Here is a 144,179-nt window from a genome sequence, read left to right on the forward strand (position 1 = left end):
TTGACACTTATTTGGACACCATTAGTTATATACAATTCAGTGGTGTTTAGTGACATTTTTTTCTGTATTTGTGATAACTAGTTATTTATGTTGTTTTGTGTCTGATATTGGAACACTGAGTACATTGATGTGTATCGTTATACAGTGTAGTCGTTTGTGAAGACAGGGAATGCTTTAGAAACCAAGATACAAGTAGGCAGCTATTGGTCTTCATAAAAGGGAAATATTAGACCAGTCTTGAATTTCGCACGGTTTGCCGGGACCCATGAACCCATTACTAGTATACCAATAAAGTGGTTAGAGATTTAAGCTCGAGATTCATTAATTAATAAAGTAAAAAGAAACAACTGAATTACTTATTATAAAAGATTTAAAGCATGTAAATAAAGACATGTGAGCATATTCCAGATTGTTTATTATGAGGATCATCATAACGTTTGGCACAAATAAAACTGTATAATTAGCACTATTACCAAAACTACAAGGATAATATGTTGTTATTGTCTTTATCATAAAATGATGCTAGTGGCCAATACAGCCCTTACTTTTTTCCTACTTTTTTTTAAGAACTACTGTCAGGGTTGTTCAGGACTGACTAGAATCGACTTTATTTGTAATAGTATGAACAGAAGAAAAAAACTGTGTTCAATTTCTCCAAGTTTTATATAAAATTCAATTATCCATGAAACTAAATGGATTATTATAAGTGTCAATGGCATTTCATGTTCACTCATACAGACTCCAGACCGCTCCGGTGGCCCAGCGGTTAGAGCATCCGCCTCAGATGTGGAAGGTTTCGGGTTCCAACCCCGGCCGAGTTATGTCAAAATACATATATATGTTATTAACAGCTGCCTCTAGGCGCTCAGCATTAAGAGAGTGTTAGGACTGGTCGGCCTGGTGTCCGGATAATGTGACTGGGTGGGACTTCGTGCTATATATGTTTACGGCATGATGCCCCAGTGCTAGATAACACAATAAACTGCCACACTGCAGACATAGATGTGATATGACTGAAAAATTGTTAAAGCTACGTTAAAAGGCCACAAAACACACATACAGACTCCATATTGTTGTACATGCATCAAAGTCTGTTGACAAAAGGTATGGAATTGGTTTGATTAAAGTTATTCTTTCACACACTCAATCCTAAATGATGTGGGATATTTAACTGAAAGAAATGGGATATGACTATAAAAGAAATGGGACATGACTATAAAAGAAATGGGACATGACTACTGCCATAATTTGTAGCCTTTCTTCACAATAGTCGTACCATCCCCCAACCACCTATATTACTAAACAGAGCATAACCAATAGCCCTTAATGGTTCTCTCGTGTGCAGATATAATTGGTTTAAGCGTTTCATTAACGGTCAAAAGAATTCTTTTAAGCTGAATGTACAATATGTACAATAATTAGGCATGATTTTATCAGTCGCCCGTCTTTTTCTGGACGATAATATACTTCTTGTCTTGTCATTTCCATTGAGTATTCACGAGTTATCGGACTTGTCATCCCTTTCACACGATATCAGGTTGAAATCGTGCCGTTTGTGGGCTGTGATGGAAAACTGTACTTTTAACTGCGGATAATTATCCAGTCTTGAAGCTGACAATTCGATACGAACATTTACTAAATACATTAAACAGTTGTGTAGAATTTGTGAAAATCTTAATTTATATTAGTCTTACCTTATTCTTTAATTCTATCTTTTGAATTGTTTTTATATAAAATAACAAAATAACATTCCTTCCTATCTTTCCTGCTTCCTATTGTTGTACACGGAGACGTCCAAATAACTTTGTGTTTACTTTGTTTTATCTTTACAAGGTGAAAATTAATGATGATTGTCTTTGCAGCAAATTATATTTACCCTTAGCAAAGGTAATGTGTCACACCGACGAGACAGGAAGATTTCAATTTTCTTATCATCCGTTCATATCAAATCGCTATGGTCTTGCCTGCGTTTGAACTGAAAACATTATTTGTTGATCGGCCTGTGTACAAAATTTCCGTCGTCAATTAACTGTATCACTTGAATTTTTATGGTTTAGCAAAATCTCTTTCTGATCACGTTTGACGCGTACAGTCTTCAGAACAATTTATGTATGCACTAAAAAAACTTTTTATATGAAATATATTTATTTTGTGTTTTTTATAATCAATAATCTGTATCTATATGGACAAAAAGACGTGATTTTTTTCTCTGACATGGTTGTTTTGATATACAATAACATCAGTAGTACCAAACTTAATCTAACTAGGATGAATATACCACAAGTATCTACTTTTCCACGTAAGCTCAACCATCACTCCACCCTCACCCCATCACTTCCCTGCACACAAGTTTTTTAAGTCTTGAAATTTAGACATACCCATCCGGTGGCCTAAGTGGTTCGAGCGTTCACCTCGGATGCGGGAGGCCGCTTGTTCGAACACCAGCCGCGTCATACCAAAGACATAAAAATGGTACTAGCAGCTACCAAACTTGTCGCTCAGCATTAAGAAGTTAGTGTTAGAACTGGTATGCCTGGTGTCAGGATAATGTGACTGGGTAGGACATGATACTGCATAGATGTGGCATAACGCCCCTGTGCTAGACATCACATAAACTGTCCCACTGCAGATACCGTAGTGATATGACTGAAAAATTGTTAAAGCTATGTTCGTTACAAAAACAAATCACACACACACACACACATAAACACACTATTTTTTGTATCACAATTTGTACGGGTGTCTGTGTACCATAATATTGTCAGTGCTTAGGGCCCTGGAAGTGTCAAATTAAAAAGTGGGGGTCTCTGAAGAAGAAAACGAGGCTAAAGGGAAACACTGGCGGTTAATCGCTATATTTTGTAAATCAGTGATCCGCATCCAAATATTGGTTATCTGCTATTTTGTAGGTTAACCGCGACATTTTAGCTGTGAACCGCCATGTAAACACAGTTAACCGGTGCCTGTAATTTTGACCCTTTCTGTATACTATATTGACCCCGAATAACATAATGATCCCCATATAATAGACACCGATCCCTTACAATAGACACCGACGCTTAGGTATGGTCCTTCTGATTCCTGTAATAGCAACTTTTTTTTTAACTTTTATCAAAACACTTTCTCAAGCAAACCATCAAAATCTTGTGGCGATTGCCATTGGCATACGTAACTGGCGTCGAAGTTTCATAGTCATTGCCATTAGCATACGTAACTGGCAGGCATGTTGGATCCTCTGCATTTAGTAAGAAGCGACTCATGGAGAGGATACAGTGGTTAGCGTACCAGACTTGTGTTTAGGAATATATCTCCAACTCCATTTCCCTAAGATTGAAAAAACATATCCTGGTTCGAATGAAAATACAAGTCCCTTAAAGTTTCCCCCGCTGCCAATAAAATAATCGGTCCATAATGCAGGCTAGTATCATACGCATAACAGTAATGAATTATACGTGTACACATCTGTACGAGGCTAAACTTGACTGAGTTAGGACGCGGACTCGTCTCACGTTTGCAGGGAGAACAAAGTACAATTTTTTGAGAGATCGAATGAAAACAGTTTCAAAAATGCTTGTGTAGCTACGTACACCTTAACGAAGTAGGCCTACAGTCGTCATTAACACATTAACCCCTGGAGGTTTTTGTCGTTTTCGTCTGAAATTCTAGTAGGAAACACATTTTGAAAGTTATTTCTGAATAAATCCTAAAACACCAACTTCCATGTGATCTTCCAATAACATACTGCCTAGATGTGTTAGAAACATCGTTTTTCGTTGGATATTTGGCTCGCGCATGAGCAGATGGGTAAAAGTTGGATTATTTTTTTTGTGCTTAACGTACCCATTATTTTCGTATCGAGACCACTCTTTATTCCAAATGTCCATCTTCTACTTTTTGCAAAGGTTCATCTGTCTGTTTGCAGTTCATACCGGTCTGCCTTAGATCTGAGACCAAAAAGTCTAAAATCCAGACACAAAATCGGATTCCGACCACGGGCGAGTTTTGGGTAGAAAAAAATCGGGTCCAAGAAATGAGGTTTGTTCCTCTGAATTTTGTAGTGCAACTAGAAATTCCAGATTTTTTTATATCATTGTAGAGCTACGTCTGTCTACCTTTATATAATACCACCCATTTGAGTATTATACATGACATTGACGCTACAGAGCTCGGCAGTAGGCTACTACCTCCTGCCACTTAAACTCGTCACCAGGGTTTAATGTGTTAATAGAATGGTTATTGCTGTCGTGGGTTTAATGCCACTTTGCAGCATGTTAGGCTACACATGGCGGCAGTAGTTTTGGTGGGTTGAAGAACCCTGGAAGAAACACCGACCCATGGGAAGCTACTGATAAGCTTACTCACATACCAACGCTGGCCGAGTCCGAGACTCGAACCCACGCAGAGAGTGATGAGATGCTCGTGATCTTTAAATGCGAGCGCCTTGGACCACTAAACCTCCTGGGGTCCCGATTATTAAGATGGTAATGCAAACCTTAGAGGCTACAACAAAATGGCTGAAAAATAAACGCCCAAAGCGTGAGGGGTCGATCATTTAATTTCGGATTAGGATCTATGATTTTCCTTCAAGTTGGGAAAATATTTTCTCTTTTACATCGATATCAACTTTATTGAATATAATGGATACAACGAGTTGTGTGTGTGTGTGTGTGTGTGTGTGTGTGTCGCTAGTGGTATAAATCAGAGCAAGAATAGTTTGTTCAAGCTACAACACACACACACACACACACACACATGAACATTAAATGGTCGGTTCCTAATGAAGGGAAAGGAAGTAACGATATATGCAGAAAGAGAAGAAAATATTGGTTCAAGAAATCGAAAGGAAACTGGCCAATCTGCCATTACAATGTAAATGCAAGAAAGAAAAACAAAGAAAAGTGCACATGTTCTCCTTAGTTCGTTTGAAGTCATGTGACCAAAATGCATGCTGTAACCACCAAAGTGTGTACATAAACCTTAGTCATCCCATCCCCTCTAATGATCAACCGTTCATACCAGGTGCGGATCAGGATATCGTTCATGTGGTGCGTAATCAAACAGACAAGTAGTTTGTGGGATGGAACTCCTGTTAGCATCTCTCACCCCCAGCGGCGGTTAGGGGTGGGGGCAAAGCCACAGGAAGCTCCTGGATTTTAAGTGCTTCGACGGCATAATTTTAACCCTTTAACTGAAAACAAAACTATTATAGGAAACGTTCTGGTTGGGGGACCCGAGTGGCCGAGTGGTCTAACGCGCTCTCCGTTACGGATCACTGCCATCTCACCTCTGTCTCCGTTGGTTCGAGTCTCATATTCGACCAATATGGGTATGTGAGAAAGCTTGCCAGTAGCTTCTCGAGGGACGGTGGTTCTTTCCGGGGTTTTTCCCAGGTTCTTCATCCACCATTAATACTGGCCACCATGTATAGCCTATCATGTGCTGAAAAATGGCGTTAAACCCTACAACAACAACGTTCTGGTTGTTAAGCGCTCATTTTTGATGGGTAGGAGCCCCTGAACATTAACTGTTACAAGATTGACACGTCCTGAAACCCTAAAGGACCGTCCATTTTATTTTTCGCTTTGGAGAGAGAGAGTTTTAAAAATCTTGCTTTGATTTGTCGAACAAACGAACTAAATATGTCAATCATATTACTTGAAAAGAAAAATATATCTTCAGGTAAAATAACAAATATATCAGGGTTGGAAAGAAAATCTCCATATATTTCAGTTTCACCTATTTGGCTTTATCACGAGCATCATCAACCTTTGCATCTTTTAGGTGGCAGGGGAAAGTTTTGTAAATGGGCCCCTGTCACATTTCCAAACTTAAGGCTATGGTGTGATATTTTTTAAATAGATATTATTGTAGTATTGTTTAATAATTAAAGATATGGTTATATTTGTGAATTAGGAGTTTCGGGCTTTTGTTGTTCTTAAAACTGAGGTAAGGCATGTACACCTCCCGTTATTACTTCGCACTATGTAGACAGTGAAATACCAATAGTCGGCTAGGAAGAAGAGCTAGCCATCCATAGCAGTAGATATTTAGGATCAAGAAAATATCTCAATAGCTGCAAGGATGGTAACTAATTTGAATTTCATCAAGTCTTTTAATACACACAGAAATATAACATAAGGACATATGCTTGCACTGTGAGCACCATATAATGTCAAAAAATGATTTTCGGGTTTGGAAAATGTAGGTATAAGGTTGTGGTTGGGGTGCACAAACTTCTTTTGCTATGAACTGCCATTGATGTGTCAAGTTTCCTATTCTTTGTTTTGATATAGCTATCCAAAAATATGGACCTTTTGACCTCACTTCTGTATGTTCTATTTTTAATTAATTTTTGTATTAGGCTGATGGATGCCGCAACAAATTTGTGCATAAAAGAGCTCCCTTGCGCTCTCGATGCGACATTGTTAGTATCACTCTGCAAAACGGATTGACCGTTTCATTTCTTAGTCTCCTTCCTCTCCCCCAAAAGTAAACGGTCGGTCCTAAGCGTTATTCTCTCATTAGAGATAACTAAACATTAACATGCATTTTTCACGAAGGGTATATGGCTTGTGATAATGCTATTTTAAAGAAACGTGGACCCCATTTTAAATTCTTACCGCTATAAGCATAATGCTACATTGTTTACTGTTGATCCGTCTCGTGTTTATCCAAGTCAAACAGGGCAAAGCTAAGCTAAATAAAACTCTAAGAAGTCATAATTCAGAAATTTAAATGCATTATTTTTACGCAGGCGTATTGTACATATGTAGTAACTTAACAAATGAAATAATGGATACAAGAAAAGCTAGAAACAGAGATGAAAACAACAGACACTTACCGGAGCTGCTTACCGTGCGTGTTTTGCTACAATGGAGGAATCGGGATGTGGGCGAGTAAGTATTGGTAACTTGATACCGTGCTGGCTGCACATGTAACTAGTCAGTGGGGAGTCTGGAAAATTTGGGGGAAGTTGGCGCTTGTACTTTTTACCTTTGTGAAACGTCACAAGCAGTAATCTCAGTTTTTAAAAATAGCCATTCGGACAAGGGGAACCGGCGCAATGGCATTCAGTCTTCTTTTTCGTGTTATATTATTCTTATTTTTGTTCTTACTGAAAACCATGTACCAGGCGTTAAATTTGTTCATGTAAATATAGATGTGCATTCCAATATTTAGTTACAGTGGTGCTTAAGCCTGCAGACTGTATAAATCATATAATCAAATTTGATGAATTTTCTAGAACAGTATAATACACAAATTCCTTGTATTTCATCACCGATAGATATACCCTGAATATTTTCAGATGAAAATTCCAATGGAACTGCCACCCCCACCCCTTAAATAATGTCGAATAAGTATTCTTGTATGTTATTCGTGTTTTAACATACAAATAGAGAGGGATGTATGTAGGAAAGTGACTGTTTCTTGCATTTTGTTTAGCGCATACAATTACGATTACGCTCTGCTTTGTTGATGTGACATTATGCACGTAGAATCTAGAAATGTTGCATATACATTCCATAAGTTTAAAATACAATGTATCAATGTTTGTTTGTTTTATTTATTTATTTATTTATTTATTTATTTATTTTGTATTATGTATTAGTGATTTTATTACCCTTTTCTGATTCTGACTTGTTAATCGGTAACAAAGTTAAGAAAAAAGGAGAGAAACTTTTATGTTTATTTCGACGTCGTTTTACAAACAAATCGTCATTTTGAATGACAGTTTAGAACATAAAAGAATGCATTATGTTCATCAGAGTTATGGTGTTGAAAAGAGGAGCACTGGTTGATTATATTTATACTACGTGGATTTTACATTTCCTTAATTAAGATATAAACGATTACATTTTGTCGGGGAGTATAATTGTATGCATGTATTGATGGAAACAGCAATATAAAAACTACTGTCCCTAATGATGACAGTCACCCTTAAAATGATACACATTTTACACACAAAAACTAACTGAAATGGAAATATAAATGAACATTACTTGTTTCAACACATTCATTTGGGACACACACACACACACACACACACACACACACACATATATATATATATATATATATATATATATATATATATATATATATATATATATATTCTTTTAATGTGTACATACAACAGCTTTGCTCAAGATAGATTGGGAAACAATACAAAAGGATGACAAAGAAAAAATATACAAAATTATTACTGTACACACTCATATATGATAGCAGAATATATCAAAACATTACAAAGTGACGGATGAGGAAATAAAACAACTTTATTTTTGCCTATATGTCGTGAATTACGACGTGTTTCTAAGCATCCCTCGGTGCTTTGTCCGAAAACGATATGGTGGCAGCTGGGCACAGTGATGTCATGGTCTATTTTTAGCAAAAAGTTTAATTCAGTACAAGCTCCTTTATGTGCTTCAATTTGTTTGCAAGCGTTTCTTGCTATATTCAGTAAAGAAAAGATCTAAAGAAAACATAAGACAAACGGGCAATACGCATTTATCCATAGGCTGCGCGTGAACAAGTTGGTTTACTTATATATATATATATATATATATATATATATATATATATATATATATATATATATATATATATATATATGTATATGTGTGTGTGGGTGTGGGTGTGGGTGTAAGTAGGTTCCCCATGCATGCGCGTGTGCGGTCATATTAATAAACTGAGATTACTTCAAAAGATTTCAAGTAAACCGTTTTTTTATTATTTTTATAACTCTAGTCGAAGCAACCGTATATCGTATAATAGAGATTATTTCAAATTTGTCTTGGGATCTGATGGACAGCAGTATCCGATCATTTGTGAATTTGTTATAACTTTGATATACAGCTTAGCCTTAGATACATCTGCGAGGTGCCACATAAGGGGGCGAGTATTATCGCTTTCCAAAAGATAGTATACCCTTACATGTGGAGTGATCGAAATTCTTTGATGCAGCGTTTTCCCCTTAAATATATAGATACAAGTTTCACTGTTTGTTCTAGTTATCAGCATGTTAATGGTAAATGGCGATGTCATTCGTACTAGTGTCACTTTGCCCTAGTTTACGTAATAATTACAAAAGGTACATGGTACATTTACCAATTAGATCACAAGCAACAACTGAAATAAATGAAGAAAATACTCGTCTACTGGGTCATACAATTAGACATATACTAATAAGAGAGATGTCAGAGAAAGGCAAGACAAATGCGAATGAAATTGTGTTCTTGTGTTTTCCATACAGATAAAATGATAAGTATACTGTACATTTTTGTGTTTTCCATACAGTTAAAATAACAAGTATACTGTAAATATTTATGTTGTCCATACAGTTAAAATGACAAGTATACTGTACATTTTTACGTTTTCCATACAGTTAAAATGACAAGTATACTGTACATTTTTATGTTTGATCATATTATTTCGAAAATGAAACGTCAGTATTTCGCCAAAGTTATAAATTGCATGGGCAGTCCTGGTTTTGAGATCTGTATAACCTGAGGCGTTTGAGTGAAATTTGGATTAGCTCTGTCTAGATATTAGATTATCTTCCTAATGGTAAAGTGACCAATTATAAGATTATCATTTCGACGCTATACCATCTGAGCTTTTGTGGCTATGCACGATGTGAGTGAGTCCTAGTGGAAATTCGGCGACAATGTTAATGCCTTAATACCTGATATAACTCCAAATTCCGCAAGGAGACAAAACCGTTCTGTTATGTAATATGTACGTTTCATGTGTTTTGTCAACGTATGGGGAGAGAAAAAAAGTTTCAATAACCAAGTTTTTTTTTGTAGCTCACCTGGTTGTAAGATATGACTCCAATTCAATCTTGTTTTCCATCTTGTGCTTTTGTTTTTCTTTCTCTCTTTCTTTTCGACCACCGCTGTCCTGATTTCAATCATAGTTTATAAGAATGTTTCTTGCAACATGACCAGTTGATTCTGGGACGGTCTTCTAGCGACATGACCAGTTGATTCTGGAACGGTCTTCTAGCGACATGACCAGTTGATTCTGGGACGGTCTTCTAGCGACATGACCAGTTGATTATGGGACGGTCTTCTAGCAACGATATAACCTACATACAAACCAGGTGTAACCCTGCATTATATTTCTTATTTAGAACTGCTGAATCAGTTATTTTTCAAGCGATGTTTGCTAGGACCTGATCTGGAAAAATTATATTCGGGTTAGCCTTCGTAGCAACGGCGTTATTACCATAGCAACCATACGTAAACTACTCGGAAGAATGTTATGCAGTCGTTTTCATCTTGGCTTTAGCGCCTTTCTCACTGGTGCAGTAATGGCAGCCCGTCATCCAATAAAACCACGATTACTCGAAAAATAGAACAAACATGAACGGCTTATTCGCTAAAACTGCTTGACAAAGTTGTCCAAACCTGGCCTGCTTGTGATTAGAATACACGAATCAATTTCCCCACCCCAAACGTCGCCTATATTAGTTTTTGACAGCTGGAATATCCGTAAGGAAAAAGTCTATATAAATGTTGAGAGAAGGAAAAACATTTCCACTCTGCATTATTGTCGTGCGACTTTATAGATAAGACAATACCTTGTATCGGGTTATAAAAGTACATTGTAACGTGACCTCGTGGTTTACTTCAGATACGCTGTGTGATTTATTTTATTTATTATTGCACTATAACATGTTTCCACATAGTAATTGGTTTCGTGTATTTTATGTACTTTGTCTCAACATTATATCGAGATATCGTATGTTCCAAATCAAGTTGAAATGTGTGAAAACGTAAACTTCAGGGTCCGTATTCTGGGAACAATTTAAGCAAGGAAATCAAGCTAAAGCTCAACTTTCTAAAAACTTTGTTTTCTGTAACTATTATTATATTGAAGGAAGAACCATATAACTATCGCCATTCTCTTAGATATTATTAAATTTATTTAGATGCTTGTTTTTTTTTTAAATGAAGATTTGCTAAACATTTCGGATATTAATTTGGGATTTTCATCTCGAGCTCGAGTTTCGTACTCAAAAGGTTTCAAGAAGTCGAGACCTGGTTTTTTTAAAATAAACTTTCTGCTAAAGAATGAAAGAAAACAATTCAGCTATCCTCCTTGCATTTCAAATACAACTGAGAAAACACAAGGTCACAAATAGAGAATGATGTTCATAGCGACGGCATTCCCCTAGGTAAGTAACTGTAATTGTTGAGTTGTCATTCCCCTAGGTACGTAACTGTAATTGTTGAGTTGCCATTCCCCTAGGTACTTAACTGTAATTGCTGAGTTGCCATTCCCCTAGGTACGTAACTGTAATTGTTGAGTTGCCATTCCCCTGGGTACGTAACTGTAATTGTTGAGTTGCCATTCCCCTGGGTACGTAACTGTAATTGTTGAGTTGTCATTCCCCTGGGTACGTAACTGTAATTGTTGAGTTGTCATTCCCCTAGGTACTTAACTGTAACTGTTGAGTTGTCATTCCCCTAGGTACGTAACTGTAATTGTTGAGTTGTCATTCCCCTAGGTACGTAACTGTAATTGTTGAGTTGTCATTCCCCTAGGTACTTAACTGTAATTGTTGAGTTGTCATTCCCCTAGGTACTTAACAGTAATTGTTGACTTGTCATTCCCCTAGGTACTTAACTATAATTGTTGACTTGTCATTCCCCTAGGTACTTAACAGTAATTGTTGAGTTGTCATTCCCCTAGGTACTTAACAGTAATTGTTGAGTTGTCATTCCCCTAGGTACGTAACAGTAATTGTTGAGTTGTCATTCGTCTAGGTACGTAACAGTAATTGTTGAGTTGTCATTCCCCTAGGTACGTAACAGCAATTGCTGAGTTGTCATTCCCCTAGGTACGTAACTGTAACTGTTGAGTTGTCATTCCCCTTGGTACGTAACTGCAATCGTTGAGTTGTCATTCCCCTAGGTACTTAACAGTAATTGTTGAGTTGTCATTCCCCTAGGTACGTAACTGTAATTGTTGACTTGTCCTTCCCCTAGGTACGTAACTGTAATTGTTGAGTTGCCATTCCCCTAGGTACTTAATTGTAATTGTTGAATTTTCTAGAACAGTATAATAGAAATGTTGCATATACATTCCATAAGTTTAAAAAACAATGTATCAATGTTTGTTTGTTTGTTTTATTTATTTATTTATTTATTTATTTATTTATTTATTTATTTATTTATTTTGTATTATGTATTAGTGATTTTATTACCCTTTTCTGATTCTGACTTGTTAATCGGTAACAAAGTTAAGAAAAAAGGAGAGAAACTTTTATGTTTATTTCGACGTCGTTTTACAAACAAATCGTCATTTTGAATGACAGTTTAGAACATAAAAGAATGCATTATGTTCATCAGAGTTATGGTGTTGAAAAGAGGAGCACTGGTTGATTATATTTATACTACGTGGATTTTACATTTCCTTAATTAAGATATATACGATTACATTTTGTCGGGAAGTATAAATGTATGCATGTATTGATGGAAACAGCAATATAAAAACTACTGTCCCTAATGATGACAGTCACCCTTAAAATGATACACATTTTACACACAAAACTAACTGAAATGGAAATATAAATGAACATTACTTGTTTCAACACATTCATTTGGGACACACACACACACACACACATATATATATATATATATATATATATATATATATATATATATATATATATATATATATATATTCTTTTAATGTGTACATAAAACAGCTTTGCTCAACATAGATTGGGAAACAATACAAAAGGATGACAAAGAAAAAAATATACAAAATTACTACTGTACACACTCATATATTATAGCAGAATATATCAAAACATTACAAAGTGACGGATGAGGAAATAAAACAACTTTATTTTTGCCTATATGTCGTGAATTACGACGTGTTTCTAAGCATCTCTCGGTGCTTTGTCCGAAAACGATATGGTGGCAGCTGGGCACAGTGATGTCATGGTCTATTTTTAGCAAAACGTTTAATTCAGTACAAGCTCCATTATGTGCTTCAATTTGTTTGCAAGCGTTTCTTGCTATATTCAGTCAAAGAAAAGATCTAAAGAAAACATAAGACAAACGGGCAATACGCATTTATCCATAGGCTGCGCGTGAACAAGTTCGTTTACTTATATATATATATATATATGTGGGGGGTGGGTGGGTGTGGGTGTGGGTGGGTGGGTGGGTGTGTGTGTGTGTGTGTGTAGGTTCCCCATGCATGCGAGTGTGCGGTCATATTAATAAAATGAGATTACTTCAAAAGATTTCAAGTAAACCGTTTTTTTTATAAATAACTATAGTCGAAGCAACAGTATATCGTATAATAGAGATTATTTCAAATTTGTCTTGGGATCTGATGGACAGCAGTATCCGATCATTTGTAAATTTATTATAACTTTGATATACAGCTTAGCCTTAAATACATCTGCGAGGTACCACATAAGGGGGCGAGTATTATCGCTTCCCAAAAGATAGTATACCCTTACATGTGGAGTGATCGAAATTCTTTGATGCAGCGTTTTCCCCTTAATTTTATAGATACAAGTTTCACTGTTTGTTTTAGTTATCAGCATGTTAATGGTAAATGGCGATGTCATTCGTACTAGTGTCACTTTGCCCTAGTTTACGTAATAATTACAAAAGGTACATGGTACATTTACCAATTAGATCACAAGCAACAACTGAAATAAATGAAGAAAATACTCGTCTACTGGGTCATACAATTAGACATATACTAATAAGAGAGGTGTCAGAGAAAGGCAAGACAAATGCGAATGAAATTGTGTTCTTGTGTTTTCCATACAGTTAAAATGATAAGTATACTGTACATTTTTATGTTTTCCATACAGTTAAAATAACAAGTATACTGTAAATTTTTGTTTTCCATACAGTTAAAATGACAAGTATACTGTACATTTTTATGTTTTCCATACAGTTAAAATAACAAGTATACTGTAAATTTTTGTTTTCCATACAGTTAAAATGACAAGTATACTGTACATTTTTATGTTTTCCATACAGTTAAAATGACAAGTATACTGTACATTTTTATGTTTGATCATATTATTTCGAAAATGAAACGTTAGTATTTCGCCAAAGTTATAAATTGCATGGGCAGTCCTGGTTTTGAGATCTGTATAACCTGAGGCGTTTGAGTGAAATTTGGATTAGCTCTGTCTAGATATTAGATTATCTTCCTAATGGTAAAGTGACTAATTATAAGATTATCATTTCGACGCTATACCATCTGAGCTTTTGTGGCTATGCACGATGTGAGTCCTAGTGGAAATTCGGCGATAATGTTAATGCCTTAATACCTGATATAACTCCAAATTCCGCAACGAGACAAAACCGTTCTGATATGTAATATGTGCGCTTCATGTGTTTTGTCAACGTATGGGGAGAGAAAAAAGTTTCAATAACCAAGTTTTTTTTTGGTAGCTCACCTGGTTGTAAAATATGACTCCAGGTCAATCTTGTTTTCCATCTTGTGCTTTTGTTTTTCTTTCTTTCTTTTCGACCACCGCTGTCCTGATTTCAATCATAGTTTGTAAGAATGTTTCTTGCAACATGACCAGTTGATTCTGGGACGGTCTTCTAGCGACATGACCAGTTGATTCTGGGACGGTCTTCTAGCGACATGACCAGTTGATTATGGGACGGTCTTCTAGCGACGATATAACCTACATACAAACCAGGTGTAACCCTGCATTATATTTCTTATTTCGAGCTGCTGAATCGAAAAAAAGTGATGTTTGCTAGGACCTGATCTGGAAAAATTATATTCGGGTTAGCCTTCGTAGCAACGGCGTTATTACCATAGCAACCATACGTAAACTACTACCCACTTATGATCGCTGATTCAGTTTTGATCAAACGTGGGAAGAATGTTATGCAGTCGTTTTCATCTTGGCTTCAGCGCCTTTCTCACTGGTACAATAATGGCAGCCCGTCATCCAATAAAACCACGATTACTCGAAAAATAGAACAAACATGAAGGGCTTATTCGCTAAAACTGCTTGACAAAGTTGTCCAAACCTGGCCTGCTTGTGATTAGAATACACGAATCAATTCCCCCACCCCAAACATCGCCTATTTTAGTTTTTGACAGCTGGAATATCCGTAAGGAAAAAGTCTATATAAATGTTGAGAGAAGGAAAAACATTTCCACTCTGCATTATTGTCGTGCGACTTTATAGATAAGACAATACCTTGTATCGGGTTATAAAAGTACATTGTAACGTGACCTCGTGGTTTACTTCAGATACGCTGTGTGATTTATTTTATTTATTATTTCACTATAACATGTTTCCACATAGTAATTGGTTTAATTCTCTCGTGTATTTTATGTACTTTGTCTCAACATTATATCGAGATATCGTACGTTCCAAATCAAGTTGAAATGTGTGAAAATGTAAACTTCAGGGTTCGTATTCTGGGAATACGTAAACTTCAGGGTCCGTATTCTGTGAACACGTAAACTTCAGGGTCCGTATTCTGGGAACAATTTAAGCAAGGAAATCAAGCTAAAGCTCAACTTTCTAAAAACTTTGTTTTCTGTAACTTTTATTATATTGAAGGAAGAACCATATAACTATCGCCATTCTCTTAGATATTATTAAATTTATTTAGATGCTTGTTTTTTTTTAATGAAGATTGCTAAACATTTCGGATATTAATTTGGGATTTTCATCTCAAGCTCGAGTTTCGTACTCACAAGGTTTCAAGAAGTCGAGACCTGTTTTTTTAAAATAAACTTTCTGCTAAAGAATGAAAGAAAACAATTCAGCTATCCTCCTTGCATTTCAAATACAACTGAGAAAACACAAGGTCACAAATAGAGAATGATGTTCATAGCGACGGCTTTGCCCTAGGTACGTAACTGTAATTGTTGAGTTGTCATTCCCCTAGGTACGTAACTGTAATTGTTGAGTTGTCATTCCCCTAGGTACGTAACTGTAATTGTTGAGTTGTCATTCCCCTAGGTACGTAACTGTAATTGTTGAGTTGTCATTCCCCTAGGTACGTAACAGTAATTGTTGAGTTGTCATTCCCCTGGGTACGTAACTGTAATTGTTGAGTTGTCATTCCCCTGGGTACGTAACTGTAATTGTTGAATTGTCATTGCCCTAGGTACGTAACTGTAATTGTTGAGTTGTCATTCCCCTAGGTACGTAACTGTAATTGTTGAGTTGTCATTCCCCTAGGTACGTAAAAGCAATTGTTGAGTTGTCATTCCCCTAGGTACGTAACTGCAATTGTTGAGTTGTCATTCCCCTAGGTACTTAATTGTAATTGTTGAGTTGTCATTCCCCTAGGTCCGTAACTGCAATTGTTGAGTTGTCATTCCCCTAGGTACGTAAAAGCAATTGTTGAGTTGCCATTCCCCTAGGTACGTAGCTGTAATTGTTGAGTTGTCATTCCCCTTGGTACTTAACAGTAATTGTTGAGTTGTCATTCCCCAAGGTACGTAACTGTAATTGTTGACTTGTCATTCCCCAAGGTACGTAACTGTAATTGTTGAGTTGTCATTCCCCTGGGTACTTAACTGTAATTGTTGAGTTGTCATTCCCCTAGGTACGTAACTGTAATTGTTGAGTTGTCATTCCCCTGGGTACTTAACTGTAATTACTGAGTTGTCATTCCCCTAGGTACTTAACTGTAATTGTTGAGTTGTCATTCCCCTAGGTACGTAACTGTAATTGTTGAGTTGTCATTCCCCTAGGTACTTAACTGTAATTGTTGAGTTGTAATTGGATGGGAAGTATTTTAAGTAGGCGAACCAACGTGTCTCTACTCAATACCCTGGCATTATTATACCATGATAAATTTAGAAGTACTGCAAATATCTCTTGGCTATCTATATTATGCAATACAGAGTGAACAATAATCAAATAAAGAATTTGATTCATGGCATTGAACTTCGTTTGGTTTAAAACTGGTATCAATACAATATGAAAACATCTAGTACTATATTATTTACAACAAAAAAGGAACAAATGTGAAAGTCAAAATGGAGACGAGACGACAGAATTGCAATATAGGTATGGATAATTTCAGAAATCTAAAGCTATTGTTGTGCTTTCCACACATGTCTGGAAGATTACGTACGTGTAAATTCTCGTGACCGTTGATTTCATCTTCTTGTCTGTAAAAGAAACACGAGTTACAAAAGAAAGATGTAAACTGTTTCCATACCAAGTTCCGATCGGAATAACCTGTACAGAAATCATCTGCTAAAACTTCACGTGGTTTACCATGCAGTGTGTGGAGCAAATCTAGCTGAAGTTCTTTTTAATAGATGTAGAACCTGTGCCAGTCTCCTACTAATAACCACGGGAAAGTGAGAGGAATGTACAACAGTATGTGGGATGGATACGAAAACGCTTATATGAAGGGACAGAGCGTATAACGCACTTGATTGTGAAAACATCCTGGATACGAGATGCTTACTTGACAGGATTACAATAATCCCTTGTGCACCAGAATCAATGGCTGTCAAAGAAAATTACTTTTCCGCAAGGCAAGACGCTCTTAAACTATTGAGCCACATGACGAGTCTTAAAAGAAAACTGTTTATACTAGTAGGAATAAAGTCTCGTTAAATTGCTCTTTTAGTCGATGACCCTTCTGAAGTCAGGAATGAAGGTTAAGAAGAAGAAAATAAGATGCATCATGTCACAAGTATTGAGTAATGAGATGAAAGACAATTGATGCATGACAGTAATGAGATGAAAGACGATTGATGCATGACAGTAATGAGATGAAAGACGATTGATGCATGACAGTAATGAGATGAAAGACGATTGATGCATGACAGTAAGCGAGTAATGGAATGCTGGACAAAAGTGCTAACGCCGCTGACGCGTTTCTGAAAAATTAAACACGCATGGAAAGCAGTTGGTAATACACACACACGGTTTCGTTTGAAAAGTACGGCTACTGAGTAGTGAAACCATTTCGGTTCTGTCTCGCGGTTTTGTATCTGTGCGTGGATTCGTCAGGAGGTTTATTTTTCCGCCAATATGGTCTCAAACTCCATCGTGGTAATCGTTTTATTTTTGACGGCCGATAAGTATAGCTTGGCAATAGTGATAAGACTGATTTGGGTAGCTGCGAGAATTTCCGAATAGGAGCGTATCTGTTTGCGCAGAGGTAACTAAAAAAAAATTATTTTACCGGCGTTGCTAGAAACACCTGTTTCTATCAATTTAGCTCTGACGGCATATACGATTGGCGTGCCAATGATAGTCTCCATGGTCACGATTCCCTCCATACCCAGACCAACATTTGTTGCCGCGGCAAGTAAAAAACCGCCTCTGCGATTATGAACACGAGTTTTTATTTTGCATTACAACGCTTTTCTTACTTCGTGATTTCATCTTGCAGTTGTAGTTTAGCTTCGATTACTTTTTTCACTTATGTAGATTTGAGGGTCCATGAAGCCGTTTGATCGCCTACCCCCATGATATTTAAATCAGAATACGAAGGCTTTTGGTTAGGTGGTGAAACCTGTAATATAATGTCAAACAACTTTCAACTTGAAAGAGGAATAATTGGTTGGACGTAGTAAAGGGAGTTCACCAAGGATTAGTTCTTAAGCCTTTGCTATTTAATGACAATAAATTACATATTTTTATCCGTCGAACGGGTGACACTGTACAACTCTGCAGATGATAATACTCTGTCGTGCATGTATGCAGAAATCCTGTACGTTAAGGATGTGCCGCTACCTGGTCGACTGGTTTACCCAGAATGGAATGATATTCAGTCTAGACAACTTCCAAGCCATTTGCATTTACCACAAAATGCATGAGGGTTTCACATCTTTCCTCCACGATGTACTATCGCCGATCAGTAAGTATCTCTGCTATCCGGCGATTTACTATCCATATTTTGATATTATCCCTAAGTTGACCAGATCGGAGATCACGCCTTTGGTCCCATTGCTTTGTACATTTTTTCATGGCATGATAAGGTCAATCTAGTATATGTAATGATTGTAACTTAAACCAAGTCTATGCGAAAATTATTTGAGTTTTTGCAAAACAAAATAGTCATTATTGTGCCGAGGTGCCGTTAAATGCTAATACATGCATGTATAATGTGTGCATCTAAAATGTCTAAAATACTCATGTTGCTATATCTGCAGTTGTTTCGATTTTGTCTATCGGAGCAATAGCTCTTCGTGGTTATGCTATTTGTTGTACTATCGGACATGAAAAATATTGTTGATGCATTTGATTTTAAAATATTTAAATAAAGATAATTATAGAAATAGAAACTAGATAACTGAAAAGGAGAGATTCAGCGTAGAATCAGTGACCTTCCAGCGAAGAGATATGAATACAAACAATTACGTTCTTTCGGCAAAATAGTTATGTGACATATGCACATGTATATGCAGTGCAATGTGTTTCATATTATTTTAGACAACTGATGAAACATCTCGATCTAAATCAAACAAGAGTACTGTGAACAGCAAGATATAAGCTCCCCCAGTGATTAACAGTCCTTTATGAAGCTGATTTTTTTGTGCGTATAAACAATTTTTCTTCTTTCAGTCCGTGACCCCCAAATCGATAGGTTTCTTTCGTACTCTACGTGCAAGTCCTCAAAATCAAAAAGCTTCTTCTTTACCCCAAACCATCCACAAAGTTTGCTCTATAAATCAATAAATAATGCGTGGAACCATTTATAATCTTTCTGCCGCAGTGAGCTTTATTTTTGGCCTCCAAACCGACGGTATTTTTCTTTTCTACACTTTTGTTCTTTCATTATGTGACCCTTACAGGGAAATCAAAAGGGTTCTTACTTCAAGTGCAAGTCATCTACTAAGTTTGGTTACTGTAAACGATGGACAACTTGACTTGCTGTGCAGAGAGCAGATTTGTAACATACGGACATCGTAACACAACGAGACATTACACACAGATGCGTAAAAAAAGCGTTTTTTTCACTGCTGTATCTCTTTTGTCTTAGGGGCCCCGAATAGCCAAGTAGTCTAAAGCGCTCACCGATACGGGTCACTGCCGTCTCACCTCTGTCTGAGTGGGTTCTAGTCTCGGGCTCGGCCAATGTGGGTACATGAAAAAGCTTACCAGTAGCTTCTCGTGGGTCGGTGGTTCTTTCTGGTGTTTTCCCGGGTTCTTCTTCCATCATTTATACTGGCCACCATGTATAGCCTATCTTGTGCTGAAAACATAACAACAACTATTCTGTCTTGTCATCCTCAATTTCGCTAAGTCATCTCTTGAAAAAATATTAACGGAAATTTTGAATAACAATGTTAAAATTCAAGTGAAAATGTAACTTTTGGGAACTTCTGAAATATAATTATCTATTATTTTCCTTTTAACTTGTTATGGTGGTATCGATTCATATTTAACTCCTCTTCAGTTGAAATGTAATAATGAAAACATGCAAAATGAAGGCATCTTTTAATTCCTACTCGCCTAACACGGAATCCCTGAATAGTTTGTACTCACATAAAATAATTCATTCCCAACGATTCGCTGCATAAAATAATTCAAATATGCGAAGCATACGGCAAAAGATTAATGTGGGGGTGTAGTGGTCTAGGGGTGGGGTTCTTCTTATAGACTTTAACGAATTATGAGAAGTTCCCCTGGTCCTTATTCAGAAGGTTAATTCTGGACACTATATTATTTATTGACTAAATATATTTATGGCTACGAGCCCCCAGTCAGCTATGCCGACAGTTAAATTAAAAGAAATACAAAGATGAAATTTAAACAATAACAATTTAATAAATGAAATTTAAAAGAATTTAAAGTAATCAATGTCTCTCTTTCACCCAATGATCCCTTTGATCATCATTTGAGTTCACAGTGTGAGGAGATTTTTCCCTTCTTGAGTGCTACTCATCTAAATCTCTTCGTTCCCTTGTCTTTCTCTCCTTTCGTGATCTCCACTTCCGCTTCCTCTTCTATAATCCTTGTTCCTTGCCGTTATCTTGACTTCCGGTTCCTCTTCTAGTATCCGGAACCCTTGACGGTATCCCTTGAGGTCACCCGAAATTCACTCGGTATCTCTCACCGTCACCCGAAATTCTCTGAACTTCTCTCGTCCCCCGAAATTCTCTGAAATTCTTTCGTCCCCCGAAAGCTTCCTGTTGAAAGGTATAATGCATTAGCATAGGGTTATAAAAATCTTCCCTCACACTACGTCACTGAACTGAACCATCAGTTTAAGGCGGGACATTTGGGTCGCGCATGCGCACACATCGAAATTCCCATACACTTCCGCCGCTTACAAAAATGGCGCCATAACACAATCACACAAAGGATTCAAATATCTACATACTGAGCCCTATCAGTATATACATACAAAATATTTTAAATACGATTGTACTAAAATATTACTACGATTAGTAATATGACTATCTATATTTATATATATTTATATATATTTCCTACACAAGCGTACCAAATCCACAATATTCACATTCAAATGGTGATAAACGGCAATCCGTTACTCAATGGCAAAATCTATCATTACGTAAACAAATTTCTTGTCTACCAAAATATAACTACGCAAAGAATTACAATATTAATTCTTATAGCGGCTAGCGAGCAATACAATTCTTCACAAATACAAATCGTCCTTTCAAAAGGGCGTAAACGTAATAATCCACGAAATAATATGCACACATATTACTAGCGAAAGAAGAGAACATTTTCGCCTCACAAATAAGGTGTACATGGTAACATTATGAATAATGATGCAACGAATCAACATCGTAATCAATCGTAAACAAAAGTACTAGCTAAAGTCATGAAAAAAATGCAAAATATTAAGGTCATAATTAACTATTCATACTTCAATACAAGTAAAATGTATACATACGACAAATTCTCTTCAATTAACAGCAGTCGTATCAAGCAGAATCAACGTAACATCAAACTTACCTGATCGAAGCTATTTCATGAATTTCCTAAATTCCGCCAATTTTTACGAATGGCTAACGGAGTGTGTGTCACTGCGACTCTTAAACACCAACTGACGAATTTCAGGCTTGTACAAGTCTTATGTCAATTTCTCGAATCAAGTCCCACCTACAACGCATCCCGATTGGATGGCGACGGACTCTGGTCATTTGATCGAACTGTCAATCATAAAAATGTCAGTCTGTGTGTCCCCATGTACGGTCCAGCCTACCATTGTCGGCTTCCGGCTCTTTGAAGTTGTCTACGTCACGTGTTCCCATGTACAAAGATTCCCGCCAGATTTCCACTCAAGAGCTCAAACAAAGACTGGGTTACGTAAGAGGATTAGCCAACTTAGGCACTTGGAAAAACAAAGCTTACCTGGCTCCACTTACAGACTTATAAATACATGTATAATACAAGGGGTTGGGGTAAAACATCACATCCCCCCACGCTTGAGAATAAAATCAGGACTTTATTCACTCAAACTAAAAAAGCAAAAGTGTTACACGATATAAGGAACAAAATCAGCAAAATGAACTAAATGCTAAACTGAGTATGAACACGAAAATATAACAAATGATCTATATCATTTCGGCGCTTCTACTCATGAAATCTGCGCCTACGTTTTCAGATCCTTTCACGTATCTGATCTGCATCTGGTACTGCTGTAAAAACAGCGACCATCGCATCAATCGACCATTGGACAACTTTGCCTGCGCCAGATAGGCGAGTGGTTGGTGGTCGGTCTCCAATATGAACTTACGTCCATATAGGTATCGCTCGAACCGTGATATGCCGAACACGATTCCAAGACATTCCCTCTCCGATACTGAGTAATTCTTCTCGGCAGCAGACAACTTCCGGCTGCCGTATGCGACAGGAAAAAGCGTCTTGTCATGCTCCTGGAGCAGTACTGCTCCCAGTCCCGTGTCGCATGCATCGGTGCGCAGAACGAATTCTTTATCCAAGTCCGGTAGACGAACAACTGCGTCGGATGTAAGTCTATCCTTTAGCGTTTGGAATGCGTGCTCACACGCATCTGTCCAAACGAACTTACTCGGGGTCCGTTTCTTGGTTAGGTCAGACAACGGGCCCGCAATCGCGCTGAAATTAGCGACATACCTCCGGTAATATCCGGCCAGTCCCAGGAATGACCTCACTTCCGTTTTCGTGGTGGGGCGTGCGGCGTTTCTCAACTGCTCCACCTTCGACTTCTCTGGAGACAGCGTGCCTTGGCTCAGGGTATGTCCTAAATAGTCTAATGTCCTGAAACCAAGGTGACATTTGGAAGGGCGGGCTGTCAAGCCCTCCTGACGTAGCCGCTCCAAAACGTCAGCTAACAGAGCGAGGTGTTCACCCCATGTCTCTGTAGCTAACAAGAGGTCATCCATGAAGTTGTGGACACCCCTATCGCGCAAGGGCTCCAACAACTTCCGCATCATTCTGGTAAAGACGCTGGGCGCGTTTTGTACCCCGAACGGCATCACCAACCATTGGTATGTCCCGTCGGGAGTAGCAAAAGCAAGCTTCGGTCGGTCTTCTTTCCTTACCGGAATTTGCCAATACCCCTTGGACAAATCCAGTTTGGAAAAATATTTCGCTTTCGAGACCGAAGCGAAGATATGTTCGGGGTCAGGTAGCATTTCAACTTGAAATTCTGTCACCTGATTCAGCTTCCGGTAGTCGACGCAGAACCGATGGGTGCCGTCCTTCTTCTGCACTAAGACTACTGGTGAGCTGTACGGAGAGTCGGCAGGTTCGATTACTCCCAGAGCAATCATCTGCTCGATTTCTTCCCTTACAACTTGTCGTTTCGCGTGGGGCAAGGGGTAGGGTTTACGCTGAACTGGTCGGTCGTCCACCATCTTTAACCCGAACTCGACAAGCGTCGTCCTCCCGGGTTTTTCTGTTAGCACGTCGGAATATCCGGCCAGCAAGGTCTCTATCTCGTTCCGCTGCCCTTCAGTTAACATGGGGTCACACTCCACGTCCGACGGAGTCTCGGCCCTCGTTAATGGACAGCTCGGGACAGTGTTAGCACCTTCCGTATCGCCTTCGATATCCTCGGTGACTATCGCTGCGACAACAAAATCGCTGGCGGTCTCCCTTTCCCGGTACCTCTTGAGCAAATTGGCATGGTACAATTTCTCTTTCGTCGGTAGCTGTATCCGGTAGGTTTGACCTCCGACCTTCTTGGTGACGACGTATGGACCCCTCCAGGAAACTTGCAACTTGTTGTGTTCCTGGGGCAACAACAACAACACTTTGTCCCCTACTTCAAACTGACGTGGTTTTGCGCGCTTATTGTAATTTTTCGCCTGTTGCGCCTTAGCTCGTTTGAGGTTTTCTTGCGCGAGAGAACAAACCTCTTCCAGTTTGTTGCGCAAGTCCGCGACGTATTGGTAGGTAGTGCGTACTTCCTCTACAGCGTGGTCGTCTGTCCACAGCTGTCTCAGTACGGCGATTGGGCCGCGTACGGTTCTCCCGTACAAGAGTTCAAAGGGAGAGAACCCCAAACTCGCTTGCGGTACTTCCCGGTATGCAAAAAGCATGGCCGGAATATACCGGTCCCAATCCTTGGGGCGGCCTTCGCACAATTTCTTGAGCGTGTTTTTCAAGGTCCCATTAAACCGTTCGACCAATCCGTTACATTGGGGGTGATACGGTGTAGTCGTGAGGTGTTTAATCGACATGAGACGATTCACCTCCGCCATCACACGACTCATAAATTGTGTTCCTTGATCGGTCAAGATCTCGTCGGGCACTCCGACTCTTGACCAGATCGCAAACAGAGCTTCCGCGACGGTTTCCGTGTCAATGTTACGCAACGCAACGGCCTCCGGATAGCGTGTAGCATAATCGACAACCGTTAAAATATATCGATTTCCGTGCGCAGACGCGGGTTTTATCGGTCCGATTAAATCCATGGCAACACGTCTAAATGGTTCATCGATAAGGGGCGTACTCCCCAAAGGGATGGGTCGCTGATCCGTTTTCGGTGCCATTCTCTGGCATTTGTCACAGGAGAGACAGAACCGTTTTACGTCTCCCTGGACCCCTGGCCAGTAAAACTCTTTTACAAGACGGTCACGCGTCTTAGCAATTCCCATGTGTCCACCCATGAGACTCTCGTGTGCAAGTTTCAGTACTTCGCAACGCTTTTCCTTTGGCACGACGACTTGCTTGAAGTGTTCGTTGTGTTTCCTGGCGTGGCGATACAAGATTCCCTTCTTGTAGACAAACTTCACCGCGCCGTTCGGAGTTTCCCTTTCTGTTCCCGCTTCTGCGTGTTTGTGCAACTGCGCCAGAGTTGCGTCCTCCTGTTGCAGCTTCCTTAACTCCGCTGGAATAACATTACTAACCGGTGTCGATGTAACTTGGATTGGCTTTTGTTTCGGCTGTCGACTCATGGCCCTGGTTTCAACAGCACTCACTGGCATAGGTGTGCAGGTTTCGGGGTTCGGCTGGGGTAACACATAACGGCAACCCAATATGACGTCATGTGATAGCCCCTCCAAGCAAGCAGCTTCAATTTTCCCCTTCACGTATGGTGAATCGAGGTCAATGACAGCTACTGGTAATGAGTCACGCGCGCAGTTCGCGTACTGAACTTCTATTACCTCCCCTGTATAGTCCTCCGGCTTGACATATTTCTTGTCGACAAGCGCGGGGACGCTGCACCCAGTGTCATACAAGATGGTGGCGCCTTCACCATTGACAGTTGCGGCCGCAAGGTTGGCTGGGTTGCGACTCGCTTCCGGCACACCTTCCTTCTTAGCTACGACATTCACCTGGGTCTGCCTGCCCTTGGGACAGTCCCTGGCAAAATGCCCCAGGCGCTTGCAATTAAAACATGTCGGCGGCCCTCGCCGACTTGCAAGTCCTGGTTTCGTGGGTGAGGCCTGTCCAGGTCGATAGGCGGCAGCCCTACCTGTAGGTGCCCCTCCGACCTTCCCGTCGCCCTGACGGTTACGGACAGCCGGCTCAACCTCCCCCATACGACGCGACTCAGAGGGTCGGGGTCGGTCAGCAACCCCGGAACCTCCACTCTTCGAGTGCGCCTGCTCGTATCGCTCCGCCATGTTAGCGATCTCTTCGAGCGTCCGGTGTTCTCTTTCTGCTAAGAAAACTGTCAACTCGCGACGGTAAGTACCCAGGACATGTTCCTTGAGTATTACCTCGCGTAGCCCTTCGTACGTGCGTTCGACTTCGGCCATTTTCATCCACTTCTCAAATAAACCTCGAACACGGTTGTGGAATTGAGAGTGGGTCTCTGTTACCTTTTTCACCGAGTCCCGGAAAAGTTTCCGGTAAGTCTCGGCGGTCAGCCGATAATGGCAGAGAAGCGCCTTCTTGAGGGCAGTGTAGTCATCAGCCTCTTCTGCAGTTAAGCCGTGGTAGACTTCCCGAGCTGCACCTTGCAAAAAGGCTGAGACATTGATGGCCCAGTGCTGTTCAGGGACCTGATGAGCGCGTGCGAGTTTCTCAAACTGGACGAGAAAATCGTCAATAGCCTCCTCCCTATCATTGAAGCGTGACATGTTGATCTGGACTATCCGGTGGTCGATGGAAGGTCGGCCGGTTGTTCCAGAGCTTGTACTGGCGTCGTCCCGTCCGTTGGTCCTAGCTTCAACTCTGACCTTTTCCATCTCCAGAGTGTGAGCGAGTCTGGCTAGCTCCAGCTCTTTCTGGGCGTCTCGGTCCGCTGCTATCTTGGCTAACTCTTGGTCCGCTGCTATCTTGGCTAACTCTTGGTCCGCTGCTATCTTGGCTAACTCTTGGTCCGCTGCTATCTTGGCTAGTTCTCTCTGGGCTTCTCTTTCCGCTGCTTTTTCGGCCTTCCATTCCTTGATCCTTTCTTCTATAAAGGTTGCCAGGCGATCTCCCTCGTATCCAAGATCTTCCGACCCCATGGCGCGGTATTCCTTTATCATTTGTCGTTCGGTAGCCATTATACTAATGTAAAGTGATACCTTGTCTCAAAATTCAAACAATATACAGATATTTGTAATACCAGTTTAAATACTTACCTGTCGACAACAACTAGTTTCGTTCAGGTAAGATATTTGTTCGATATCTGCTTCACACGTACTGCTATGAATGGAAGATCTACAAAGCCTGCACATATGACAATAAAAATACAAGATGAGAAAATCACAAAATTTCAAATACAAAGAATGGAAAATATCTCACACTGTTCACTAATACTTCTACCAATAACTTTAAGTCCCAAAATAATATATATGTCTAATTCATATCCCGGACGAAGCGCCCACTGTGGGGGTGTAGTGGTCTAGGGGTGGGGTTCTTCTTATAGACTTTAACGAATTATGAGAAGTTCCCCTGGTCCTTATTCAGAAGGTTAATTCTGGACACTATATTATTTATTGACTAAATATATTTATGGCTACGAGCCCCCAGTCAGCTATGCCGACAGTTAAATTAAAAGAAATACAAAGATGAAATTTAAACAATAACAATTTAATAAATGAAATTTAAAAGAATTTAAAGTAATCAATGTCTCTCTTTCACCCAATGATCCCTTTGATCATCATTTGAGTTCACAGTGTGAGGAGATTTTTCCCTTCTTGAGTGCTACTCATCTAAATCTCTTCGTTCCCTTGTCTTTCTCTCCTTTCGTGATCTCCACTTCCGCTTCCTCTTCTATAATCCTTGTTCCTTGCCGTTATCTTGACTTCCGGTTCCTCTTCTAGTATCCGGAACCCTTGACGGTATCCCTTGAGGTCACCCGAAATTCACTCGGTATCTCTCACCGTCACCCGAAATTCTCTGAACTTCTCTCGTCCCCCGAAATTCTCTGAAATTCTTTCGTCCCCCGAAAGCTTCCTGTTGAAAGGTATAATGCATTAGCATAGGGTTATAAAAATCTTCCCTCACACTACGTCACTGAACTGAACCATCAGTTTAAGGCGGGACATTTGGGTCGCGCATGCGCACACATCGAAATTCCCATACACTTCCGCCGCTTACAAAAATGGCGCCATAACACAATCACACAAAGGATTCAAATATCTACATACTGAGCCCTATCAGTATATACATACAAAATATTTTAAATACGATTGTACTAAAATATTACTACGATTAGTAATATGACTATCTATATATTTATATATATTTATATATATTTCCTACACAAGCGTACCAAATCCACAATATTCACATTCAAATGGTGATAAACGGCAATCCGTTACTCAATGGCAAAATCTATCATTACGTAAACAAATTTCTTGTCTACCAAAATATAACTACGCAAAGAATTACAATATTAATTCTTATAGCGGCTAGCGAGCAATACAATTCTTCACAAATACAAATCGTCCTTTCAAAAGGGCGTAAACGTAATAATCCACGAAATAATATGCACACATATTACTAGCGAAAGAAGAGAACATTTTCGCCTCACAAATAAGGTGTACATGGTAACATTATGAATAATGATGCAACGAATCAACATCGTAATCAATCGTAAACAAAAGTACTAGCTAAAGTCATGAAAAAAATGCAAAATATTAAGGTCATAATTAACTATTCATACTTCAATACAAGTAAAATGTATACATACGACAAATTCTCTTCAATTAACAGCAGTCGTATCAAGCAGAATCAACGTAACATCAAACTTACCTGATCGAAGCTATTTCATGAATTTCCTAAATTCCGCCAATTTTTACGAATGGCTAACGGAGTGTGTGTCACTGCGACTCTTAAACACCAACTGACGAATTTCAGGCTTGTACAAGTCTTATGTCAATTTCTCGAATCAAGTCCCACCTACAACGCATCCCGATTGGATGGCGACGGACTCTGGTCATTTGATCGAACTGTCAATCATAAAAATGTCAGTCTGTGTGTCCCCATGTACGGTCCAGCCTACCATTGTCGGCTTCCGGCTCTTTGAAGTTGTCTACGTCACGTGTTCCCATGTACAAAGATTCCCGCCAGATTTCCACTCAAGAGCTCAAACAAAGACTGGGTTACGTAAGAGGATTAGCCAACTTAGGCACTTGGAAAAACAAAGCTTACCTGGCTCCACTTACAGACTTATAAATACATGTATAATACAAGGGGTTGGGGTAAAACATCACAATTAATTATGCCTAAGGGTGGAGTGTGGATATGAGGTTGACGTTTTTATATGTAGAAAATAAACCAAACAACGCAAATGATCCATCGTCTCGTCCCAACGCAAAAACAAACGGCTTGATGAACGAACGGAAAAGGTTAGCACAAAATGAAAATCACATAAACGTACTAAGGCAGAAAATACTTATTTTGTAATTGTAGACTTGCTAGAAACATCATGGCACGTTACACTGTAGATAGAGCATTTTACTTATTATATTTTGTAATTGTAGACTTGCTAGAAACATCATGACACGTTACACTGTAGATCAGAGCATTTTACTTATATTTTGTAATTGTGGACTTGCTAGAAACATCATGGCACGTTACACTGTAGATCAGAGCATTTTACTTATTATATTTTGTAATTGTAGACTTGCTAGAAACATCATGGCACGTTACACTGTAGATGAGAGCATTTTACTCAGTATATTTTGTTGTAAGTTGACAGCAGTCATCATAATCTGAAAATGAACATTCTCTTTACTTTTCATGAAGAAACACAAGACATCTGGATGAAAATTATCAATTTATTAAATACTGACGACTACAGCTAAAACACTTATTACAACAAATATTAACTGCTAAAAAATTAAAAGAACTACAAAACATGGTTTCATTTAAACTACTGACTAGTTTCTTCAAAGGTCATATACAAAAATTTAAAATGTACTCATGCAATGAAATATTAGCACAATCGTGCAAAATATCACGTGACTGGCTATTCTGAAGAAGACAAAAGTCTGGTGGCAAAACAAAGAGACTTCGTGTGGACTGGGCAAATAATTGCTCAAATTAAGAAAAACTAATATTCTCCAGTGGGCTGAAATAAAACTAAAACATCATCATTTGGCAATCTGATGAAAGGTGTTTGAATTGATGAGGTCTATTGAGTTGACCTATGTATACGCCTGTAATGAAATCCCCGATTTTCAGAGACATGGAATATTACAAATTGTAATGTGTGCGCACATTAGGTTAGATTCAAGAAAAGTAGTATAGGAAGGTGCTAAAAAGTATGTTTAAACTAATAAAATATCTCCTTTTAATATTGTAAAAGTTTATGGTGACTTAAATAGCATTAGAAAACGATTTTATGTTAGACTTGGAACAACAAATTGTGCAATACGATTATATAATTTCAATGACGCGCATATTTGAGGCCAATAAGAAAACAAGAGACCCAAGTATGCTTGAGATCACTCATCTGATATCTGTTTAATCGCGAAATAAAAGCAGTTGTCATAGAATCTGGATCAGTAACATGCTGTCTGTATAAATGTTCTACAATGCTGTTGATTATATACATTATAACAAAACATGTTTGATACCTATAAAAAAAATTGATGGTAGCAAGTTTTCTATCTTAAGCCACATTTAATGGATCAGCATTTATCGAATACTAAGCTCTCTATGACAAAGTTACAAAAATTCGTTTTTTTTTAAACATATCAAGTTGTGTAAATGTTTTGATATTTTTGTTATCAGCGGCCATATTTGATGGATGATTGGCATAATGTTTTCAACTCTGAAAGGCCTACAAGCCTAGATTCTACCTGTAAATTTTTGTCAAATTCTGCTAAATGGATTTTTTAAAGTCTGTTTCCGATCAGCGGTATTTGAAAGTTGTTTTTTTTTCTCCATTTTTAGTAACAGTAGTAATACAGAATATATGGCAGACTGGCAACGTTCATACAAAATGCGTGTCGGGATGCTTTCTGTCAAGTTTGATCAAATTCTGCTCAGTAGTTGTTCAGAATGGGCCGTGTAAAGGAATTTTATTTTTGTGATAATGGCGACCACACATCGCAGATTATCTGGATTAACTTTGGAAATACTAAATGTCTGGGTGCGTTCTCTCAAATTTGGTTAAAGTCTACTGATCAGTTTCAAGAAGTTTTTTCTCAACTTGAAACGGAGGTCCTATTTAGGGCAGACTTGAAACGGAGGTCCTTTCTGGGGCAGATCAGCATAACTTCTTAAAATGTTAAAGTTCTGTATGCCATAATGCTTTGGAATTTTGGACAAGTCTGTTAGGCGGGTTTGAAGAACAGTTTGAATATTTGTTTTCTTTTTTTTAAAAACTGTTTTTAGTAACGGAATGCATCTCTTACTGCGGATTGGTATAATTGTTAGAATTCTGAAAGCCCTCTATACCAGGATGCATGTTTCATTTCGTCGAATTTTGTTCTGCGGAGTTTGAGAAGACATTCAGGTTTTTCTATTCTTAAATACGGTCGCTGTATTTGATTGTGGCTCGTCATCCCTTGTACCAACATGAAAGCTCTCTTCCAGGAAGCTTTGTCTCAAACTTAGTCTAATTGTGTGGAGCGAATTTTGAAAATGTCATTTAAAAGTTTGCCTATTTTTTGAGAAAGCCCTCTATGTTTCCATCAAATCTGACCAATTTATGAAAAGCAGCAGTACTTGATGGAATCAGTATCATTTTAACAAATTTAAAAGAATTTTAGGTCATGATCCTTTCTTAGAAAATTGGTCAAATTCAGTTACCCGATTTAGAAAATTGGTTTAAAGGTGTTTCTTATTTTGAGCAACAACTTTGAATTTAGCTGTTGTGCATAAATCCTCAAACTGTATACAAGATTAAAGCTTCAACTTAATCTATGGCTGAAAAAAGACTACTGAAGCCTTCATGCAAAAAGATCCCAAAACAATATTTCCTTTATTACAATTTCACTGTAATAAGCCCAAGTATAACAAGTTGCGAAGTACGCGATCATTTTCACAAAGACTGAACAGTTAGCCAGACAGCACTTCGGTTGTAGTAAGCCAGTGATAAAGTAGAATGCTGGGTTAACATTAAGTGCAAGTATTATAGTAGTGTCTTACAATTCAAACTACACAGTCCTCTGTAAAGGTTGGATGGTATTCAACAGGGTGATTATTAATAATATTTTGCATATCTCGTATAAATGAAGAAATCGCTTTCAATGACATGTATTTGACTAATGTTACTTACCTAAACGGAGAAGCGTTAACTTGTCTGATCATAATAGGATTTTTTTTTTTTTAAATCGAAATGTCTGGTGTATGCAAACGTAACAGTTACATAAATTTAGTAATCTACAAATCTGAATCTTTTCTTTTCTTTCCTGGAATGATTAATGACATATAGTAGATAATGAGTCTCATAATTCATAGAGTATGATAAATGGAGGACGTGTATATGGTAAGAAATTCCGTTTTGGTATAGTTTCCCTGTATATAAAACGCGTCATTCACTAGCTGAAAACGTCTTTATGGCGTTTTCCAGTTTAGATCGGACATCAACGATACAAGTTACCAATGACCAATCTACCTTAAACTGCAAAGTCAGGAAACAGCTTCCATACAAGTGACTTTCTACATTTAACAGAACCCTTTTGTGGACTCGGAAAATGGAAGTCAAAGACCACGTTTCTCCAAAAAGTTACAAACCAGTATGTTGACCAAAATTTAGAAACCTGAGAGTCAGGATGAGAAAGTGAAGGTATTGAAAGCATTCGCATTATGGAGACGATTTAATAACATGATATTAGGAATCGTTCATTCGTACAAGTTCATCAGTTTCTCTGATTTAATAACGTGATATTAGGAATCGTTCATGCGAAGAAGTTTATCAGTTTCTCTGATTTAATAACATATTAGGAATCGTTCATTCGTAAAAGTTTATCAGTTTCTCTGCTCTTTTCAACAAATGAATGATGTGTTTTATATACAGGGACGTTATTAATACCATAATTTCTTACCATAAACACGTCCTCCATTTATTATACTCAATGATCTATGTTAACTTTAAAAAAATAACTATACATGTCATCAAACTAAATTTAATTTCCATAGATTCTGCACAAGATATGCATGTAAAACTATGACGGGCCTTTTGAGGAGAGCTCGTCTTTTATTGGCAATGTATGCCTTTGTAGTTGTTCAAATATAGTCTGTACTAAAAATGAAATTACTTTTGGTTCTTCATGCAAATTGAAACTGGTCAATTGGTCCTATTTAGTATGAACAATAAAATGACTAACCAAAGTTGCAACAAAAATTATTCAAATAAAAACGTTTCAGTGTCTGAAAACTTGGTGTCCAAACACTTGGAGTAAAGAAGATAAAGATGCATTCTCACTGAAAAATAAAGGCAGACTGTTTTAGTGATATCTTTCTTCTTCAAATTTTATAAATAAAAAACAATGTGGCTTCAAATTAAAAAAAAAAATGTTGATGGTATTTATTTATTTCCTGACAGTAAATCACGTAATTAAACAATGTATTATTATAACACGGTTTACTATCTTCCATGCTTGTTTAGTTTTACTAATACTTAATGACTACTTTTAATGTACTGTCAATATGTTGTACATGTGGAGAATGCCTGTATGTGAAATATAGCAATTCCATATTTTGTGTCACTGGCATTTACTTTAGTGCCTTTCAACTCCTGTACAATTTTTAATTTCTTGACATATGCAAGAAATGGCAATCTAAAATTCATGAAGTGCAATGGAGCAATTATCACACAATTCATATCTGCAATTCAACGTCTTTTGCAAAACATGGAATACAAAAAACCTCTTGTGCAAAACATGGAATACATTTGTGCAAGACATTAAGTATGCAACAGACGATATAACTAGATTGTAGTGAGCAATTTTTGGGACTATCTCAAGGAATGTATAACAGCACCATCATAAGCTTTAATTTTCTGGACAACATCTTGAATAAAGTTAAATAAAACTAGAGGAATTTGACGATACAAGTTCAAAAAGTACACAACACCTGGGAAAAAGTGAGTAAAATTATTTATAATCATCATTATATTTTTAATACTGAGCATACATTTTACTGTAACTGACAAATAACTACAAGAGTTCAAGCATTCACAAAAATCTGTCATCTTTCATACAAACAATGCATACACTGTCAGTCAAAACAGGCAATAACAGCAAGAGTTCCATAAATGGCACAGTGTATTCCCAACCAGTGTTTAATAGTCATCTATACTGATGACAGAAATCTGAGTTTCATCACAACAACCTTCACCTTTAGTCCTTAAACCCCAAAACAACATTGGATTCTTCCTAACCCTAACTGCAAGCTGTCCGCGCAGTTTGGTAACTGTAAATGGAGAACGTGAGTTATTGTGCAGAAACCGTTTTTTTTAAAAATACTTATCTAAATTAATGATCTCACCCATGATCTTAGGAAAGTTAAGTGGAGAATTATAATAGTGTGTCATTAATGATGCATCAAATATTTATTAATTGCTAGCTTAGATTAAGTCTGGTTTAAAAAAAAATACTGCATGGGCCAGAATGTTCCTGATTTGATTGTTGTACACTTCAATACCTGAAAATTTAAAGCCTTTCCTATGAAAAAAAATCCATGCAAACGACTAAATTTGATAAGACTTGTATAAATCAAGATGGTGACATGGAGATATTGAGCTATATTGACTTTTCATTATACAGCGACTATTTCAAGATTTCTAACATCAAATTTATACATTCAGGTAATAAAATGTATAAACCATAAGGACAAATATAACAACAAAACAAAATCTATTAAAACAAAAAGTACCCATACAAAAAATGACAAAATACACAGGAATGTACAGTTCAGACAATAACACAACAAACTACCCATAAATATGCGCAGAAACACATGTATGTATATTTTGCAACTTATGTTGATAATCTTTAAAAGAAAATGATGCTCTACAGCAGGCACATGCAACTTCCTCCAGGGAGCAGGCCAGATAAGCAAATTTTAAAGCCACACCCTATGATGTAAATAGATAAAGTGCATGCCTGCTCTAAAGGAACATCTATTACTACTGCCTTCGTTTTATCCCAAATATATTGAACAGCTTATCTTGTATCTTCCTTTTCCGAAAATTACCTGGTTACTCAAACTTCTAAAAGTGAATAATGACATCTCGATGGCTTTGAGATCAGAAGAGCATGAAGAGATGGACAGGCAGGCATTGCTATCATTAGTTTGGGAGCTGGTTGGTTGGTTGCTTGTTGTTGCTGAGCTATTTCAAGATCATCAAAAAATCTCACTGTATTGTGATACCAACTCTGGCAACAGTGTATCGTAGCAGAGACTAATTTATCATGATAGCAGAATGAAACAAAATAAATTATATGAACTGTCCTAAAGGAAAAACTTTTTTGGCTGACTTTCTATCCAACAGAATGAAGAAAATAACAATGCCCCTTACAATAAATTAATCCCTTCAACAATGTCTGATTGGAGTTATTTTTTTACTGGCTTTTCACTCTCAGTGAAATTTCTAAGCAGGTTCCAATGACTGGTTGAGAGAATTTGTGTGCTTGTTTAATATTTTAACTAAAGTTGGTATGAAAGTCTATAGCTGAAAACTTAAGTTTTTTCTGGATGACACTTTTTCTCAGAACTTATTTAAATTAAACGTTTTTACTTTTCTAGCGGTTAAATTCCAAAATGAAATTGTACTTTTGTAACATTTGGAGTACAACCAAAGACTGGTCACAGAATCGTGTAAGAACTAAACACGCAATTGATTTGTATCATTATACAAGAGGCTAATTATAATATTCTGAGTTGTTTCAAAACGGAAATACAATTCTGCTGAAGAAAACATTGTTGGCTTGCAGAAGTCTGTACAACAGCAGAATGTTACCCAGATTGATATGATATTGGCAGCAGAAGGTTGCTTTGGGATTTAGCTACTAAAAAAAGACAGAAGAACATGAAAACTTAAACTATGTCTAAGAAAAAATGTATCATCCAGCAATAACTTCTAATGTAAACTGCACCATCTTTACCACAAGTCTTTAGATACCCAGTTTTCAGACAGTGAAACTTTGTTCTTTGAATAACATTGAAATTTCCTCAAATGTTTACCACGTCAAATGCACATAATTTTTTCCAAACTGTCTTTAAAACCAGTAAAGGGATTTTAAGAAAGGTGAACAATACAGATCCAACAAAAATAACCACATTCCAAAATCCCTCAAGGGATTAACAACATGCACACAAACTGTTTCCTTCAAAGCACCAAATCTACCTACTAACATTTTGAAATTTCAATGAACTGTAGTCTCTTACAAGATAGCAGTTATTAATACATTATAGTTTTGAAATAAATAATGCTACATAAATATTTTAATTAGTTTTGGTGCATTTGTTTTCTGCATTGGTACACGTACCCTATCCTATAGACTGATTATTAATCTACCTCCATTAAAAGTGGGCATCTTATCTTGCTTAAACACACCAACAGGCTAATGAAATACAAGTGTATACCTTTGATATACATCAAACTATATGGATGATATCTAGGAAGATCAAGTTCAACACAAAACAAAACATGACCTTGCAGGTGATTACAATCTTGACCTTTGCAGTACATGTATCTCAGTGTGTTTTGTTTCCTGACCTTGAATGATGCTTTTATTTGTGTTTTAAGTATACAATATCAATAATTAAAGGGACCTAACAGGGCACTGAGAGAAAACAAGGAACAAGATACACTGTCTTAAATAAAAGACAACCTCCTTATTACATGCTAAGTGTTCTATTTGCAGAATATGATAACAGACATGTTTTAAAATTATTTTAGGGTATCTAATCAATGGTTGGTGAACATTTAAAAGAAAGTCACAGCAAAAAAAGTTGTTTTTTTTTAGTCTGGGAATTGATAATGTTCTATAGTCAAACACAAGATAAATTTTGTAAACATGGGTAAACTTGTATATTTGTCAGTTTATTTATGTACAATGATGTTATCATCAAATTTCTCATATTGCGATATAAAATTTTGCAGCAGCCAGCTCAGTGGCAGTGGTGTGTGCATCAAAATCCTAGGGTTCTTACAGTCATTAAAACTCGGCAGATTTTCTACATAAAACATTATAAACCGGAAGCTCTTTGGCTTTCATAAAAATACATAATTGTCACAAGTTACAACTATTAACTATAACTCTTAATACGTACTTAAATAAATACCAATCTTCTGAGTTCCATACAATGTCATAAATAACAAATTATAAACTTGTACTGTTTGTATTTGCTTATTAGTCAAGCCAAACTGCAAACAGCATAGATCCTGATCTGCCATAGCATCATTTGCTTGAAGATTGGGGTCCATCTTGTTTGTTCTACTGATTACTTCTAACAAACTGCACAGACCCAGATCTGTCAGTGCATTATGCGACAGCAGATCTAGGCCTGTGCAGTTTGCAGTTGAACTTGACTTGTAAACAAGTACACACTGTATAGCATAACGTAACCAGACCTGGATTAATCATAATCAGTAACCATAACTGATTACTGATTTTGTCATTGCAAGTAATTTGTAATGAGAACATTTCTGAATAAAATTCAATTTAGTCAATTACAGTAAAAAAAAGAACATGGTATTCAAGACAAATTTCCGAGTACTTCATAATTAGTTTCATCACAAAATACTCGGAACTTTTAATGAACAATAAATAAACATGCAGAAAAAATGTGATGGCATAAATATCTGTTTGCAAATTTAATTTTCAAAATGATGTTGATTTTATAGGGTACTGGAACAATGTGTTTATTATGAAGAAAAAATAAAAAAGATGTTAGAAGAAAAGAGAAATGTGTTCATTTAAAGGTACCTGATATGACCCAAATGCAAACCTTAACAAAGGTCTGATAGCCAAACAAATATTCAAGTGCAATATTATATATCCCTATTACTGTTGTGGTGGGCCATGCCATACTGTTACAAGTCCAGTCCAAGTGCAACATGTACAGACAATATATAATGTCCAAACAGATCTGGATCTATGAAGTTTGTGACGACCAATATCTAGGACAAATAACAAAAACCCTGTTCTGCATAGGCATTACTAGTTCTATGTCGTTTGCAGTTAGACTAATCTTATATGTAAGTAGGTGTGGTTATCATGAATAATACTGGGATAATTATCTTCAAAAATTTCCAAATGAACGTAACATTTTTCAGTATCCAAACACAAATTAGCCAATATTAAAACTTAGGTATTTAAACAAAAATGTAAATATGCACCATATACCATCAATATACATGTAACGAGTACATGCATCATGTTGAACCATTCATTTGAAGCCTTTTTCCTGGAAAGAGACTAGTAAGACACATTGGCTTGTGGTCCTCCAATAAAAACAAAGTGATCAGAGAAAAGTTAGAGGGAGAAAAGACAGGAATTGAAAATATAAAAAAAGCCAGTTATTTTCAGTATTAAAAATCTGTGCCTGCCTGTTGGCTCAGAGTAAACGTCATGTCATGCTTGCAGAATGTATTTGTCCAATGTGATCTTTGATTTGCTTTATTCCACATATAAATTCTACATGTTTTATTACAATTTCTGATGAAAAAATCAAAATGCAAATTTTAATTTGGGAAATTATAAAAAGTCTTATAACAACTGGTTCTCAATTATGGTCCATTTGTGGGGAAAAAGACAACCCTTCTTTAGTAAGAGTACAAACACCCCACCCCCATGAAACAATGAAATTTCTGGATGGAACAACGTAGATGAATAGAAATATATAGTGTCTCCCAATTAAGTATTCAAATTATTTGCAATGTGACTATATTGTCATGTGTTGTTATGAGAGCAAAGTGTTCCAACTGGATACTTTAATTTACATAACTGCCATGAGGAATCTCGGGCTATGGGCCTAAATTTTTGCCTAATAGTACTTTTCATGACATGTGAGATTAACAAATTATAGATGACAGAGTTTTATTGACTATTCATTTTATACTAAACATGAAACTGGTACTATTATTACAAAACAATGGTACTTGATGTATGATGTCAACTGTCCATCATGAAATTGGTACTATTATTACAGAACAATGGTACTTGATGTACTTGATGTATGATATCAACTGTCCATCATGAAACTGCACTATTATTACCCAAAAATAAAAAACCTGATGTATGATGTCAATTGTCCAACATGAAAATACTATTGTTACAAAACAATGGTACTTGATGTATGATGTCAACTGTCCATCATGAAACTGTACTATTATTACCCAAAAAACCCCAAACCTGATGTATGATGTCAACTGTCCATCATGAAACTGTACTATTATTACCCAAAAAAAACCAAACCTGATGTATGATGTCAATTGTCCAACATGAAAATACTACTGTTACAAAACAATGGTACTTGATGTATGATGTCAACTGTCCATCATGAAATTGTATTATTATTACAACAAAAAAAAAAAACCCTGATGTATGATGTCAACTGTCCATCATGAAACTGATATTGTTATTACACAACAACAGTCCATTATGTCATTTGCCCATCATGACAACTATATGGAGTTGGACAAGTTACAACACTGTAATTATATGTTGATGTCATCTTTGCTCTAGTAGCTGGGACATTAGAGTACACCAGTGTTTATCCAGGTCCTGATTCTTCAAGCAACTGCTTAGTAATCCAGTCAGAGGGAATGTCCCCTGAAGAAATATCTAGTCCGATACAAAAGGTCTCCATTTTGCCTGGTATGTCGGAACAATAATTCTATTACTCTTCTTCAATGTAAGCATCCTACTACACGTCACTAATGAAAATAAATGTGACTACCGATGAGATGATCCTTATATAACGTTTTGTGTTCATAATACATGAATATCAGAAAACATCAAAGACATTGACATTACACCACACAAGGTACTGACTGAGTTTTATATCATAACAACAAATAGCATGCATTCTGACCTTAATCCAATATGTACAAGTCTAGGCCCAGCATTCACAAAAGTTTTCAAGCAAGAAACTGAAGTTCAAACTCAATATTCCGAAACTCGGACTGTCAATAACTTTAATGAGAATAGAGCTAGATTCACAGAACTTTCAGATCATTGGGCATGGGTCGAGGGTTACACAGTTTACTGCTTTGTTAGAATATTGTGGGAATGGATCCTACTTGAATGTTTACCATGGTACATTGCAAATATGAATAAGTTTTTTTTGTGCGTAATTGAAATGAAATACAATTTTTACTTCAGCTTTCATTTTTTAACCCAAAATTATTTCTCAAAGATGAGTTTATGTTATAATCCACCTGCTGCATAGCAATGACCTAAGATGTCAGATGTGGAATATGTAATCTTCTATCAGCCAGTGCCACACAAAAAGCAATGACCTAAGATGTCAGATGTGGAATATGTAATCTTCTATCAGCCAGTGCCACACAAAAAGCAATGACCTAAGATGTCAGATGTGGAATATGTAATCTTCTATCAGCCAGTGCCACATAAAAAGCAATGACCTAAGATGTCAGATGTGGAATATGTAATCTTCTATGAGCCAGTGCCACACAAAAAGCAATGACCTAAGATGTCAGATGTGGAATATGTAATCTTCTATGAGCCAGTGCCACACAAAAAGCAATGACCTAAGATGTCAGATGTGGAATATGTAATCTTCTATGAGCCAGTGCCACATAAAAAGCAAAATTGCTGACCTAGCAGTATTCTGTGCTGAAATTCTCAATGAAACATGTAGAACAAAAATTGAGAACTTTGCCCTTCTCAGGAATGTCATGCAGAAGTGCAGTTTACTGGTAATAAACTTGACTAAACACATTTGCCAAACTCATCAAATACAAGTGCATCTTGGCTTGAGATGATGCTACCACTTGTACCCTGAAATTGCCTACATGTAAGGATGTTTCCCATTCATTGTTCATTTGATGAGATTTAAAAGAAATGAAAGTTATATGAAGCTTTGACTTCATGTTCACGATTTAATATTATTCGGCACAATCAACAAACTTCCTCAAATATTCTGCAACACTTAATGCAATACACTATCCTTTATCATAATATGAAAATTCTGGCGATACCCATTTCCCAGGTTACCAACTTTCCAAGACATATATTAACTCCAATTATCTCTTCTAATTTTGTGGTTTTGAGTGCAGAATTACTTGCTCAAAATGTTTTGAGAATACTGTGTCTGCTCTGGTCTAAATGAGGTAATTCAATATGCTAATGTCCAACAGTCTCTGGTCCATGGCAACTTTGAGTATGTACTGGCTTTGGTTTCCTCACTCTTTTGTTTTCTTTGTGAGTGTAAAGGCATTAATTTTTAAGTGTACACAGAGCTCTTTTACCTGTAAATATATAGAAATATAAAACATGATTGTATCTTGTCAGAAACATGAGAATTATGATTATTGTTCAATGAAGAAAACCTGATCTAAATTCATCATCTTTCAATTAGCATAAAATGTCATTTATTTATTATCAATATTATGACAATGTGCATGACACCCTTCTTGATCAGAGCTAACTTCTCAAATGTTCTAGATCTGTATTTGACTGCAACAGAAAGGGCCCATTTGACTGAAATTTCATGGTTAATAAAAACAGTGCACTAATCATCCATCATTGATGCCTTCAATATACTGTGCAAGGCCTGTATCATTGTCCCTAACAAAATAAATACATTTTTATTGGCTGAATACTAAGGAACATATAATTCCCCAAACAGCCATCTGAAAATAACGGTCATGCAATTTTCCATGTTAATCACTTATTTCCATCAGAGTAAAGCAAGGTAAAATAAATTCTTTATCTGTTTTTTTATTGTATTTACTAATAACTATGTTTGTAAATTTTCATTTTCGTTGCTTTACCTAAATTTACATTATGAATGAAACAAAAGTTTTCCCAAAGAATAAATTATTCAACTTGAGCTGGACTATGTACAAAATAAAATGATAATTTTTTCACTTCATCAACAGATTATCAAATTTTCGTACCTGAAACTGACAAAATATATTTTTTAAAATTAACTCATGAATCAACTTTATTTACATGTTCTATAGCATATTCATTGTTTTGGTGACCATGTCTCAGATATCCCATAATTTCAGCCAATCAGATAAGTGTGATGGGTATGATTGGTGTTTTGTCAGTATTCTCCATGGTTAATGAGCTGACCTTGATGGCTTTGCAAGGCACACAGCCTGATAATAAATATTTCATTTTCTGGTGTGTCACTTTCATTAAGTCAGACACTTTTATTCTTTATGTAGAAGCCAAAGATGAACATGAAATCAAATCAGATATATGATCACCCATAAACGTGTATAAATTGATACTTCATTATTAAAAAAAGAATAACAATACCAAAGCTATAAAAGGCAACACATTTTTATATTTGTTGGTCATACCCATTGACCACTGCTCTTGGTGTGTGCAATAGGTTTGTTGTACAACAAAACATCACAGAACAAGCTCTTCCGAAGGCTCAGTTAGCCAATGGATCTGCTAAGTTACCACTTGGTCATCCCTGAAAATGAACAGCAGAAATGGAGTCCTCTGATAGCACAGACAAACAGGCAAAAATATAAAGATGAAGCTAAAATGGATATGGCTGATGAAAGCAACCAAAGTCAGACTGCTTACAATGCATGATCTTGCTGCATGCAGTGTTCCTGGTGACATACACTAGAAGTGAAGAAACCAAACCCAAACATTTGCAGCTTTTAAAATTTTCTTAGAATGAGAAGAATAAAGCCATTAAATATGCCTGGCTACATGGTGTGAGGCTTGCTTCAGACAAATTAAAAATACCTAGATATGATTCTTTCAGAATAACTTATTATGAGGGGACATGACTGGAACTACCACAGATGATACAATTAGGAACAGCTGTTGATACATGGGGATCATCAGATTCCAGTTCCTGTTACTCTGAATGTTTTGTTCTCATTTGGCAGAAACAGCAAGTTTAATAAGGTGCAGAGATAAGTTAAGGCCATCAACAAAAATGCATTCATAAGCTATATCATACAAGTTATTTCCCCCAGTTTGGAACCAAACATGAATGAGGTTTTGTATTTATTACACTGCTCATCTTTTACACTTCCAAATGTTTTTAGCTTTCGTGTATGTATGAAATTCAAAATTGATTGGGATTTTAAATGTTTGAAACATTGCATCTAAAAATATCTTTGCACAGATGTCAAAGAAGACATCTAAGTAGTTCATATCTGGGATAGTGACTGAACTGAATGGAAAACAAGATCAAGTATCCAAGATTAATTGGGTATGTAATAAATATAGAATGCCAGGAAACTATTAATGAAAGATACCCGTAATACAGACTTCGTGCTTCTAATCACTGGACAATTCAAGGCCAGGCACATAGGACTAAAAACTGGACTTCTCAATTCATGGACAGGCATAGTCCAACACTTAGAACTAAAAACTGGACTACTCATTTCATGGCCAGGCACAGTTGAACACTTAGGACTAAAAATTGGACTATTCATGGCCTGGCACAGTCCAACACTTTGGACTATAAACTGTACAACTCAATTCATGGCCCACCCCCATTACAATATTTGTTGTGAGATTTATGAAGAAGATGTGATCCACATATTGGGTCAGCTGCTAGGTCTGGATAAATGATCTAATGTTTGCTCCGTGACAAAATCAAGTAGACGGAATGATCAAATGTTTGCTCTATGACAAAAACAAGTAGACAGAATGATCTAATGTTTGCTCCGTGACAAAATCAAGTAGATGGAATGATCTAATGTTTGCTCCATGACAAAATCAAGTAGACGGAATGATCTGATGTTTGCTCTGTGACAAAATCAAGTAGACGGAATGATCTAATGTTTGCTCCGTGACAAAACAAGTTGACGGAATGACCTAATGTTTGCTCCGTGACAAAATCAAGTAGACGGAATGATCTAATGTTTGCTCCGTGACAAAATCAAGTAGATGGAATGATCTAATGTTTGCTCCGTGACAAAACAAGTAGACGGAATGATCTAATGTTTGCTCTGTGACAAAATCAAGTAGACGGATTGATCTAACTTGACTAAAGGAAAAAGAGACTAAAATTTAGTTGGTAGTAGTTGTGGCAAAATGTGGACACTAGGAAGTTTTGTATTTTTCAGTTATGCAAAACTTGCTTTATGAAGTTTTTTCTTCTTCATGTACATGCTTTCCGAATGCTGATTCTCACTAAGTACCAAGTAATTATAAAAGCAATCTTTAACTTAATAGCTAGAGAAGGCAGACAGGGCATGCCAATCAGCTGACTCTGTTATGTGCTGAAATGAGACATTACATTCAAAATCAGGCTGATATAAGTTGCTTGTATTTCATGACCTTAAGTCTTCATTAGTGTACCTGATGCTGTGAGAGTTCAGAGTACACTGATTTAAAAACTCTTTAGCCAAGCAGGGAATGCTTGTGGGGTTATGTCTTGCATGTCTGCTTTCAGTGGTAAAAACAGTCTTTTACAGTTGATGCAGATGTTGTCACTTCTGTGTGCATGAGTGTTTGTGTGATTGTGTTGGGGGGGGGGGGGAGGTGATGGCTCAAACTTAGAAGAGTTTGTCAAACCTCAAGAGAAGTTCCATACGGGAATGAGGTTAGTGTGATCGAGATACAACAGAAGTGGATCGCAATTCAGATACTACCTTGTTGCAGCCAAAATTGTCTCATCCACGAAGTCTGAATGTGTCAAAGATCATAGAACAGTGTTCCTTGGTTGTTATAAAGGTTAACTTCTTGTCCTTGAAGAGAAAAACAAGATTTCTGCCGGGGAATGGGTACTAAAAGTGGCGTGACTTCATTAATGTGACACCAGTCACTGACAATACACAATTTTGCCTTGTACATCCTCAAAGTGGAGATTTTCAGCTGCAGTGATCCACTCTTTGATTGAAGATCCAAACTCCTTTTCAATCAGCACATCCCTGAAAGGAGTCAGGAGTGACATTTTTTTAATTAGTTGCGATCTCAACTTCTTCAGCAGAATGGAGGTTGCTATGACTCATCTGGGTAGTACATCAATAAATTGAGCAGATCATTGATCAAGTAAGTTTAATTTTAGTGCAACAATCATAGCTACTGGAGTCTGTTGCCATCATTTCTTAACTGCTTTCATAATCAAAACTGACGGAGGGAAAGAATATGCTCATATCACCTCATAGCACATACAGCCTTTGTTTTAGGGATCATGAAAAAATTAAAAAGAAGTGTCAAGCATCAGATGTTCCAAAAAGGCACAGACCAGATGGGATGTACCTGGAGGGATAACTCAACACAAGGCAGTTGTCATCCCTTGATAAGGATCTGGCCTGGTCAGGACTCTTTACCTGGACAGGGATGTGTCAGACTATAATATTTCCTGATACCTAGCATACCTATGAAGGTATTCTACTACTATGAGCCAAAGGTGTAGTGATTGTTCCCCCATTTGCAAGAAGTATGCCACCACAAGTGAACTGTCCCTTATTATCAGGACACTGTTTCCATGGATATGTTCAACACACATGTGGAAGGCATTGAGATAGGTTTTCATTTCCAAGAGGTTGATATGAAGACCCTTCTCTTGAATTCACATGCCACTGACCATTGCAGGTCCAGTAATCAACTGGCACTGTAACAGGTCCACTCCTGCACTGAGGCATCAGGAGCTGTAGTTCTGGTTGATCCAATGCTCTGTGTTGGTGAGGATGATGCCACCTAAGTGAAAAGACTTTATGCAAACTGATATTGGAAACATCTTCTGCATTCTCTTTACTTTTAATCTTTGTGATATGTTTTTGCTAAAGTAAAAAGAAAACTTACTTTTAACTTCAATTAGACTTTTAGAATTAGGTGCAATCCAAAGTGACTCAGGAAGAGACTGATTCACATCACTTCCTTCTTTTACTTTATGTTTCAATCAAGGAAGCCTTAAGCCAAGGTCAAGGATGAAGCCACGTTTACACTAAATCCACTAAAATCCAAAAAGTTTTAATAATTTCATTTTTTTTGCATCATAAAAATTTACACTTCAAAATTGAAGCTAAGACTCTGTAGGAACAATGCAGCAAATTTGTAAACACTTCATATGAAGTTTTGAATTTCCTCAAATTCTTGTTCAGCTGTATAATGGCAGTCTTGTTTTAAATACAAGCAAAGAATCATTATACATCATTTCTCCATACAAACCACTGACTCAGTTCCTTTCCAGAGCTTTAACTCCTCTTCTGTCATAGTTTGTAAGCAGGGAATTTTCTACCAGTTCCATATACAGGGTCCAGGGTCCATGGAATTGGGAATTTTCACATGTGTAGTTTTAAATGGGACTATTCACATGTACACAGTTTTAAATGGGACTTTTCACATGTACAGTTTTAAATGGGACATCTTTTTCTTGACATGCTGTTGACTTACCAAAACTTACAAAGAAAGATTCTTGAATATTAAAATAATTCAGCAATTCATGGTCCTCAGAAGGGTGAAATTCAGTCAAAAAAGTCACTTCTGAGTTGATAATTTCACCTAAAGAGGCCCAAAAATAAAAATTCACTTATCTATGCATTGATTAATAACATTCTTCCCACCCTCTTTTGTTTAAATACAATGTATTAATAAAGGTGAAAGTTTCAAAAACAAAGTATGCGATATAGTCAGTTTTAATGTAATGAACACAAGTGCCAGAAATTAAATTGTTTTCAAAATAATTCAGGATAAAAATTTGCCCACGAGCCTTGAAACAATAAGTGAAAAATTTAACATTTGTAGCCCTGTCAAAATTGAATTATGACTCTGGACATAAAGGATCAAGAAAATGAATTATTTTTTTCAATATTTCTTGTTCTGAAAATGACAAACAGATTTCATATATGGAAACTGTTCTGGATTTCCAACTGCAACCTATTTTTGAGTTTGCTGTTTACATTGTATAACTGTAGTGAAATAATATTAAATAAAAGTCAAGTTTTAATACTATTTCATAAGTATTTTTCTGACATAAAACAATGCAAATTAATAAGATTAAAGTGATTATTTTGAGCATTATACATTTTTAACTTTCTAAACAGTTTTCCATATTCTGCAGTATTTACTCTATTTTTGGCATCTTCCTTCTTTTCAGGTTAAAGAGGAGTCAGTTCAACCAATTATTTGAGTCCAACTTTGCAAACTTTTAGCAATGGGTTACAATGAATCGTTAGGTCCTTTACAAGTTCTGATTTAGAAAAAAAAAAACTGAACAGTTTTTGACACTGACAATGGCCTGAATTTGGGCCTCAAAACAGACCCATAAGTTTCTGTTAATTTCTGATAAATCATTCCAGTAGCTTTTCCTGGTACTTTTTAAAAAGTCTTTCAGGTGGAATTATTCAAGTTCTATCTTTCCGATTGGTTTTTCTACTAATAATGATAGAATTTTGTTCAAGTCATTAAAAGGGGAATTCATTTTTATGCAGATGTCAGCAACTCTATCACATTATCATCGAAGACAGAAGACATAATGTGTAGTTAACAATACACACTGCCAAGCAAGTCTATGCAACCTATGCTAATAAAATGGAAAATTCTAATGGATGATCTTAGAAAAATTCTGATCCTACATCAAATGATAGCTGCATTAAGTACCATGTTTGGGCAAGACTGACACATGCTAGTTTCACCATGGGTTTTATTGATTCAGTATTCTGCCAACTATTTCTAAACACACTGGTAAAAAAAAAATCGGAAACCGACCAAGTTAACAGACTGTGTACTGGTGTTACAGTACCACCTGACGACCACCGCCATTTTTCTTGATTTGGACTAGAAAGCCATAAATCAGCAGGACATTATCGTTCTTTTATGCATAGCTCTTGTGTATTGTTTGGCAAGATTTTACAGCAGATGAATACATATACTTATAACAGCATATATAATGAATACATATACTTACAACACAGACTCCAAAATGAACATGTGTGATGGTGACCAGGATGCAGTAGCCCCACAGAAGGTAAAGCTCTAAAACTCCTAAGTTTAGTAAAGATGTTGTCAACACTATTGTCATCAGGGGTATCAGAAGCCAGTTCAGGAGCTCACATCGGGTGTGACTCATCTGGGCTATGATAAGCTTACACTAAAAGAGAAGAAAATGTTACTATATAATGAGACCTATCCAAAACCATAAGACTAAAATTTGGTTTTCTGCATGTAAAATTTAACCTATGTGCATGTGCGTGCACACACACACACACTGTATAACCTGTGAAATGAAAACTTCACTGTCTTAATTACCATATTTGCTACGGTCCTTGCTGGAAGAGGATCTAGTTGAGAAATTCAGCTAATAGCTCCAAACGGGTATCTACTGTCTTGTAACAACTAATTTTTTACAAGTCCTAGGTTGGAATGTTGTACAACTCACTTCCCAAAACAACAATTAACCAAAGTGGCAATGCTTTCCATCCCAAGTAGCTGAGTTCCATACCCTTGCAAGGGGGCTTTCACATCTTAAGAACCTAAGTTCAATGGATAAAGGAGTTAACACAAATTTCATAATTTTAAACCACTAAAGCCAATCTTTGACCCTGTGACAGATTCAAATTTCTATTTTATAAAAAAATTATAAATGCCACAGATGACAGATTGGTGATAGGCAAATGAAATCAATTGGCTTGCATCTCATTTAAATTAGTGAATGGATAAATCTAATCACTTTACCTGATAATGGCATATATATGTGCAGTTAAGTTACAAAGTAATCTGGTTACATTCAAAATCTTATCAATGATCGTCTGACATACACCAATAAATGTTCATGTACCAGTTGACCATCAGGGTTTCCAGTCTTAGAATTAGTGTTGCCTATCAAATAAAGAATTGCATTTGGTGTTAGGGAGCACTTTGGTTAGTAACAATATGTTCCAAAACATGTTCTCACATTCAAATATTTGAAAGCTGTGATTTGATTGGTCAAGCATAAGAACCACAGCATCATGAAACGCACATGTACATGGATTAGTACAGTTCACAGTAAGTTTAAGTTATCCCCCATGTACTGTTGTCATGGATTTGCATCATGAAATGCATATGTACATGTATTAGTACAGTTCACAGTAAGTTTAAGTTATCCCCCATGTACTGTTGTCGTGGATTTGCATCATGAAATGCATATGTACATGTATTAGTACAGTTCACAGTAAGTTTAAGTTATCCCCCATGTACTGTTGTCATGGATTTGCATCATGAAATGCATATGTACATGGATTAGTACAGTTCACAGTAAGTTTTAAGTTATCCCCCATGTACTGTTGTCATGGATTTGCATCATGAAATGCATATGTACATGTATTAGTACAGTTCACAGTAAGTTTAAGTTATCCCCCATGTACTGTTGTCGTGGATTTGCTATTCTTCCCTTAGATAAAGAGAATAGAAAGAACATGTGCTAGCAGTTCAGTGATTAAACATATTGAGCACAGTATGGTCTTCTGCACATTTTTCTGAGTAGGGTGAGACATGCTGTCAGAAATATGGCAACTAAGCTTTCATCCTCAGTTCCTTTTTAGCAAAAACTGGAACTACTGGGAAATCTGTCAATTGAAAAAAATTTAGGAGTTTTTTTTAAACTATCAGGTAGTTACAGGGCTGGTGAAAAAAGCACCAAAATTGAGAAAAGCCATGCTTCTTACGTGTTTAGGACCAGGCACCATAGAACTATTTGATACCTTCACACTTGATAATGCTGTACATAATGAGAAGTCTAACAATGTATTAGACAAATTTGAAAAGTGATGTATAAGGGAAATGAATGAAACCTATGAATGACATAATTTCAATGGCCAATATTATTGCACCAATGGAAGATACAACAGTTCACTGATATCACACTTAGGTGCAACTGAATTTGGTTGGATTTTTTTGAGATTACGTTTGAAGTTTATGATAGTGGAAGAGGAAACAATTATAACATGAATGGACTGCCATTTGATCAAATATCAGTATTATTGACAATTAATTTGCTTCATTTGATGAAATGTTAAAAAATTCAGAATCATTTATGACTCCACTTGATTCATGTCTGATAAAATATCAGCATTTGTTTGACTGCACTTTAAACTACAATCAGTTAGACAAAATGGGAACGTATGGTTTCTCGCAAAAGCAGTTTTCAGTGTGGGATTATGTTTTATTGACAATTTGCTTCAATTGGCAAAATGTTTAAAACCTCAAACATTTAATTGATGGATCATTCAGAAAAAATTCAATGGACATAACACTCAGTGCATACATCTTAGCTTTGAAATAAACAATGGTGCAAAGAAGTGCATTTTCTTTTTTGTCTCAGACTCAGAAATGCCCTGCTGGTGTTGAATTTTCTGACCCTCAGACTCCAAAGAAACAGAAAGATAGTGTCAGCTCTGAGGTGAAGGACATTCAGTCTCCAAAATTTGTTAGAAAATTTAAGGGGTGAGTGGAAAAGTGAACAAACAATTATGTGGTTTATTTATTTGAATAATATATAACCTTCACAGTTGTATGAGTATATTTTTGCATATAAAATTATTTGAGCACTTGAAAAAAGAATACACTGAGAAGTTGAAAATATAATAAAGTATCAAATATTCCTGTCTGTTTAATGTACAAAAGATACACATAGCAACATAGTTTGAAAGAGAAACACTTTTATATAAATCAGATTGTATGTTTCTTACAAAATGCTGTACAAGTATCTCTCATTATTAGGCACAAGACAAGAAATCTTAAACATACTTTTTCCACCAGTAATGACGAATTAAAGCTATTGGCTCATGACTGTCCAAAAGAACTGACTCTCGAGATTTCAGTTTTGACTCAAGAGATTTTGGGGTCAAGGGTCAACTGATTCTTCAGTTTTTAAATCTACTGAGGACCCTGAATGCTGTGAAAACAGTGAACAGGCTAATGAGGAAGCAATAAGTCTAGATCAGATCCTACCTTACTGCATTTCTAGAATACACCAATGGAAAAATTGCATCTGTCACTTGCAAAACATATGTTCAATAGGCATAACAGAATTTTACCACCAAGATCAAAAAGGCTCTGAATGCCAAGGTCAGTCTCAGGACAGTACCTGATCCAAGCTGTGGGTAAAAAAAACGTAACAAGTAAAATACAAAAGTGCAAAGGAACTAACACCATTACATACTGGAGATACTGTTAGGGTTAAGCCCAGCAAGAAACATAGTAAATAGTACAAGGAAAAGTTGACAATCACTTCAAGATTCATACAGAAGATGGTGGTGTGTATTGCACAAACAGAAGGCATCTGCAAACTACCAATGAACACTTCATTAACACTGACATTAAGGATATAAAAATAACACCAGAGGAAATGCAGACACCAGACAGACTGTTGCCATCTTAAACATGCAAACCACAAACAGAAATGTATCATGTACTGCAAGAATCTAAAATGTAATAGTGGTGCAATGATTACGTTTTGAAGCAAGACTGGAAGACACATACCAGAACCAAAGTACACAACAACCATTGAATAATAACGGTGGATCTCACTGCAACTATCAGACACTGAGAGATGTTACATATATTTAATTTAATTATTTGTAAGTTTTAAAATCTTTTTATTTTTAATTTCATCACGTGTCACAATTATGTAGTTTTGTTTACTAGGAACTCTATATTTTTGCAGAAAATAGTTTGACCTTGACTTTTCAGTTGTAAACACCTAAAGCTGACCTAGTTCCCGACCTTGATTTAGAAATCAGTGAGAGAAGTAAACAATTTTATTTTTTTATTCTCGGAGTAAAATGGTCGATTTTATCAGGGTCATACTGCGGCTAAGTGACTTTTTAAAATATATAAACAGTATCCATTTCGCAAATCTGGACTTTCCGAAAATGCTCATTAGTTTTAATAGTGATGCTTAGAGAGACATCTCCCATGTGGGCTTTTTTTTTTACACTGGAAAATGTCTGTTGTGGCAGTCTTGAGTTATAATTTAATTTTTATTCAAATTATTTGGATTCTAAAAGATTATTTCTTTTCCCTGGAAACATCTGAGTGCTCATACAGAATTCTTTGACAAAGACATTTATAAAACTTTTGTTCAGAAATTCAAACACTGGAATATTATTCACTGTGGAATAAAAAAGAACTATAGACAATACAGAACCATAAAGGCTACAGTATATGTCATTGCCTTCCGTTTTGGATTTTTCGTTGGGACTTGAAATTGAATGGATTAGAAAACTTTCATAACTAGGACTTCTAAAAATTGATTCGTGGATTATTCTTGGATTATTTCTGGGTTTGATTTTTAAAACTGTAAGTTCTTAATTTTTCATTTTTACAGAGATTTTCCAAGGAAATAAATTATTTGTTATATTTTTCAAAGCTTGTTGTTTTCCCTCTTTTGTTACTGTTTATACGAGCCTAAAGAAGTAACATAAGAGAGGGAAATTTGTAAAGAAACCTATGTATTTGAAAAATGATATCACCTGAAATGTGCATCCATGTTAATTCCTAGAACAGTTAGTCCAAGTTAAATTGAAATAGGTAAAGCAGATTTAAGACAAACAAAACATTCAATAATTCATTTTTAGTGAATAATTTTGTTTGTGATACCTGCTCAAGCTCACTGTTCCTATTTCCAAGGATAATTTTATTTATCTCATTATTGATTCTAGATGAATAAGGCTGCAAATTCCTATCAGAATTTATTTGAAGCAATTATAGGTCTCATAAAAGATAAATGCTCAAAGTATGACAAAAGACTTTACAAAAACTTTATAATAAAGAACTTCAATGAAGGAAATTTAATTTATGAGAGGAGATGTAATGCTAAGTAAACTATTTGTCTCGTTCACAGTATGGTTGAAAAGTTTATTCCCCTTGTATTGTTCTAATGGATTTGCTACTTTTATTTTTCTTATTGTTGTAGGTTTGGCATCATTCTATAGGCTATACATTGCATACCTGCCAACCCTAACAAGACCATCTCAGTAAGGCAGTTGATTTTGATTTTTTCCCTGTAAGTTTGACCAGTTGTCAATAAGGTTACAAAATGTCATAAACTGCTATTGTAAAGCTGGAAACATATTTAAAAGTTTGGTATTAGAAACATGCAGCAACAGTAAACATTATGTTCAAATGAAAACTTTGTAAAGTACACACAGACCTTATCTACCACTAATAACGTTGCACAAACTTCAGTTCCAAACCCTATGTAGCTCAATGACTTGTTGCTATCTCTCAACTTGACGTAATTACTGGAATTTGTTTCCATTTCACATGACAATGGCAATCATATCTCCTGCCACGAGACAAACTCATACTGACAAGTGATGTCCAATAAATGTAAATTGTCCCTTCCTACATTTATTCACAAGAATCTGAATATTCCTTTTTATTCTTCTGTGCTGATTATTAACACTTTTTAAGAGGCTTAATTTCCGGTTCATCTTTAACATGGGTTGCTTGTTGGATGCAATTTTAAAATAATTATATAATCAATAGTTTGATCATGCAGACACTTTGCATGAAAAAATAAGTGCAGTTTAAAGCGTTTGAGGTACTGCAGTAAAGTAAGTCTGGTTCCCTGACTAACTCCACCAATTCTAATAAGAAAACCAGGTCCAAATCAAATATGAATGAGCCAAATATACAGATTTTTCAGTAACAATAGTTTTCAGTAGCTTTTGCTTTTATTTTGCAAGTTCATATTTTAAGGGTAATTTTCTAAGACTTGTGGCAATGTCATAAAGGTTACCAGGTCTGCTGGTGGACAAAGAACATAGGAAAAGAAAACCCTCAGTCTGCTATAATAAGTTTTGTGTCTACTTAACCCTACAGTCTGCTATAATGCCTAATATATTTTGTGTCTACTTAACCCTGCAGTCTGCTATAATGCCCTATATGTTTCATGTCCACTTAACCCTGCAGTCTGCTATAATGCCCTATGTTTTGTGTCTACGTAACCCTACAGTCTCCTATAATGTCCTATGTGTTTCATGTCTACTTAACACTGCAGTCTGGATAATGCCCTATATGTTTTGTGTCTACTTAACCATCAAGTCTGCTATAATGCCCTATGTGTTTTGTGTCTACTTAACCCTACAGTCTGTTATAATGCCCTATGTGTTTCATGTCTACTTAACCCTACATGTCACTATGAGTTTCCAGCATCAATTATACTTTTATCACTTTTTACATGGTAGACATCTACTATGACAACACTGTGACATTTTATTTTCATGTTGTCATACTGACTTAGCCTTCTAGTTTTAATTCTGGCTGGCTACATCATTATATAATGGGAAGGCTGTGATCATAATACATTTTGGAGTACAGCCACTACTTTGCAAATCTAGCATTCCTAAACAAACTTGTTTTTAGCAATGAAAGACAAAAGTGATCTCCACTTTGATAGAGGGCCTGGTGCTAAATCCAATCTGTCAGGTTTTCATGTAGCTGTAAGAATGCTTGGAGGGTGTACCCACACTATGACCGAGTATGTACTATAAAATAAACCCCATATTGTATGACCAAATTGGTTTCTTCCTATATGTTATCTAATCATAATAGATTAGAAGAATAGTTAAGAGGTGGAAACAGTTATATCCCCAAAGAAAGCACAATCCCTGGTTCCAAATGGGTCTGAAGCAGATCTGAAGCAGATTTAGATCTCAGGAGACCCAGGCTAATGTTAGCAAATATGCCTGGATGAGAGTTACAGAAAAATTTACTTTCTGCAAATCCAATGAAAGTTGAGTGCTCGATAGAAAAGCAGCTGAATGAACCAGGAAAGCAGCTCCTTGTTGTACAGCTGATTTAAGTTGGACTATGACAAACTGTGCCGTTTGGGATAAAAGGACTCTCAGGTAAAAGCTAGAGAGAGTCATCTCTGCCCTCCATCTGATCGTTTAGATAATGTCAGTTGGGGGTAGATACACTTAAATACAGTGTACTGTATCAAAGCATGCTGCTAATGGCCACTATGCTAATTTGTGACATGTACAAGAATGCTTTGGTCCTGGATTAGTTCCCTTGTGTCGACTTTAATCCTGTAGAATCCACTGAATTAAATGGTCCAAGCAAGAGAGATTTCAAGACAAAGAATTGATTTCCCCATAAACAACAGCCTGTTCTTGGCAGTGAAAGTAGGGACCATTATAAGTGAACCTGAACTGCCATGACAGCACTGTCAATTGTTTGGATCTACTGACAGTATTCATATCTCCCTGAGAGTCCTGATGTAGCTAGAATGACTAGGAAACAAATTATCAGTCTGCCTGGGATGTGGATTTGCTGGTGAGGATACCATGTGGATTTGTTGGTGAGGATACCACATGAGAAAATCCAAAAACCAGGAGACAGAAGTAGGGACACTTGTTTCCCTCTTGCCTTCTGATGTAACTGAAGACATTTGATATGCAGTGTTTCAGCCAGGTTTGACAAAATAGTGGCCAATCGGTGCCTTTTATTTGCTAGTATAAGTGGAAGCAGTAAACTAACATACTGGTGGCATTTGGTGACAATCTGCCTTTCCTAAGGGAGAAGACTTTTGTCCGACTTTAACCTAGGTGGTCATATGACATAGATAAGGAGGGGGTGGGGTTAGTAAAAACAAGCTGGATTTGTAAGGTAGTGGTTGTACTCCCAATGTATTATGATCTGAAAAAGAAAATATAAAATACGAAGAAGGGTCTATTCTAAGACATGCATCGGTGGAATTCATACTCATTTCTAAAAACTTGAATGAACAAAATCAGTCATTAAATTTTCAAGCCTACCTTTTTTCTTCATTAAATTACTCCTAATTCTGAAAATTCCACCTCTGGACAATGGAAAGTTAAATTTTCACTCCTACATTTCAATTCTAGAAGACCTTGTGGGATCTTGGTGATGAGATCCCATAATAGTAAAAGCAAAATGTCCCTAAAATGATCTTCTCCTATCCCCTTCCCCCAAGGAGATTTCTGAATCTGAGCACAGATGATTAGAAAAAAGCTAAGAAATTTGAACACAAGACAGACTTACAGTAATATAAGCAAAAACTGTTCCAGTTGTCCAGTAAAACAGTCGTGGCTGCTGATATACAATATTACAGGATGAGAAGTTTGACCATGTCAGCATCAGAGAAAACAGGATAACTGTTGATACCAATGGTCTCATGGCTTCCGTAAATGGCCTCATATGCCCTGTTTTATCTCTGTAAGACCTGAAATGTATAGCAAGAGCAACTTTCATAAATACTTTTTTTCCTAACAGGCATGTTCACCTTGAAATGTGCAAAACCCAAAAAATATATACCTTTATATACGTCATAACACAGGTTATCAGTAAAGTAATTATCTGGTGCTTGTACAGCATCAAGTGTTATAGTGTAGATATGTTGTATCTTGCGAGGCCAGAAGGTGATCTGTTGTCCTTCCATGATCATGTGACACTACAACCCAGATCATGTTAATGTATTCACAATGTGTTTATTATATACCCTAAACAATTCTTTCATAGCTAGATTAATTGCTACCCAGGATGGGAATTAAAAAAAAGCAACAACAAAAAAAATTGGGATGAGCTAGTTGAAAAGAATACAAAAAAAGTATTTAAAAAATTTGGCATCCCGCTACAAGTTTTGAGCCAGCAATTTCTCAAGTTGCTGAAATGCAGACATCATGACAAAGTATGGAATGTGTCATGTAGAAAGTTGTGTTAAAAGTTGACAGGAGTCATGATTGCAAAATGGCAGGCCTTTGACACTAGTGTCTTGAAGTTGCCTTTCAAAGCAGTGTAAAATACCATCAGCCCAACCAGACAACAGAAGCCGTTTTAAAAAAAGGCTGGTCTTTAAAACAGATCAAATGAAGAGAGGAATTCTGTACGAGGACACTAATGGGGCAGGAGCAGATAAATGCTAATCTTCCTCCAAGGAAGGGTAACTGTGAGCATGTCTTTGAATGAGTATGAGTAGGGCGTGTGAAGGTAGTGACAACTTGACTCATGAAGTGAGGTGAAAGGGTACTGGACAAAACTGGGAGTCTATCCAAGCTGGGATATTCTAATGGGGTTCACCTGAGTGTCACCATAAGGCAGGTACTAGGGTGATCAGGTATAGAAAGGTGCTGTAGCTTGTACTGGGTTGTGATGGAGACATGATCAGTGATTGATCTATCTTATGCAACTCCAAGATACTTCCGTGGTTCTTTAACTGGATACTGCAGGAGATGAGGAATATAGTTGAAAAACCAAGCAAACAACATTCCTATACTCCACAAAAAAGAAACATAGCATTCTGCCTTCATAGCAGGATCAATGTGTGTCTTATTACTACTTAAGAAGCTTCTTTGTTGTTTTGGTGTGGGCTGCTTCCAAATGTATGTGTATGCAAAGGCTGAGTGTGTGTGATGTAGATTTTAATATAGCTTTAAAAAAAAAATCAGGCATATCGCTATGATGTCTGTGGTGTGGCAGCTTACAGTGATATCTAGTGCTGGGATATCATGCGTCAGACACGTAGCATCATGTCCCACACATTATCCTGACACCAAGCGTACCAGTCCTAAAACTAACCTCTTATTGCTGAGTGCCAAGCAAGGAAGTTGCTAGTACCATTTTTATAAGTCTTTGGTATGACTCAGACAAGGTTCAAACCCATGACCTCCCACATGCTAAGGCTGATGTTTATCACTCATGTCTGAACACACTTTACACTTGTGTCCACCATTTTTGTTTGCTTGTGCACAAAGGAGGAAATGAAAGATACATGAAAGCTGATTGGTTCACATAAAAGCTGACTGGTTAACACAAAATGAAAAAGCCACTCAGGCAGAGCATTATGTGGCCAGGTTGGTACTCAATAAAGGTATGATGGAATGGGGCAAACTTTGGCTCACTTAATCCTTTTTCAAAATTTTATAATCTGATTTTATTACTAATGTATCTGTAAATAGGGATAAAAAGGACATGGATAATGATTGCCATCATAATTTGATGGGATGCATTTGATAAAAGTAAATCCCAAAGGAAATTACAGGAATGCTCTTACAACAAGTTATAAAGATGAATTACATTAACACTTTCATAACTAAAAAAAGCCAGAAGATGTGGCAAACATTTTCTTTAGCTTGGGAGAACCAGATCTGCAAACATGGGGATGAACTAACAGGATCTCTAAATTAGAGACTTTAATACAAATTTTTTTTAGCAGTTGATGATGCAGAAATGTGATACCTGTATCTCATCTAGGTAAATTCAGATCAGACAAAATGTTAAAAGAATACTTACTTGTATATATTCCATAATGTTGGCGGAAATGTTAATCCTACGAAACCCACTGAAAAAAAGTGTGAAATTTGACTTTTGCAATGTTGATCATTCTTTTCACACAAAAAAATCACACATCTTCACATAATTGTAGTTTTGGACCAATTTTCTCAAAATTTCTGAAGCATAAAAACTCAACCTCAAAACGTTATATTTAGGTATCATACTTTGTACACTTTAATCCCATTGAAATTTAACATGTTGATAGAGAAAATAATGTTAAGATAATTTGGAAAACTACATGAATGTAACTGTCTTCAGTGAAGTTACAAAATGTAAAACGATTTTATCTTCCAAGTTTAAGCCTGATTTATTTTCTTTGTAAATTTTGAGAATACACTGGCAAAAGTGCTTTACTTAAATGCCAGTTACTGATAATATGAAAAATAAATGCTTGTAGAAATTGGAAAATGTGTCAGTCATCTCATACAATGGAAAATCCATTGCCTTCTATAGTGTCTGTCATCTCATACGATGGAAAATTCATTGCCTTCTATAGTGCCAGTCATTTCATATGATGGAAAGTCCATTGCCTTCTATAGTGTCAGTCATTTCATACAATGGAAAATTCATTGCCTTCTATAGTGTCAGTCATCTCATACAATGGAAAATTCATTGCCTTCTATAGTATCAGTCATCTCATATGATGGAAAATCCATTGCCTTCTATAGTGTCTGTCATCTCATACGATGGAAAATCCATTGCCTTCTATAGTGTCAGTCATCTCATGCAATGGAAAATTCATTGCCTTCTATAGTGTCTGTCATCTCATGCAATGGAAAATCCATTGCCTTCTATAGTGCCAGTCATTTCATATGATGGAAAATCCACTGCCTTCTATAGTGTCAGTCATTTCATACAATGGAAAATCCATTGCCTTCTATAGTGTCAGTCATCTCATACGATGGAAAATTCATTGCCTTCTATAGTGTCAGTCATCTCATACAATGGAAAATTCATTGCCTTCTATAGTGTCAGTCATCTCATATGATGGAAAATCCATTGCCTTCTATAGTGTCAGTCATCTCATACGATGGAAAATCCATTGCCTTCTATAGTGTCAGTCATCTCATGCAATGGAAAATCCATTGCCTTCTATAGTGTCTGCCATCTCATATGATGGAAAATTCATTGCCTTCTATAGTGTCAGTCATCTCATACAATGGAAAATCCATTGCCTTCTATAGTGTCAGTCATCTCATACGATTGAAAATCCATTGCCTTCTATAGTGTCAGTCATTTCATACAATGGTTATTTTAAAATTTCAATAATGAGGCTTGAATGTTTCTGTCCAAATCTGGACCACAATTCAAAAACAGGAGGTGTTATCTTTTCTTATGAAACTATAGCAATGGCAGCAAACTTCTGAGTATGATTAAAGATTGAATAATGTATGTGAAACTGTATAAGGGGTGAAGCAACGGTCTATTCTAGAATGGAAAATTGTGTGTGTGTGTGTGTGTGTGGGGAGATTCACCCTTCATTTGAAAAGAAAAAAGGCTAGAACTTTCTGAATACAGGAGGGACTTAATGAAGCAAAAGAGGTAGGTATTGAAATCAGATTTCTTCTAATATTCCAATTAATTTCTTAGTCTGTTCTCTTGATCACATTTGTGACTGCACTCACTCTTGTCATCATAGAATTTCTGGTGTTTCTGTGGCAGCTGCAACACTTGCAAATACTTCAACATGTTTACACTTATCATTGGAGGATTCATTGAAAATTTCTCTCCAATATTCAAGTCAAGGAACACAACTTTTTTTTTGAAATGGTCAGTATTAATCTTACACTTATACTTTTTATCATCAACAGTAATGAAACCATTGCTTGTGCCCATATATCAAGCCAGTTTCCTGTGCAAGAAGACTGTTTTACTGTTTTGACAATAATCACATCAATTTACAGGAGTGTTTTATCACCTGTCCATTTGTACCCTGAACATTTGTTTTTCCTCACCAAGTGCAGGATGTTGGTTGGTACAAAAGTGACAATATATAAATCAATTAATGCTGACCTGATTTTATTTGACACATCCAACATAAAACCACCTGTTAACTGTTACAATAGCAACCAGTGGTAATTTTCACATTCCAATGGATTAGTGACAGCTGGGGTTTTCATAATCTGTTGGCAAAGCCAATGACAATGGGTTAGTTTAAACTTTGAGTCATAATTACACTTATGGGTAGATGTCTAAAAGTCATTTACATTTTCATTTCTTATCAATGAAACAATTATGAAAGCTCACAATACTGTACTTACCATAGCATGTATATTCAAAAAAGGTGGCTGCAGTTGTATTCAATACTGGTACGGTAAACTTCCAAAATTCATAGCCAAAGAAAAAGGTTATGAGATACACAACTGTGATGGCCTGAAAAAAATTGATATACATTCTAAAAACACCAAAATATAGCTGAATTTAGCATCTGTAATAATTTCTGTTGTTCCAAATTTCATGCTCACTCTATACAATTTTTCAATTTCAATACATGGAATGAATCACTTCGATTATTATATGCAAGCACTGATTCCTAGCATTTCCATCAGGACATTTCATAAAACCCTGCCAGCTCTTTAGCTCGCCTTAACCCTTTACCTCATGCAAGCGTCTCTGGATGCCTCTAATTCATTTGCATGGAAGCGCCTTTTGACGCCTCTACTCTATTCGCATGGAAGCGCCTTTTGACGCATGCTGTAAACATAAGCCATTTTGAGCTGGTTTTCGTAGCGCCACCTTCAGGGAAAACCCCCCTATTAGATACTACATTAACTTCTGCGAATGACAATTACATCAGATCACGTGGTCACTGTTTATGCACTGGTTGATATCTGCTATTTAAAGTAACTGGGTCATAATCTCCACTCTCCAAAATGGCAATCGCGGATTTCATTCAGTACTTACGAAGTTTTCACGATTAGAATCCCAACTATGAATGATTCAATAACTTATGTAGAGGCTCTGATATTGATGTAGGCAGCAATTAGTTTTTATAAATTATCAAATTCAGATGACTTAGTGATGTAGACGCAGACGAAAAATTTGTAAATTTCAAGTATGAGAAATGGCAGATAAGTTGGTGATGCGGCCTCACTGACATGACGGTAAACAAGTTCTCTCAAGATTTTAAAGCAAATAAAAATTCTTCCATGAAAAGTAATTACACAGCTATAACAACTGGACTTTACTCTTAAATTTTTCCACATATAATAGATGTGTACCAAAAATGTAAAATGGTTAAAATTGCTGTTAAACGTAACATACACTACATTGCTTAACAGTTCACAGGCAGGCCTATGCAAAGGGGTCAACTAGGTAACAGGTGTTCTATTTATAGCATGCTGCACTTTGTCACTATGCTCTATGAGGTAAAGGGTTAATGAACAAAATTAACTGGGCACCTGGTATTGGAATTTCAGAAAATACCAAACAATGAGGATTTTCAGGATTATTACTCATGTGATAAAGAGTTGCCAATAAATATAATATATAGTGCATTCACATATGAATAGTGTTTTCTTTGGGAACTGCATCAGTTCAAGATTAATGCATTTTCTCTAAAGAGCTCACATTATCCTGCCTTTATTCCATATATACAACTCTTAAGCCAATAAACAATGTTTACTATTTATCATGTTTATTTTGAATTAGTGCTGCTGGGTATATATTTCCAATCTTTCTTCCAATTCACTGCTCAGTTGGCCTAGTGGTTAGAGTGACTGCCTTGGATGTAGGTCGTGGGTTCGAACCCCAGCCAAGTCATTCCAAAGACTTACAAAAATGGTACAAACAGCTGCCTTGCTAGGTGCTCAGCATAAGAAGTTAGTGTTAGGACTGGTCGGCCTGGTGTCAGAATAATGTGACTGGGTGGGGCATCATATTAAATGTGTGCAGCATGATGCCCCAGTGGTAGACATCACTATAAACCACCACAATGCAGACAGCATAGTGATATGAACGAAGAATTTTTCAAGCTACATTAAAAGTCCAAATCACACACACATTCTTCCATTTCATTTAACAATGTTTATTTTAACAATGTTTATTTGTGATAACATATACAGTAATTGGTATGCCTGGCACATTACACATACAAGATACAAGTTTCTTAACCAGTGACATATCCTGTATTTGCTGACAGAAGTGTCAGAGCTTCAAATTTAAAGTAACAACTAGCATGAGCAAAGATAAAACCAAATGCTGCACATTTACAAGAAGAGTACATACACTTACTGAGAAATGGTAATCTTCTTGGGTGGAAATGGAGAGGTTATTATACTTGCTGAGAAAACAATACAGCATACTAAATAATCACTCCTGGGATTTAAACTTTAGAGTTTATATGGATATAAATATTGTGGCTATTTGTATTTATATAAATTTTATATCCTTGAAACTGAAGGAGTATGATATGCATTTTGTGTCATTTACATTTACTATTAGTTTTCTTTTTGATAAAAACTTCAGCAAAAGGGAGACATTAATGTACATTAAGGAAATAGTATGAAGAAGGGCAAAAACTGATTCTCTTTATAGTATTGGGGCAGATTTTATTTTGATTATGAGTGAAAAAAATGTGACGGAATACCTATGTCCAAATTAAAGTTATTCATTGGTGAACATATCTATTCCAATGCACACTTGTGTAAGCAAAGTCAACTGACAAACATATACTGACTGAAATGCACTAACGCTGCAGACAAAATCAATTATAATAAATATTCTACTCCACATAAGTGTTCTGTATTGCAGTGAACTGGAAACGGATTTACACAAGTTGAAAAATGTGGGAAGAGAGGAATATCTTTTGTTTTGTTGGGTTTATCACCAATTTGCAGCACATGATAGGCTATACATGGCGGCCAGTATATTTGGTGGAGAAAGATCCCCGGAAGAACCACAAAACCAGGAAGCTAATTGGATGCTTTCTCACACACCCAAGCTGGATGATCCAAGACTCAAACTCATGGACAGTTAAGATGTGTGAGTGATCTGTACATACAAACATCCAAGACTACCTGTGGCCACTACATGATATCATCAATTTATATCTGTGCCAATATCCCCATCTAATGATGATGAATGATGATGGTGATAAATGGGAACATCACAACAGCTAATTGGAAAATACGAGGCTCAAATGGGACTCACCCAGCTAATGTTTAATTGTCAAATGCAGCACTGCTGATCAAGAAATCAAAGTCAGTAGGATACTTTTTGTTGAAATTGTTTCATTATGGTTGACTGCATACATTATGAAAACCAACGTTTCTGTGCATCATGTATCTTCAACTTTATTTGATAGTATACGCCAGCATCAAGTATCTTCAACTATATGTGACAGTACACATCATGTATCTTTAACTATATTTGACAGTATACATTAGCATAATTTATCTTCAACTATATTTGATAGTATACATCAGCATAATGTATCTTCATCATGTATCTTGAACTATATTTGATAGTATACATCAGCATTATGTATCTTCATCATGTATCTTCAACTATATTTGAAAGTATATGCCAGCATTATGTATCTTGAACTATATTTGATAGTATACATCAGCATTATGTATCTTCAATTATATTTGATAGTATACATCAGCATCATGTTGTTGTTGTGGGGTTTAACGCCATTTTTCAGCACACGATAGACTATACATGGCAGCCAGTATTAATGGTGGAGGAAGAACCCGGAAAAGCCAGGAAAGAACCACCGACCTAAGAGAAGCTACTGGCAAGCTTTCTCACATGCCCACATTGGCTGAATCTTAGACTCGAACCGCTGCAGACAGAGGTGAGATGGCAGTGATCCGTAACGAAGAGCACTTTAGACCACTCGGCCACTCCGGGCCACCTCAGCATCATGTACCTTCAACTATATTTGATAGTATATGCCAGCATCATGTATCTTCAAGTATATTTGATAGTATACATCAGCATCATTTGTCCAGTAATAAAAGGCCTTGTATGCTAGTACACTTCATATCAAAGTTGGTCAAGTTCTGTTCAGCAGTTTTGTTCTTGCAGTTATGTAAATGTTTTTCTACTTAAATTGGTAGATTGAAATAATCTGTACATAAAATGTGAAAGCCTTTAATGCCAGGATGTTTTATGTTAAATTTGGTCTAATTCTGTTGACAGTTTTCCATAATCTGCTATTTAAATTTTTTCTCTATTTTTATTAGCATCATTTTAACAAATATAATGTTTTCTATGCCAGAATGTTTTCTGTCAAGACAGATTACATTCAGCTAGCAGTTCTAAAAAAAGGTAAATCAAATGATTTTCTATTTATAGAATTGGTGGGCATATCTGATGACACATCAGTTTCATTTGTACGAACTTGAAAGGTGTTCATGTAGGGATGCCCTCTATCAAGTTTCATCAAATTCTATTCAGCAATTTTGAAGTTTTTTTTATTATAAAGATTTACTGTTTATAATAACAGTGGTCATACTAGATGGTATGTCAGTGTCATTTGTACAAGCTTTAAACAGCCATAAAACCAGGAGGCTTTCTATTGAGGTTGGTCAAATTATATTCAATAGTTTTTCTAGTTTTTGAAACAGCAACCATATCTAATTGCTGATTGCAATCAATTATACAAAATCTGGATGGCCTTCATGCCAGGATGCTTTCTTTTAAAGATGATAAAATTCTGTTTAGTGGATTTGAATAAGTTTTAAGTTTTTTAAATTTTCAGTATGGTGACCATACTAGATGTAGATCACGTAAGCTGTCTTTGCCAAATTTGGAAAAATTCTGTTGTCCAAGTTTTTGAAAAGAGGTGTGTAAACGTTTTTCCATTGTTTGCATTGGTGACAATAATTGATGGCAGCTTGGATCTGCATAAAACTGAAATATTTCAAGTCAGGATGCTTTCTATCAAGTTTGGTCAAATTCTATTCAGTCTTTATTTTCAGAAGTTGTTTAAAGATTTTCTATTTTTAGTAATAGTTATTTCTATTTTTAGTAACAGTGATTTCTATTTTTAGTAATAATGATTTCGATTTTTAGTAACAGCAGTCATATTTAAAGACAGATTGGCAATGTTTTTAAATATATGGTATGGTCTTGCAAGGATGCTTTGTGCCAAATTTGGTGTTGTTTTTAGAAGTTTAAAATTGCAATTGTTGAAAGATGGCTGACATACAACAAATACCACAATGGTTAGCTAAATCTGATAAAATTATAAAATAATAACCAGCAATATTATGCATATGCTACTCAACACAAAGTAGAATTTAAAGCCAGAACAAAATAAAAACAAACCTTAAAAATTGAACCTAAAACCTTTCCCATAAACTGCAAAACAATGAGTAAAATTATGTAAAAAGGAACCCTACTATTCCTTTTGTCAAGCCTACTTTTTATTTCAGTAAAAAACTTTAACATTTGGACAAAAAAGGAAATCAAAGAGATTGTAATGCTGAGCTTCTCCAATGGTGGACTCAACAAAAACATTTAAAAAGCCAACCATATAGCAGTGAAATTTAAATGCAAAGTTCCTTAATAATTGCTACCTTCAAGACTTTAAATGCAATATTTAACTTGCTATCATCATCCAATGAAGCCATCAATACCACTGGCATGGCACAATCACTCCATTACCTGGAGCAGCCAATCTAAAAAGAAACATATTTACCTCTTGGTTCACAAACTTTACTTCCAAAACCACAGGCTAAGAAAGTTCATGATAAATAACTGACTAGGTTTCTGTTTCAAATTAATTCTGATATAACATGAAAAAATCCACTTACAATCTGACCGACATCATAACCCCATGGAAGAAACAGTACACCGGTGTTGTATTTTTCCCAGTGTGAGGCGATAAAGCAAAACATAATTCCAATCACAACCAAAAAAACTCTGTGAACATCAGCTCCATACTCCCCACGTCCAAACACTGAGTACATTGCAGTGGGGATAAACATTGTAGCCCAGCTGTCAAGTCCATGGTCAAATAGCTCTCCCAATGGAGAACTGGATTTTGTTCTTCTGGCTTGTTTGCCATCTATCCCATCTAGAATGAAAGAAAAAAAATATTGCATTAATTTTTACTATTTGTTCCACCACAATGAAGTGAAATGACTTACCCCGCAGTAAAATGATTTTATTCCTATTGCAAAAACTATTTAATACACCTCTATACCAATGCAATTGCTGCAAAACATTTGGCATAAAAACACTTTGTGTACGACTTGATAATTGGTCCATATCTTCCTCTGTGAATATCATTAATATCAGATTAACAAGCAAAAAATCTATCTGATCATTCAGGTAATGTTAGAAGTACATTGCAAATTTAGCCCTTTCAAGCACATGATGTTCCTGATTTTTAAAATTTTTTTTAAGCAATCGAGGTGAAAAAATAAACATGCTTAATAAGGTGAAAATCAAACTAGAGTGGTCTACCCTTATGCATGGAGACCGGTGTTAGTAATTTTCAAGTTACTACTGGAGTATATGTGCATGTTCTTCCACAGAGGCCACTATAAGAAGGGCACCTATGATTGGGTATGCATAAAAGTAACACTTTACTCTAAAATTGTTATACTCTTCAAATACATTACTTAATTATGTAATTACTTAAATATGTAAGAAGAACAGGTAATACAAAGTGGGAGTTACATCCTGCAACTCCTTAATTGGTTCTGTCTCTGATCTAGTGTGCGTGAAGCAGTTTCAAATTTCAGTGGTAGTAAAGTAACTCTCATCATTAATAAATTGCTGACCAACCTGGAAAAGGAGTGTTACAGTGCTGATATAGGTCCTACCAAGTCAAAGTGAGACATCTGGGATAAACCCCTGCAGGTCAAAGCCAAACAATGTCATCTTTGACCTCATTCAACTGCTTGGATCAGTTGGGAAGCAGATGTATGCAAAAACTATGCTTGAAAACAACCCTTCCATCCAAAGGGTGGTAAAAGCAAGTGAGATTTCCCTTTTCTGATGAGCTCAGTTAACTTTAAGTACCAGTTCAGAGCACAGAAAGGGCTTGCTTATGCCATTAGGACAAGGGGTCCAAAAAAGAATGGTTTCAAGACAAAGGACAAAGGTCAAATGACATGGTGTGTATCTCACTGACTACACACTGTAGCTAGATGACATATAAGTAGATTTTATATAAGAAGTGAGTCATATAGACTCTAGGCAGCAGTTCAAAGGACGTCTTTTTCAACCAGTTAAAAAATGGCTGTTCTAGCACATGCCCAACCATATGCAATTTTTCTCATTCCATATATTTTGGCTGTTTTCGATATATTAGGGTTCATAAAAAATTCTGAATGATAAATTCAAAGACTTTTCCCAAACTTTCAAAGACCACAAACATAGACTTTTAAGACCTATTTTTGCTAACATTTTGTATACAAGTTATATGAGAAAACAACACATGCAAAATACTACAGTACTGTTTAATGATGAAATTTAAACTATAATTAATTTCCTAAAATCGCATTATAATGATCTGGAAGATAGGTTAACATTCATTGTTATTTCAAAAATATGTAACATATGCATCAGATTTAATACAAAATAAATTGTTCTCCTAACAGACATCAGCACTGCTTTAAATGCATTATTATAGCTGCTGTTTTTTCTCTTCAGTCATTTTAGAAACAGAAGCCACCACTGTAATCTTTTCCTCTGCTCTTCTTCTAAGAGCATTTAACTCTGTGACAAGCACAATGAGTCCTTTTAACTCTGCTTCTTCTGCCATCTGAATAGAGGAAGTATGTAGGTTGGCAAGATAGACTTTGAGACGCAGCTTTTTGGAAGTTCTTCCACTCCTGAAGTCTTCATCCATGGCTAACTCCTGTTTCTTTCCTTTTCTGATTTTCTCCTCACGCTTCTCCTCTGCTTTCTTCTTATCCAGATAGGCATGGTACTTATGTCTTGCAAAGGAGGCATATGTCATCATTTCATTGCTAATGATGATTTCCAAAGGTCCACCTGTTTTTCTCCTTGTGTCAAAGATTAACCTTTAAGCTCTGAGACTTTCTCTGCTGAGGTTCTCAACAGATACCTGTTTCTTGACAGAAAATCCTCTCTCCACTGTTGCTTGCCCATCAGCCAACCACATTTTCTGGAGAACATTCAAAAGTTCAACAACTCCTACATATCTTTGTTCTGAGTCTCATCAAACAGAAGGACATACAAGTTGGCCTCTCTCACTTTTGTCAACAACTGATCTTTGTTCTGAGTCTCATCAAACAGAAGGACATACAAGTTGGCCTCTCTCACTTTTGTCAACAACTGATCTTTGTTCCGAGTCTCATCAAACAGAAGGATATACAAGTTGGCCTCTCTCACTTTTGTCAGCAACTGATCTTTGTTCCGAGTCTCATCAAACAGAAGGACATACAAGTTGGCCTCTCTCACTTTTGTCAACAACTGATCTTTGTTCCGTGTCTCATCAAACAGAAGGACATACAAGTTGGCCTCTCTCACTTTTGTCAACAACTGATCTTTGTTCCGAGTCTCATCAAACAGAAGGACATACAAGTTGGCCTCTCTCACTTTTGTCAGCAACTGATCTTTGTTCCGAGTCTCATCAAACAGAAGGACATACAAGCTGGCCTCCCTCACTTTCGTCAACAACTGATCAGCAAAATAAGGTGCTATTTCAAACTCACCAAGATAGGCTGCTTTGCTTTCACTGCATGAAAACTGTTCAGCAATCATATTGTCAGGAACATCGCTTTGAAAATAGTCGATGCCCTTGCACGAGTTTAGGCTGTAGTGGGTGTGAATAAAAACTTCGGCCCATAGTACTTCAGATTTAGTGCAAAAAGTATTTAAACTAGTCTTCAATGTAGAAGTTGCAAGAGCTGATTTGGTAGACTGCTTTGTACTTGTCATGCCATCTGCTGCTGGCTGTGAAAAGTATCCACTTACTGGTGTGACTTGTTTTGCAGATTTTTTATTTTGTTGGTGCTTATATCCTAGAAACAAAACAAAAGTAATTATCATTGCTAGACTATCAAGTATCAGCTAAGAATTGTATCAGGAGTCAATAGTGATGACGTATTATCAAAGCAATCACATAGTTTACTGAATTTATTAAAATGGATCTTCAATCTTAATTTCTATATTAAACCAAGGAGCATTATTATGTAGAACAAAATATTCAAAGAAAAAATTTTTTCTCAATAAACCAATGGTATAAGTAAATTTAAGAGGGCCCTCTTTTCAATCTGCCATCTCTCCCAAATCATCAAATTAAACAATATCTTATGAGCTATCATTATTTTGCCCAAAACTACCAGTAGCTTATACTTCTACCAGTAGGTTATACTTCTGCATCTTTGTTCCACTAAATCAAAAGTGTAGTTAATGTTTACTATTTTGCATCTTACCTTTGGCATGACTTGTAAGGGCTCCTTCTCCCATCAAAGCCAAGTTGATTGTCTTTTCACACAATGTAATAAAATCCTTTCATATACATGTTTTATCCTTTTTTAGCCATTCCTTGTATCTCTCTTTTTCAAGCCAGATATTGTTGAAAGAGCAAAGACCTGGCATTTATAAACAAGAGGTGAAACAAAATTGAAGACATAAATTGACTAAACAAACTCTGAATCCTTCCACGTGTCACTTTCACGAACTTTCTACACAGAGTGAGCGCTTGTTCAGTGTAACCAAATTTCAAATGGTTGAACAGTCTTGTTAACATAAAATTGCAAATTAGAGCAATGAACATTTTGAATGGTCAAAGCTGATGGACTTGTCCATTCAAACTAACCGATTCATCAAAAGAAAGAAGCCAGGAAAACCCACTACATCTGAACCTAATGACCTTAGGCAATTTTACTTGTGATAATAATAATAATAATAATAATAATAATAATAATAATAATAATAATAGTAATAATGAGGACTTTGTATAGCGCCTAATCTTTAGAAGCTCTAAGCACTTTACATTAGACAACACCTACAACATAAAAAACATGAATAATAATATGACTACAAAAACAAACACCACGAAACTGGAAAACAAAAAATATGCTGAAAATAGTTATGGTGCTGACTTCCTTTGATGAAGAGTACGTTGTTTTTATTGAAGATTGTAGCTGACTTGTTCTGATAAAGAGTGCATATGTTATTGAAGTCACTGCCAAGGCCAAACAAATACTCATTTGTTATTGCAGAAGCAATGAAACTGAACGGGTCATCAAAAGAAAGAAACCAGGAAAACTATATCAGAATCTAACAACCTTGGACAATATTATTTGTGATTATGGAAAGCAACTAACATGCTTGGGTTTATTTCAATTTTAAAAGACTTTTAAAGACCTCAGGGTAATCTGCTTGATTTTCCCAAACTTTCAAGACCTTGATAATGCTACCTCATTTTTCCCAAACTGTCCAAGACCCTCAAAGACCGTACGAACCCTGTATATGTGACTCAAATGCCATGGATATGTCGTGTGACTCTCCCTCACATCAGACACGGGTCATTATAAAGTGGCTTTGCCATAAAAGACCATCTCAAATCAAACTTGGATCAAGACACAAATAGTGACATTATAAAAATGGGTTCTCTAATGAGGCTTTACTTACCTAATGTATGTGACACAAAGTTGTTAATGGCACACACTAACCAAACCCAGTTTGGTATGGGATCACAATCTGGATGATGACTGGAAGCATAGAAATGCGGGTCATAGTAGCTCAGCAGGGCAAAATTTACCAACAGCTGTGCAAAGCCAGTGATTGTCAGAAGATTGGGGGCCACCCAAAGTGGCATAAACTGCAAAAAGAAAAATAAGAAAAAAAAGTTTTTAAATTAAAGTATGTGAACATTTTTTTCTACACCTAAATTAGACAAAACTATACATACAGCTTGAATTAGCACTAATACACTATCTTGCCATTACTGATTCTGTTGATGGATCACTAAACCAGCTATCATTAATCAGAGAAAATAACCACCAATGGCAATCAGAACAGTTAAGAATTGATCCTGAGCTGGCATTGCATTAAACTGTTGTGATCAGTTTATTGTGTCAATCAAGTACCTACCAACATCCAGTACCTGAAAAACCCCACCCCCACCCCAGCCCTGATTTCATTAGTGACAATAACAAAAGGTATAGGATCTCAGGCTGGTACTGACCCATTGGAAAAGATAATGATGCATACAGATTCAATAAATAATTCAGAATTATACTGAATGTGTGTAAATTGTTGATACACAAACATTCAGCACATTTTGTGGTGATAACTGTGAAAGTACTTGCAAGGAGTGCCACCACAGAAATTAGATGATGACCAGATTGAGTGCAATTGCAATTACCATCAAGAGAAGAAATTAAGAAAGTAACAGAAACCAATTTTTCCCAGTCAAATAGGTTTCTTCGAAAATACTTAGCCAATCATAATATCTTATGAGAACTACCACTACATCGCAAATCCCTCCCTCCCAGATACTACTTTTAGCTAAAGGGAGCTAAAAGTTGTCTGCCAACCTATTTGACTGTTGAGCAGAGTGATCTCCCCTTATATATAAGACATGGTGACACAGTGTAAGAATATCCCAGTTATTACTGGAGCATAGGGCATGCTCCCTATGTATGTAACTGCAGAAGGCTGAGAGGATTTATGTATATGATGATTGGGTACCAGTAAGTATTTTTTGAAGAAACATATTTTACTAGAAAAAATTGTTTTCTTCTTCAAATACATTACCCAATCATAATACCTTACGAGAATAGGTAAGAGGTGGATGGAGATACATCCCCATAGCTCGGTAATAACATCTTCCTGAGACAGCTTCTAGGTAAGCCGACTGGAGGGGACTCCATCTGTTGGGATACGGCTTCAAAAGATAAAACAAAATTTCCTGCCGCAAATGCAATGGAGGTCGTGAAGTTGTGTCTTAGGAAGCTGTCAATCGATCTGGAAGGGAGACATGTTAAGCTGCAGATATGGGTCCTACCAGATCAAACTGGCCTCTCTGGGATGACAGATCTCGGAGATAAAAGCTAGAAAATATGGACTATGATCTCCGTCCCACAGCCTGACTGATGTCAGTTAGTTTTGGTCTGATGCTAGACTGGTGGCAACTGCTTGAACCTCTTGAGCTGAAGTGTGTAAAAGTTCATTAAGCTGGGTTTTTTTCCCCATGTGCTGAGCAAATAACCCCCTTACTCCAGGAAGTGTTATTCTATTCCCGTCCTTTTATTAGAAACAAAAAGAAGTGCGATCTCCCACGAGTCTTGTAGGTGACCTTTAGATGATGTGGCCAGATCAGACAGAGGGTTTATGACAAAAGTTTAGCTATACATGGAAGAGAGACAGTCTTTGCGATGAAAAAGGGTGCCATCATGAATAACACTCACCCATCTTGTCGGAACTTGCATATAGATCAGGTCTGTTACTAGGGCATGTATTTTGAGAATTCTGCCTGCAGTTGCTAATGCCATGAGGAAACAGGTCTTGTATGAAAAGGTGAACCTGCCATTGAATATGGTTCAGAAGGTGACTTTCCAGACAGGTTAATACCCAAGATATTTTCTGTTAGGCCAAGAGTTAAAATTTCTGGCCGTATATATATAGTTGATGAGAAGGCTGGATAAGTCCTGGCTTTGTCCGATATCCTCTCTCTGATGATAACTAAAGATGCTGGCGATCATGGAGTGTTAACCTCAGAGCGTACTCTGAGTTAACTTGCTCTCTATGAAGAACCATAGGAGGAAGTTAGCTATCTGCGGTATTGATGCCTGGAGAAGTAAGATATGTTCGCTTCTGTACCACTGGGTGAAACTTTGCCATCGACTTCATATGCTTCGCCTGATCGATTCTCTCCATTACTGGCTGCAAAAATGTTTAATTCTGAGGGCCTGTTTGAGATGATCCAGACATGCAGGTTTGGGGCTCTGGAAGAGGATGAAACAACTGCCATCATGGTCATATCAGTATATGAAGGAAAATCAGAATTCCACTGGGTTTCTGATGCAAGATTAATGAGGTACTTAATCCACAACTCTTCCGATGAAGTGGTGAGACAAGGATGAGGCTACAGGCTGATTCCCTTTCTGTATCACATGGAATCAGAGGTGATGTTGGTTGGTGTGTGAGTTCTGGTTGGTCCAATCCAACGATAGGGCATCAACTGCCCAAGCGGTTGGGTCTGGGATGGGAGAGACAAAGGATGGGATTTTGGCATTCCCAAATGTCATAAACAGGTCCACCAATGGTTAGTCCCACCAGGTACAGATCTGAGATACACTTTCGCACAATCAAATAATACAAACTAGAGCATAAGGTAGTAATGGAAAGATAATAAGTTCTGAAATGGGCAGATAATATTTATTTGAAAGCTGGGAGCAGCGCAAGTTAGTGAAAGAAAAAAAATATGTAAAAAAACTGATCAAATATTGATAGAATTTCCTTTTAAGATAGTGTGATATCGATCCTGTTTGCATAATGTGAGCGGTCTGTCACATTTTATTGATCTACACCTGCCATCTTAATTGACTGAACTATCCGGAAGTGAGTTGCACCGATATGCCCTCTGGTGTTTTCAAGGGGAGATACTAACCGTGAAACCCCCAATAAGGCAACCTATGACCATGATATCCGCTGTCACGTGAAGCAATCCCATGCATACAATTCCTCAAAGTAAGGTGCTACCATGGTTTGTTTCAATGCCCAATCCTGAGGGTGACAAAATATGGTGCATATGTATGGAAGTCGACACCCAGGCAACCCTTGAAAATCCCCCTCGCAATTTGTGAGTGAGAAAATGTCATTTGTGAGCTCAGTAAATAACATGTAGGCTATCATACGGCGATATTTTTTTTTTTAAATTGTGATTTCCTATCTACTTTTAAATAATAATTTATTTACTGGCAATCAATCTGACAAGCGTTTTCAGCTTAGACGCGAGTCGCAATTGGCGAGAACTTACAATTAGAATAATAATGTACTTAAACATCTTAAATGTGTGCCATGATCGGGCAGGAGGCATGCAGAGAGGCGTATTCGGTGCATACATACCCAACTCTGTCAGCATATTGTCAACTGTGCATCTGTACTGAAGTAGCTCAGCAATATTCGGATCCTGTTCTGAGCAGACATCACATGGGTATCATGTACTGCGTGTTAGTTTCCACGTGCTTTATTTTAAGTTTTTTGTTTTCTATTTTGTGTTCATTTTCTTTTATACGTCCCCCACTTCACTGGGTATCCTGTGTTTGGATTATTAATTATTATTTACAGTGATATTTAATATAGCTGTTTGAAAAAAATTCTAAATAACTGATACTTCATTTTTAAATAAAAGCTGTAATTAGTACGTTAAAAAAAGAGAAGTAATAAAACCAAAGTATTTGTTATCTTGTTACCTTTAAAACAAAGACAAATATGTAATATGAGTTTTTTTTTTTACCACAACCTTTTAGATATTCAATGCTGACAGGTGTCATCGTCCTGCCACCCCCCCCCAAAGTTGGCATTCTTTGGCTTGCTAGTTGTCATAACAAACTGCAAGTTACTCATGGTTACAATTTTTGAGGGTTGTACCTAGGTTCCCAAATCTTTGGATTTTTCCTTGTTGATGAGAAGTCCAGAATGGTAACAAGGGCTATCATGATTGGTTAGAGTTAACTTGCTGATGTTGCTGCAGGGTGTTGTCCCAGTAACTTGATTCATCAGATGTGGGATGACCCCAGGGCCGACCTTGAGTCTCAACTGGGGTGCCCTGAATTGATAGATGATGTTGCAGGTGGATTGCAGGAATGTACTGGGAGACATATGAATAGAGACATGAAGGTATGGCCATCTAAACCCACAGTGATGGCAAAGTCTCCCTCATGGATATGATTCAAAATGTGCTGTGGTATTTCCAGTGGGAACAAAGGGGTGTGATAAATGGATTGAGGATGCTTAGGATGATGACCAGACGAAGAGAGTTGTTTGCCATGGGGACCAAGAAAAAGAAGTGAAACGAACGACATAACCATGTCGGTGCTATATCCGCATGTATGAAATTGTTGGAGTTTCAATAGGACAGCTTTCTGAGGTTCATGTCCTATGGGTCCTTTGTTGATTCCCCATAATATCCCTGTATAGACGACGTGGTTGTGGAAGGGAGGGAAACGTGTTTACTTGATGGCTTGTTAACGTACTTCATCCACCAGAACATTAAACAGAAGGTAGAGGATAAAGGCTGTGCTCATAGCTTGAGACATACTCCCATGCATGCCCAGAGGTATTCTGATTGGGAGAAGAAAAGCTATCTTCTTTAAGCTGGAAGATAGCCAGAGAGAACAAAGGTCCAACAATGAAGTAACTGCATAGTGTCAACAAAGGCCATCTGATCCATACTAATGGAGTGTCGCTCTGTCATACCGAATGCGGAAAGATCACTGTCAATGCTGGGTTTCCGAATGTAACGCTGGTAGGAGTGCAAATGTTAGAACTACCGACAAACTGATGATGAATGTGGGCCAGAAAGTATGAAACTCTCTGAGACTGCAAACGTAACTAAAGTCAGAACCTTCCATTCGTTGTAAGATCAACTGATTCCTGAGCTCTGGCGCATGTTGTTGAAGGAGGACAAAGCTCCAGAGGTGTTAAAACACCCTAATGGGATGTTTGGAAGGCACTCTTCCCATGACCTCATGTACAGTAGAATAGATGATAGTACTGTTAGAACAAGCATCATCTTGGTTGTGTGGAGTGAGGCCCCTATAACACATGAGACTTACCTGACTAAGAGGGATGAGGTCTAAACTCGTAGAATGCCTTGAATATGAAACTGTGACTTCAAGATAGCTGCTGAGTAAAGAGGCTCTTCTCATGGTAGAGTCTAGAGAAATTGTGACGCAACATCTGTTGTGGTATGAGGATCTACTTGTGGTATGCCTAATGAGTATCACAAGGTGGTATGGGTTAGACTGGTCCCTGCATGTGTCTGCAGAAGTCAAATTTGATGTACTGGAAGCCTGGGCTGTTATTGATCAAGCTCGTAATACTGATGTAGGCCCTTCATGGTCCCTAGTATATGGACCAGGCTTGTCGCAATGGAAATAGGCAATCAGTGTGAGTAGGATATTGTCAGGATCATCCGCTGGGATGGGTTATGGTATATTTGATCCATGTAACCTGTCCATATGTCTGCTGAATGAGAGGGAACTTGGCTGTTTGTTAGCTCTGTCGCATTCTGTAGGGTGAATCAAGTCCTGTGGTGGTGACTTGAGTGCTGGAACTGTTTCCGAGCATGTCAATGTCCGGAGCTTCATGGCTAAATGGTAACTTAAATTATCTCCCTTGTTCCTGTATAGGTTCACACTGAGGACAAAATCAGCTTACAGACTGGTGATACCTTTTGTCTGAACTATGTATTGTTTGCGCGTTGCCCATAGTTCTGATCTGTAAGACAAAACAGAACAAAACGGATAAAGCTGTAGCCATGCACCTGTCTCAGAACACAATGTCCATGCAGAGCTAAATCATTATAAGGGTGAGCCATAAATTGATAAGTCTAATAAAGCAAGGAAGCATACAGGTACCACCTGTTTATAAACCTGTGTGCCTACGCATGTAATATTTTGAATACCATCTGGGCACATAGCTATACCAAATGACAGTTACCTGCAAAAAGTGATAGCAGACAACTTCACTTACAATGCTTACCTGTAGGTAAGGTCAAGGATGGCCCCCACACATAGAATCATTGAAGCATGGTGTTCCAAGGCTAAAAGTACCATGGTAAATGAACTTACCTTTATATACAAGAAAAGACAGAATTATACATATGTAAGAGTTCTGCAGGGCATATAGACATGCACACATGTAAATAATGTATCCCGAACTTAACTAGTGAAGTCGCATAGGCTTCAAGTGCGAGCGACTAAGTGTCCAATAAATGTGATTTAAAGTTTATGCATATAAACATGACTCAAGGGTCACCTATAGAAACATGCATGCGCAGGAGGTGACTGAATAAATCATATATAGCGCACTGACCTGCTCTTGTCCGTCCAGAATGGAAGAAATACAGTACCACCAGAGCGTATACATTACACACAAAAAACATTCATGTAAAAGGGAACTGAGGCACCATTACAGAAACAAACACAGTAGGTGCGACAAACTCCATTATGAGGCAATACTTGTAGGGAAAAGGCCCAGAGACCATCCGTACAAGTATATACATTAAACTTGGCACTCGAAATTACACACTAGAGACTTGCAAGTATTTATAAGTATAGCATGAACTGACTGTGAAGTCACTTAGGTTCCATATGCAAGTACCTAAATGTGTGACGAAGACAAAGTGTGGTAACTTGCAAAGGAAGAACTTTGTTGTGATAGAGAGAAAAAGTTGGAAATATATATATATATATATAGAGTATACTTTCCTTAGAAGTAAAAAACTCTTCCAGCTTGTATCCTCATGTTGCTTTTGGCTTTTGCAAGGTATCTCATGATGAGAGCATGCTTCTTGGCATCAGTAGAAGTAATAACTGGGATATTCTTACACTGTGCTACCAGGTCTTATATCTAATGAGAGATCACTCTGCCAAATGTCAATAGGTTGGTAGACAACTATTAGCTCCATTTACCTAAAAGTAGTATCTGGGAGGGCTGGATTTGTGAGGTAGTTTTAGTTCCCATAAGGTATTATGATTGGGTAACATATTCAAAGAAGAAATGAACACAAATGGCTGAAGTATAACCCTGGTGAGGATGTGATGTGCACTTTCTGCACCGAGATAGGAGAAATGTGAAAATGCATGGTGTACTTCTTTCACAAGTCTTGTTGGTAAAATTGTTACGTATATCTGATTTAATTTATATTTATTTTAATTTTATTGTCTGTTTGTCAGCTTTAAAAAAAAAATTATTTTATTGCAAGCTATATATTTACAATCATTATTCCAGTATAGACTACCTGGTAATACTCCCCACCTGCGATCCATGTGTACCAAACAGTATAAAATTCCCAAACCAAAAAAGGAGTTATTTAAAAAAGTTTCCAGTACTCTGGAACTCTAATCTGGAATAGTAATCCAACTGAGATTAGAAATACCCACTCCATTTCCTTCTTTAAAACCCAATATATCAAGTGGCTTCAGAGATGCAGCTAAAATAAATTCCTTTGTATGACGGCCTCAAGGTAGATTAGTTCTTAGCTAACTGTGTTACCCTCTTTAAATAAGGTCATTTTTATTATTATTATAATATAATCTTGTTTACGTGATTTGGAACTATTTTCCAGAAAATAGTTTGACCATAACTATTCATTTGTAAACACTTAAAGCTGACCTAGTTCCTGAACTTAATTCAAAGTTAGGAACAGCCACATGAACAAGTTCATTTTTTAATTTATTTTTATTGTAGGAATAAGGGTGAGATCGAAGCTGTATTGGATATATGATGCTAAATTTTGTAAATAGTGTTAGTGAAGTAAACAACTTTTAAAAAAAAATTATTCTTAGAGTAAAATGATTGTTTTTTGTCAGGGCCACGCTGAGAGTACGTGATGTAAACATGATCACATGACCCTCATACATGTACCTATTCTGCATCTCAATATTACTGTATAACCATTGTTTTAGAGAAATAATCTCAGTCTGGGCTTAAAACACTTGATGTCAAGGTGTTCGTTTGTTTGTGACCAGTTTGGAAAATTACATTTTAATGTTTATTCGAATTATTTGGATTTTAAAGGATAATTCTTTTTCCTGGAAAACTCTGAGTCACATACAGAATTCTTGAACAAAGACATTTCTTAAAACTTTTATTCAGATTTCCAACACCAGAGTGTTAATTCTTCTGTTTCTACAAGGAACTGTAGACAACAGCACTGTACAGGATACAGCATAGGTCATTGCTTTCCACCATCTTGGATTCTTCATTGGGACTCAAACTTGAATTCATTAGAACATTTCATTATTAGGACTTCTGAAATTTTATTTGTGGACTATTCTTGGATTATTATGGATTTGATTCTTAAAACCAAAAAATTCTTATTTTTCCATTTTTAGAGACCAGGGAAATAAATTATTTGTTAAACTGTTCAAAGCTTGTTTTTTCACTCTTTCTTTTGTTAATGTTTATTCAAGCCTAAACATGTAACATAAGAAAATTATTGTTTTTAGTAGATGTTAATGAATAATAAATGTTGAATTAGAAACTGAACTGGCTTCTGTTTAGTTTTAGCTGGATCAGTGAACTTCAGGCAGGATCAGTAAAAATATTATTTTGATAATCCCTTGGAAAAAACTCCAGATTTCAAGCCCATTATACATTTAGCCATGCATTTTTCCCCATAAAATGTCTTAATATTACTTTGATTTCCTAATAGAGAATGTACCCTACATTTTAGAAACAATTGTTATTCCTCTTTATGCTATACAAAGGAACAAAAGAGGGACATGTCACTTTACAAGTGTGGCTACCTTACTCAAGTTATCTTACATTAAAGTATGTGTTAAAGGATCAAAATCTGGTGTCTAAAATTTTAAACCATCTTGTAAATGGATCTTATAAGTCAGTCAAGAAAAAAAAATTAAGTAATATAAAATACTGCCAACAGAATGGCTGATCGCCACAACTAATTTGGCTATTGCACAATTCACATAATTTTGCAATATCATGTTGTCCAGCAATTCTGACCTTTGATAATAATAATAATAATGAGGACTTTGTATAGCGCCTAATCTTTACAAGCTCTAAGCGCTTTACATTAGACAACACCTATAAGATAAAAAACATATAATGATATGATTACAAAAACAAACACCATGGAATTAGAAAACATTAAAAAACATGCTGAGAATATTTAAGCTAGGAAACATTACTGGGTCTTTAAGTTTGTTCTTGCAGTCGAAATAAGTGAGTTTTGAGAGCCTTTTTGAATGTGATGACTGTGTCTTTGTGTCTAAGTTCAGTGGGCAATTTATTCCACGTTGCTGGGCCCTGGTATGCAAAAGAACGCTGTCCATATGACTTTGTTTTCATAGTGGGAATAATGAGCATACGATTGTCAGAAGAGGAGAGTAAGTAAATAGGGATCTGTCCCTCTTGAGATGTAACGCAACTATGAAGTTGATAAGATTGCCCAGATTAGCACATTATATGCTCACCATGTTAAATAGTCCTTTATGAATGCACTGGTAGGGTATAGTTAAAATGCAGTTTTAAACTTAACAATGTGTTGAAAGCATTTAGTCCCACATGTCTGTGGCATGGCATTTAGAACCAAGAATCTATAGTTTTCTTTATTACTAAAGTGCAAACCATCCATGAAATTTGATCAAGAAATTTGTTCGACAACTGGACTTTAAATTAAAAGGTGCAATTTGGCTTGCTTTATTTCTATGATTAATTTAACATGCCTCTATCAAAAATCAAAGTACTATCATTAGCCCAAATTTTTGGATACCTTATTTCTGTTTCCTCTTCATAGTTTCATCATGCCCTGGTGTGACTTTTCTCATAGTGATAAAAATCAAAGAGGACTGGATGACAAAAGCTAAATAAAATAAGATATTCAAGTCTATACAGTTTCTTCTATGTAGGATTTAAAATAAACAACAAAAGACCCAAACTTGGAGATAAAAGGATTAGAGTTTAACAATGAGTTTCCACCATCAGCCAATCAGAAATGAACTTTCAAAAATAATTCCATTTGTTGTTGTTCTTGTTGTAGGGTTTAACGCATTTGTCAGCACACGACAGGCTATACATGGCGGCCAGTATTAATGGTGGAGGAAGAACCCGGAAAGAAACATCGACCCTCAAGAAGCTACTGGCAAGCTTTCTTGCATACCCACAATGGCCAAATCTGAGACTCGAACCCACGCAGACAGAGATGAGATGGCAGTGATCCGTAATGGAGAGCACTTCAGACTGCTTGGGGCCCCAACACCATTTGTAATTGGCTCAACAATAATCCCAAGCCTACAAGTTTTGATTGAGTTTATAAAATCAGCCACTAATATAAGAGCTTTGAAGCACAGTATAATTTGTAACTGGCTGAACCAAAAGCTCAAGCTATGAAGTTTTATGATTTTCAAGCCTTACAGTGCAATATGTGAAAGCAGATCTGTGTGGGTTTGAGATGTTATACAAAAGTTAATAAGGTATAGAACAGAAGTAACACTGAATATACTGTTGGGAAAAAAATGCAACTATGACAGAAATTTCTTTGAGATACTAAACTGTCTGTAAGGTTTTATACTCTTATTATCACTATTTTTGGTGTATTTATTGTTACGGGTAACAACATTAACTAAAGTTTTAAAGTATAAGTACCTAGAACTGGCAAACATATTCTTAACACAAGTGTTATTTCTAAAAAGGGAAAAAAAATAACGTGCAAGAGAGTAACATATAGGTGGTTAAGAAGTACACAAAGATGGAAATCTGGTCACAATAAAGATCATATTTACATACCTCCACAACCCAGTTCCAGAATGGATGCGTGATGTATACAGAAACCAGACCAGTGTCAACTGAACTGTACTGAAATAAAAACAATATAAAATTTAACAAATTTAGGCAGTGATCCAGTTTGCAAGTTGGTAAAAATGCTTAATCAACTACAAAAAAAATAAAAATACAAACTAACAAAGTACCTGTAATTATAAAATAAATATTTCAAAAGAGTTTTCTAGCCACTTCTTTTTACCACTATTTTTATATAGAACCATTTATGGTTGTTTTTACAGCTACTTAAAGCTGAATCCCTGCAGCATTACAATTATATCATTCAAAACCCGGCTGCATCAATACAGTATGAAAATAAGTACACCGATTGCAACAATAGGTCATGACAATATAAACTGGGCCTTATGTTAAATTTGTAGGGTGAGTTGCCAAAGTAGGCAGGGGGTTTGAGGGCCTCCCCCAAACAGGATACTGTTTTTTTTTTTAAAGTAGCTAGCCAGGTAAGTCACCCGGCTCCCCGCTGATAAGAAATGCCATTGTACACAAAATTGTCAAGTGACCAAAAATGCAACTACACCAGCTATGGGGATGTAAACTTCTCACCAAGAAGACATGGTGATCAGTTTAAAAAAAATGAACCAATAATACCAATTCTTTATGAGGAGTTAAAACGATTACAAAAAATAGGACAGCAAATAGGGTGATCACTCCAGCAGATGGGAGGGACCAAAACATAAATATTGGTGTCGAGGACTTACATGTAGGACTAATGGTAGTCCTACAGTGTAAGACGTATCACATGTTATTTATGTTTTAGTGCTACATTAACATCAGCGTCGAGGTCTTACATGTAGGACAGGACTAATGGGAGGGAATGCCTAATCTTACCAGTATGCAGCTTCTTAGTTTGAAATAACCAATATAACATGTACACAAGAGCACAAACACATGTTTCTTCACAAAACTAAGGCTTTAATAATTCACAAATGTTTAGATTACTCATAGCAACAAATATACCCAAATACTCTGATCATAGCACTTTAAATAATACCAAAGTCCTTATTACAAACAGATCAAAGAGCAGACGGGTAGCTACATTCCGCCAATTACATGGGAAAATGAGGAGCGAAAAAAATGTAACACAAGTATAACAATATTTTGATCGGTACTTAACAAAGACTTTATATTTTGATTCATGGTTTACCTTGTATTTATCGAATCCTTTTAGGATTTCTGTTGAAAGCACACGAAACGCCGACATCGTAACAGTATATATAATTTATGTGAAATTCTATTTGATTGGTTGAGATTAACACGCCATAAGAAATGTTAACCAATAAAATCTAGTGTAACAATGTTCGTAAATGCACGTGGTGGATTGAATGATAAATCATATCTGCACCGGTTTTGACACCCCATAGAGGGTCATCGATGAGTAGGGTCACATCCGCGATAGGAACCAAAATATCTACTGTTGTCATCGACCGTTCATTCATGTACAGTGACATCGCTCTAATATTTAGTAACTAAATATACTCTGATATGGCGAAATATCAGCAACAAAGGTAAACTATCAGATGAATTGGGATATTTTTGTGGACTTAATATACATTTTTCTCATACATGTGTGGACAGGGGCTCGTATCGTTGCTTACAATTGACCTGTTATACATGTACTATACTGTACGAGCCCCTGTGCATGTTTGTGGACTCCATATGCTTCGGTGTATAGCTGATCACAGGATATAGTACCATAGGATTGTAACGTATGGTAGCTTCCTACGATATCATGGGTTCTTAGGTATCACGTTATTCGACTTTTTTTGGCAAATTTTGTTGCATAGAGCCACCTATAGTGTCACAGTGTGCTTATCTTATGTATACTGGATGATCGTAAGTTACTAGTTCTGCATCACCAATTTTATTTCGGGAAAATATCAGAACTGTTGGCGAGTAAACTTTTAAAAATTAACCCATGAATTTCACTTTTTAAAAACATGGGCGTACCCTCACGGTCTCACGAGAGCTTGACCGCTTTCGACTCTTTAATGAGTCTTTTTGCAAGGGCAGATACAAAACATTGACAAGACAAACAAATGAAACAGAAAAATAGTTATGTTTGCAAAACATTACATGGCTGTTTCTACAGGAATTAAACCATTTTACTTTATTATGTTTCAACTAATTTATTTCAACTTATTGCTGAAACTGGAAAATATTTTTATTGACCTAGAAATCAACATAGATTTACATAAAATAACATGTTGTAGTAATGTGTTAATTATTGTTTTAAAAGCGCATTAATTGGGGTCGATATTGTCCCATGGCTAGAGTTGAAATGTCTTGCTTCCCTGTGGTATTGCTACTTATTGTTAAATAACTCCAAACACTCTGTCAAATTGGGAGCTATTTTCCTTGGCAACTCTTAACCTAACTACTTTTCTTGTTACACAAACAATTGCTAAATAATCACACTTTTTGTTTGCTTTTGTTGTTGTTCAAATTTAAAGTAGGTTTTTTGTAAAGTCATAACGTGTTCTTGGGGGTTTCCTGGGGTGTTTAGTGAAACCGTGTTCCCCATATTGTTGTATAAAATCTATGTCTTCTTAAAATCTACATCACTGTAACCAATCAGTTAACCAGTTTGTCGGCTGATGATGTCCGATGATTTTATGCGTGAGATCACATGATTACCCTATTTATCAAGAAATGACATCAAATCTATTATAGCGGATAATGGTCAACATATGAAAGATCTTAATGTTGTTTTCTAGTGGCTTTCAAAATTAACAGGTGTTGACTTAAAAACTATATCTACCATTTTGATTCCCAAGCCACACAAACCGTCACCTAACAACATTGTTCTTCCTTCCTAATTATGAAGGCACATCTCATTTCTTTGCATAAGGATATCCTAATACATCACACTCTGTTGTGCATGTTAACTGCATAAGACCAAATTTATGATTTTTCCACTTTAAAAAAAATAAAACATTAAAATTTGAAGCGTCTTTGTTATTCTTTTATAAACTTACAGATCCATAAATAAAAATACACATAAACAAATGGATACACAAACAAAAAGAAACATTTAATTATTTTCTATTATCATGGTCTGAAATCGATCATTTGATTACTGTGCAAGTTACAAAAAGTCGATCATTGATTTATAAGTTCGTATTTCTAAAAGCATTTCAAGAATACTCTTTTTTTTTGACATTTGACACAAAGTCGTGTTCTGTTAGGGACATGTTTCATTTTAATATGCTGTTATTTATATTTGATATAATTTAATTGTTTGTTTTTAAAATTTTTTATTCCATTAAATGCTATTGTAATGTAACTTACTAGAATAGAGTTCAGTTCTGGCTGATTTTTTTTTATTTTTTCAAAGTAAACAACTAATAATAAAAACTTTGTATATAATGCTCACTTAGTTCCTGACCTTGATTCAGAACCAGTAAGAGTTGTAGTAAACAACCTTTTTTTAAAAATTCATTCTCAGAGTAAAATTCATAAAGTGGAATTGAGGTCATACTTGGAGTACATGACAGATAACATATGTTTATTGTTACAAACTTTTGGTTTTCCCAGAAGGATGAACTCCTGACATCCATCAGGGAATCTGTTTTGCATTGTAGTTAGATTTGTTACTGAAGTTTTGAGAAAGAATAGTTATTCTATGGTTAACACTTGAAAAGTAAAAGTGTTTTATGTTGTGGCCAGTTTTGGGCTAATTATTTTGTTTTCTTGACTTTATTTGGATTTCAAGTTTGTTTTCCCTGGAAATAGAAGTGCTCTAAATTAATTCTTGGACAAAGACATTTATTGAAATTTATGCAGAATTTAAAAAAAAAGACTTTTAGTCAGGACTTCAAAAAATTTTTAGGATTCGTGTCTGTAATTCTTGGATTATTTTTGGATTTAAATTCACAATACCATAGGTTCTTTTTTCTCGTTTTCACTTTGTATTCTTGGGAAATAAATTATTTGTTAAATTTTACAAAGCTTGTTGTCTTTCACTCTCTTCTTTTATTTATTTTAACAGCACAGACTTGTAACAGCAATATGCTTGATTGTGGTTGAACTTTTGCCTTTTGATATAAGCCATGGACCCGCCAACATTATTGTCTTTCATGCTAAAGGGGGCACTTGATTTCAAGTTTAATCTATGCATTATTTTGATGAAGTAAATATCCCTCATTGACAGTTAAATCAGATTTTTATCTTGAACCTATGTGATGTTCACAAAAGTTCATTAAGGAAGCAAAATGAAGGAGCAAGGTGCACACACATTTGCATACATGATCATAACGTATGTGAAAACAGCTGATTACTTTTCATTGTATGACCTGGTTTTGTTTAAACAGTCTGTGGTCAACATGTACATTCATGCTATTGTTGGTATGCCCGTTCATGCCAAGTCCTGGTGCAACCTCCTATCACAAATGGCTACATATGAATTGTTTTAATTCTCAGATAAGTAAGTTTCTAGTGACAGTGTTGAAGGGTACAGATGACAGAATTAGAGCTATTGAATTTGTACATCATATATACATAAAGATCCTAACATTCAGACAAGTATTGCCTTGGTAAACATATTTTTCAGTTTTACCATGATACCAGAGTAATGCCCCTTGCATAACCTAGAAGCTACATGACATCTGTTTATCAATCATTTGATTGAAACTGGTAATTAAATGTATGTTAATACAGAGTGAGAAACATTGAATTGACATGTGATATCTTGAAGGTCAGTATCTTTATTACTTATTCGCCAATTGCTAAGTTTAATACCTGCGATATTGTACAAATTAGTATACACATATGATTTGTAGGTAAAATGTAAGCAATGATACCAGCTTCTGTAGCCGAGGTTTCTATTTTGGTGAAACCTGGCAGGTTTTTGTAGTCCACCTATTGTCCATGTAGGTATGATGTTGTCAATAACAAGGTCCAATTTTATTTATCAGTATGTTTTGGAATCATAATGATAGTAACAGTATGGAGCATATAATATGATAGTTCTTTCCGTGCATTGCAAAATGATAATAGCATCTATTTCTCACTCCATTTTCACGTTAGCAGCTTGAAATATAGCTGAAATAACAGAATTTTTCTTGTACATGAATGATTTAAACAATATTGACATACAGTGCAACATCATTCATTCAATACATTCTGAAACAGACTAGGCTGTGTATATTAATCTGCCATGTTTGTCCAGAGTTCTGAAAGAATCCATATTTGATACTGTAAAGAAGTGCAAGGGTAGCAACAGTAGCAACTGCATTTAAGACCAAATGCGAAAGCAGATCACCTCCTTAATAAACAAATCAACTCTTCCACAGGACATCACAGCATCAAACTTTTGATATAAACAGTCCACCCTGTTATAGCATACATGTATTTCATGAGATGTGTTACATTTCTGTCAATTTGAACAGGATTTAATAACTTTGTGCGTGAAATTAATCAATTACTTTTAGTTACATTTAGTGACGCTACCAGTAAACTAAAAATTAATTGAGCTACAGACGTGGATGTCATACACATTGAACTTAATTTTGGACAAGGTCAGGTACTAAATACAAATGTATAGAACATATAATCATTGAGAAAAGCCAAACAATAATACAAATTAAATATACATAACAGTTGACTTTAAGAAAGATCATTCTGGGGGGCTACTCAAATATTCACAAACATATCACCCTTGTTCTTGTAAAAACATTAAAATGCATCTATGGTTGTTTATGACAGTGTTTATTACTGCTACTGAAGGACTCGTGGTACTAATTCAGTTCCAATTGTAAACCTATGCAAACACCGTGATATTAAAAATTCAATAACTTAAAATTTTTGAGTGCTCATGATCAAACCTATATTTATCAGTATAGATGAAACCTGGATGTCAGTTTCTGTGTAGAGGAAAGGATATGAGCTGTGGCATTTTCTTTACCTGCATGTGTTTGAACCATGTGCTTTCATTTCCACACCAAAGAGCCAGGTGCTAATTTTAGTAATGAATGTTCCAAACTCAAGACTGTTAAAAGACTAAAATTCCATCAATAAAACAATGTCTCTATTTTAGGTTCACCCATTTCCAGCCTGGTTCCCATTTTTCCATACCATTAGTACCGTGTGTCTTGAAAATCCCGTATGTCATGTATGCCAAATATGAGCAGTTCAGCTTTCAATCATGAATATATTTCAGACGAAGACTTGTCATCTTTGTAAAATATGAAAGCAGAGAAAATACCAAGTGTAATGAGACTGTCATTTTGAGAAAATCATTAATCATGATTGCCATTGTCCTCTAGTAGTGGCGATGTTAGGTTTCAATTGATCTGTAAGCTGGAGGAACTAAAATTTAATAAGATAATGATTAGGTACGAAACACAGTGCCTTACATTTTTTAGAACCATATTGCCATTATTGTGCTAATGTATAAAATATGCATACATATTAAGAACCTGGATAAGTTCAAAGTAAATCAGACTTGAATCACTTTGGAATTGTAGTTAACTGCTTAAAGAGCAAGTCTTTATAAAAATTATTTGTACTGACACATATTGCACTTGTCTCAAAGGGACATATCATTTGCTTTAAAGTTTATGCTGTTTTCAAGTAACATTTATGTCTGACTTTGCTGACTTGTATGTTGATTCTATTTTGCATCCAGAATTTACCCCCAGGTCTTGATGTCCAGTTCATGTTCTGTCCTCCTTACTAATTGGTTCAGCAGAGCTGATTTTCATGTGCATTTGAAATGTTTTAACAGGTTTTCTTTATACATTTAATATTGTTCGTGAGACTGAACCCATGTTCACATTTTGCACTAGAAGTGGTCACGATCAGTTTTGTTGTGGTGGCAATAAACCCATTTTTAGCAAGCAATAGACTAAACATTGTAGCCAGTGCAATACAGTGTGTCAGAATACTGTAGCTATTGAATTCTCACTTTGTATTCTAAAGAAATAAATTTTTTGTTGAATTGTACTTAAATTGTTGGTTTTATGTCCTTTGTATTACATTTTTTAAGACCTAAAGTCATAGCAATACAAGTAAGTTGACTATCATTATAAAGGTCATGAACAGCATTTGGGGGTGGCAAGTGGGGCAACCACCCCAGGCCCCGCTCTTGAGGGGGCCCTGCGCTTCAGGCCTAAGGTCGTCCTTATGAGTTTGTCAAGTTATATTCTCTGGTAAATTGGAAACACTGATATAGGCCGCATGTAATGTGCACAAAGTTGCGAAGTGAACTTAGTAATAATCAGTTTATTAGGCCAAAGGCATTGTTGTCATGTTACTATTTCGATTAAAAAACCAGTTGTCCACAAACAGGATTTTTAAAAATGAATAATTAAAAAACTAAATTTGTGTGCTAAATCGTGAAAGTTGATCTAGTCTAGATATGATCAGTATTTGTAGTGGCATACCAATCGAGATACCGATACTCTGGCCCTGCTTGGTTATGGTCGGCCCTAGGCTCTGCGTACTCCAATGCCTCCTCTGAAAAAAGTGTGGTACCTACAGATTGAGTCCCAACAGGAAGTTGAATATTATTTTTTGACTGGTGTCTTTTGAGTCCCAACAGGAAGTTGAATATTATTTTTTGACTGGTGTCTTTTGAGAACTTAAGAGTGAAAGTGCTGCATTTTTTCATATTTATGCTTTTGGCAAATTGAATTAAATATATATGCAAAACACTTGATTCTAATGTGAAACTTGTTTACGATTAAGGAAGGTTTGATTTAGATTTAGATCATAAGAGGGTCCTCAAATGTCAGGCATTTAATTTAATTTATGGTTTATTCTTTCCCATTTCCTCTGAAGTTATTCCTTGTTTCCTGCTATGCTGTATCTTTCACTTACTTAACCCCATGGAGTATTAAAAAAAACAATTTTGTTTTACCTGACTATTAAATTTACAAAGTTGGCACATGTAGAGTGATATCAAACAAATATTGCAACAGTTGATAGACCTGGGACTCCTTCCTCCTTGCTATCCTCACCTTTATTGGCTTTTTATTCAGAGGCCTCGGAAAAAGTCATGAAAGGTAATCGCATGAACAATCCAGCTACTAACTTACAACAGGAAGGCACACAATCAACAGAATGTTATCTGATCTCTGCTAAATTGAATGAAGCCCTCATTAAAAATAATTGAGTGCATGAAAATTTGACAGTTTCCAGTTAGTATTATGAAACCAGTAATATTAATAAGAAAGCTCAATCACTGCCATATATAGCTTATCATTTGCTGATAAAGGGCATTAAATGCACAAGAAAAGCTCGTTCTGGTCATATAAGTAATTGACTGTTACATCAATGCCCAAAATCAAGTGTATATTAAGTCGCTTTTCTTCAGTTTTCTATGTATGAATATTTTACTAATCTGACATAGTTGATTGTGTCGGAATGGTATAAAGTGCTCACCATTACTGATCAATGCCATGTCGCCTATCCATGTGGGTTCAAGCCTCTGGCTCAGTCAGTGTGGGTATGTGAGAAAGCTGCCAGTAGATTTCGATGGGTCAGTGATTCTTATTGGTTTTTTTTCCCGGGTTCTTTATCCACCAGTTATATCTGAGAAATGGTGTTAAACAGCAACAACACCCACTCTAATTTGTTTTCAGTTGCCTGTTAATCAATGAGCTGATTCACAATCAGAGATATATCATTTATTGTAACTAAAGCTGAGAAATGGAGGACAGTCTGATGGTAGTAGTGTAGCACTTGATGTACTTATGTGTCCAGCAAGCAAAATGTGCTCCACACACTCTTGCTGATTTTATTGTCAATACCAGCATTTCATAAAACACTAATATTTCTCTTTACAGCTGTAAAAGTGAATTTAAATCAGATTTAGAACTATCTGAGATCCTGACAAAACTGTGGGAACTGGATAATAACAAGTGTTTCCCAGGAAAAGATTATGAGATAGATGTACAAGGTAAGTCACATTTTCCAAACTTGTTTGAGCATACAAATGGTGTAAAAGTCTAAACTTATTGTGATGCAGATTACAGACTTTCCTAAGCCCATTTAACCAAGCAAGTTAATCAACCAATATTCATATTTTTTATATTTGATGCAAGTCCATGAATTAGTGGAGTTTCCAAGATACTTAATTCCAGTAATTGACTGGAGTAAATTATCAATTTTTAAAAATGCAGTCTAGTGGTAAGCAAGGCAACCTGTCACACATGAGTTTTAGGGTCAAATCTCTTAATGGACCTTATTATTTTTTTCAATTTTTTTTTGCTTTTTATTTTGAATTGGGAGAAAGAATTTTGTTGCTCCTCAAATTTTGTGTGAGAATACACAATAATATGGTACATAAAATGGTAAATACTTTAGATTGTCAGACAGAATATCAAAATAAATATCAATTTGTTCTTTACTTTAGCTTGCTGATAGATTTGAGCATAACATAAAAAAGAATGTTCCAAATGAATAATGGATGTAATCTTGTGTAAGGCTGTCAAAAGTTTAGAACATTTCTACTAGGTACCCATCCATCATTATGATCGAGTCATTGTAAATATCATCTGACTCTTTTCTTGGCCTCACTGTCATGTTTGGATGCTTATATAGTAACTGAGCTTGAGCTTTGTAACTAACACTTGGTCATACAGTTTGTAAGTAACACTTGGTCATACAGTTTGTAAGTAACACTTGGTCATACAGTTTGTAAGTAACACTGGGTCATACAGTTTGTAAGTAACACTGGGTCATACAGATTGTAAGTAACACTTGGTCATACAGTTTGTAAGTAACACTTGGTCATACAGTTTGTAAGTAACACTTGGTCATACAGTTTGTAAGTAACACTGGGTCATACAGTTTGTAAGTAACACTTGGTCATACAGTTTGTAAGTAACACTTGGTCATACAGTTTGTAAGTAACACTTGGTCATACAGTTTGTAAGTAACACTTGGTCATACAGTTTGTAAGTAACACTGGGTCATACAGTTTGTAAGTAACACTTGGTCATACAGTTTGTAAGTAACACTTGGTCATACAGTTTGTAAGTAACACTGGGTCATACAGTTTGTAAGTAACACTGGGTCATACAGTTTGTAAGTAACACTTTTTCAGACTTCTGCTTTGTACTGAGAAAGTATACATATTTGAGACTCAGTCAGAAGGACTGTCAGTTTGAAAACAAAGTGAGTGCTTTCTTAACAAGCACTATCAGAAAACTTGTATACAGTAAATGGGTACCCTGTCTCAATGTATTACCATGGTAATTATGAACAGGCAAGTACCCAGGTACCCATTGACAACTTTAATATTGTCGGTGACAAGCTTAGTATTTTTACCTGCTCAGTGAAATATATCCATTATTCACTCGATACATGCAAATATCCACCACAGATTATGATCAGGAAGGATAAAATCTGATACAGTCTTTTAAGTAACTGCCCATAGTTGGCACTGTTGTTTAATGATAGTCTTTTAAGTAACAGCCCATAGTTGGCACTGTTAAGATTTGCATGGAACATGTAATGATTTTCATGCAACTTTTAACACAATAACCCCTAGTGACGAGTTAACATGGCAGGAGGTAGTAGCCTACTGCCGAGCTCTAGCGTCAAGGTCATGCATGATCCACTAAAGCATATGGTATTATAGAAAGGTAGACAGATGTATCTCTACAATGATACCAAATAATCCGGAATTTCTAGTTGCACTACAAAATACATAGGGAAAAACCTCATTTTTTGGACCCGATTTTTTTCCCACCGAAAATTTGCCCGTGGTTGGAATTCGATTTTGTGTCCAGATTTTAGACTTTTTGGTCTCAGATCTAAGGCAGAACGGTATGAACTGCAAACAGACAGATGAACCTTTGCAAAAAGTAGGATAAGATGGGCATTTGGAATAAAGAGTGGTCTTGATACGAAAATAATAGGTCCGTTAAGCAAAAAGAAATCCCCAAAACAACTCTAACTTTTACCCTTCTGCTCATGCGTGAGCCAAATAGTCAATGAAAAACAGTGTTTCTAACACAACTAGGCATTAGGTTATTTGAAAATCACCTGGAAGTTGATGTATTAGGATGTATTCAGAAATAGCTTTCAAAATGTGTTTCCTACTAGAATTTCAGGTGAAAATGACAGAAGCCTCCAGGATTTAATGTGTTAATTGGGATGAAATTAGTAATGTCATCTTTAAAGAAAATTAACATCTTGTCATTTTCAGATGCTTAAGAATGTGTGGAGTTTAGTTGGTAACTTAATATTTGATATTCATTTCCTGGTGGACAGGTACATTTTGAAAACAATTAAAGGCCCATGGTGAGTGGGACTGTAGCAACTGAGTGCCAATTCATTTCAAAATTCATCCCTGGCAGATGCTTGATCACTATGGAGCTTTCTTGAGTTATGCATCTTTTAGTGCCACGTTGGACAAAATTGGAACTCAAAAAGTCATATCTTGTAAATCCTGAGACTGTTGCCTACAGCTCAATCATACTGCCATGAAAAATGTGAAAATTGTATTTATTTCCCTATGGGCTTGACAACAGAGACTAGCAGTATACATTTAGCCCATTTTTGTAAGTAAACCCAGTTTTTAGAGTCAAGGAAGAACAAACATTCCAATTTTGAGATCAGTGTATATGGATCACACTTGTTGGGCTAGTGAGTCAAAATCAGGATGACAGCCCTTGATAGATGCTCTTAATGTTTTTCAGTAGAGGCTATTGTATCATCTAAATACTTTAATTTTTATTTTTGCACATTTCATGTATTCCATTCTTACGAGGTGTATATATCAATTGCTGGCATTCAATTTGAACATAGTGGCCTAGTGGTTAGAGTGTCATCCTCGGATGCAGGAGGTCGCGGGTTCGTACCCTGGCCGAGTCATACCAAAGACTTATAAAAGTGGTACCAACGTCTGCCTCACTAGGCGCTCAGCATTAAGAGGTTAGTGTTAGGACTGGTCTGCCTGGTGCCAGGATAATGTGACCGGGTGGGACATCATGCTACATGTCTGCAGTATGATGCCCCAGTGCTAGACATTGCTGCTACACTGCAGAGATCATAGCGATATAATTGATTTTGTTTTAAAGCTACGTTAAGAATCCAAATCACAGACACACACACACTCAACTAGAATGTACATTTAATCATTTACAGTATATGTTACTTCTTTCCAGGTTATGTATGCAATGCAAGTCAGATGGTGCAAGATCGGGCAAAGAAGCCATTATTCTCATGGCTAAATGAAGAGGAAGTGTTTGAAAAGAAGACATTCAAAAGTAATTATATTTAAATTTGTACAACCACAACACACCATTCAGATAAATAATAAAAAAATCCAGTTGTAAAATGTAGAGAAGTTCAACGGTATGCCTTAAATACCAACTTTATAATGTGTTACTTTCTTTTATTATCAATTTTGGTATGTTTATTGTAATCAAATTAGGTTTGGTTTGGTTTTGAGGATTTAAAAGTATATTTCAGCCAAGGTCCTTGTCATCAAAGGGGAAAACTTGGACAAACCAAGGTCCTTTTCATCAGAAGGAAAAACTTGGACAACCAGGGTATCAAAAAGAGAGAACTCTGCCTAATTGAAACTGTCTTTACTGGAGGGGGAAGGTGTTTAACATTTTCAATATAGGCCATGTTTACTTGACACTGATATAACAGAATTGTTCATATTGCCTTTTTGTTCACTAATACAGTGTGACCTGCTATAGCGCGCTCCGTTATAACACAAATTCGGATATAATGCGGTCAAAATTTCATTTACATGTATTTTTCAAGTAAACAAAAAAATCTTTCTTAAAAGTACGAAAAAAACATAAAAACTTTATTATCATTTTGGGGGAAGAGATTGCGTATGAATAATACAAGACGAGCATGGCATGGCTCCTGAAATTGTGTATGTATTTTTCTCATACACAAAAAAGTAGTTCTTAAAAGTACAAAAAATAACCTTTAAAATTTTTATTCTGGGTTCACGTAGGTCTTTGCCAGTGTCACAAATTTGGATTGTTTTTCCTTATTGGCGGCAAAACATAGCATGTGGTGATTTTTTTTTTATTGCAGACGTTTGCAGTTTAAACTTTTATATACAACCATTGGCTTGGAGTGCAGAAATTCAGAGGCCCCCTGAAAGGAAACCACGAACTGGATATAAAATGCACTGAAATTTATCTATTGTTACATAAACAAATTCTTTGTCCATATTGACAAACCATTTAAACAGTGCATTGTTATATTATAATCCGCTTATCTTGACATCTAGCACGAGTACTGTATATTGTGAAATATCCGCTTTTTTTGTTGTTGACATTTCTGGTAACGGATATCAACCAGACGAGGTATTATCTCGTAATCTATATTTCATTTGATTTTTGGCCGCTCGCTAGTAATTAATATATTTACAAAGACTGACATTTGTATGTGGATGGTAAGTAAAGTTCCTCTTCTTTTCACTCAGAATTAAATCCTTCAGAATGCTCACATTTTCTGTAATAATCCCTGTCATCAAACCTGAACACCTGCATCTCTATTGTCCGTTGACCCTTTGTTAATTTTCAGAAACATGCATGGAAGGCAGCAGCACGCTGCTACCACAAATGTAAAACAATTTAAAAAATAATAATAAAAACTACATCTTACTTATTGGTTTATTCAGTAGGCATGGAGGAACAGTAACTAGAATTGACCAAACGATGGCCAATTCCTTTTTAAAAATGTACCCAGATAAAAGAGTTGCTGAAATTTCAAAAGAAACATTACCTTTGAAGCACTGATTGTTACGAAAATGTACTCAGCAAATGGAGAAAAAAAATCTGTCTCAATCATACAGTACAGTTATTTGATGTTGCCGCCGCAATAAGAAATGGGCATTTGTTTGGTTCTCCAATGCTGTCCTTTAGCAGTGACTTTAATAATGCATGCACCCTTCATCAAAGAAAGCCAACTACAATCTTTCAATAAAAACAAAGAACTTAACATCAAAGGAAGTCAGTACCAAACTTAAATGAAAGTGATGGAATCTGATGGATTTTTGCATTTTCCAGTGTGACTGGAAAACGTTAACTGTGCCGTGAAAGTTTTATTTTTGTAGGGAAAATGTTTATGCTTATGAACGCTACCAATGGCGGCTTAAAATGCAAACTAACTTTTACCGACTTGGTGTGTACTGAAAAGTAAATGTGCTTCATCATTCATTATGTGATTGTGCTACATTTTTCTGCTGAATTCAGACCAATATGACCTGTGACAAAATTATTGAATATTTTAAAGCTGTGTGTGTATATTTTCAATGGAATCACTTGTATTGTGGATTCATTGTATATGATGATGTTTGCGGTGTTGATACTATTCATGCTATACATTAGACATGTATATATAAACAGTATTCACGTATATGTACCAATTCGTGGTTCTCTAAATAAAGTAAACTATTATATGTCTTCTCTGTTTTCACTACATGTGTATTTCTCATTTAATATGCATTGATTTAAGATGGTAACTGTGCCGATGAAGCACGTATTTTACCACCTGCATTTATTACCTACAACCCCTCCCCACATTTTTTTTTGAGTACATGCATAATTTTCTTCATCTAACTGACCTGGTTGCTTATAACACGGTTCAGTTTATAACACGGTCAGCTTCTATGGCTCCCAACTGCCGTGTTATAGCAAGGTCACACTATATTTCAGTCTGCTGCTGTCACGTTTTATCATTTGATGTGTAGTTGTCTTGAGGAATTGGTTTTTTCATTGTTATTCTATTTTTGAGCAAAATAATTGTCTTTTTACAATTTTGCTTTTTTGTGCATATTTATGTTGGACAATTACAAATGACTCCTCAGTAGATGTCATGGTAACTAAATGTGCTCAAAGATTTCAGATGTGCAGTTTCCATTCCTCATCATGCATTGCTTGGCACAGATTTTGATTATGTGTTCATAAAGTTCAAAATTCAATGTTGTCGGTTGGAAAGATTTAATACAATTTTGCTAGGATCCATGCTTTTTGTTGTCGGTTGCAAAGATTTAATACTATTTTGCTAGGGTCCATGCTTTTTGTTGTCGGTTGGAGAGATTTAATACAATTTTGCTAGAATCCATGCTTTTTGTTGTCGGTTGGAAAGATTTAATACAATTTTGCCAGGATCCATGCTTTTTGTTGTCGGTTGGAAAGATTTAATACAATTTTGCCAGGATCCATGCTTTTGATCCAAGATTAAAGTCACCAGAGTAAAAGATCATCGTTTAAGTATTTTATATTATCTGACTTTGAAAAAAATCTTTCTGAAGTCCATAGCAATACAGTTTCAAATTACAAGGGACATATATTAACTTTTCTTTCTTTTAAAGTGGTGTCTACATTTTGTTATGTTTTTTAAATTTGGATTTTAATCTGCTTTATGATCTACTACTATTTTTTATGAGATTTATAATTGTCAATGAAAGTATCATAGATTATTCACTACATTTTTTGTGAGATTTATAATTGTCACTGAAAGTATGATAGGTTGTTCACTACATTTTTTGTCAGATTTATAATTGTCAGTGAAGGTATGATAGATTATTTACTACATTTTTTGAGATTTAAACTTGTCAATGAAAGTATGATAGATTATTCACTACATGCTTTTTTAAGAGTTATAATTGTCAGTGAAAGTATGATAGATTATTCACTGTTTTTTTGTAAGATTTGTAATTGTCAGTGAAAGTGTGATAGATTATTCACTACATTTTATTTCTCTCAGCTTTTAGGAATTTGCTAGATAATTATGAACTAGAGTGTGGGGTGGCTGAAAATGTGACAGAGCAGGAAAAGAAGGAGAATAGGGATTTTATTGATGCCATCATTGAGACACCTCTGATGCATGAGGCACACCAGTACCTTGTAAGAAAACGTTTGGCCCCCAAAGATGTCATTGAGTTCAAGAGGCTTCTATACAGGACGTGGTTCACTCTCTTCCGCAGGACAAAGGGGGACAGGTACATACAGAAGCTGTATTATAACTCTATGAAATTAAAGTAAGATTAATTATTATCTTTAAGTCACAGGGAGTTTTATCTTTTAAAAATTCCTAATAGCAAATATATTTGGATTATTCCTCCATAGCAAAACCAATTTTTAACCCAACAGTTTGTTTCATTTACCGATTTTGATTCTTTGAACTTGAGTAGCAAATGTATATCTTTTTACCAACATTATCATAAAATTGCAAAATGTATGTCGGCATACATGTGAAAAGTTAATGTTTCATTTGGTACTAAATTTAGCAAAATGTCAAATCATAATTTGAAAAAGGAAAGGTAGAAAGTATAAATTGCTTTTCCAACATCCTATTCACTGTTTTTTTTACCTGTGAAGGAATGGTAGAAGTGCTGACTAAGGTGTCAACAATTTAGCAAAGTTGCAGTTTTATTTTACAATAATATATCTTCTACTTGGCATGAGTGGATGTGTTCTACTGCTACTTTGTTAGTATATAGCAGCATGGCTACCCAGGTGTGCTCAGAATTCGTGTTCTACAAACATTTTTTATATATGGAATCAACAGCACTTAATAAATTTCATCAGAACGCATTCTACTGATCATGTGTCTATGTCATTCATGATTGATTTCTGACCTACTTGGGCCTCTTGTTTAAATTATTATAATGCAACATTTCATTATACTTTTACCTTTTTGATAAATATTAATTATTATTATTGCTACACTGGAGTTTGATCTCAATTAGTTTCTTTTTTCTATCTTTTGGGGAGTTGTTACCAGTAAACATCCATGTGGTGTACAGGTGTTACCAACCTATGACAACTTTTTCAGTAATGCAAAATTGAATGCCATGGCAATGAAGGTGATTCATTCTGTACTTTTGGAAATGAGCTTTTATAACTTACTCATGTTACCCTATTATTTTATTTGCCTGATTGTATAATATTTAGGTTATAATAGTTCATTATTTCTTTTCGCTTTGATATAACTTTGGTTTAAAACAAATAGACTCTATATTCTTTCTTTTCATTGATGCAGAGATTTTGACTCCAGTAGCTTTGAGCATGTGTTTGTTGGAGAGGCAAAGGAGAGTGAGTTTATTGGACTTCACAATTGGATTCAGCTATACCTACAGGAAAAATGTGGCAATATTGACTACCATGGTTTCTTCAGAAGAGGATCGGTAAGTAAAAGTGCAAAATACTTTCAAGATGAATCCAGTATATTGTATGCCTTGTTTTGCAGCTATCTATACCTAGTTTATTTTAAGACATGCTATTTCCTGCCATCCGTCCTAAATTCATTTTAAGACATGCTATTTCCTGCCATCCATCCTAAATTCATTTTAAGACATATTCTATTTACTGCCATCCATCCTAAATTCATTTTAAGACATATGCTATTTCCTGCCATCCATCCTAAATTCATTTTGTGACATGCTATTTACTGCCATCCATCCTAAATTCATTTTATGACATATTCTATTTACTGCCATCCATCCTAAATTCATTTTAAGACATGCTATTTACTGCCATCGATCCTAAATTCATTTTAAGACATGCTATTTACTGCCATCCATCCTAAATTCATTTTAAGACATATGCTATTTCCTGCCATCCATCCTAAATTCATTTTAAGACATATTCTATTTACTGCCATCCATCCTAAATTCATTTTAAGACATGCTATTTCCTGCCATCCATCCTAAATTCATTTTAAGACATATTCTATTTACTGCCATCCATCCTAAATTCATTTTAAGACATGCTATTTACTGCCATCCATCCTAAATTCATTTTAAGACATATGCTATTTCCTGCCATCCATCCTAAATTCATTTTAAGACATGCTATTTCCTGCCATCCATCCTAAATTCATTTTAAGACATATTCTATTTACTGCCATCCATCCTAAATTCATTTTAAGACATGCTATTTACTGCCATCCATCCTAAATTCATTTTATGACATATTCTATTTACTGCCATCCATCCTAAATTCATTTTATGACATATTCTATTTACTGCCATCCATCCTAAATTCATTTTAAGACATATTCTATTTACTGCCATCCATCCTAAATTCATTTTATGACATATTCTATTTACTGCCATCCATCCTAAATTCATTTTAAGACATGCTATTTACTGCCATCCATCCTAAATTCATTTTAAGACATATGCTATTTCCTGCCATCCATCCTAAATTCATTTTAAGACATATTCTATTTACTGCCATCCATCCTAAATTCATTTTATGACATATTGTATTTACTGCCATCCATCCTAAATTCATTTTAAGACATGCTATTTACTGCCATCCATCCTAAATTCATTTTATGACATGCTATTTACTGCCATCCATCCTAAATTCATTTTAAGACATGCTATTTACTGCCATCCATCCTAAATTCATTTTAAGACATGCTATTTACTGCCATCCATCCTAAATTCATTTTATGACATATTCTATTTACTGCCATCCATCCTAAATTCATTTTAAGACATGCTATTTCCTGCCATCCATCCTAAATTCATTTTAAGACATACTATTTACTGCCATCCATCCTAAATTCATTTTATGACATATTCTATTTACTGCCATCCATCCTAAATTCATTTTATGACATATGCTGTTTCCTGCCATCCATCCTAAATTCATTTTAAGACATGCTGTTTCCTGCCATCCATCCTAAATTCATTTTAAAACATGCTATTTCCTGCCATCCATCCTAAATTCATTTTAAGACATGCTATTTACTGCCATCCATCCTAAATTCATTTTATGACATATTCTATTTACTGCCATCCATCCTAAATTCATTTTATGACATATGCTGTTTCCTGCCATCCATCCTAAATTCATTTTAAGACATGCTGTTTCCTGCCATCCATCCTAAATTCATTTTAAGACATGCTATTTACTGCCATCCATCCTAAATTCATTTTATGACATATGCTGTTTCCTGCTATCTATCCCAAATTCATTTTAAGGCAAGTTATTTACTGCTATCCATCTCAAATTCATTTAAGACGTGTTATTTACTGCTATCCATCCCAAATTCATTTAAGACGTGTTATTTACTGCTATCCATCCCAAATTCATTTAAGACGTGTTATTTACTGTTATCCATCCCAAATTCATTTAAGACGTGTTATTTACTGCTATCCATCCCAAATTCATTTAAGATGTGTTATTTACTGCTATCCATCCCAAATTCATTTAAGACGTGTTATTTGCTGCTATCCATCCCAAATTCATTTAAGACGTGTTATTTACTGCTATCCATCCCAAATTCACTTAAGACGTGTTATTTACTGCTATCCATCCCAAATTCATTTAAGACGTGTTATTTACTGCTATCCCTCCCAAATTCATTTAAGACGTGTTATTTACTGCTATCCGTCCCAAATTCATTTTAAGACACACACTATTTACTGCTATCCATCCCAATTAATTTTGAGACATATGCTATTTACTGTTATCCATCCCAAATTCATTTAAGACAAGTTATTTACTGCTATCCATCCCAAATTCTTTTAAGATATATGCTATTTACTGCTATCCATCCCAAATTCATTTTAAGACAGATGCTATTTACTGCTATCCATCCCAAATTCATTTTAAGACAAGTTATTTACTGCTATCCATCTCAGATTTATTTTAAGGCAAGTTATTTACTGCTATCCATCCCAGATTCATTTTAAGACGAGTTATTTACTGCTATCCATCCCAAATTCATTTTAAGACAAGTTATTTACTGCTGTCCATCTCAAATTCATTTTAAGACAAGTTATTTACTGTTATCGATCCCAAATTCATTTTAAGACAAGTTATTTACTGCTATCCATCCCAAATTCATTTTAAGACATGTTATTTACTGCTATCCATCCCAAATTCATTTTAAGACAGATGCTATTTACTGCTATCCATCCCAAATTCATTTTAAGACAAGTTATTTACTGCTTTCGATCTCAGATTTATTTTAAGGCAAGCTATTTACTGCTATCCGTCCCAAATTCATTTTAAGACAAGTTATTTACTGCTATCCATCTCAGATTTATTTTAAGACAAGTTATTTACTGCTATCCATCCCAAATTCATTTTAAGACAAGTTATTTACTGCTATCCATCCCAAATTCATTTTAAGACAGATGCTATTTAACTTTGAGTCATGAAATTTTACTTATTTTATCATGGTCTGTTATGGATCACTGCCATCTCCAGGGTTTCTAAGCCACTGGGAAATCAAGAAAAAGTTGGGAGAAATGATAACCTTTCTTCCTGACCTTGAAAAGTCCTTGAATTTTGTAAATATTGACAAAAGTCTGTCAATTTTTCTCCATAACTTGACACCGAAACGTATGTAATTGAGTCGTAACTGAACTGATTGTGAGTTAAATTTATTGAGTTCTAACCAGAATATTAGGAGGCTGCAGTATGGATCATCTGGGTGCTTGCCATAAATATATTTGTTGAGACAATCCAAACACCCAGTGGATTAGATTCATCTAGTAGACTTTTTGTTTCACCGCTCGATATCCGTATTTTTATGGAAGGTATGAAAACCAGTCTAGCATCACAAGAGGTCAACATGGTGGCATTAAAGCATGGCCCCACTTAGCGGATGACTAGCAAACTTAAATGTTGTTAAATCAATTTATACCTGCATGAAATCGATATGAAAATTATTTATTTTCTCAGAAATTGCAAGTATTAAAATTGTTATGTCTTTAGTCTGCTGAACGATGATAAAACTAATGCGTTGATGAAATTTGAGCTGGTATTAGCGATTTTGATTGCTAGTCTCACGAGAACACAGAAGCTCACAACCATCATTTTCAAATATTGTAGAAAATTCTTTTAAATGAAAGTTGTAATAAAAGTACAAAAACAAAAGAGCACAAAATTTTCTGTATATATATTCAGAGACCAAGTTCGGGAGTTTTGTTGTATCACGTGACTACCATGTTGACATTTGCTCTCATGCAGGGAGCATGTGAAGTAGGGAACCAGATTACTCTGCTTGATAAATCAGACTGGCCAAGTTTCTTGTAGTTGTTCTTGAAATAAAAATGTTGAGAATTATGTTCTTTCTGGTTTTTACAAAAGGTATCAGACTTTCGTATAATATAATTGAAATTTTGTATAACAACATTAAAAAGGCGTTTGTTGTTGATATCACGTGACTATTGGACTTCCAATGTCATTGTTTGAGGTTGGTGAAGTCATGTGACTATTAATGCAAATGGCAAGTACCTGGTCAGGTTTCATCTGTGCTGAGTTTCATCTAGTCTGTCAGTGGATTAAAGACATAACAATTATAATAATTGCCATTTTTGAGAAAATAAATTTCCTTTTGATTTCATGCAGGTTTAAATTTCATAGGTCCACTGGTAAGATCTCTTTTAAGGTGGCAGCAGATTCCAAATTTTTTATATGATATTGCTCTGAACTCACACTCCATCACAAATGTCCCAATGTGAAAATTGGGGTTGGAATATTTGAAGGAAACCTGGATTAGAATAATGTCGAATCTTTGAGCTGATCTTTGGTGTAAAATTATTACACAGTGGCATGTAGCTTGAAGCATGGGTTTCAGATCTTAAATGGACCGTAGGAGAAATGGGAAATTGTCATTCCTTTTATTATATATTAAGAAACTATAAGAGCCCATGTATCAATACAGGTTTGGGGACTGGTTTATAGAACTACAAGAAGACAAGTTGATTTTACAGACAATTCAGCCCTTGTTTATACAACAATATATAATTTTGAAGGTCTTTTGTCAAAATTTAAATCAACCCTTTTGTATCTGTCTTTAAATGATGGATTTTTTAACCAAATCATCTTAAGGAACTTAGGTTGGTTGAAAAATCTTGTTTGAGATTTTATTGGCATACACAAATTCAGGGTTAAACCTTTTTCATTACAAGATAAGATTCAGATACTTTGCATTTATTGTTTTTTTTTCATACTGTGATAGGAAATGTTTACTTTGTATAACATGCACATATATTGCTCTAGAATTCTTTAGAATTAAAGGTTTGAAAGGAAAAACAAAGTAATTTATTCTCATTATCCATGTAGCAACATAATGCAGGTCAAAGCAAAAGTTCGAATTTTTATTCTGTACATTGAAATGGCTTTAAATCCCAAGTGATAGGATTATAGTCAGATTTGTTTCATGTTACTCATTTTATGGTTTTGTACATGATCATCTTTTCTGACATATATGTTTTGGAGAGTCTTGAAAGAGAAACATGTTTAGATTTGGAAAATGCATGTTTTATAATCCAAAATGTTCTTTAATTCCATTCAGTAATGGTCATATGTTAACCTTGAAAAAATTAATTTCATCCTGGAAAAGACCTGGAAATTTATATTTAGAAAAGCATGGGAACCATACAGCTTACCTCTGTCTGCTTGGTTTCGAGTCTCAAGTTTGGCCAATTTGGGTATGTTAGAAAACTTGCTTGTAGCTTCTTGTGGGTCGGTGGTTCTTTTCGGAGTTTTCCATGTTTCTTCCTCCACCATTTATACTGGCTGCCATGTATAGCCTATCATGTGCTGAAAAATGGCGTTAAACCCTACAACCACAACAATATCATGGTCCTAACCCGTGATCTGATTAAATTTTTGATATTGTTGAAAATTTTCACGCTTTGTTTTTGTTGACATTTTCTAATGTTATGGACTTGAACTTTTCTGGCCAAACCTTGTTGGCACAATTAACCCACTGGAAAAAGACAATATTAAGTAGGAATATTTATATTGATTAGATTTTCTGTCCATCAATGATCACAGCAAGTTTTAAGTTTTTAAGAATTGTTTTTGAAGATTTGACTTTTTTAATGAAAACCTAATTTAGACAATTAAGCCAAATCCATTTGAGGTAAATGATTAAAATTTGGTTGATATATTTGCTTTTATACGACATCTCTATAGTTTCTGGTTACTGCAGCAATTTTATAATTTTACAATTTTTGAACTTCTGATGCTACCCTTGTTAGGACAATTAAGTAAACAACCAAATTATAGAATGTCTGTTTGTTTGCTTATGTAACTGACTTGATTAGATTTTCATGTCATTATTGCAGTTTTTCTTTTTTCTTTGTTGTTTATATTTGGCCTTTAGTGGGAGCATATGTGTGTTACAAACAAATCCTGTCATGACTGTAATCACCCATTCATCTACCCATTCATCTCCTTTTTCTTCTACTTATATTTGACCCTGATTATGATCTTCTGTCCACCCCAGGTGCTAAAGGAGGATTCAGTACCTAGACTGCTTGCTATACAATTTGACTGGAAGGAGGAGAAAGGCAAGCCCATCAGTAGTGTATTTCTGGGAACCAGTCCTGAGTTTGAAATTGCAATGTACACTATCTGCTTTTTGACAGGGAAAACAGGGACTACAAACTGCCAGATAGGAGAGTATGAGGTGGAGATTGGTTGCAAACCTATTGGAAAGGACATCATAGGGACAGCATATGTATCTGCAGCAAGAATATAGCAATCATTTTATTTTTGTCTTTATATCTTCTTCTGGTTTAAAGGGTAGTACAGTTGCAATATTAAAGTTTAAATTTTTATATGCATACTATATGTATATTATATGATGTACTTTATATCTTGTTGTTTATGTAAGTAACTCTGCCAATACTTTTAATTGTCAGAATTTGTCATCTCTACCAATTATGTCATTGTGATTTTTTAAAATATTTTTTGTATCTTCTTTACATACAAGAGCTTAGAAACATTTCATTTCTGCCTAAATCTTTAAATAAGTGTTAAGTAATTCATGTGTATGAATACTAATTGTGAATTATTTGAAAAGGTGTATTTTGCTTTGAAACAAAACTGTTGATTTCACCTGTCAAAAAATTGCCTTTTAGAAAATATAATGCAAACATATTGAATATTTTTTTATGCATAGTTGAGATAGAAAAGCAGTAGACTGATACCAACAACAGGGAAATCCCACAGTAGCAAAATTGTCAGGGTTCATAGAGTGACGGGTGTTATTTAAGGCATTATGCAGTATTGTCAGGGTTCATGTGTATCGGAGCAATCACTGAGAGCATGCCTGGGGTAAATTTTTAGTTGTTAGAAGAGTAACTTTTTTGGGTTTGTGGTACTTGGTCACAAATCATTATAAGTTACAAAAGTATCGGCCGTACATGGTGCATTTAAAAGCAAATTTGCCATGGATAGTTGTTGTTTTGATCTTGCCTTATTAGGCATAGGTCATAACATTTTCCTATATTATCTGGTGTTCATACTGTTATTACTTCAATTATTACTTAATAATGTTAATTATTAAACACTTACTAACAGATTGATTGTATCATCAATATTTATGTTAATATTTAACATTACTAACAACTTGATTTTATCTTTGATATTAATGTTGGTTTCAGAATTAACTATGCATCCAAAATACTCAAGGTGGAATTTTAAAAAAAATTAGTATCTGTCTTTGTATATTACTATTTCTTTTCTCACCTTAGTTTTTTTTAGCCTCAGAGGCGTTGAAGAAAATTTAAATTAATTATTTCTCATTTAGTAATCATATTTGCTTAGAGGATATGTAATGTATGCAGCTAACATGATCAGCTGCTATTTTAAGACTATGGAAACTATAGTTGTTTTCTTGGTATAGGATGCTCGTACTGCATCTATCACTAAAAATCAAGTGCATGAAGTATTTTGCTGAGGGAAGCATCTTCTCCTTAAGAAACTTCTCCTGCTCATATCAATGTTCTGGTCATTCTTATAGTTATATCAATCTTATACATTTCACTCATAAACATGCAACTTTTCAATGACTTGGACAGACATAGAATTTTTGCAACCACTTTTCAATGACATGATTGTTATTGTAGATTGTTTCATATGAGAGTGTCTGAAACTTCAAATATTTTATGAATTTTAATTTGAAAGTTTGAAGTTATTTATCAGCCTTTATTTTATTGGCCTGTCTTTATAATATATCAAAAGAAGTTGGAAAAAATAATCTTTAAGATTTTTGGAAATCAGAGCTATTTATAAAATAACTTGGATAAGACATATTCTAATCACTGTTTGTATTGAGACAAGATAGTAATTACATACACTTCCCCATGATAAGGCTTACATTGCTATATCAAGATTCTGTTGAGAAATTTGGCAATAAATGGGTCTAAATTTATCATTATGTACACAGACAACTAATGGCTTTCAGTTATAACCACAATGTACAAGGTGTTGTACACCAATCACATATTGGATATGTGTGAGTGAGAAGATATGTGCAAGCACAGCTGGAGTGGAACACGTGTTTGATCTTACAAGAGAAGGTAAGCACAAGTAAATAGGATTTTTTAAAACAAAGTTAACAACTATAAGATTAAAATAAAGTTGACACTTACTTGACCTCAACAACTAATGCACAGTGAGAGAGACTTTCTGTTATTATTGAAACCAGGGGTCACTGCACATATGAGGAAAAATAGAGCCAACCCACCCAGACTGACCTGGGTGGGTATAAAACCCATGACACTTGGGTTATGAGTCCAATGCTCAGTCATCTGAGTAACAGTGTCTCCTAGCACTAGGTGAGAATTTATATTTTCAGTGACATCATCTTTTGTGAGGTTCTTTGGAGAAACTTTTTGGTGACAGTTATGTTTTATTATTTCCACCAGACATTTTGCTGCATTTTTCATGAAAAGTAGTGACACCAATTTTCGTGGTAGATCCAGCTGTACTTTCTATACTCCATAATTTTAATTCTCTGAAATAAGAAGGATTTATTTGCAGTTGTTTTGTTGCTTATGAAGGTGTTTTACTTACGGAAGTCTTATGGAACTGTAACGGAAAGTTATTCCATTATCAGTGTGCAAACACTGTATGCAAACTTTGTTTACTACACTCCTTTTAGCAGTGTAGAAACACTTTTCTACTACAGTCCTTTTAGCAATGTAGAAACACTTTTTCTACTTCAGTCCTTTTAGTAATGTGGAAATACTGTGTACAGACTTTGTCTACTACAATCCTTTAAGTAATGTGGAAACAACTAGTCATTTTATTAATGTGGAAACACTGCAAATACATTGTTTGCTACAGTCCTTTTAGTAATGTGGAAACACTTTGTACAGACGTTGTTTACTACAGTCCTTTTAGTAATGTGGAAACAACTCCAGTCATTTTAGTAATGTGGAAACTCTGTTAGACTTTGTTTACTAGTTCTTCTAGTAATGTGGAAATACTGTGTACAGACTTTGTCTACTCTAGTCCTTTAAGTAATGTGGAATCATCTACAGTCATTTTAGTAATGTGGAAACACTGTGTAAAGACATTGTTTCCTACAGTCCTTTTAGTAATTTGGAAACACTTTGTACAGACTTTGTTTACTACTTTCCTTTTAAGTAATGTGGAAACAGTCATTTTATTAATATGGAAACACTGTCAGACTTTGCTTACTACAGTCCTAATAGTAATGTGGAAACAACTACAGTTCTATTAATAATGTGGAAGCAGCTAGTCATTTTAATCTGGAAACAACTACAGTCCTTTTAGTAATTTGGAAACAACTACATTCCTTCTAGTAATGTGGAAACACTCTGTAAGACTTTGTTTACTAGTTCTTCTAGTAATGTGGAAATACTGTGTACAGACTTTGTCTACTATAGTCCTTTAAGTAATGTGGAAACAACTACAGTCATTTTAGTTATGTAGAAAACTTTGTACAGACTTTGTTTACTACAGTCATTTTAGTACTGTAAAAACACTCTGTACAGACTTTGTTTACTACAATCCTTATAGTATTAGTATTTGTCCTCATCACAGAAAAGCGTTTTTATTTTCACTGTTATTGAAGATACTATTTGTATTAACTTCTGATGGTTGTTAAATTTGATACTGATGTTAATAGATTCAGGTTTTCCCAACAATATGCATAGATGATAGTTCTTGTTTTTTTAATAATATATATCGGTGCTTGGTGCTCAAAACTTCAAATGTAATTTTCTTGGGTTACATATCTTATTACATAGTAGTATTTATAATCGTGCAAAACTGTTTATTTTTTCATTCTAACTTTATGGGTTGTATGTATACTTGCCAATATTTACAAAATGTTTGTGCATGTGACACTTGTCACAAGTTAGTCTTTTCTTATGGTAACTATATTTTACCTCTTTATTATTTAACCTTTTTTTATTTAAAAAAAATTATACATAAAAATACCACAATGCTATTTTAAAAATAAAATGTTATTTAAATTCTCAGCAGCGTTCAAAGAACTTCTTTTTGTGTAGTTTCTTTCTAAACTGATAATGTATGATGACATTTTGCACTTTTTGCAGCATTTATTGCTTCACTGTCATTTGTTATTCTTCACACAAGATTGAGTATGGCCTCCCAGAGTTCCATACTGTTTTGGTTTTCACTGACTGTGGAACTGGATGATTTAATGTCAATTAATCCCATGTCGGCCTGTGTATCTTTCATGTTGTAATAATACTGGTCTACATCCAACATGCTTCCGAAATACATATAGGCAAATTTGTTACTAATTCTCAGTCACAGAGAATGAAAATGATACAATTTTATGGGCTCTAGTTTTAAGATATACTGGGTCACTATATATGACCCTTGACTTGGGAATGGCAGAGGATAAGTGAGTTGTAAAGGGAAGGGATCTAGATTTAAACCAGAAATGACTCAAATACATTTTTGGCTGGATCTATGAATACATCTATCACTGGGTTTGGACAGTACTTGCTTTTAGGCAAAACAATAAATGATGGAATCTTAAGCTGGTATTGCATCATGCATGATATGAATTGCGTCATATTATTCCTAGAAGTCATGGATGATGCAATCGTAACTAAATCACTCTGTGGAAAAATTGCTCTATATCAGTTCTAGAAATCACACAGTGTCGTGTTCTCTTATGTCAGTGATTTTGCAAAGGGACACATTTCTGTTTAGCCAAAGTGAGCAGAGATGACTCGTACTAGTGTAAACAATGCAGATGCAGATAACTTCTGCTATGCTTATGGTGAAGTGACTTTTGCATCACAAAAGCGCAGTATAACCATTATGGTTAAGAAAGCCCATCACATTTATTTTGGCTGCAAAATTGGAGATCAGGACAAGAGGTGGGCCCCACACATGCTTCAACACTTGTGCAAAAAATCTTCGCCAGTTGTTGAACATAAAAAGGAAATCTATGATTTGGAGAGAGCCAACAGACATATCAGCAATTGTTACTTCTGCATGGTGCCTCCAGTTGAGAAAGGTGTGTCAAACAAGAAAAAGTGGACTGTGCATTATCCAAACATTCCATCAGCTATATGCCCAGTACCCCACGGAGAAGGACTGCCAGTTGCTGATGCACCAGAATCATTCTCACTTGAGTCATACTTTTCATGAACCATCAATGTCACATGACCCATATTTTCTCCATCCTCTTCTGAACCACACCTCATTACACAAGGGATTTCGAACTATCCAAGAGTAAGGCAGAGTTATTGGGTTCGAGACTACAGCAGTGAAATCTCCTGGTGGGTGATGTTAGGGTATCCATGTTCCATGACCATTACAAGGATCTTGTCCCATTCTTCTTCATGGAAGGTGATCTTGTAGCCTGCAACAACATCAGTGGTGCGATGACAGCCCTCAACATTGTTCATGATTCAGATGAGCGGAGACTTCATTGATTCATCGAAGACGAGTCTTAAATCTGTTTTGCTTCATAATGGCAGTGTTTTGCCATCAATTTCAGTTGGTCATGCAGTCCATATGATGGAAACCTATGTAAACATGAAACAACTTTTGATGTGCATAAGCTACGACCAACATCAGTGGCAGCTTTGTGGCGATTTGAAGGTTCTTGCTCTCTTGCTTGGTCTGCAGACAGGATACACACAGAACTGCTGTTTTCTCTGCAAATCGGATAGCCATGCGAGAGATTCCCACTACATCGAGAGAAATTGGCCACTGGAGTCTGGGAGGAAAAGTGTTCAGCATCGACCACTTGTTGAATCAAGGAGGATTTTGTTACCACCCTTGCACATCAAGCTGGTTCTGATGAAAAACTTTGTAGAGGCCATAGACAAAATACAAACAGCTTTCAAGTACCTCCGTAGACATTTTCCATGGTTACGTGAAGCCAAGATAAAGGAATGTGTCTTTGTTGGTCCTTAGATTTGTAAACTTTAAGCTGATGCATTTGACTGTGCACTGCATGGCAAGGAGAATACGGCATGGAAAGCCTTCCAGTTAGTGGCAAAAAACATTCACAGAAAGAACCAGGCAGACAACTACAGGGAGTTGGTGGAAAACCTCCTCAAGGTGAACAAAAGCCTTGGCAGACCTGCCAACTCTCGCGATTTTGCCATTAGTCTTACAAAAATTACCCTTAAAATACGGACTTACGGGATACTAGCAAAACCTATGAAAAAATGATCGTTGCCGGATAATTGGTTCATACGTGTTTTATTTGGATCTGGGTTTCATCTTAGAATTATTGAAATTAGTGAGGAGGGGCTCACCAATTATGAACTTTTGAGAGAGTGACGTATGTAAGGTGAAGTTGTTTGCATTTAAAGCATGCACAATTGACAGAATGTTGGCATACCTCTATGCTACATTAATGTAATGTGGATGATATTTCTCTGGATATTGTTCTTTTGGAAATTGTACATGATCTAAGCACACTGCTAACTAAAATGACTGCTCCCTTGTGCTAAAAAATTAGCCTGAATTAGTCTGAAGTACACTGTCGATAGCAGCTATTAAAATAGGGAAAATTAATTTTGCCAGACTAGACAATACCAGCTTCTAAAAATGCAATGACTGAATTACCAAATATATAAAATGTAAAAAAAAATGTTATCGGCTCTTTTTTTATACATTTTACCTCTAAAGTTAGGAAGTGAAAATGACCAAGTGGAGCTAGCACTTTTTTGAAAGGTGCACATCTGGAGTAAAGCCAAGCTGTATACTCTATAACACATAGTACACCAATCAATCAAACACCAAAATAAAGTGAATTAAAGGCTCTTTGAAATATGCCTAAGATATACAAGGTCTTGTTTAAACAGCCAGTATAACCAGTGAGGAAAGCCAGGGAAATTCTTTTTCTTATGTATTGTTCAAAGAACCTTTAATTCCTTTTATTTTGGTGTATATGATTCATGATTATAATATGGGTTATTGAGTATACAGCTTGGTCTTACTCCAGATGCGCACCTTTCAAAAACTACTAGCTCTGAATGGTCATTTTCACTTCCTGGACTTCTGGGGTAAATTGTGAAGAAAAGAGCCAATAACGTTTTTAAAATAATACATTTTATATATGTAGTAATTCATCCATTACACTTTCAGAAGCTGGTATTGTCTAGCTGAGCGATGTTCATGTTCCATATTTTAATAGCTGCTACGGATAGTGTACTTTAGACTGATTCAGAATGATTTTTTTTAGCATAAGGGAACAGTCATTTTAGTTAGCAATGTGCTTAGATCATGTACAAGTACAATATCCGAAGAAATGGCAGCCACATTACATCAAAGTAACATCAAGGTATATCAACATTCTCTTCACTGTGCATGTTTCAAATGCAAAGAACTTCACCTTACATACGTCACTCTCTCAAAAGTACATAACTGGTGAGCGCCCCCTATAGCGAGTGATTTTCACCAGAACACTGCAACAATGGAGAAACGCTATCCGGGCAAACGGACCCCATCAATGCTTGCAGACTATTGCTGGACGGTGACACGAGATGCTCCATTTAATGAAAACAAGAGACAAGCCAAGAAGTGCCGAGTTGACACTGAATAAGGACTAAACTATGTACATGTACTTATATATACATAATAGTTTTTTTGCCATTTGTTTCATAATAAATTTTATTTATATAATCCTTTTGCTTTTTTTACAGTGTTACATAAACATGACAAGTGAAACATTATCATGTAAAGGAACCATAAACGCATTTGAGGACCCAGGTTTACAACTTATGATGAAAACTCTACTATCTACACAATATACATAAACTTAAAATGTAAAAACTTAAATATCTTGGAAACAGTAGTCAATCAGTTGTTTTAATTGTCATATTTGAATTTAGCACATCAAAATTCATAATAAATACAAAATTTTATCTCCAAAGCAGACTTCTAAAACATTGTCGACCAGCGTAATCGGTTGACATGAATTTATTTTTCCTTGCGAGTGAAGACCCGCAGATTGTACCTCTTCGAGGTGAAACATTGACGATACGACTATACATTAGAGATCGACCTGACATTTCATATAGTGACAGTCGTACGTAGACATATAATACAACTGCATGTTGTAAATATGAGAAAACAAATGTGACATATCATGGAACTGGCCTTGGTAACTTTCGTAGATTGTTCACCGGCGCACCAAAGGTGCTTATGGCATTATCATCGCGTGCTGCACCAATCGCTAAACTACAATTTGAGTCGTTTATAGCATCAAAAACTTTGCAGCGGGGACCGACTGAAAATCTGGGATTACACGTAGTTGAATCGATTCAAGCTCGATTTCAATGATTAGTGATCTAAGCACCATCAAAACTGATTATGCTACCATCAACAGACACTATCCCAGCCCTGGTTTGTAAAATTATTAATGAAACCGCTCAACAAAGATTGTCTGATTTAGAAGCCTCCCAATAACGAATAGAGGAATCTGTTATTTCAGATTTGGTAATGGGAAGTGGATTTAGACAGCAAACCCTCACGCAAAGGCATTAGACAAAATCAACAATGTATAAACAGTGGCTCAATTCAAAGATATATCAGATCCCACATTTGCTGTGAGGGCCTGTGTTGGTGGCTCGAAGTAAAAGAAATTGTCACTATTATTCATACCCGGCTCGGGACCCTGATCAACAAAATTTAGAATTACAATTGCAGGACGCGTTCAGGTTTTTTTTTATTCCATTGAGACCTTCTTGGAAATTGAGGGAAAGCTTGCACGCGCCGATAACGGTAACGACTACGATGACGATGTTCAAGTTGGATTTGTCAACAATTGTATCATGGCTTTATACAATACACGTTATTCCATCGATGGAAAGGAAATCGAACCATTTCTTGACAACGTTGACGTTGCCACGGCGATACTTGTTCTAACAATACAAATTGTTGTAGATAAGAATTCCTAGAGAATTAGACAGTAACAACTGCAACACCTGGAGTTGTTCAAACAGTCCTTTGTCTACATCTACTTTCATGGACGTGTCAGTGATGCTGGAGCCGCTGGTTACCAATGTTATGATGTGATTCTTAAGACTTTGTTGTTGACGTGAGATGAGGGTTCATGCTGCGTTAGGGGCTGTCAGAACAGCGTTAGGAATGGCTTTGAAAAAGGCAATAGGAGTTTGATCTGGAAGGTCCATACAAAAGGAAAAGGTCTTCAATTACCAGAAACAAGTCGTCGAATGCCATCGGGAAGAAGTCTTCCGTTACCCAGTACGACATGCAGAAGGCCACGCTGTAAACCAATCTTGATTTACTTGCGATGGCAAGCTCAATTGTGTATGTTCATACGAAATGAACTGGCATGGATGGTGCCACGCACACATGAAACCGCTATTGTCAACCTTGATTTGACAACATGATCTGGCACTCATTGGCTTGTCTATGTGATAACACCTTGACATCGTTTGTATTTTGACTCAAATATACTTGAACCACCAGCTGAAGTGGTTAATTATGTAACCCGACGCGGACATAATCGTGTACCATTATTTATTCGACTAGACCAATGCAAACTCGGTTGAATGGGCCAATATTTGGTCATCTTGCTGTTGAAGTGTTGTGGGTACTTGAGTGTTCACCAACTCTACAAACACTTTAAAGTACGTTTAATATTATACAAAATGTCTATTAACATTTACCTACCTTACTCGACCCGAGGTGATGCTGATGTAGATTTAAGCAGGTTTGCCACTAGAAGAGCGGATGTGACTGAGTTTACCAGCCAGGATGATCTTGGTGTAGACCCAGCCTAACTTGGATTTGTTTTAAAGCTCAAATTGGCAAAATCCAGAGGTCTAAGGTAAACATTGCAAATATAGTTTTAAAAACGGATTTTCCTGAGTTTGTTTGCCAGATTGGTGTTGACCAAGGCGCGCTTGTGATTTGTCAAGATCCAACCAAGTAAACTGCTAACGTCTGATATGGACATTCAAGATGTTTTCAGGGTCAAAAGCACTGTTGCAAAGAACTGGCTGAGCGGTAAAATCGGAGACGCTGGCTGATGTAGCTGAGGATGCGGTTAAACAACAAATGGATGCAAAGATCGTAGACTTGCCCGCACCAACACGTCTTACCTTTAGGGAATGTATGTACAGGCATATTAATCGGTAATGGACAGGAATCAAAAATGTTATAGTAAATGGCCGACTTATTTTGAGTTCTGTTAGGGATGACTTTGATACACTTAAACTCACATCTTATAAGTGCGCAAGTCTGGATCATTTTTTATTCATCGTAGTGGTAGGTGGGGTGCGATAGCAGTAATGAAAAATAATGTTAATGGTGGTGAGCCATCAGGAACACATAGCACTAAAGACAATAATATTCAAGAATGGTTTACATATACAAAATCGATGTTGTTGGTTGCCGGAAATGAAATTCAGTTCGAAATACTCAACATTTATCTAGACGAGTACATAATCGTCTGTGGTGTTTGTGTTGAAGATTAAATGAATCATTTTATATATGTGATGGATTCTGGTCGCGGTGATGAAGTTGCGGAATTTACCTTTGGGGTGTTGGATGGCCCCGCAAAGGATGATAACGTCGATAGCAATTTCATTTAAATTGTCCCTCCAATATATGCTTCCAAATGGTGTTACCCTACCCTCGTATTCACTCAAATATAACCTTGTTAAAAGCCACAGAAAAATCAACCATTTGAACTACCCTGATTTAACAGTACCAACTCAGATAACTTGGAATCATCACACGTGCACGTGAAAATACCCGATCGTTGACTGCACCACCAGGTGCGAAAATAATACGGGAGTGTTTCTACAGACAACATGGAAATGGATTTCACCACTTAACACACTCCGATTGCATTTACAAGCAAACATGCTACACCAACATTGACCCCACTGAGACAAAAATTATCTCGACTTTGTATTCAGGAAGGACGCACTTGTTCGGGTAACAGCTCTTAGACGAGGAGGAGAGCAATCGCTTCAGACATCATTTAGTGGTGTAATCTGTATAGTTTTAAATGAAAAGTGTGCTAGACAACCAGAAGGCATAACAGCTGGAAATTTAAATATTCCCCCAGCAGATATTTTCTTTGAGTGATGACAGTTGTGCCAGTAAAAGAAAGAAGAGTAACTGGTTAAAGCGCGAGTACGTGTTGCACCTGACCAAGGTCAGCCTGTCGGGCAGTTGTACAACACAGTTACATTATTAACAGAAGAACTATGATGGACACAATGTTACCTGCCTGAAAAAATAATTGAAGCGGTACTGCAATTACAAAATTAAATCACCATGAAACTCATAAATATTCTTGTAATGCAATTTGTGAGATACCGGTTCTGTTAAACCAAACTTTGTCATTCTCATTATGTTATGTGACATGAAAAAAGTTTCAAAAGATATTTACATATGTGTTCAATAATTTAAGACGACTTTGTTCTTTAATTCAGTAGCTGAGTTAATGTCAGCGAGAGTTCTATTTAAAGGACAGTCATAATTGATAAATCACTGAACTCATATAATGTACAAGCCAGAAATCTGTCAGTCATAACTGATAAATCACTGAACTCATAATGTACAAGCCAGAAATCTGTCAGTCATTGATAAATCACTGAACTCTTATAATGTACAAGCCAGCTATCTGTCAGTCATAATTGATAAATCACTGAACTCTTATAATGTACAAGCCAGCTATCTGTCAGTCATAATTGATAAATCACTGAACTCTTATAATGTACAAGCCAGCTATCTGTCAGTCATAATTGATAAATCACAGAACTCTTATAATGTACAAGCAAGCTATCTGTCAGTCATAATTGATACATCACAGAACTCTTATAATTTACAAGCCAGAAATCTGTCAGATGTTGTTTATTTGAAATTCCAAAGGGCTACTTGCTAATTTTATCATGTGTTGATCTATTCTATAATGACACCTGTTGTACTTAACTTCTCTTTTAGGACATGAGTGGATCTAAAGGTTAGACACCTGAATAGTTTGCACTATGCGGCACACATCAATTGTATTTGCAATAAATTTCTTACTTTGCAGCCAGATGGTAGAAACTTTTCGCTATCAACTGAAAATGTGTATCTATAGGTAACATTTTTTCGAAACAAGCACGCTAGTTTTACACAAGATGCTATCCATAATTTTAACAGACTAGATAGGACTAAATGCTGCTTCAGGTGAAAACATTTGCTTTTTCATCATGGCCTAAAATTCACTCATTGTATTATCATGACGTGTTAAAAAATTAATCTTGGTAAATTTTAGGATTAATTATTGAGATATTATTTGCAATAAATGTTTATAGTCATTAAACAACAGTAACAATCTAGAAGGATTTGATCTACCGTAAAAGAAAACAAAGGGGATACAATCTTTGTCTCCTCTTCACATGACCCAAATTGAGGCTTAGATTATCCGAATGTCAGTAATGACCAGATGGTGAAATTATAAATGCTAACAGATAAGCATGGCTGACTTGATTCTAGTGATTCTTTGGTTGAAATGCAACGTTTGAGAAAGTTTAAAGATATGGTTCCCAAATTTCGTGCCTTCTTAGACTCTTTCATATTTCATTAATACCTGTACATATATATGCACAGCATGAAACCACATTTTGAACCTCATTTCCCAAGTGTTATCTCTACTGGTCATATAAAAGTAGAGTTAAATGGGATGGTCTATTGTCCGACATACTTCCATTAGCTCATGTATATCACTGCTACTTCTCCTGAACTACTTAGAGGATTGCCATGCAACTTTATACATACATTCATCTCAAGGTTTAGTCGGTCTAAAATGAACATGGCGGTGTTCAGATATCCAATATATGTGACACAATAGCCATCTTGAAAATCACTACTCATCAGTGGACGGTAATATCAGAATGGGTTTTGACTTGAAGACATTTTAAGATTCTAAGTCGATCCTAATTGTAAACGGTGACAATCTGATGGCCATCATTGCAGCCATCTTCGAAATATTGTTATGATTTCTCCTGACTGTAAAATGATCATATTGACATGATATTTTCACCAAAAGGATTCTTATGATCTCTAATTGGTCATAAATGAAAATGGTTCCACATGGGCATGCAATATGGTCACCACATCAGCCATGTTGAAAACATTGTTAGTGCCACTTCTCCTGAATGGATTTCCACATCAGCATGGGGTCTGTCTTAAAACCATCCTATGATGTAATTGACCCTAAATAGAGCCAGTCTGACTTCATTATGGTGTTTTCACCAGACAACTTCTTATGATGTCAAGTTGGTCCGAAATGAATACGATTCCGCTCAGACATCCAATATGGAAGATCTTGTTATCGCTACTCCTCATATCAACATGGTTTTTTATGATATCTTGTTAGTCCTAAAAAAGAATGGTGCCAATTTCACATCCAAAAACTGACACGAGTTGCACTTGAAAATTGTGTTATCTTTAGTTCTTCTGAATGGAAGATCTTTTTTAACATGCGGATTTTCACTAGAAGGCTTCTAATATTTTTATATTTTTAAATGTCTGCCTAGACCGGACCGAGAAAGTCATGAATATGCCACCTCTGAATTGCTGGACTTCTCATTTAATGAAGACAGAAAAACTGAAAGACATTACTTAATTATTATTCATTAGAAAGAAAAATAATTAACGATTTCAATCAAGATTGTTCCTTTTAAAAACTCTTAAAACTTGGCAACTTTTCAATCACGGTTTTTCCAATCGATTAAGGAAACATAATCTTTAATAAGTCTAAAAGGTGAATTGATATTGAATCTTGAAAGTGCAAGAAAGGATTATTTTATTGTTAGAATATTCAAATTAAAATGCATTAAAATATGCTATCAGTTATTATAATGATGTTATACATAGCGAAGGCTTAGCAAATAGATAGCAACATACTACCCAGATTTATTTAAAGAAATCGTTCACTTTGTGTTTATTAGAAGTTATCGAAAACAATCAAAGAATATTTTGAAGAATTATGATGCTAATCTGTGGTTTTTCTTTTGTTTCTTCGATGACTTAACATTTTGTAATATTAGGTGATGAAAGTAATTGTTTGGTTATACTATATAGCTGATGCACTCGAAAAGGATGGATTCGTTTTAACCGTTAAATTGTTAAAGAGATCATTATTTTATTATTTTAAAGACTGCCTTGATAATGCATTGTAAAATTATTGAAATAAATGTAAATTACTTTATTCACTGTGTTTTTATTATTTATAAGGGCACTGATATCAAAATCGTCTTTTATCCCCCTTACCAAAGGTGCGAACTTTTTTTTCAAGCGATAACAATGTCCGTCTGTCAGTATGTACAAGAGCCAGTTACAGCAACATGTTTCTTTATTTGTTGTATAAGTTTTTCAAACCGCATAAGTGATTTCTTTACCGTGTAGTTAGAATAAGTAATTTGGGTGAGCTTAAAAATATGTTATCCGATAGGCTGCACAAAGCAATATACATCAAGAAAACGTTGAACAAAAGTGCATTTGTTAAGTTGTCATAAGGAGCGACATGCCACATAACCAAACCTGTAAAAGAACATATTATTGCATCGATAAAATGCAGTAGCAGATACATTTCAGACTTTCCACAAGTTATATTAAACGTTGCATGTATTGTGCAAAAGGTTTTAGAAACAAAGAGCGTTAAAGCTACGGTTCCAGATGTATTTAAAATGGCTTATCTGTCAATAACCCATGCACACTTATATAGTTCTTGGTAAATTATGACATATGCAATGAATATAACGGTTTAAACAGCTCTTAAATTGACAATTTAGATGATGGCTCAATCTTGAAACCTGTTTTTGTTTTAAATTTATTTATTTATTTATTTATTTATTTGCAATAAGGCGCTGAATGAAACTGTTAAAACTGCCTAACGATGTGCGGTAAATGATACTGACTACTTTTTATGTCTCAGACAATTAAATTACACAAATTACTACATGTCATGCATGTACGTTTATTGGTTTTTGGTACTAATTAGTAACACGCTATGACAGTCAGTCAGTGGCATTCAGTCCAATTAGTGTACATCATTTAATTACATTTTTCTCCCACAAACTGAATAGCCACTTATTATGCCTAAACAGTGCCCCGAGTACCCACACTCAAGAAGGGACATGTGGAGTTTAACAGAACATGTAAAAAGCAAACACTCTAACGGGTTTAACGTAAAAAGCAAACACCCTAACGAGTTCAACAGGTAAAATGCAAACACCCTAACGAGTTCAACAGGTAAAATGCAAACACCTTAACGAGATGGGCGAGTTAACATAATCAGAGCAGCAAGCAATTCGTCCGACGAAAACGGCTAGGACTAGGTAAAAAGCAACGGCTTGAATTGAACAAAAATTCTGCGGAAGATCTAAGTCAGACAAACGAACAAACTAAAAAAGAAAAAGTCTTTTGGCAGACGAATTCTACAGGTAGAAACAAAAGCAATTAGACAGTTTCTTCCAAACAGGATATTTTGAAGAGTTCCATTATGTTGCAATAGATTGAACAAAAAGAGCTGGATGATATAAATAAGTATCTCAAATAAATGGAGAAGGAAACTGAAAAATCAGAGAAAATAGAAGAGTTTAAAAGCAGATCGCATTATTTGCTTCTTTGTTTCGACAATATTATTTAAAAATTGGAGTCCTCGCCAAAATCAAAACCAATCAAAGACGAACCTGCCAAATGTCGACCATCGGCATGTGCTAAAATCGGACACCAGTTTCCACATTTACCTGCCAATTGTCAATCGTGGCGATGATATCGAACCTGAGTTTTCCATAATTCTTAAGTTTTGCTAGATTTCTAGAAAAAAGAGAGAAATAAAAATAAAATAATAACAAAAACATTTCTAAGCATTATTTTTCTAGGAGTTGTCCTAACTCCATCCACTTTAAAGAGAAACATAATTTTATTGTATATATTATTTACCGTTCATTACCTTAGCTAAACAATATTAGATATAAGTACACTTTCTCACCAGACAACTCGAAAATGTGTTCTTGTTTAACTGTTGTTGTATATATTATTTCATTGCATTTTACGGTGTATATACCTCCTTCTGTGGAGTCATCTAATTGTCAGCAAGTTCTTGTGTTCATTTTTCACGTATCTCTCTGGTCTGTATAACTCTACACATTATTATTTCGTTTTCTTCTTCCTTAAAGTGTGTTAGATTCCTGTTGTAAACGCTCGAACAGAATATAATATAATATAATTAGAGATGATACGCCTATATATTCCAGGAATATTGAGAATCTACGGCTGATAAGGATTTTAGGATTCCAAATTATTGAGATTTATTTTGGAACATCATATTCAATGGTTCAACTGCGTCATAAGTTTTGATTTAGTGTTGTCGTATCCCTCTAAATAAGTGTGTGTGTGTGTGTGTGTGTACAGGTTTACTACTCGCTTGAACTGTCACTTGGATGCTTTAGTTACAAGTGGACCTGTAAACAATATACTACTTACTAGAAATGTCAGTACATGTACTTTCAATTTGCACACGACACCTTCTGTTACTAGAACTATAATCTGAATATTTATTTTTAGTATTACCGTATATCTGCACAAGTGGTGGGTGGGTGTAAATGCTTTTTGATAGAACTGTTAATATGTATACCAATGAAATTGTCGTTCTTTTAATTCGCACACGAATTATTTTCTTTCTAGAACTGTGGATTGGATATTTTATTTTTTAACTCGGTTATATACTGTTTCTACACGAGTAAGATAAAACAATTACCTCAAAGAAACGTAGGCTCTGTTGTCCGAAAACAACTTCCACGAAATAAAGATATGACCACTATTTCCTTTTAATTCCTGTGTATTGAAGTGATCTTTGATATTCTTCAGCAACAACAAGATTTTCAAATACAACGATGTGGATGTCAGATTGGCACTATTTTCTTTTAGGACCAACATCAAAGAAGTCTTCTTATCGTGGAAATCCCATGTAAATATAACTTTCTGTTTTGGAGACGCAACAAGACTGCCAATATGGCTTCCGTTGCGGCCAACTTCTTTTAGAACCAGCTAGACATCATGAGAAATCTTTCAGTGAAATTTTCATGTGTATTTTCTCATTCATTCAATAGGATTACCGATAATATGATTTTCAAGATGGCTATTGTGGTGGTCATATTAGGCATACGATGAGTACTGTTTTCATTTAGACCCAACTCGACATTATAAAAAGTCTTCTTGTGAAAACCTCATGTCATTGTACCTTTCTGTTTAATAGGATTGGCGATAAAATATTTTCAACATGGATGCTTGTAAGGCTGTATTGGACGTGTGAACGTCAGTATTTTCATTAAAAATAAATTAGACCATGGGATGAATGTTTTTGTGTAAAGTTTCATGGCAATCCACCGAGTAGTGTACGAGGAGTAGCGATAATAAACTCGTGATAACAGTCGGACTGACGACAAACCATCAACATCCCAGAATTCTGGAGGACATTTGCAGTGACAAAAGGCGGGAGCTTTGCTAACTGTTGGTTCTCAACATTCGATTCTAGGATGAGAAAGCGCGGTAAATTGCCGTGTTCCTCGCTCTCCTACTTGAAGATCCGACAGTGACCACTTAGGGGCCATGTTCTGGTGACCTTTAAATTAGCCAAAGAAAATGCAGCTTTTAAAAATCTTAAAGTGAATCAAATCTTTTGGCACACATTGATGCTCTTCGGCCATACTTCTCAGTCTCCAAATCGCAATGATAATAGATTTGACCTAACTGGATGATAAAATTATCGATTATGGTAATAATGTAGGTCACCTGAACATGACCGCTAAGCCAGTCACTGTCAGATCTTTGCATAAGACAGTGGGGGTCTTATTTTAATGTGATTGCGTGTCAGTGATAGATAGGATGGTCTACTCGAGTAAAGTAGAATCCTTAAGCATTCAGAAGCCATTTCCTTTATAATGTTTCACAATGAAACAGTGTATGTTTCCGTACTTTCAATAGTGATTTGTAAAGGTCTGGAGGTATATGCAGACTGAATCTGTAACTGACGCAGTTTCTGACCACCGGTCAATGGGGCCGAAATGGCGTTCTGCATCGGAGTTTGAAAGTGTAATCTGCTGCTTATTTACCAGGATTATCTGTGCTACCAACACTGGACGTAACGCACAGCAAAACTAATTGTACTACATAGCGGGAAGGGGGGGGGGGGTGTCATTGAGGCTATTTTACATCGACCGACTCCACACATGGACCCAGAGAAAAGTTGGTATTGCGTATCTAACATATAGGACATGTATCGGTGGCCTTACTGTACGCATTGTTCTTAATAACAGCAGGCATTAACGAATTTTGTATTGACAAAACATTCTTTCGTTGATTTGGATCATCAAATACATAAATAAACAAATAAATAAACTGGTCATTATACAGTTATTTTGGGGACATTAAGGCCTCTTTCGACCGTTTATTACTGTCAGCGTACATTAACTAAAATGTCTACAATAAATAAATAAATAAATAAATAAAAATAATAAATAAACGCAACTTGCAATCTTGTAAGCTCTAATATCTTTTCGTAGAAACTTTCGCACAGAATAACCAAATTTTAATAGTAATTCTGCGTTGCATTGTTAGCAATGGTCTCCCAAGGATTAGGTTTGTTTTATCTTCCCCATTCGTATTATTGTCAGAGGACATAAACGAGAGATCGAAAGGGTCTTTATTGTCCTCGAATGACTTCTTAATGTTTTTCGTTTGATATCCGTTGTTTTGCTTCTATTTTTAAAACTTGTCTATTTATTCGGTTATCAAAAATATAATCAATTAAATTCTAGCTGTAGAAAAGGAACTACAAATCCAAGAAAGTTTCTTTATATTTTTATAATCGCTTGTGCCATGACCCCTCCCTTTTTTCGGGTTAAGTGGACTGAGGACATGTAATAATTTGTGAGAACATTAAGATCGGTGCGGACCTTTAGGCATCCCACAAACATACATGCCTGACCCACGCATACTTCCTGTGCGGCAAATTGAGACTGCACTGTATACACTGCCAGTGCCCAATGATAGTGGAACACATTCATGTTGAATTTATCGTCTGTAAGAAAGGTTTTTTATTAAATACATTTTTAAAAACCTTTTAAACTCAGCTCGATGAATAAGAGTAGTTGGGGGGGGGGGTAGGGATATATGGACAATCTGAAAATACATTACAGAACCCCCTTGGACCTGTATACGGACAAGATTTATACGGACAAGGAAAATCCCAGACAAAAAGGTCTTGGGCCTGTATAGGGACAAAAGGTTGGGTGTTATACGGATAATATGAAAGGAACAGGTAAGGTGACGCCACAGTACTGAGGATGGGTAACAATGTTGCAAGGAGCTGACCTCAATCGACCAAACAGCAGGGGAAAAAAGTAGAACGCTTGGTGGGAACGGGATTGGCGGGACAGAGACAGAGATGACACTTACAACAGACGACATACAAACACAAACAAGTTGAAACAACTATACAACCGACTAAAAATAATTGTAGGCAAGAAAATAAATCTTTTCGAGATATATAACACACACAACATACAAACACAAACAACTATACAACTGACTAAAAAAGATTAGGCAAGAAAGCAAATCTTTTCTGAGGCATATGAGTGGCCCTGAAAAGGACATTTGTCTTGTTTCTTCTTCTTCTTCTTCTTCTTCTTCTTCTATTTTCTCCAGTTCTTGCGCCGTTTCCTTACTTTCTCAATAATTCCTTTATTATTCTTTTCCGTCTCTGGAATCCAGGCAGGATGGCCCATCGATCTAAATTTCTCCTGCACCTTCATCCAGTTTTGATTTAGTCTGACAAAGTCCTCATTTTTCTTTCCATTTTGTTGTCCTTTGGGTTTTCTTTTTCTTTTCTCTCCTTTGCCCAGGTATCTTCAATTTTTTTCACCTCTACCTCCAACATCTTTCTTATCATTTCTTCTGCTTTTTTATAGCTGGTCTATGCGCCACTTCACAAATGACCCAATACAACGTGTCTTCTAGAAAGCACCTGACTTTGATTACAATATCAAGTGCTTCCTTCAAGCTACCCACTCTCACATATTTTGGTCTAATTAATCTTCTTAATTTCTGTATTTCTTCCTCTATCATACTTTCTACCAGATATCTCGCCAATTTCAAACTGGTCACGAAGTCTAGGCTACCTTGATACTTCAATTCTTTCTCAAGCCTTTCCACCAAATAGGTGGCATCCACCATCCAGTACCAACTGTCCTTTAACTTGTTAAACAAATCTGTTGTCGTCTTCTTTTATTCTGTGTAGAATGGCGCGAACGACTGACTGACAGATTCAATTAACGCCGATTTCGCCCGTCAGGACATGCTCGACGAATTTATGCCAGCAAAGCTGGTTAATTAATTGATCCTGGGGGAAGGAATTAGTGCCTCATCCCCCAGGCATTTATGTGTTCAAAGAACACAAATTAATTTGGCCTTCAGATATTGGGTCTAATAAGTCCCTAACGACCTGAATGTAGGGCCGTCATGAATGGGAATGAACCCATGACGCACTCATGATAAAAGTTGGTATTCAGCTGCGACTGAACGCACCAGGTGTCGACCCAAGCAGTATGTAACGTCCGCTACGATTGGTATACAGCAATGACGTCACATCGGGACATCTGTTTTTTTGACGGGTGGAAATGGTTCCACATCTCCCGTCAATGTACGATGTCCGAGAGAGGCAAGGAAGGCAAGGAACTCGGTAAGCTGGGCATGGATATCGTGTACTCTCAGAAAAGCCAGCCCATATTTATTTCAAATCTAATCCAGTTATTCTATTGGACAATAAAAAATACCAATAATGTGTAAGCCACCTGTATAATTAGATCAAATCCAACAAGTCTAAAAAATTTCCTACTTCTTAACAAATCTATATAATTCTAGTACATAGTGTCCGTAATAAATGCCCTAATTTTTCCTATTTAATTAATATGTCTAAGCGACATATGAAATGTTGTCTCTATTAGGTCGTAAAAATTTTAAGCTTTTGATGTGGCGGTTCAAAGGATCAAGTTTGTGTATATAATAGTTTTATCAAAATGGGATACCAAGCCAAAATGGGTCCCTAGATAAGAGGCAATTTTGTTTTAGCCCTAAGAAGGGCTTTTATGTCAGCAGACGGAAGGTTTCTCGGCGGTTCTCGTAGTCACAAGTTTCTGCCGCCGTGTGTTGTTCCTCATATGACTCATACCTGGACATTAGTGACAGCTCGTCTGCATAGTCCACAATGATAGTTAGCTGGTATTCCTGGTATGCTTTTGGGTAGTATTTCGAGAAGATGCGCTGTGCAATCAACCATTGCTGGGGGGGGGGGCGGTTTCATCTTCGTCCTAAGTGACCTCCACGCCATGTACTTCATAAAGCTAAGCAAGTTCTTTGCCCTTTTAGAATCACCAAGGGTCCTCTGTATTCCTAACTCATCAGCTCGATGTTCAAGTGTAACCTCCTCTCCACTGTCCTCATCGGAGTTTTCTTCTCCCGCTACTGATTCCTCTTCTTCTGAGTTCTGATCTTCAGTTTCTGGCGGTATCTCAGTTTCAGTAGTAGCATCGTTTGTGGCTATATCAGTCTGAGTTTCTGTTTCCTTCCTTTTCCCCTGCTGAGTATTGGTCTGGGTGGATGTTGTTGTTGTTATTGCTCTGGTCCACATTTGGGGGTCTGTATCTGCTCTAGGTTTCTTGGAATACTGCTGAAATTACTAGCGGGCGTATCCGAGTGGCTTGCCGTCCTCACTTGTGTAGCTTTCCTCCTCTCCCTACGTCTCCTGCTACTATTATTCCGAACTAAACCATAGTATCTCAGTTCTCGATATTCAAGTCCTCTCCCTCAGTGTTGTTATCCCAGGTTAAAAGTAGAGTGTTTTTTTGTTGTTCTAGCTCTCAAATTCTAGATGGTAGCTTGTTTTTTTCACAAGGGCCTTAATGGCCCTTAGGGCTGGTGCAGGAATAACTGCGATAGCGGCCATTCATCTTGGCGCCACGTCTTTTGTTGCAGTGTTGAGTTCCATCACGACGTGCACTGTTCGCTTGATTCTACGTGACTCGAATAAGCGCGAACGTAAGTAGCAAGTAATTTGAATTAATGACGCTTGCGCCCACGAAAGACATGCACATCTGGTTAATACCCAATTCGGGCTATTTAATTAATCGTGGGGTACGGAATGGTGCTACGTCCCTCCACGAATTACTGTGCTCTAAAGAGCACTATTTAATTAAGAACAGGTCTGGGATACCCTAACAACCTGTATGAAGGGCTAAGTGCACGAGTGGGACTAGAACCCAACACACACTCATGCATTAAAATATTTAAATCTGTACCACCGCAGGAAGGTACAGCAGGTGTCAACCGAAGCAGAATGTAACGCCAGTCGCGATTGGTCGGCTACTATGACGTCACTTCGGGACACCTGTGTTTCGGCGGGTGGAAATTGTTCCACATCTCCGCCAGTGCACGTTGTCCGAATGAGGCAAGTAGGAAAGGGATTCGGTAGAACAGCCATGGATGTTGTGCACGCCCGTACTTGATCAAATTCAGTCCAGTTTTACTGATGGACACTTAAAAAAGCCAATAGCGTGTTAGCCACCTATGCAAATGACCCAATGTTTTAAGTCATAAAATTTTCCTAATATAATTAGTAAAAGTTGGAATTTTGTGTACAAAGTGTAGTTACAGTAGCCGAAAATTTAACAATCAGTAAAATCAAAATGACTTATTTAATATTAGTATCACACATAGGTATTATGAGAGTAATAAAAAACTTTGACGGTGGGTTCAAAACGGGTCAGATTAGGATTTCAGGAGAGAGATATTATCAAAAGAGGTTCCCTAGCCAATTAAGAACCAAAAGCCACCCCTTAATAAGAGGTTATGTTAAAAGCCCTTAAAAAGGGGCTTAGGCAGAAGTTCCCCATTTTCTTCTGCCATTTGTAAATTTTGAAACGATATTCTGTGCTGTTTTTCTTGATGTAGGTTTCACTTTCGTGACCGCTTAGTGGTTATCTAGTAAGAGTGTCTAAGTTTAATTTATGCCGTGCGTACGAGTCAGATTGTTTGAGTCTGCCACCTTGTGCAGCCGGTCCTGATGGTCCTGGGTTTTAAGACCACATTATATATTGCAAGATTTGGGGTCAGAATTAAAGTCCTAGATATTTAAGGGCCGCATTGTGCAGCCGGGCCTAATGGCCTTGGGCTTTTAGCCCACCTTATATAGATTGAGTTTGGGGTCATATCAGATTTTTTAGTTATTTAGGTGCCGCATTGTGTGGCCGGGCCTGATGGTCCTGGGTTTTTAGACCACCTCATAATAGCTAAGTTTTGGGCCATATTTAATGTCGTGACTTGATTATGTGTCGCTTAGTGTGACTGTGTGTTGAATGAAGTGTAGATGTTTAACTACTGATAACATGCGGTCACTGTTGTGATAAAAGGATAGATGTTAGTATCCTAAAAATCTTTTAATATTCTAATTGTGATGTTCTTAGGTTGATGTCTTTTGTTTACTATACGTTATTATAAACAACTTAGAAGGAGAACCATTTCTTTTTGTTTAAATTTTATTATATTTTTTATATTGTATTATTAATGTGGTGTTTTGTTAAAGAGCTAGAATTAAAAAGGTATTGGAGGGGGAGGGGGAGTTTATATCTAATCTGGCCCAATGAGATTTGATATTATTGTTAGGTTTGAGAGGACGGGGTTCTCTGCTGACTATTCAGGTTTCCTAGGACGAGTCCAAGGCGCCGGTCTTCTAAGTTTAAGTTTTGAGTGAGATTAGTTTTAATTTTTTAATTTAGTTTTAGATTTTATGAGTTTTGGGGCCTTTTAGTTAGTAGGTATTAGATGGGGAGGGTTGACAGTGTGTTTTTAAGTTTAACCCATGGATATTTAATATTACTTTTAGGACTAGGAAGACGAGTTTCTTAGGTGAAAACTTAGGTCTCTTGCGACGTGTCAAAGGCGCCAGTCTCCTAAGTGAGGTTAATTTTATGTAGGTATTTTAGTTTTAGATTTTGTAAGTTTTTGGGCTATTTAGATGCCTCCCTTTTTCTCTATATCAGTTAAGAATTCTGTTATGTTTAGATATGTACTGCCTATATTTGGGATTTAGGAAATCAGGGTAGGTCGGTGGTGATCCTATGCTATTTTGTTTTTTTCCTAAACAAAAATCTTTGTTTTCTATACTTTGTGCAGGTATTGAAGACGTGGTGTAGGTATTCCAGGTAAGGGTATTGTGGGCATTTGCCGTTGGAGTGTTCATTACTTGCCAGATGTTTGCCAAAGCTGTCGGCTAGTTTGGTTTTGCCTAATATTATCATGTTGATAGTCTTTTGATCTTGACTTCTGACTGATTTGTGAGGTGTGATGGTTCTTGAGGTTTCGTCCTGTATGGTGAATAAGGTGCGTACTGTTTTGCAAATCTCCTGCCATTTACTATCGATCTTTACTCTGAAAATGGCATAAAGTTCTTGGACGCCGAAAGTTAGTGTTATTGGGTCAAGGTGGTTTAGATGTTGTTTAGCAATTTGATCACCTTTGTCGTTACCTGCCAATCCAAGGGGGGGGGGGGTACCTACATGAAATCTATAGTCTGATGATTAAGTGTCAGTTGATTAATTATATATTTGATTTCTTTAAGGAAACTTTCTCTCGTGATAGAATGGTTGGTTTGGATCGAATTTAACACGCTTAGGGAATCGCTGAGGATTACTGCTTTAGTGGTGTTTGCTTGATCCATTTGAGCGCTCCTAGGATGGTCCATAATTCAGCTTTGTAGATATAGCGGTTGTCAGGTAAACGGGCTCCAATAACAATATTAGTTTCAGGTATGACTACTGCCGCTGCTGTTTCGCTAGTTTCGATTTGTTTTGGAGCGGTTTGTGTATATTTTTGTATATTCTGAGTAAAGGTCTTCTAACACTGCTAGTATCTTTGTTTGAATGTTCTGCTCTTGTTCTCGTTAAGGCCATACGTTATGGCTGTTACATTGATTCTGGGACGTTCGCTCATCCTGGGTGTCGGATCAGGGTAGTTGTATGGCTCTGCTTGAATCGTTTTTAATAGTAAATCTTTAGTTAGGTCATGTATTTTTTGTGTGCACCTGGTGTATATGGTACACGCCTACGAATTAATAGGGTGTTGCATTTAAGAATTCGTTTTCCGAAGGGGTGGTTTACTGACTGTGTAGACATCCGTGCGGCGTATCTGAGTATAAATTTGTTTCTTCTAAGTTGCAATGGTAGTTCTCCTGTTATTACTTGTAATTCCGCTAATGATGTTGAGTTTAATGCTCCAGTGCATATTATTAGGGCTTTATATTGAATACTGTGCAGTTTTTTAAAGGCAGTTTTACTTCACAAGCATAAACTTGACATGCGAAGTCCATTTTAGATCTGATGAGTGATTTGTATAGCGTTAATAGGGTTTCTTGATTAGCTCCCCTCGTCGTACCTTTAAGATTCTTTAATAAATTTAAATCCGCCGTGCATCTCCGAGGCAATTCTTTGATGTGGCATGTCCATGATAGGTTTTCATCAAAGTACATTCCCAAGAATTTAGTTACTTTGACGAAATGTATTAATTTATCTTGGATGTATAGTTTAGGGTATTCAGGGGCCATGCTAGGGTGCGGTGAAAACATAATGGCTTCAGTTGTATTGAAAGATATTTTAAAACCCAATTTATTGGCCCACCGACCTATCTGATTAAGTCTATTCTGTAATTGCTCTATGACGTTTTTGCAAGCAGGACTTCCTGATTTCCATATCCCGCTATCGTATGCTAATTGGGATAGGTCTACCGTATCTTTGTTGATAGCATTATCTAGATCATTGATCATAATGTTGAATAATATGGGGCTAAGTACGCTACCTTGAGGTGTTCCATTTTCAAGGTGGTACGTGTTTGAGTATTGATCTCCTATTTTAGTTATTATTTTGCGGTCAGTTAAAAATTCTGAAATCCAGCTATGAATGCGGCCAGTAATCCTATATAGATTTAATTTCGCAATTAGGCCCTTTGACCAGACTAGATCGAATGCTTTTTCAAGCTCAAGGAATACTGCTGTCAAATGTCTATTGCGTAAGTTTGTCGTTAAATGCTAGCTTGATGCTGTCTTCTAATCTAAACCGGTTGTTTCTTTCAAGATGATATTTGAGCCTAGTGTTAATCATGGTCTCCATTATTTTGGATATATTGTCAGTTAACGAGATAGGCCTATATGAATTGATATCAGTTGGATCTTTATTTGGCTTAGGAATCTGTATGATAATTGCATTTTTCCAAGTTTTTGGTAAGTGACCTTTCCGTCAGATGTTGTTGAGGAAGTCAAGTACTATATCAATAAAGTTATCCGGGATGTGTTTATAGATTTCGTATCCAAGTTGGTCTTCCCCGGGTGAGGTTGGCTTTTTGGTGGCATGTGCCTCCGTCCATTCAGTTATTGTAATTTCCTCATTAAGTTGTGATTGTTTGGCGCCAATGTCGGTAAATAGTTTTTAATGTTTTTCCTCCATTTTTTGGCGGTGATCATTAAATATTTGGGTATGGTTGGAGTTGCTGCTCATATTGGAAAAATGTGTTGTCAGTAGGTTAGCTTTCTCTTTGTTGGTAAAGTTGCCTGCTAGTTTGGGGGTTTGTTGTTTAGTTTTGCCCCTAATGGCTTTGATCCTATCCCATACCTGCTTTGCATTAGTTTTAATACTAGTGTTTGAACAAATATTTTGCCAGGATTTTTCTTTTGCTGTTTTGATCATTGATTTCAATTCATTTTCCCCACATTTATAGATCCTAAAATTAATAGATGTTCCTGTGTGATTAAATTTATTCAGGACCTTTTTATTTTTGAGGGCGGTCTTACAGTCATCGTTCCACCAGGGTACAGTGGGTTTAAAATGTTGACCTCCTTTTCTAGGTATGCTTTGTTTAGATGCTTTTGTTAATGTTTTTACGATATTTAGGTTGTATTGCGAGCGCGAACGACGAACGCTTTGACTTTATATATGTCAAGCACGGACGTGAAGGAAAACAGCCCCTACACTCACTTCACATATTATCTACTATCCATACACACGGAAAGGAGAAACAAACAAGCCCTAAATATACTATCAATAACCAAAATATAATATCCACACACGGAAGGAGAAAATAAAACAAAACCATATTATACTATCCACACACGGGAAGGAGAAGAAAAAAAAAAGAAAGAAGCCCTAATTATACTATCAATGACCAAAATATATTATCCACACACGGGAGGAGAAAAAATCAAACCAAAATATACTATCCACACACGGGAAGGAGAACAAAAAACAAGCCCTAAATATACTATCAATAGCCAAACTATAATATCCACACACGGAAAGGAGAAAAAACAAACCCATAATATATAATCCACATAACACTAATATACTATCCACACACGGGAAGGATAAAAACAAACCCAAATATACCTTCCACACAGAAGGTAAATAAAAAAACACTGTACTATCCACACAAACGTACGTGAACGCTTACAAACCACAAAAATGTACTATTCACACAAGCGTGTGTTCACTTATGCAAACACACACTCTACTATCCACACAAACGTATGCGTATTTATGCAAGCACACACTACAGTATTCGCACAAACTTACGTCAGCTCATACTAAACCACATAAACACACACACACACACACACACACACACACACACACACACGCACACACACACACATCAGTAAATGAGGGATTGTTTATAATCACACTAGTTCACATTAACACCAATTGGCAATTTGAATAATCACTTTTCTAGAGATCTGGTTAGTACTGAGAAGGACTGTTTTGTTTGGAACTTCAGATGCATCAGCCTAATGGTGACACCTCCCAGGCCGATCACCACAGACACAACGCCGACTCTAATCGTTGTCACAACTGATTGTTGTGGTTGGAAGCGCAAACGGAATTTGAGTTGCTTCACTACCCCAGTTCTCCGTATGAGGGATAGTGAAGACTTGTTCTTGTCTCCTTCGCCTAGTATACACCCGTGGATGCTGTGGTCGCTGCGGTTCCCACACTTGTCTTTGCTTCTCTAATTCCACATGCCAATTTTCTATCTGGGGAACCACGGGTTTTGGTGGTGGTAGTGTCTGTGGTGCTTGTCGCAGGGTGGTGTCCTCACCATAGGCTTGACTTCGCTGGTCTGTATCATGATGATGTGAGGTAAGATATGTTTTTTCTTTTTCTCAGCTTCTTTAATTTCTCCTCCTCCTCTTCTTTTCCAGCTCTAGCACTTTCTTCTATGGCCTCCATGCCCAGCTCATCCATCAGGCGATGGGCGTACTCCAAATGCTTCTGAAATTCCAGAAGCTTGGTTAGTCTGCTGCTCATTCTTCGTAGTTCACAAATCAACGATGGATAGCCAGACTGACGAGCGCTCCCTTTATATTTGTCAAACATGGACGTGAAGGAAGACACCCCCTGACACCAAAACGTATAAGATCCATATCATTACCCCAAAACATAGTCCGCAGCGAGCATAGCAGCATGATATACGCATTATGGAGATAGCGACGGATATAATACCCACCCAGGCGTTAAATGCACCGACAGGTCTCGGCTTCTCAGTCGCTGAATTTTAAGAGCTCAGGAAAAATGGAGTACTTTACTCTTAATATGGGAGGGAACAAAAAAAAGCAATACAAAACAGGCCCATGAGTCAAGGAGGAAATACGAGCAAACAAAGGAAGGATAACATGTCGACCCAGTCTCATCGGACTTCCAACACGATCCATGGAATGACCAAACAACGGCAGCAGTTTTATCCAGTAATAACAGCTGTATATACATCTACATCTAAAACAGGGGCCAGACTCAAAACTACGACTGTCCAGGTGAAACCAGACCACGATCTGGAAATAACACAACAACAACAGCAGCAGCAACACGCAACCTTCGCCAGCTTCGTTGCTAGCCCTCCAAAAAGTAGGACTCCTACGAGGTTTACATCATCTACTCCTACTACACCCATAAAGTACTAGCAGGTCGGCACTGAACAAGTATTTAGTGATATTCAGTTGCAATTAAATACATCATGAACATCACGTACTTCAGAAGCAGAAACACCATCAAAGAAAACCGGAGAAGAAACACAAGGGGCAACAAAAGTAAATAGGCGGGTAGGGTTTTGAGTGGCATCATCGTACGCATGAGTCAGACAAAGCGTTCCTAACTGTTTGGCTAAGACTTGCACTTGCGATTTATCTCTAGGGCTTTTAAACAAGACCACGTAAGTAATGAGCATTGAGACTGATGGCACGATGGGCTTTACTTTGTTCAAACAAATTTTGAGTGATGTAAATGACACTGGCATTACGGTGATGCCCTTTGCGCGTAAAGCACATTTTAATTTCTTCTTCGTCTTCTCATAACATGTCGAAAAGGACCAGATGGGTTTGAGTGGGGCCAGACACGTTCCAGTCGTCTTCCCTAGAAATGCCTTTCACAAACACAATGGAATCGCCTTGACTTTCTCGAGACTGTACGCCGATTGTCACTCTTTGTAACACCACACGATTCGTTAAGGTGGACGATTGATTAAATGATGTTTATTTTCGATCAAACGTTTGACAAATTCGGTTTTGTCTGAACCGCTAGGTCCGGCAATTAACATGTTAAAGGGATGGCGAAGATAAAAGGCCTATCAACTGGTGCGATCTAAGTGTTCGTCAATGACTTTGAAAGTGAAGGAAGAGGAATCAGAGACAGTAAAGGTAGCCATAGTGAAAGGAATGTCACTTTTGACACGAAGACAGACCAAACAAGAGGTTTTATACTGTTCAGGACAAGTTTCTTGCAAGTGAAAACGGAATAACGCGAAAGAAAAAATACAGGAAAGCCAAATGGTTAAAATACACATCAAAACGATCACAGTGGAATATAAGCAAATCTCTGTACATGTTTTTGGTAACTAAGGTGTCCTACGGACAGTGTAATGTTCTTACAGTCTCTACATGGGGTAATGTCACACAGGTGTCCTCCCGCAATGGTCTTTCGGGAATGTCCATGACAGGCCTGTCCTGATAGGAATGGTTGTCCAGGTGACGGGTTCTTCTAGCACTGTCACTAACACAGTTTTAAGAGTGACTTTTTTCCTTGGACGCTTGAATTGAGCATAATTGGCCACTTCTTTGGTCCAAGTCTCAAAATCTCAATTTTTCAGTCACGTACATCCGTCGAATGATGGTGTAAGTCACAAGCTACACACACACATAGTCATACACATCTTCGGTAAGTAATCATTGACGAATCTTTTATTTCCCGTAGAGGCAGAGAAGTATTGAGATGAAAGCCCAAGGCTTTTAACAAAATGATTCTCTAATGGACATTTAAACGGACCACTTTCATACTTTATTTGATGGTAAGTACTGTTCGTGAAAGGTCCACAAGGAATCGGCTGGTAAACGAAATCCCAGAAAGAAAGTCACTAAGACACACACCACACGTCGACCCCAATTCAATGGACACAGTTCTCGTAATAAGTGTTGGTAATCCTCCACTGTCTGAATAGTGTCATTAATTTCCTTCCACGGAATTTGTTGTATCACGAGTGATAAAGGTTGTGGCATAGTAGTCCGTTTGTATACCCTCTTTTTAAGGAGGTAATAAGTGTACATTTTGAACACCATCGGTTTTATTTTAGATCCGTAACAAAATGGTTTAGTCACTAACACAACACAGGTCGTACAGAAGTTTCCTCTTCAACCAAGGTTTCTTGGTGTAAAAGAATTTGGTAATCCTGTAATTCGTCCGTTGGAATTAAGTGTATTAGGATCACCTTGTAAGTAGAATGAGTGGCATCCAAAAGTTTATGAATCTCACGTGAATCATCAATTCTCGACAAATTGAACACTTTGAAATGAATCAGTCCTCTTATACCCTTTAGGTACCAGTGGTTCAAAAATCGGTGACGTAACTGATACAATTGTTCTTTGCGTTGAATAACTGACCAACTCTCAGCAAATGCGTTGTCTCATCTCCACAGGCAAACCACGAATGTTTTCTCGTAAATTATCCATCCAGGGATTACTGGGCTCTTCCCACTATAGGTAGGTATTGACAATTCGGAGACCATCGAGCATGTTCCAGGTATGCCGAATATTTCTGTTCCCACTGAAGTAGTTGCCTTTATCCCCACAGCCTAAGTAGAAAAATCCGGCTCTGGCTAATTCTACGGGGGTAGGTCCTCCTAGATATTTAGGCCATTTTCCTTAGAAGGTTTGGAATCGACTTACAAAGTTGCGGTATTCAGGCATACGCACAGGGAACGGATATTCGTCTTTCACGGTTCGTTTCGGTAAGGGCAGTGTAAAATCCGCAGGAGTCTGCTCAGTTTTGGATCCGTAGATTCTTAGCTGAGTGTTACCACGTGAACGTTAACATCCACAATGAAAACCAGTAATGAGTGGCATCGCTTCCTCATCCGTTAGGTTTGACACGCGCATCATATCCTTCCATATTAGGGGTAGTAGTAGTGGTTATAGAAACGTTCCCATGATGCTTTATTGCATCGCTGAGGTCACAGCGTACGGCATCGCTCTTATTGCAAGACACAACATCGCTCTCCACTTGAGAATCACCGAACTTGAATGATGTCTGTTTAAAAGGATGCATCTATTTCAATTGGTCTTGGTAGTGACAATGAGCTGTCGAACTTGGACGTTGTCTGTTTTTATATGCTGACCAATATTGACGTGACTGTACGGTAAAGTGAAGTGGTTGGGAAGTCGCACTCGCTTCTGGTACACAATTAGATACAGCTTTTCCAAGGATCGACTGACGATTTGGTGTGTGGGTAAACGTACAATCTTGTGCGGTTCGTAGGTGGTCACTTTAAAATTTCCATCCTCTCCTGACTGCTAGACTTCTTTCATTACGCCAAAGTTCATCACTCAACTATTGCGATAATTGAGAGTCAGTCCTTTCACTTTACACTCGGTGTGCGCTTCTCCTTGTTTGTCCCGGTATTCGTAGCCGTAATTTATAGGACCACCACTAGCAAAACTTAGAATCTTGTCGTCGGGGTGTTCGTCTGTCCAGGCTCCTAAACGGTCTCCTTCGATGTCAGGGGGACGTCGACCCGGGTGATCGATGTAGATGCAGCTGTCCGTGTCAAAGTACAGGACGCGATCACCTAACAGTTCTAAAGCTCCGTATAATTTTAAGCGAGCATGGGCTGTCACGTAAGCCGCAAGATGACATTTACAACTTTGTCAGCTTGTACAAAGTCCAGTTCTTCTTCGTAATTGACTACGATCAAGTCCTCACGAAGGACGTCCACGTGTTTGGTGTATTTGATTTTTTTCTTGAATCATCTGGAAGTACCGTGAAGGTTCTATCAAATACTCTGTCTTGGGGAAACACGGTCGTTGTGACATTTTGCCCCACAAGCAATTTAACATCGCTTTGGAAACGATTTGCCTTCGTTTTCTGTACGTGGTCTAAAGTGATGCCTTCCTGCTCCCAGTATTTCTCCTATAATTTCATTTGTGTTCGGGAGTGTGACACCAGGAAGGATAGCCGCTGCTTCTTATTTCATTTTTAAAAAGCCATCCACGTAGTCTGCGAAAATGCCTTTCTGAGTCTCGTCACCCTTGTAGTACTTTTGTGTCTTGGGAAAGCGGTAAATTTCGTACACTTCTAACAGTTGGTATCCCATGTCCAGAGCTTTGAACAATTCCACTTTGACCCACGTTCCCGTCAAGGCGCGTTCTTCTTGGTGTGCTGACAAGGTCGGTCTTGGTTGCACGTTTCGGCACAAGTACGGCACAAGGCAAACATCAGTTTTCCTTGGCAATGGCGAGGTAAAATGGGATGGTACAAGTCCGCGGGAGGCAAGACTTTGCACGTGATCAACCATTCGTACTGTCGAATGTTGTTCAGATCGATGTGTTCCGTCAGCAATTGCGGATGCCCTGCGGAAAAGTGACAATATCTGCACACGTATGGATACAGCGAACACTCGTCCAAGTATATAATTTCTTCTCCTTTCTCCTCGTCGGCTTGGTACAGCAAACATGTGGCATTTGTCCGTCCTCCATATAAACTGTCCCGTGGGTTCAGTTGGTCCACCAACTTGTAACTTTCCACGATGCGTTTAAATTCGGGATAGGTTTTCAAACGGTGATCGTTCTCATACCTAGATATTAGCAATGTGTATTAAATTCATGCCTAGATATCAGCAATGTGTACTCATTTCACACCTAGATATTAGCAATGTGTACTCAATTCATACCTATATATTATTAATGTGTACTCAATTCATACATAGATATTATCAATGTGTACTCAGTTCATACCTAGATATTAGCAACGTGTACTCAATTCATACCTAGATATTAGCAATGTGTACTCAATTCATACCTAGATATTAGCATTCTGTACTCAATTCATACCTAGATATTAGCAATGTGTACTCAATTCATACCTATATATTATTAATGTGTACTCAATTCATACCTAGATATTAGCAATGTGTACTCAATTCATACCTAGATATTAGCAATCTGTACTCAATTCATACCTAGATATTAGCAACGTGTACTCAATTCATACCTAGATATTAGCAACGTGTACTCAATTCATACCTAGATATTAGCAACGTGTACTCAATTCATACCTAGATATTAGCAATGTGTACTCAATTCATACCTAGATATTAGCAATGTGTACTCAATTCATACCTATATATTATTAATGTGTACTCAATTCATACCTAGATATTAGCAATCTGTACTCAATTCATACCTAGATATTAGCAATGTGTACTCAATTCATACCTAGATATTAGCAATGTGTACTCAATTCATACCTAGATATTAGCAACGTGTACTCAATTCATACCTAGATATTAGCAATGTGTACTCAGTTCATATCTAGATATTAGCAATGTGTACTCAGTTTATACCTAGATATTAGCAATGTGTACTCAGTTCATACCTAGATATTAGCAATGTGTGTTCAATTCATTCCTAGATATTATCAATGTGTACTCAATTCATACCTAGATATCAGCAATGTGTACTCAGTTCATACCTAGACATTAGCCACATGCAGATAGAATCTGTCCATTTTGCAACTCCCCTCCCAAGATAAAGAAACAGAATATCATCTAGTATTGTTGTTTTCCAATATTTGCAGAACTGCATATTCAGTACCAATGTTTTGCATATGAATCAGATTACTGTTAATTTGTGATTGGTCTGAATGTAACCATAAATGTATTATCATTTCAAGTTTGCCTTCCATGGTTTTGAACAATCGAAAATATATCTGTGCAACTGAACACGTCTATAACGATTTAAATTGTTCACCTTTCATACAATTGATAATATTCACATTTTCATACGATTGATAATATTCACCTTTTCATACAATTGATAATATTCACATTTTCATACTATTGATGATATTCACATTTTCATGCTATTGATGATATTCACCTTTTCATACAGTTGAAGATATTTACCTTTGCGTATGATTGATGATGTTCACCTTTTCATACAATTAATAATAAGCACCTTTTCATACGATTCATAATATTAATATTTTCATACGATTAATAATATTCACCTTTCCATAAAACTTATGATATTCACCTTTTCATACTAATGATAAAATTCACCTTCTCAGTATGGGTAGTGTACGCATGAAATTACCTCCGCAGTATTTTTTTAATTTATTTATGACCAAAACCAACTCGCAGTGATATGACATGAAAAATAAATTTAAAAAAATCAAATATACTTGTGCTCTGGTGCAATATAATAATTTCATCATTCCATTCGTGCATGAATGTGATGGGCTTTCCTTCGGAACAAATGTTACTCGATGACAACAACACAAAAAAAGAAGAAACAAAAACTAATAATATTTTGAAAATAGAAAATCTCATCCTTAGTACGGTCCAGCGTTGTCATCTTTGTGCGATTAACATTTAAAATGAACATTATATCCATACACGAGTGGGGTGAAGACGGAATGTATCACGCGTTCTTTGATGACAGAATGAACATTTGTATTTCCTCCCTTAGCAACAGGAGGGAGTGAGCAGAGAAAATAGAGGAGGGTGAAAAAGGTGCCGCTGAAAAAATAACTTGAACCGTTGGAATTACCAACGAAGAATAATATAAACTATATATACATAACGTAATGCTTTTAAAGTGTTATAAAATGTGAACACTTTTATTTGATATGAAGAACACAGCAAGGATGTAAAAATAACGCAAAGACTTTATTTCATTAACCAATCATTGTATATAGTTAATTATTATATTATTTTAAGCAAAAAGCAAACATAAACTGAGCTTTTTGTATGTGACAGTTATGTTTGTTTGAGCCAGTTTATATCCATTCATGGTCCCTTCATGGGGTCAATGAGGTCTAGTTTAGCTTTTGGATTTTCTGGCTATATCTTTCAGGTATTTCTGGCTATACTTCTCGTATTTCTGGCCATATTTATCTCTGGCTGTTTTGGACACTTGACCGCTTAGGTGTATATTTACGGTAAAGGGGTGGGGGAAAGATGTTTCCCATTTATGGCCACACGTATATTCCTATATACGAAACGAAATACTATGATACTAGGCTAGGTTCTACGGTAAGCATTGATTTCTGACAATTTTTGGTGGGGGAAAGGTGTTTCCGCTTTATGGTCACATGTATATTCCTAGATACGAAACGAAATACTATAATACTAAGCAGCAGGGAGGGTGTACAGACCAGGTGGCTCAGATAAATTTAAGCCTCCCACCAAACATTTCTCCGTAGAAGCCTCAGAAAGCAGAAATAACGCCTCCTGCGCAAATTAATCCGCAAAATTTCCCCCCAAGATGCATTTTCAGACATAAAAAAAAGGCAGCTTTTTTTGGGGGGGGGGTATTGTAAAATTTGTTTGTGCCATAATGAATTATGGTGGGTTGCAGATGCTAATTTTATTTCACATTAAAACAATATCATTGAAAATAAGATGAGTAAAAAAACTAGCACAGTCGGAGAACCTCATTCTGCTAGATTAGCGCGAGAGCAATTAGCGGCAGTAAGGAAACTTATTCCGACAAAACGATTATTTAAGAAAAAAGTTCGTGAGTACGATGACGAGCAACATCATATTGGTGAAGTATCGTCAAAGTGGTTGAGTCCAGTCACCGAAGTGATCGAACAAGTCGCATATGGTAGTAAAAAAGAAGATAAGAAACTTAGAGAGCTCGGGTTTATTCCTATGACAAGAGATATCGAGCAACACACTCGAGTTGTTCCTGGTCAACTTGATCAAATTCATCAAGAACAAACACAAGCGCATCAGGATCTAGTACAAGCGCAAGAACAAATACTAGAGTTACAAAAAAAAGCACAAGAACAATTGCAGCAGGAACAAGAGCATCCCGAAGAAGGAAGAATAAAATTCTCAAGTACTGATAAATTTACCGATGAGGTTATCACAAGAATAAGGGAAATGAAGCCGGATGAAGTTATAAAATTTGCTGTGGAAAATTATGATAAAAATAGACGGAAAAAATTAATGAAACCTCATCAAGCCGAGAATGTGTCTCGCGTACAGTGGATAAAATGGATATACTATATACACAAAGATGTCAAAAAGGTCAACAAAGATGATCCTGAATATATCAATTTTATTGATTCGATAGTCAATTACAAACCACAAGAATTTCCAAAGTCGCGTTTGTTCCCATCTTCGCTTGAAGAAATCAAACCCGCAGAAAGCAAGGAAGTTCAAGAATTAGCTGAAAAAATCGTATTTCCTTCAAAAATACCATCTGATTTTGCAGATATACCTGCGAATTTGTTTTTGAGATTCCAAACTATCAACAAACTCGATGATAAAGAGACAAGATTGCACATTGCTGCAAATTATAACCAATTAAATAAACTTTTATATCTGCAAGAAAACTTGCATAAAATTGTTGATGCTAATCCAGAAATCTGGCCTGCGGTAATTTATTTTGGTAGTTTAAGGAAGAAAATATATTTGAAAGATGACGGATTTAAAAATTTTATGGAGAAAGTTGAAGAATATAAAAAAGAACAGAAATTAAGAAAAGAAAAACCAATATTAGGAAAAGGATATGGAAGTGGATATTCAGTTTGCCCTGACAGTGTTGTCAACGACGTGTCTCGTCTTGAAGTATTAATCGGAGGAAAACGAGCCGGAAATAACTCTCGTGAAATAATCAACGAAGCTTCAGATATTTGTCAGCGATTATTCCGCGGTGGTGTAATTGATTCCCACATTTATAAAGATCTCATCGGCGAACTTATTGATTAAATCAACACAATTGAAATAATATGATTATTCACAAACATCAACGCAGACCCAATCAGGTCCGCGTAGTAAACTCTAGATTGCCAGTATATAAATACGTTCACGGTAATGGACTTGGCGATATCATTGGAAGTCTTGTCACTCGAGTAGCACCTAAAATTGGTCCCGTGTTCAAACAACTAGGATTAAAAGCAATAGGAAAGATTGGCGAGACCGCTGTTTCTGGTATTAGTAATTTAGCTAGTAAAGGCTTTAATGCTGTCAAAAGTAAAATATTAAATTTAATACGTAAAAAAAGACCAGTCAGATTACCTATCACTAGAGAGATGCCGCCCGAAATTAGCAAAACCATAAATGAAGCAGCAAATAAGAAAATAAATGATCTGGCGCAGGAAGTTGCTAAGACGAATATAGCACATGAAATTGCAAACACAAATCTGGCGCATGAAATTGCAAACACAAATCTAGCTCATGAGATTGCAAATACAAATCTTGGAAATACAAGTTTCATTTCAGGAGATGGTCTTCGTTTTAGACGATATCATTAGTAATAATGTTTTCACAAGTGTCAAATGAAGTGTTTGACATGGACGAGCCTGTGGGTAGAGACACATCCGTGCGAGATTTTCAGTATTTCTCGTACGAGGTAGTTGAACCAAATACACCTAACCGCAAGGAAATTCAAGTTCACGATACAACAAGATATTTTCTTCCGTCTGAGGCGTATATCGAGGTTGTTGGGATACTTAATAAAACCGATAATACCAACTACGATGCAAATTTTAACGTTGGATTTGTCAATAACGGTATCATGGCATTATTCAAGAGTGCCACTTACATGATTGATGGAAGAGAGATTGAATCAATCACTGACAATGTTGATGTAGCAACAACGATCATAGGCCTAGCAAGATACTCGGATGATTTCACCAGATCGGCTGGTCCTAGTATGATGTTTGCTAAGGATAATTCTAATGCGCCGATATTCAAACCGTTTGTTGTTAGACGACCGAATAATAACGCCGGCAATGCTGTTGCTGATGTTGAAAATATGATAATTAATCAAACTGCAGATTATAATCTTGGATTTGCTACGCGAAAGAAAATGTTAGTTGGAGCCGAGAATAATTTCTCTTGTGCAATTCCATTATCTCACATTTTTGGATTTTGCCGGCATTTCAGGAAAGTTATTTATGGAGCGAAACATACAATTTCCTTTATTCGAGATGCCGCGGGTAATGATAGAGCCATTTGGCGAGAGGCGGGTGATGCTGGTAAGGTAACATTAACTAAAATTACTTTGTGGATGCCAGCAGTAACACCATCAATTCGCGAGGAAGAAAAATTATTATCATTCATGAATCAAGGAGGAAAATCCATCATGTCCTGGCTAACAACAACAACCGACTCCTCCGATGTTAATATGAACGGAATATACACTTGGCGAATTGCGTCACAGCAAGGTGTTTCAGCGCCCAGGCATATATTCATTGTTCTTCAAGCCGCAGACAGATACGATCAAACTCACAGTCACATGATATTTGATCAATTTGGGGCAACAAACGTATCATTAAGAATAAACGGTCAACAAGAACCATCCGAAGAAATAGCTATCAATTTTGCTCAATATTCTACGGCACGCGCGTATCATCGATTATTAAGTTATATGGGTCGCGATCAAAATATTGATACCGGATTGCAAATATCACAACTAGATTTTAATACTCTCTATCCCATCTATTACTTTTCCCTGGAACATCTTGATTTGGTAAAGCAGTCGGTTGTCGATATTCATTTCAAAGCAAGAATTAACACTGGAGGACCGGCAAGAGCCATCGCGGTTATTCTTAGTGATAGAACAATGATCCTAGAAGGCATCAGTGGTAGAATGAGAGTCATCGACGCGCCCGTAGAAAATATGTGATAAATTCTAAA

The 144,179-nt window shown here is 36.4% G+C and overlaps 3 protein-coding genes across 3 annotated transcripts in view; 1 reads left to right on the forward strand and 2 right to left on the reverse strand.

Annotated features, from left to right (window-relative positions):
• The window catches only part of LOC149806312 (uncharacterized), a 10,211-nt gene extending 3,322 nt beyond the window's left edge, over positions 1 to 6,889 (reverse strand). The window contains exon 1 of the mRNA XM_089951484.1: positions 6,855 to 6,889. The gene's annotated coding sequence lies outside the window, so the exon portion shown is untranslated. The remainder of the gene's footprint in view (positions 1 to 6,854) is intronic.
• Positions 6,890 to 29,617: 22,728 nt separating this feature from the next.
• Positions 29,618 to 82,907, reverse strand: LOC149806313 (ethanolaminephosphotransferase 1-like). Its single transcript, XM_089951490.1, has 9 exons — positions 82,838 to 82,907; positions 81,640 to 81,708; positions 70,789 to 70,978; positions 65,985 to 66,247; positions 60,480 to 60,591; positions 58,177 to 58,225; positions 55,930 to 56,110; positions 47,843 to 48,025; positions 29,618 to 41,249 (listed from the first exon to the last, which is right to left on the reverse strand). Exons 1-9 carry the CDS (start codon positions 82,892 to 82,894, stop codon positions 41,184 to 41,186), a joined length of 1,170 nt encoding a protein of 389 aa, XP_089807616.1. The 5' UTR covers positions 82,895 to 82,907; the 3' UTR covers positions 29,618 to 41,183.
• Positions 82,908 to 83,065: 158 nt separating this feature from the next.
• Positions 83,066 to 108,898, forward strand: LOC149806314 (poly(U)-specific endoribonuclease-B-like). The gene is made up of 6 exons (XM_089951496.1): positions 83,066 to 83,198; positions 90,480 to 90,592; positions 93,810 to 93,911; positions 97,387 to 97,621; positions 98,665 to 98,809; positions 104,887 to 108,898. The coding sequence occupies exons 1-6, from the start codon at positions 83,176 to 83,178 to the stop codon at positions 105,139 to 105,141; spliced, it is 873 nt and encodes a 290-aa protein (XP_089807622.1). The 5' UTR covers positions 83,066 to 83,175; the 3' UTR covers positions 105,142 to 108,898.
• The last annotated feature ends 35,281 nt before the right edge of the window (positions 108,899 to 144,179 follow it).

This window comes from Sinohyriopsis cumingii, chromosome 1 (genome assembly GCF_028554795.1).
Source record: "Sinohyriopsis cumingii isolate HCF-2022 chromosome 1, ASM2855479v2, whole genome shotgun sequence".
Classification (NCBI taxonomy): Eukaryota; Metazoa; Mollusca; class Bivalvia; order Unionida; family Unionidae; genus Sinohyriopsis; species Sinohyriopsis cumingii.

What these genes read in the sequence shown, in the direction of transcription:
- LOC149806313 (XM_089951490.1), bottom strand. Translation starts at nt 82,894, where the DNA reads ATGTCGGCGTTTCGTGTGCTTTCAACAGAAATCCTAAAAGGATTCGAT. An exon ending in CTTTGTGTCACATACATTAG is followed by an intron (nt 66,248 to 70,788) that starts GTAAGTAAAGCC and finishes CTTTCATTCTAG; the next exon opens with ATGGGATAGATGGCAAACAA. An exon ending in ACATTATGGAATATATACAA is followed by an intron (nt 56,111 to 58,176) that starts GTAAGTATTCTT and finishes TATACATTTCAG; the next exon opens with GTCTTACAGAGATAAAACAG.
- LOC149806314 (XM_089951496.1), top strand. Translation starts at nt 83,176, where the DNA reads ATGGCGAAATATCAGCAACAAAG. An exon ending in TTATGAGATAGATGTACAAG is followed by an intron (nt 90,593 to 93,809) that starts GTAAGTCACATT and finishes ACTTCTTTCCAG; the next exon opens with GTTATGTATGCAATGCAAGT. An exon ending in TGAAAAGAAGACATTCAAAA is followed by an intron (nt 93,912 to 97,386) that starts GTAATTATATTT and finishes TATTTCTCTCAG; the next exon opens with CTTTTAGGAATTTGCTAGAT.